Below are 144,179 nucleotides of genomic sequence, written 5' to 3'. Positions count from 1 at the left end.
TTTAGGCACTTCATTTCTATCATTCTATCAATTTCGGCTGGAATCGACTCGTGTGTTTCTTTATCCTGCGGTATATAGATCTTGTTTGTTTGCTGCTCTTTGGTTTCTAGTTTCTAGTTCATATAATCCTTTTTGGCTTTTTTTCTTCTGCCTTATCTTGTTTAAACCCATCGCACAACTAGATATCATCCTGGGTGGCTTCGACTTCTCCCATTAGCTCGTTCTCGAACGGATGGTCGAAAGCTACCTAGAGGAGTTGTGAGCTGCTTGTACTATACGCAGAATAATCGCCTTGGCCACTCCCAAGTGAATGTCCCTTATCGCCACTTTCCCCACTTGTGGGAACTTCTACATATAGAACCATCCTCCATGTGTCTACACTTGCGTTCACAAGTTCAAGTTAAGTCAACTTCAATATCAATAAATTAATTAATTTTCATGAAAGTTTTTTATTTTTTTTATTTTTTTATTTTTTTTTTTATTTGTTAAATTTTGGTGAATTTTTTAGAAAGTTTGTAATGTTGTGGTAGCAAAAACATTCCCTATACATATACGGGGGGTACTGCTGGAGTGACAGTCTTTGGCCGGATATACGAGGTGTGTTCAAAAAAGAAGATGCATTTTTAAATTCCCGGGCTACGTACATTCGACTTTCAATTATTATATTTTTATGTTGGTACACTCGTCTCGAAGATATGTTCACGGTTTTACCAATATATATTAGCATGTTTAGTTTGTTTGAGAGGCATAAATAAGACAAGTGTTTTACATGTTCGGCGATTGCCTGCTATCGAAAAAAATGGATCAAAGAAATTGCACCAAATTGTGTAGCAAATGGACTTAAGTGCTCAAAAACATTTGAAATGTTGACAGTGGCATACGGTGAGGTCGAGAAGATGTGAATGACAACGCTCACTCTGAACGCCCCAGCCCATCAACAACCGATGAAAATGTTGGGAAAATGAAGAAAATTGTTATGGAGAATTGTCGTTCACAATTAGAGAAGTTGCTGAGGATGTCGGCATATCGGTTAACTCTTGCATGCAATCTTTTCGGAAATTTTTGCGCATGAAGCGTGTGGCAGCGAATTAGTTGCAAAATTGCTGAGTTTTTACCAAAAACAACGTCGCATGAGCATCGCTCAGGAATTGTTGAATGATGTCATCGATGATCCAGATTTGCTTAAAAGGGTTATGACTGGTGACGAATCATGGGTGTATGGTTATGACATCGAAACCAAAGCCCAATCGTCCCAATGGATGAGTCCAGGAGAGCCAAGCGTAGAAAAAAATCACTAAAACACTTGTGTTATTTATGTCTCTCACAAACATGCTACATATATTGCCAAAACCGTGAACATATTTTCGAGACGAGTGTACCAACATAAAAAAAATTGTTGTAACCAAACGGTTTTTATTGAAGTCCAACAATTTCAATTACCTAACAAGCGGTTAATAAGGTTAAACGACTTAAGGATTACAGATATATTCTGTCCTTGAAGGATTTCAAATAATTTTTTTTTTTTTGCGTAGTTGCGTTGCGTACATAGTCACAAATTTAAATTATCTGCGTGCCATTGAACTGCTTAAGTCGTTATAGAGGTGCAGCTATTTAGCAAAATAATTTGAGAGCTTCCATTGAGATCATCGCTGATTGAAATGTGTTAAAATAGTAGTGATTGTTATTGGTATAAATCGGTGATATGCTTTCAGGTGGAATGACTGTATACGACCGATTGGCAAGCATTGCATACATACGAGTATTTGTTAGCGTTGGTGGTGGTGTTTATGGTCTAGCAGAAGGTGTTGCTATGTTTTTCGTTTCTCCATATGCGGTATTAAGCGCTTGTCTGCAAAACGGTGTCGTTGAGCTATAGTTCATTAACTACTACTTGTTTATCCAAATACAGATTCATCGCCGCAGTTTCACCCCAGCTTTTGGCATTACCATTGCCGGTTTTAAACACACTGGCCAGTTGTTAAAGACACTGTACTAACAATATAAATAATCTTTCTCATTTATTCATTGACAAGTATATATGTTTATGTATACATACACAAGAATATACAGTTTGTCAAAAAAATCTTTGCATATGAAAATAAAAAAAAGTAAAATCAAAAGATGCATTGGATTTTAATTGAAATAACAACTTTTTTTTAATTTTTTTTATAACAATTTATATTAAATAAAAAAACTTCTAGGGCGATAATAATATGCTAATATATGTATGTATAATAAAACAGTTCAATTTTTCTGCTGTTAAAAAAGTGTTTGCACAGTTGGTTGAAAATCAAGTTTAGTGGAATTTTTGGTCTTTTGGGGTGAATATTTTGTATATCCTCCTTGGGCATCAATTACCGCTTGAAGACGACTTTGCATTGATTTAATTAGTGTCAGATATCATATTCCAATAGTGTTTCTTCCCACTCTTCTCTGATGAATCTAATTAATTCAGTTTTATTAGGTGGCGATCTTTTTCCTACTTTTCTTTTTAAATGAACCCACAAATTTTCGATTGGGTTAATTTTGGGACTTTGGGCGGGAGTATCAATAACTTTGGTGCAGTTATAGAGTAAGCAGGACCTGCATAAATAAGATTTATGTTTGGGATAATTATCTTGGTAGTATTTGTATTTAAATTTGTTCGAATTTTCCGGGTCTACAAAGCTGAATTTTCTAATACTGGAAGTCAATATGTTTTTTAAAATATCAAGATATACTTCCTTGGTCATAATGACGTCGAAAATTTTGATTTCACCCACTCCCTTTGTTGATATACAACCCCAAACCATTACTGACAGTTTTCCAAACTTTACGGTAGGGATACTATTTTTGTTTTGTAGTGCTGTGAGAGGCTTACGCCAAACTCTCTAGGGTCCATCATGGTAGTAGAGCATCATTTTCGTCTCATATGAGAAAATAACGTCATCCCCGTACTCTGTGGGAAGTGACATGTGCTCGGTGGCAAATCGCAATCTTTTATCAACGTTTTATGCTGATAACAGGGGTTTTTTCCTAGCCACTCTTGAAGAATATTTGTGTTTTTGCAACACTTTTCGAACAGTTTCATGAGAAACTCTTAACCCGCAGTCTTTTTCCACTTGAAGAGCTAATCCTCTAGTATTGCTTTGAGGGCTATTATATTAATAGTTTAAATAATTTTACGTTCAATTCGCTGCGTAATTTTCTTTGATCTGCCTGTAGATCCTTTCAAAGCAAGTGTTCCTTCATTTTCAGCACGGCTTATGATATTATATCTTCTGCTCAAATATGAACGCGACGATATCAATAAAACGGTCCGCGGATGACATATGGCAAAAATAAATTTTTTGTTTTTTGGTAGGACTGTTATAAGCTTACAGGGCAAATTTCAGCGTGATATGTCACATAGTTTGTTTTCTGTGCTACTGTAAACAAGTCAAGCTCGAATGTGTTCTTCGAATTCTCTTTTATGACTTCAATTGTCTCAAAATGTTTTCCACGGAGCGGCAACTTGAGCTTGGGAAACAGGAAAAAGTCACATGGAGCCATATCAGGTGAATACGGTGCTTGCGGAACGATATTAACATTATTTTTGTTCAAATAATCGCGAACAAGTGATGTGTGAACTGGTGCATTATCGTGATGCAAGAACCATGACTTGTTGCCCCACAATTCCTTCCTTTTAAGACGAATGTTCTCGCGCAAACGCTTTAAAACGTCTAAATAATATTCAGCGTTAACCGATCGGCCTTGCGGAAGGAACTCCGAGTGCACCACACCTTCGTAATCGAAAAAAAAAACAGTCAGCATAAGCGTAATTTTTGAGCAACTTTGGCGTGGTTTTTTGGGTTGATGTACGGCCCTCTTTGAACGATTTGTACCACTGGAAAACACGTGCACGCGATAAAGCAGTGTCCCCATAGGTTGTCTGCAACATTTTTAAGGCGTCTGAAGCCGAAATTTTGTTGGAATAACAAAATTTCCAACAAATTCTTTGTTCAACTTGAATTTCCATCGTTAAATTCGAAGAACACACTCGAGCTTGACTTGTTTACAGTAGCACAGAAAACAAACTATGTGACATATCACGCTGAAATTTGCCATGTAAGCTTATAACAGTCCTACCAAAAAACAAAAAAATTATTTTTGCCATATGTCATCCGCGGACCGTTTTATTGATAACGTCTCGTTCATATTTGAGTAGAAAGTATACAGTTCTAATTTTGAACATATCGGCGATTTCTTAGGCTGATTTGCCTTTGTAATGATTGAAATACAATAATTGAATAATTGAATGGCGCCTAATAGTTGTAGACAAGTCGAGTTATGGAATGTGTGTATAAATTTTTTGTTTGCTTTCTTATTTGTTGTTGGAATTCTCGATCAAAGCTAAAATTTAAAATTTTTCTTCACTATGCGAAGTTATTCTTGACAAACTGTATGTATAAGGAGATGTAATCTTAAATATGAAAATAACACATAAAAGAAAGGCAATAATTTTTGCATTATGATAATTCGCTGTGTTTTACTCCTGCGAAATAATAAATACTTACATAAAGCCTCCAAGTTGGGCTCAGAGAAATACTCTGAATCCAAGAAGGGGAACAATAGATATTTTGGGTCGGAATGATAAATACTAACCGCTTTGTTTTTATATAATTAAAATATAATTTACTCTCTTGATATGAAAAGTACTACATACATACTTATGTACATTTATACATATAAGTATATCTTGCACCAAAATATCTTCGGAACGGGTTGACCAATTTCTAATTTTATAGCTTTTGGTAAATGTGATTTGGGTCCCCCCATTTGTTTTTATAATTTAGAACTTTTTACTTCCTTCAAATTGAGCGCAATGAAGACGGCAGGTAGATTATACTGAACGTTACCTTTTCCTAAATACGCAGCGCGACATATTATAAAGTGTTGACTATTTATAGTATTTATTTTATTGAATGCTTTATTTTTTATAAAATTACTAGCTTTACCCCGCGACCCCGCTCGCGTAGGAGTAGTTTTGAGGGATTTAGGATATGTATATAAAAGAATTACAAACAATAATTTCATAGAAAATATTTTTTTATTAATAACCAAAATATTACAATACCCGGCATCCGTTGCTGTGCCTCGTTGAATAAAATCAAAACAACCAATCAGAAAAATATCAAGCAAAATTATTTTTATTAATTTTCTATCTCAAACCGTTTTTGAACTTTGCATTTGGGTCATAGTTGAACAGCTTATTCGGATTATGAAGTCTAGAGTGTGCTATAAATAGTGGGAAATAGGAAAAACTAAGATTTTTTGATTAAATTTAAGCAAATATTCCATTATTAGTGACGAATGAGAGTGGGTGCGCGGCCTGGGGGCTGTGGGCAGGGAGTTCCATCATAAAAACATGCCTATAACCTTCATTGGGTGAAAATATGAATGTATAAAAATTTTTACGTCATTTGGTGTTGTCGTTTCGTAGTGATGCGCAGACAACGTACAGTCATTCACCTTTATAGTATAGATTCATAGTACAAAAAAACCATATGACAAAAAGTTTCAAACCTTGTATACCTAAAATTCATATTAAAAGGTTTGAAATTTTGATACAAATTTGTTGATTTTTCTTTTTAATTTTTACAAAGTTTGAAACTCTGCGTTATACGGATTTTCTTGTAGTATGAAGTTTGATAAAAACATAGTAAGTGGAACTGTTCTCTCGTTTCGTGATGTTTCATGATTTCACGATTTTTTTCAGGCATTTCAGTAAAGAGTATGCAAATGTCATATAAAACAAAGTATCTAATAGTAGATATAAAAAAAATAAGATCGCCTGTAGTTATAAGGGATGCACAAATACCAAATACAATAAAAAAATCAAGAAAATCGTCACATAAAATGTGCAATTCATTTGCTTTATTTCGAAAACTTAACATTTTTTATGTATGGTACATCCTAGGTTGTTCAATCAGTTTTGCGGTTCGATAAGAGAGGGCGTTGCTACTAGCCTTTTTTGTTATGTTGGTACACTCTTTTTATGAACGCATATGAAGTTTCATTTCAATTAGTATCGATGTGTTACAGTATTTTCAACAAGGGAAAAAATCGAGTACCGTGCATAAGGAATTTATGAATTTATGGACGAATTTTCAAAATATAAAAGGACTTTTCGCCATTAATTAATTAGTACAGTAGAAAGATGGTTTGCTGAATTTAAACGCGGTAGTACAAGCCACGACAAGGACATCCAGAAACAGCAACAAAACCAGAAATCGTAGAAAAAATACAGGATATCTGAAAGAGGTTTAGTAGAAGCCCTAGGCATCTCATCGCAATGTAAGCAATATTTTGACTGAAATATTGGGGTTCAGAAAGCTGTGTGCACAATGGGTGCCACATTCGCTGACAATGGATTTTGTGCGTCGATTCAAATCAATCAAATCAAAACAAGCGACTAAAGAGTGGTATGAACCTGGTTCTTCGGCTCCGAAATTAGTTCGATTCCAGAAATCGGTAAAGAAGATCTTATCAATTTTTTTTGATGCGAAAGCAATTTAGTTTGCTGCAGCTAAAAGAAAAAAATCGGGGAAAAAGACATAGTTTGCAAAAGAAAAAAATAGGTTTTCATCAGTTCGAATTGTTGGAGCATCCACCCTATTCACTAGAAAAGTCAGTGGGGTTGTTCTCAGTGTAGGGTATATCACCGGTTGTCTTCGTCTGGCTCATCTAAAGATAGGCCCAGGAAGCATGCTGTTTCGACGGGTTGGGTCCAGAGGGAGAGGGGTGTTAGATGAGTAGGTTTAGAGAATTCTGGATAAGTAGGAGTTTAACCTGCTACAGTATCCAGAAAGTAGTTGTGCCAGTGTTACGCGTGTCTCACGGGGAAGCTGAAGCTTTTCATCTGCAATAGGTGGTGGTTGATCTCCGATTACGGCATTCACAGGACGGGAGCTTATGGAGATGGTGACGGTCTCCCGGTGAATGTCGTTTATTGTCTGTCTAAACACTGTCTGGTCCAGAAAATGTCTGTTAGTTTTGTCATGGATCTCGTCGGCATAGTTTAAAAGGTGTCTCCTGACGTGCCAAGGAGACGGCTCTGGATCAAGCAGGTGTATGCAAGGGTAAAATCTACGGTAACACCCCAGCAAGAACTTCTTGCTGAACAGTTTATTGTGCTCCATTACAGGGACAGGGACAGGGGACATCAGGATGCAACTGGTCGCTGTCCGAATTGCAGTATTTTGGCATGTCTGCAGCTTTATCCACTGTGTGTCACTATTTCCAGGCGACCAGACAGGCGCAGCATAGTTCTTTGTCTTTGCCCCAAGTACTGCCGGCAACCGACTGGAGGACCTTGTTGCGATCAGTGGGGTCGAAGTGCTTTCCTAATTTTCATTCCTTCATTCAAATTGTTTGCTAACGCTAAAATGCTAAAAATGCCTTTCAGTGGTTCTATCTTATTATATTTGTATGATGATATGAACTATATTTTAATATAAAATATTGAACGCCATCGGATGCGGTTTTACGCTCCATGATAAGCCAAGAGTTGTCATTTCGGAATCGATTGATATTCACCAGGTTATATGATGTCTTCCAACTATACACCGTACTTGTTGGAACGGATTCCACCGTAACGCATGTTTGGCCACGCTATCGTCACCCTTTCCTTCTTTGCACTTTACAGGCAATCTCGATCTGTTTATTACCCTAAGCAACTGGGAGTTGCCTATTTTGGGTCAGAACATTCGTAGTATGCGCCGAAAGCAGCTGTAGGTAAAAGTTTTGAGGCGTTTTGTGAATGCCACTCTAACTTCCCAAGTGGCACACTCATATAGCAGTACAGATTTAACCCACGCATTGAATATTATAAATTTGGTATTGACGCTTATGTTGTTGTTTTGCCATAAAGGCGTGAGAGTATATAAAAAATAGAAAGCATTAAATAAATAATCAAAACTTTGTAATATGTCGCACTGCCTGTCCACAGTACACAGTAAGCCAGCCATGTGCAAAATGCTTATTTGACAATCACTTCATATAGATTTATATGTGTTCCATTCAACCATAGGAAGCAAATGAGGTAAAAGTACCTAAGAATATCATATGATATTTCAATTAAAATGTTTTTTAATAAAATTGAAACAATACGTTTGAAATATAATAAAACTCACTAGCTTACGTAGCTATTTTTTTTTTATTAATCTTTTTTTATTGCTTTTGCTTCGTAACTTTGTTAAAATGTTTGATTCGAAAATTAGTCCTGCTTTTGAAAACTAACCTTTTTACATCTATGTCAATTGTGTCATTGCTGCTTATTTCCAATAGTACATCACATACATTTTTTGACTGCTTCGTTTGATCAAATTTTTTCCTTTTGCCCGATCTCGTCTAATAATAAAGTTTCTTAATAATATTATATAACCTGAGATGTACTCCAATGCGTCTCTGTAAAATTCATCGACTTCAATACCATCTTCGATTTTATTGTTTTGCACATGGGTGACATTTCTTCTAACTCATTGGATTCTACAGAGAGATCTACATTGCGACATCCAATATCAAGCCACTTTATCTTATCGGCTTAAACATAAAGCTTAGTATTTCGGTATTCTTTGCTAAAAGAACAAATTAATCATAACGTACATAAATAAGATTCTTAGATTTTTTACCAGACAGATATTTTCGCAAATGCTACTTAAATTAAAGTGGGCTGGGGTGGTTATTGATACCCCCTGCATTATCTCATGGCGCCAAAGAAATGCTCCAAGCCATCTTGGTTCAAATTCTTTGAACTCCGAATTTCCGCTGAACATTGTAGTATAAGCCTATGTATACTATAAGTGACGTATTCGTGACTATTATTCCTTTGTGAAATGGTGGTAAACTGGTTTTCATTGTAATAATGGGGTTTGACATAACTGCTCATTTTGTTTAATATACCATATATGTAAATCTGCTTTTCGGAGCCAAATAGTTTCTTAAATACGATGTAAGTAATATTTTAGAATTTCGAATTTAGGGTATCGAACCAATCGTTTACCAGTTGTATGAAATCGGCACAACTGCATTCGTTATACATACTTTGAGGTTATCCAACTGTCCATAACATTCGTAACTGCCAATAACAGTCAACTGTTTTTCCGATAGCTTAAACATAATCGAAAAGTCAGATTTTGACGCATAGTTCTAATTCTTCTTTAGCGTTCGTTCCGTAATCATTTCGTTTTTATATACTAAACCAGAGTCTAGAGTGGTTTCTTACAAACAAAAAAATAAAAAAATGTATTTTCCCAACATCCACAACTGAAAAGTAATTTCATTCAGTTTAAAACTAATGACACTTAATAAAAATTTTAAACCAATACATTTCTTGTTTTGGCTGCTCTATTGTGAACACAGGTAAAAAATATGTGCCTTCACAAAAATCGTCTGAATGATAAGGAAAATCAATTTCTAGAAGGAAACATAAGGGGCTCTTCATTAAGGTTTAAAAAAATACACCCTGAGGAGTTTTTTACTCTGATAAATTGGAAAAATTAATTTTTTTCATATTTCGACCATTCGGAGTAAACATTATGTGAAGCGACAGGTAATGGAATAGGAAAAGGAAATATTTTGAAATGTTAGTTTCAGACAAATTGTATCAGCTAGATCACTTCAATCATTTGATGATTTTTTCAAAAAGGTGACTTAAAGGCCAAAGGCATAATTAAAATTGCGTGGTTAATTGCTGTGGAAAAAGTGAAAATAAAAGTCTAGAAAGTGAAAAATGTAACCAAGAAACCGTATTTAATCGCGTCATTAATTTTCCTACAATAAATTCAATCCAATTCAATATTGGAAAACGGTGTCAATAGTAGAAAAACCCTTAAGTATATTAACCTCTAGCAATAAGTACTATTCAAGAACTAAATATTTAAATAAATTTAGTTGTACTGCTGCATAGAACCCACATAATATAATATATGAACAAGATGTATACCTGAACAAAGTTGCACTGCTACACGTAAGTCCGCTAGTGTATTGTGTGCATACATTTCTCACATTTTTAAAAAACCACGTTCATATTAATTTTCTTGCTTTCAAACTTTGTTAAACTAATATAGATTAGCTAGTAAATACTTTGTATGTAAATATGTATGTACAACTCTGTTTTCGTATCTTTCGCCATTCATAGTTCTATTTAAAGGCAGCGATGAGTGGGTCGATTCAGATGCGATATGTGTGGGAGTGGGAAATGCCAAATCTTTGATATTTCGTATTTTAAACACTTAACCAATATATTATGAGGAACATAGCGTACTGTTTAAACAACTAATATAGCTAACTAAATTTTTTTATATCCACGCTGTTACCCGATTTTTATACCCACGCGGTTGTATGTGAGAGCATACCAAAATGCTCAGAGTGTTGAGAGGAACGATTATGTCTGTCCGTCCGTGCGTACGATAACTCGAGCAATAATTAATATATTTTAATGACACATATTACTCTTTGTCCAAGATAGGTTGCCATTGAAAATGGGGGAAATCGGTCACCACGTTCACATGCCATGTGTGGTAATTTTCAAAAAAGAAAAAAGTGCTATGTCTCTGTTACAAAGGAAGCAAAGTTACTAAAGTTTGGTAAAAGCGATACGCCCAAAACAAGATATACAACGAAAGTAAAATAAAAAATGGTGTTAACGCGTATCTCTGTAACCACTTCAAACTTTCCCAAGCTTAGGTAACATATTGTTCCCCACCTCATTTAGATTCAAATTAAATAGGGTTGAAGTCGGTTAAAAATGATACCCACTTTGCATATGTTTCTAAATTCCTGCCCGTCCGCCTCATGTTACAAGCTATAACTCAAAGTATATGTGAGTTTTAGTGAAATATGCGCTGGTATATAAAGTTCCGTCCGGACCGTATTTAGCATTTTCTTGCTTATTTATATTCACCTTATATCTACATTAGGGCGGGTCGATTTAAAAATCGCTCATTGCTCTGTGAAAATCGTATTCTAAGGATCAAAATAAGAAACTTTGCCGAAGGAACCACGAACGAAAAATCCCACTTTGACCCATTTAGAGTACTCCAATCGAGTCCAAATGTATGACCGACCCCCCCTAACTTTGGACTGCCGATCCACCCATGCCAGTGGCACACCCCCTGGAACTCCCCTGGGGGATTCGCCATGCAATCATTTCAAAATATCACTATTTTTGGCCTTTACATGAGAAAAGAAACTAAAAAGTTCGACCCAAATTGGGAGACATCAGAATTCGTTTTAGAGGTATGCTTCCTTCGGCAAAGTTTCTTATTTTGATCCCTAGAATATGATTTTCACAGAGCAATGGGCGATTTTTTTGCCTCCCCACAAATCGACCCGGCCTAATCTACATGGTTATAATAATGGGCTTCTAAATCTATGAAGTAATAAATTTCTTTTCGTCCAAAAATAAATGTTGCAGTTCATATCAAATAAAGAATTTTAAAGGCCTAATGAATAGTATTAATAAAAGGGATTGAAGCCTCAGTAAATTCCGATGAGCAAGGTTTTGCAGTAAACTCATTGCTGATGTTATCATAAAAATAAAATATACAATATTGTTTAAAGTAGAATGATTATTTACAATTAATTAAACACATCCAATGCACAGGTTGGTTAAAAAGTAAGAAAGCAAAAACAAAAGCTTGCTAACTTTTAATTGAAATTAGGTTTTTTATTTAATCTTAAACTTCAATACACTTTGTAATGATTTTCCGGAAGTTCTGCAAAATACTGTTCCACAGCTTTTTGTTGTATTGTTAACGAATGTTGCATTAATTTTCCGAACAGCTTTCTCATATGTAATTCTTCATGTAACATGTGGAGTATTCTTTCATCTGAGATTCATATGGCGTCAGCAACTTCACACTTAGTCAAACTTGCATTTTCTCAAATATTACTTTTACTTATTCTATGAATTCTGCTGTTTTTGCATTTGTATACGACCACGACCACTTGCATTCTCCAAGGCAAAAGAATTTTATTATACATTGACACGTCAACTTCAAATTGTTTATAAACAAAGAACGAGTTGGCAACGCTGTAAAAAAAGATTACACTAACGTACATATATGCAAAGCATCACGACGAAATTCGCCCAATGGCAGTGGCAAAATACGGACCACTGTGACTTTATGTTGAATATTCTCAGTCGTTTAAAGTGTTACATTAGTTATTTGTTTAATTAAAAACTAGTAGAAACTATTTTCTTGCAATTTATTTTCTCTTATTGTCATAGCTTCTGGAATCACATATTGTTATCGACATATTTGCGTTCCGATTGTGCTTAATCGAGTGATTTTGCTGGGTGAACGTTTGTGGACGACGTCGCTCCGCTGAGCGAGATTCACAATTCGCCTGAATTGTGCTTACACTTAATAGGAACTGCCCAGCCCTAAGAAAATGCTTGCCTTTCCTCGGATATCGCAAAAACTGATCAAAATTACCTTCAGTTGCTACTTGGTGAATTATGTATCTGACTCTTGAATTATGGCCGATGTCATTTTTCTGAAAACTTTAAGTATCAGGTACAGTTTTCAATCTAATTTAGGCTTTTCCAAATAAAAAAGGGTATTAAGGGGGTTTAACCTGTTCTTAGATGTTTTTAAGAATTTCCGGTCAATTGGCCTGCTACATTTAGAAAAGGATCAGTTTTTTTGCTTATAAGTGCAAAGATAAGTGTGCAAGTGCCAGTGCGAATTAATTCGATCTTGTGTAAAGAGCATACAAAAAACTAATTGAGATCGTCTGAAAAGTGAAAGAATTGAATATTCATATATCTAAAATATAACAACAGTAAGTACAAAATATACATATGTTCTGAATTTGTCACGTGGATTATCCTTTTTTTTTTCAATTTCACCAGTTTTTTTTAGAAAATGGGCCGAAAGTCGGATTTGACGTCGGGACAACAGCAACAAATTGCAGTTCTTTTGAATATCCAAGGCGTCTGTGGTAAATGTTGCTAAAAAGTGGAAAAATACCAACAACGTTTTAGCGGTAACTTCAAACAATTGCCAAAATTGTCGCCGAGAACGCATCACCTCAACCAGGCAGGATAGCAAAATAGTCCAAACAGTTCTCTGGAACAGAAATGCTTCAAGTCGGATGATATTAAGAGAGGTTCAGGAATCTGGACTAAATATTTCAGAAAGAACGTTACGCCGACGCTTATACGCAAATGGACTTTTTTGCAGATGACCGCCAAAAAGGCAAAACTGCACCGTGTATGCGAAATCGGCGGAAACTTTGGGAACAACTTCACAGAGACTTCAACGCGGAATATTGGAAAAAAGTAAGTTAAAAAAACATTTTTGATTAGATGAATATTCCCAATTTTTTGGGGTTTTGTTTTTCTTCTTACAGATCATCTTCAACAATGAATGCCGATTGGAAGCGGTCACAAAAACAGCAAATTTTGATAGCAGAAGATCCTGAGAACTATATTCTGAAGATTGTGTGCTTCCAAGGGTCAAACACAGACCCCCCCCCCCCACCCCCCCCCCCCCCCCCAGCGTTATGGTTTGGGGCTGTATAACCTCTGAGGGACCAGGTCCCCTACATTTTGTTGATGGAACAATGCGCTCTGTCCAGTACGTGGACGTGCTGGAAAACGTTTTGCTGCGATATTTAGAAACCCTGAAGTGTCCGAAAGACGAATACACCTTTACACAAGATGGAGCTCCATCTCACATATCCAGGATGAGCGTGAATTGTCTGAATTCAACGGAAATAATGGTTTTGCCATAGCCTGGCAATTCCCCGGACCTTAACCCCATCGATAATTGTTGGGCATACCTTAAATCGGCAGTATACCAGCGGAATAACACCACCATACAACAGCTTATGGAAAACATCGAAGATGTATGGCATAATTACCAAAATCTTAAGATGAAGATAACACAATGCGTAGCCAGTATGCCTCAACAAATTGCGGCCGTCTTAACAGCAAGGAGAGGAGCCACGAAATATTAGTTTAAAATAAATATTTTTAATGCAAAAATGTCAAGAAACTTTTAAGCCGTTTGCTTGTTATTCGCTCTCAAAACCATAAATATGTAATTTTTATCATCGGTCATAATTCAATGGCCAGGTACTGTAAATGTTTGAAAATGGTGCAGGGGCACTACTAAAAAATGTTTAAGGGGGAACGCCACTGTGGGGGGTCAAAAAATAGTCGATTTTTGGGATTTTTGTTTTGTAAGTAGGAATGATTATTCAAGGATCGGGCAAAAGGCAATTTATTATAAATGTATTAAACTATAATGATGCAAATTTTTATTAAAAAATATTGAAAATTGACAAATTTATTTAATAAACGTAACGAGTTAAAAAAAATGACGTCATCTGGTGGCAGCGATACAGCAATGAATAATCATCTGAAATCAAAAAACCAAAAATGTTATTAATCTACACAATAGTGGCTATCGTTGTACGTAGCCGTTTTTTTTTTTTTTTTTTTTTACAAAATTGTGGTGATTAGAATTTCGATGTGTGTTTTTCACCATTTTGTTTTGTTTTCAACGGGCCCAAAAAATAGTTATTTTCAAAATTTTGAAAATCGGCTACGTACAACGATAGCCAATGCCTTTAAAAAAAAAAGAAAATTAAAATCGGTTCAAATCGTTGCCACCGTATCAAAAAAAGTCGTTTCGAGAAAAACGCGTTTGAAATAAAGCATCGTATCGCTACGGGGCCGAACCTACGGGCGCTCACTTAAGTGCACATAGAATCGGGAATAAAGCGAATTTCGCCTTAAATTTTTACCATATTTTCTTGAGTAGTTATACTAACAATTTATGAAAAAAAAATCGATTTTTTTTTTAATTTTCACAGTGGCGTTCCCCCTTAAAATGCATTAATGAGAACAATTTTATTTATATTTTTATTTACAGCTTAATATAATTTTAATAATTTAAACAGAAGTTTGGAATTGAATGGCCCGTAGTCATAGCCCAACGTTAAAACACATTTTAGATAAACTCAAATTCTAGTTTCATCTCAGTTTTTAAAATTTTATCAATCATGGTTATGTTAAAACTAATTTCTAGCTAAATTGAGAGAGAACAGAGGTATCCCTATAAAACGAAAAAATTTACTCAGCAATATTAAGAAATATGATTACTTTAATTAGTTCATGTATGATTAATTAGTATGTATGTATGCAGCGCTGCCAATTTGTTTGCTTTTTTTTTTTGGGATCTCGTAGTGCATCATCCGAAATCGCAATCTGGTATATTTTCTGATTAATAAGATCGTGGCATTACTTAAATTTTAACACCATAACGCTATTAAAATAGTGTTTATTATGAAACATAATTTAAATCATTAAAATCTTTTGTAACTTCTCTAAGACTACAGCCAATGCCAGCGACAAATTTTTAGCTGGTCTTATAAGATATTTTTTGCTATTGATTAAATATAAAGATTTTTTTAAGATTGCAACGATTAGTCGACATTAATTTTACAACAATTTCTTGCTTTAAAATTAAATAAAAGTATTCATCAAAAGTTTTTTAACTCTGTAGAGTAAAGTTGTATAAGACTTCCATATTTGTCATGCACGGTATTTATAGTACTCATGGTCGAATTACATTTAGCTTGTAAGCACGCGCTGCAACTAGGCATTGCCCATTGTTTTTAAAATAACAAAAGTAGCGTAACTCTTAGCACAATAACTCACGAACTATTGAATGAAATATCATGCAATTTTTTACAGCTGTCTTCTTTAAGTTAGTACTAACTGAAAAAGATGTGACTGTAATAAAAGTAGTGCCGTCTACGGTGTCGGATAAAACATATTGGACTGATACCTATTAGTGAAGCTATATCTTTTTACTCTTGCAAATATTGCTTTAAATAAAAAAAATATCACAGAAATGAAAAGCAACCAGTTGTTATATGAAAACATAAAAAAATATTTCCTCAATCCAATTGAGAACCTTTGGGAGATACTCAGTAGGAGGATAGACAGGTAAGGAGTAAATGGGGACAAAAAGAATCTATTTGAAGCTGCCAAACAAGCCTGGTTGAATATTTCATTCGACGTTATCAACAATCTAATAGCTTCCATGCCAAAAAGATGTTATGAAGTTATAAGAAATAATGGTTATGCTATAAAATATTAGTTAATTATTGTTATTCGAATATGTTTTGTCGCTCTGAATATCGCATATGTTTTGTTTTTTACGCATATAATTTTATGAAGTAAATTATTTATTAAGTTTTTTTATCCATTCAAAAAATAAATAGTTCGTCTTAATTTCTGGGTATTTAATTTATATTTGAAATGACATTTCACGTTAGGAAAATATAATTACATCGATGTATGAATGAGTACAATATGTTTTGTCCAACACTGTATGTGTTAGGCTCGGGACTTTTCATCACATGTGTTATGTATTATCAGCAAAATCTTTACTTCACAAAGCATTATTTTAGGAAATATGTTTTGTTTAGATTCCTGCTATAAATATAGAATAAAAAATATAATAAAAATTGTATTGGAGAACCGTCGTGTAAAAAAGGCCGTGTAGAGAGAGAGTTAGGAGTACGTTAATTAAAGCCAATTGAAATCTAAAAATGTCTTAATATGAATATATAATTTTATTTGAAAGTGTACTGTTTACATTTCCCAATTAATGGCATCAAAAATAGCTAAGTTTTCACTTCTGATTCAATAAAGCTATATATGGCCCTTTGTTCCTCCTAGGAACCACGGAAAAAATATATAGATTTGTGTTTAATGACTTATATATTAATATTCGATTATTCTTTATGATTATAGGTAACTCATCAATAAAAGGTATTTCTTACCAAACACTCTGTGACAGTTACATATTCTACGAAATTAGCCAGCGGCATTTGTTTATGAAGATCATTAGGTCCTGAACTATAAACAAAACAGTTCTTGAAGACATCATTGCCATTCACCTCTAATAATAATTTGGGCGAACAAAGAACAGCTTTAAACATGGTGGATTATTATAAAGTTCTGGACATATCGCAAAGTGCGACGGAAAGTGAGGTGAAAAAAGCGTAAGTTGTTTCTTGTATAGTATGTATATTTATAAGTATTTAATAAAGTTTTTTGTCGGAACTATCAGGTGTTTTTTTAGAGCTTGTGAACTTAAAATGAGAACATTTTTTCGATAAAATCTGGTAGATAATTACATGGCATTTATATGTCCGCCGCGGTTACGAGTTAAATGGTCTATTCGAGCAGTCCTATTTCAAATAAATGTGAATAAAAAATCTAAATGAGCCCAATCAGTAAAAATGCGACTCAAACGATGGTCATTTGGATTCAATTCTTGCACGAACTGTATTTTATAGGTACGTAAGCCAAGCTCCTTAAAATTTTCCACGCAGTCGAAGGACAAAGGCCAAAAAGTGAACGTCGCGACAGATTTATTTTTTTTTTAAGTACATTTACACAATTCGGAAGCGTTGTTCTGGCGTTAAACGATTCAAACCTTACTGAACAGAAATTTCAAGACAGTTTCCCAATCTCAGCTGTCAAACCGTAGTTGTCGATGCCAATATTTCTCATGCAGCAAAAAAAAAACACCTGATACATAAAAACACAACTGGAGTAGAGAGACGTATACGTTTTAAAATTTTGTTAATTTTATTGTTACATTTTACCCTAATATTTGTTAATTTTATCATATAGCTATAAAAAATTGGCGCTGAAGTGGCATCCTGATAAAAATCCTAACAATTTGGACGAAGCCAATAAGCGATTCCGAGAACTATCTGAAGCTTATGAAGTTTTGTCGGATGGTAAGTTTAATCCGAATAATAACATTTATTTACCTATTTAATTAAAATCTCTTGTTTAATAAACCTTGATTACGAAAGGGGAACAGAAAATAGTAAAGTACTCGACCAAAAAATTAGAAAAACCGAAAACATTCTCAAGTTTCATAAAATGCCCTGGTAGCTAGAGCTTTTATCTTAGCTTAATCTATAATTTTAATTATATCTTAATAAATAATAATAATAATAATGTAATGCCCCCTTTGCTTTGGTAGCGAAATATAATATAAAAGAATTCAATAATTTTTTTATTTTTTTTTTTTATTATCCCATGTTTCTATTTTTTGGACGGGTACAATTTTTTTAATATACATATAAAGACATGCATACATATGTACTCGCTTATAGCACGTAGGCGGAAAATATATGATGCACGTGCAACCCTCCACAAGGAAGGTTCAAACAGCAACTATTCGAAGGCTCGTGGATATACGAGTGGCAGTGGATACAGATATCGGACCCGGTCAGATTCTAAACGCGACTACAATTTCAACTATAACGATGACGACTACAACAGATATGATAATAATTCTACGAAACATGGAAACCGGTATCAGTCTTTTACATTTCGCAATCTATTTGAGTGGACGCCCTTCCATAAATTGTTTGGTAAAAATAGTTCTTCTCAAGGCATTTATTCCATTGCTCGCTTTTCTAATGGTTTCTTAAAAACTCCGCATATCTGTATGTTTTTCCATTTTTGTTTACTAACTCTGATCTAAGGATGAGTCTGCTTAATACGAAATGCATATACATTTTCTGATATACTGAAGACATGACATTTTGAATAATAATTTTTTAAAGTTCCATTGAAAATGTTTATATCGCCGTCCTTATCCTGTGCTTAGTTTTTATATCAAGGGTTGCACCGAATAAAATTGTCCGCTACTAAAATGAAAGTTTTTCGAACCGGTGGTCTGATTTTTGCAATCTTTAATGCCACTTATTTTAAGATTTTGAAGGTCTTTGGTTGCTTTCTTTATTGCCTTCCTTTGCCTCTTATCAAGAACCGAATATTTTTGAATTAGTCTTAATTCTGGGCAGTTGTTGGCTTGGCTTCTTACCACATTTTTTCGAAATTACTGCAAGACGATTTGCTGCAGTGACATTAAGCAAGGTCAAGGCAAAGGAACGTGAATACTTCATGCTCTCTTAAAAATATAAGCAGCCATCATTCATTCACGTATAAAATAAAATAAATAAAAAATAAAATTCACATACACATTGTACCCGATGTAACGAAAAATTTGCTCATGTTGCCGCAACTTCAAACTGCCTGCTAAAAAAGATATCTGCAAGTCCCTGGATATCTGATACGCATAATACGAAGCTACTTTAGGGATTGAATCTTGCAGTATGATACGGATGCCGGTCTAAAGACATATAAAGTCACTGGTGGCGTCCCTCAAGGATCAATCCTTGGACGCTCACTGTGGAACGCCATGCACGAGTACTTAGCTTAAAATTGCGGGATAATGCAACACTGGTAGGCTATGACGATGGCATCGCTCTAGTGGTCACACACCACCTGCAGGAGAAGTATAATGATGCAGCAGCTAGGGTCCAACTATGGCTCTCCGCTGCAGAGAGCTGAAGTTGACCGTACAAAACACAGAAGCGGTTCTCGAAACTGCGCGAAAAAAAATAGTTCATGAAATTGCGGATAGGTGGTCATGAAATACTGTCGGAAGAGGCAATAGTCTATAGGCGTAACGATTGATGCACGGCTCTGTTTTAAGCAATATTTAGCAACTGTGGGTTCCAAAGCAGCGGCAGTGAACGGTGCTCTTACAAGAATTCTTCCAAACATAGGCGGACCGCAAGGCGACAGAAGGCACCTTGTGTGAAGTGCCAACTGAAGCTGCAGAACGTCTGCATTCGTTAGAAAAGTGGCATAGTAGACAGGAATCGTCTGGTTGGACCTATAGAGTTATCCCCAAAATTTGTCAATGTGTGACCAGAAGGCTCGGAGACGTAGACCACTATTTAACCTAAATATTGAGCGGTCACGGATGTTTCTTGTAGTACCTACATCATTTTCACATGGAGAGCACTTCGTTTTGTCCAAGCTGCAAGAATGCAATAGAAAGCGCGGAGCACGTGTTCTACTACTAAAATCGTTTCAACGAAGAACGCCGAACGCTTGTGTTAGTCTTGGGTGAACAGCTGAGCCCAGACAGCTCAGCCGAAATACTGTTACAAAATTCTGTTTTATGTTTACTTAATACACTTAGGTAAGGTTAGGTTAGGTTAGATGCATTATGCTAAGTTTTAATAGGTCTTGATCATTCAAGAGTGATGATTTTTCACACTCAATAAATTGTACATGCTTACCAGCAAATTGCAAACGGTTCTGCTGTGTCATGCAAGCTTCCGTTGGTCAGTTTGGATTAGATAACCTTGTGTTATAATGAGTTTTGATATATTAGATGTATTCATAGTCATGTAAACTTATTGCTGTCTTTCAAAATTAGCCACAATTAGCAGTAAAGCACTATCGGTCATGCGGTATTCTCTCGCAGTCTCGGTTCAGCTGGATTTTTAAAAATGTGGAAAAAAACTTAAAAACAAAAATCGTAACTTTTACAGTTTTCAAAAACAGCTTATTTCGAGCACATTTTATTGGAGTTTAAAAATATGTATATATTTGTGGTGCCCATTCGAGAATAGTGGCCAAAATATTGCATCATATTGAAAAAAAAAAACTTGGAAAAATTGAAAAAATTAGCGCTTGTTATTGAAAATTTCTTTTGAACGTCAATCGTTCAATCTTAGAATTGTATACATTCATAACGCACATACACTCCCCTTCCCAAGACCATATTGAAATGAAAAATGGGTTAATTATGTATTTTTACTTCATCAAAAACACCATAAATCGGTTTTTTACCAATAAATAAAAAATTTGAGGGTTTTTGAATTTTCTAAACACAGTTTCGTGTTGTACTGGTCTTGACCTAAAACGTGCACTATATCACTTGAAGAGTTCTTTCGATTTTTTTTATTTTGTAGCACCGTGTTATTATTGTACTATTTAGCATATAAGTATATAAATTTATAAATCAGGTCTTAAGACCGTAAAAACTAAATAAAATAAAAAACAACTAACGAAATTAAACAGTGCAGTTGAAGAAAAGCGGCCCGAATTGACAAATCGAAAAAGGATTGTATTTCATAATGACAATGCAAGGCCACACACATCTTTGGCCACTCAGCAAAAAGTAGTGGAGCTTGGTTGGGATGTTTTGCCACATCCACCATATATGTAGTCCTGACCTTGCACCATCTGATTACTTTTTGTTTCGATCTTTACAAAATTCCTTGAATGGTAAAAATTTCAATAATGATGATGATGTCAAATCGTACCTGATTGAGTTTTTTGCTAACAAAAAACAGAAGTTTAATGAAAAAACACAGCATTATGATGCTGCCTGAAAGATGGCAATAGGTCATTGATCAAAATGGGCAATACAATACAGAATAAAGTTATTTAGTTCCATGAAAAAAATTGTCTTTGATTTTCTAAAAGAAATCCGCAATTACTTATTTGCCAACCCAATATTTAACCGTGTTTCTAGTTGCTACAACGAACTCTCTCATATGGAAGTGAGATAATAACTGCCTTTTCAGCCAATCGTTTTTTTTTTTTGTTTTTTTTTTTTTTTTTTTTTTTTTGAATAACGAAGGAAGAGCAAAGTATTTTGCACATAAAATCACATTATCTGTATTTGTTTCATAAGCCCTTTCAAATTTGTTATATAGTTATTTTTATTAACAAACCGTTTCCGTTTCCTGATGCGTTTGGATTGTTTGACTAACATCATTATATGTATTGTTTTATTTTTATTGCATTTAATTTACACTTTTAAACATTACAGAAAAAAAGCGTCGTGTTTACGACCAATATGGAAAAGAGGGTTTGCTTAGTGACCGCGGCAATCATCGATCTTCCCGTCATCATCACTCGCACGACTTCGAAGACTTTGATATAATGGGTTCTCCATTCGTGTTTCGGCCACCAGAGGAAGTTTTCCGTGAATTTTTTGGTGTAAATTCACCATTTGCGGATTTGTTTAGAGGTACAACCGCATAACTTTACTTTGTTTTATTCTTATTTAACACGTCCGTTTAGATGTACATGGCTATCCACAGTCGAACAGACATAATAACGGGCTAAGCAGTAGCGGACGTCAGCATGTTGGCACGAAATTGGCTTCGCCATTGGGAGCGCCTATGCTACATTATTCTATGATGGATTTCATGATGCCTACAAATGGATTCACTTCATTCAGCTCAATGCCAATTGGAAGAGGTAGTACAGGAAATGGAGCAGTCAAACGCACTTCAACTTCAACGACATTCGTAAACGGCAAAAAACTGATGACTAAACGGTAAGCAATGGATGTTGTATTTTGAAACATTTTAGCAATTAAAATTATTAATTTACAGAGTCTATGAAAATGGAAAGGAGACTGTATTTTCATATGAAAATGATGTCCTAAAATCAAAGACTGTGAACGGAGTTGCGCAGAAGCTCTCTTCAATTACAAACTAGGAAAAGTCATAAACTTAACAAAAACAAAAGGAAGAAAAGAGGAAAAGTTATCAAAACGATGACCTCTGTAACACTCCTCTCTAAGCCTAGGATTTCCCACTACCATAGTTTATTTAATTTGGTTATTATTATTTTTATACGCATACTTTAAATAATATTATAAATTAAGTAGTGATTATTGCAGAGAAATTGTTTAACTTTTCTCCACTGCAGTATGCTTATTTAACATAATCAGTATAAATGTGAGAGTGTGCGCTATGTAATATTTTATAAGGTTTTATTTTGAAGGTTACTTTATAAAAATCTTGGTAGTCAAGGAAATACAACTTTTTTATAAATCAAGAAATTGCTAAATGTTACTGAGTTTAAAAAATAAATTTTCGGTTTTACTTTAATAATGTTTCCAGTAAATAGTTAAAAATTAACTAGAAACATACAATGAAGCAAGCAGTACACATGATAACTAAATCATAATACTTACATATAAAATGTTTAACGGAATTGTAAAATGATGGAATTTCTAATATATTCGAATAAAACACCGGATTCTTATATATTTACGAGTGAAATGGTTCAGCATTACACATTTTATGTGAATTAAAGACGATTTGATAATAACTCGTAGTAAAATACCATATATAATTACCTCGAACAGAGAGTTATTGCATTATAAATGTACTAAATACGAACAGATGTACGTACATAAGCGAAGTAAATATTTATTGTTTGTTTTAGTTTCTCTCCGGTATATATAAAGTTGGCAAAAGGATAATGTGACGCAAAACAAACCACCAATCAATGAATTGATCGTTGTCTAAAATTCAGAATATTTGCTTATAATAAAAAGAAGAAGCTACCGACTTAAAACCTCCAATCTCTTCAACTAATTGTAATTTTTAGGGATTTTACTGGCCATAGCGCTGATCTCTACATGACAGTTTGATAAACACAATAAAACTACATATTTTACGCTATAACAGTAGGTGAATGGCTGTTTTGAGCTACATGTGTGAGTAAGAGCACATTAAATTAAAGTTTCTCGGCATTTCTTTAATATGAATACAAATTTCAAAAAGCTAACCCTCGCTTATACGAATTAAAATGCTAAAACTAATAGAAACTTTCTATTTTTGCTAAAGAATTTCGCCATAATTTTTTCAGCTCACTAATTGACGACAAGAATTGTTTGCAGACGTTTGTTATCTTAATACTCTGCATATTGCTCAATGTGAGCACAGTAGGAGTTAACTAGAGGTTGTATACTCCAGCAAATTTTGTTTTTGTTTTGTCAATTCAAGCAGGTCATTAGTATGATTCTGGAAACGAATGATGTTAAGTAATGTGTACAATTAGGCGAGATTAAATTTTATCGATAAATATTCAATTTCATTTCTTATCTCAATGAAACTGATCTGAGTTAGAGATTTCATCTGATGATTGTCGTACATTGTAATAACTGTGTTCGGTTTTCAAACAGAATATCTGATTTAGACGCAAAAATATTATATTTAATAGATTTGATTTAAATATTGTCAACGTAAAATTATTAAAATACGCAGGATCATCAATGGATTCGCAAAAAGTTGGAGGTAGTGATATAGTTATATTAAAACAAAAAACTTAACATATAATTAACAAAACAAAAAAATACAAGTTTATCTCCCGCACCAGGTTATTAATGTATAATATACATAATATAAAATTTAAGTAAGAGACATAAGATCTTAAAGTATAGAAATAAAAAAATGAAATATGGATACAAATTTTGATTTTGTTAACATTTAAATAAAACTCAAAAAATAGATTATTGTGCATAATGAAATAACAAAAATTGGTGGACCCTTTTAGTCTGCTTTTAGTATTGAACATATTAGTCTGTGTTGGGTTTTCTCTTAACTCTATGATAAATACAAATAGATATTTCTATAAATTGTGCTTCCAACGTTTCTTCAGGAGTCCCCCGAGACAGCCACCAGAACCGATTGTGCTCAGAAATCAGCTGTTTCGACAAGATGGGGCCAGAAAGAAAGGGATGTTAGATGAGTGGGCTTAAATGAGAATGTGAAGAAGTGGTTATTGTCAAGCGGGCTATCTTCACATGCCGGACGTACATGCGTTTTTTATTTATTTATTTTAAATTCTGGATAAGTATGAGTTTAACCTGTTACAATATTCAAAACTTAGTTATGCCCGCGAAAGCGGGTTGTTGTAGCAATTCGTCAGGTCCTGCCAGTGCGGTATAGTCAATGGTCAACGGTCAACGGTCGTCATCGTCTATCTCATCTAACGGCTCGTTCAAGAAACATGCTGTTTCCACGTATACGTCGCAAGGGAGGGGCGTGTTAGGTGAGTAGGTTTAAGAGGCAGGTAAATAGGTGGTGCGGGGTTTCTTCGCATGCCGGAAATGTTTTGAGTATATCGGGGTCGATGCTGGATAGGTACAATATCCTGAACGCAATTATGTGAAAATGTCGCCGATAAGGTCATTCATTCGGGGGCGGGAGTTTAGGAAAGTGGTAAGAGGCTCGCGATGAATGCTGTGTAATGTCTGTCTATATACTGTGTTGGGTCCTGGAGAGCGTCGGCGTAGCTAAAGAGAGGCCTCCTGACTCGCCTTGGTGTTGCCTCAGCCTCAGCTGTAGTAACCCAGCAGGAATTGCTTTCTGAGCATTTTACTATTCCCCTTAAGGGGGTATTCTAGTCTAGAAATTTGGAAAAATCGAAAATTTTTTTTCAAAATTCGATAGGTTAAGTATTCAAAAATATCTCCCTAAAAGGATTTTTCAAAATTCGAATTATTTTCGAAGTTACAACTATTTTAGTGACGCGACAGCTAGACTGGTTTGAGTGGACGGCGAACTTTAAACGTGTTTTTCTCAAAACTACTTCTTTCGATATGGTCGACACGATATCTCAAGTTCTAATCAACCGATTTGCTTGAAGTTAATCATGAATATTTTTTAAATATATCTCTATCGGATGAAGCACGAAAAACTGGAAATTTCAATTTTTTAATATGTGTACACAATTCGAGAAAGCTTAAAAATTAGGGAAAAATCGAGCTCAATTTTTGAGTAGCCGCCATTTTATGAAAAAAAATGTTTTCCCTTTTTTTCTGCGTCATACGATAATGACATTGACTGAGGGTGAAGAATTTGTCATCGTTTTTTTTCAGATGACCACAAGGGTAGAAATCGTGACGACGAGGGCACTGCCTTTTGTTTTCCCCTTCCACTTCAAGGACGCATAATTCCATGAATTTTTTTTTTCAAATTCATTTTGTGCGCTCTTAATATATAAATAAATAAATGATAAAAAAATGGATAGTAAAAATATCAATAGCTTTTTTTTTATTCACCGTCAAAGAATGCTCGAAGTTCAGGCCTTTAGACTAGAATACCGATAGCATAGTAGCCTAGCTGTGGCGATTTTGTAAGGGAGACATCAGGAGGCGATTTGAGTACGGTGTTGCGGTTTTGGACATTCGAGGCTGTTGCGGTTGTATGCGCCGAGAAGAAGAGCAAAATATCAAAGGTGCCCCCAATAGTTTGGGCGTGCAACTTTCTGATAACACGATGCTTGGATCTGTCGATCGATGAATGCAATATCAATTGTCGGCTGCTTCCGACTGGAAATTGGGCCGAATATAGAACGAGTCGCAGCAGCAGCGATCACCTTGCGGAGATCGTGTTCGACTACGCGTACATCAGTGGCAATGGATAAAGGAGCGAGAGTGCCTTCAGTGAATTCCGCTAAACCGACCTAATTAGTTTTATTAAAGGTTATATACGAACGATGATTCGCGGAAATAAAATCAGTGGGTTTTGGTGCCATACCTCGCCAAGTTAGGTCAGGGAAGCTGCTGCAGTTACTCACTATATTGGTGGGCGCATCGTCGTTTACTGAATGCTGAATGTCGAATCGTCTATCTGATCTGCCAGAAGTTGTCCCCTACGATCATTTGGGAGGTTTAAACGTTAAAAATCGTGGCGCGCATTAAAGTCGCCGACTACCGAACCGTTTTCACCTAAATTTTAAATATCGATAAATATTAAATATGAGCTCGATATTGAATGCCCGGACAGCTAGACATTGATATTCTATCGTGTTGTCCGTGCGGTCGATGTCTACATTGATAAGATGATATTTCACGCACTGTACTTATAGTGAATTCCAAGAGTTTAAAATTTCTCGGTAAGATTTCCCCCTTAAGAAACCCATAAGTTTTATTCATTTTGTGACTTTTTTCTGTAACTAAGCAGTTAAAATCTCTACGCTTAACAATCTCCTGACTTCCTTGGTCCACCCCAAATGCGAAATTCATCCACACATCATGCACATCGCGTCGTGAGAGAAGGGCAATGTTTATTATTATTAATTGCAAAAAATCTTCAGGAAAAGCAAAAGTTATCTGTTGTGTTCTTATGTTACGTGTGGGCAGTTTGGCCACATAGTCGCGTGCTATCCACCATGATATGGAGTCTCATTGAAGGTAAACGCCTAATATAAATGAATGTGATTGCGATATCGTAGAATACCCGAAGATTACTATGCCTTTTCGTGTGGTTATAGATTCCTTTTCGGGGTCTCTCAATGTAAACACACACATCGTTTACAAGAATATACATATTTTGGAAACGATATATATGTATATGTATGTCAAGCAATATTATAATATATTGTTTGAGGGATATTGGCAGTACACTTTATTATAGGAAAACTAATTGTTATTGTAAAAAAACTTGTGAAGTTATGAAAAGCAAAAACGTAAGAAGCTATGAAAAGCAAAATGTAGAAGTAGGCTAGTAAAATAAAAGGCGTCTGATAAATTATTATTCCAAAGAACACCTTATATCATTGGAGTTTTGGTGATTGAAAGAAGAGTGGGATCGGTAACGAAGTGAAGGGCGGAAGTGTTGAGCCGCCTTCGAATCGTTAATGTCGACACATATAATTTCAACCTTGCTGCAATAGCCTGTGAGAGGCAGTGTTTGAATGCACTGACGGGGTCGGTTAGGTTACAATGTCTGCCACTCTCTATAAGTATGTAGAGATGTCCACTTCAGCTTGGAGGCCCATTATGATACCACTTGTTGGGCCCAAGTCTCCACCTCTAATTCTCGATGTAGTGAAACCATTTTGCCTCTCCGAAAAACGGTGAAAAATTGTGTTTATTTGGTATTCGTGAGAAGGAACTTTAAGGTCATAAGCCGTTTATAGTTCAGCGGGAAAGATGTCATCTAGTCCTAGAGATTTTTGCAGTTAGAAATACCTTATTGCTCATTACAATTTTTACGACTTACGATATTCTCGGAGTAGTTCCAGTTCACGCTAAAAATGTTCACATCGTTGTCCTTTGTGCACTTGGGAAAATAGGTGTTCATTGCAACGTCTAACATTTCATTCCATGTAGAGATCCAGCTACCGATTGGCTTCTGGATGAAATTCGGAAAAATGGGATTTCTAGGTAGTATTTTCCGTAATCGATTTCCTTCAGAGCATTTTTCCATGTTTCGCAGAAGTCTTTCCAAACTTCTCTTTGTGCTCTTCTGACGATTTTTGAAATATGATATTTTCAGGGCACAAGTTTGCCAGAACCGGATCTTTCTGCTCTTGTTGCTCTTCTTCGCACCTTGATGCAGGCTTTTCTCATATCAACTATTTCAGCAGTCAACCAGTAGGCAGGTTTGTGTTTGCCACCATATCTACATCTGGGCATCGATGCATCACAAGCGGCTTCTATCTGGGTGGCTGTATGTTCCGCCATATTAACCGCACTCGTGGCGAAAAGGTAAGCATCATCCCATGCCGACTTAAATGTCTTGCTATTGAAGGCCGTTTTTTTCCACTTTTGTCGCGTCCTCCATTTTTCAGAGTTTCGCCCATCCTCCTGTATTTACATTATTATGCCCAGACTTGAATGGACTTCTCGATCCTCCACTTCACTCGATTTGCCGTTACGCGGTCTGCGAATGCCAGGTCAATTGTGGACCGCCTAAGCCTGAGCGATTAAGTTCTGCGGCTCGTACGATCCTCTCCAACATCAGGTTAAAGAAGTCACACGACAGCGAGTCACACTGTCTGAAACCTCGTTTGGTATCAAACGGTTCGGAGAGGTCCTTCCCAATTCTGACGGTGCTGCTCGTATTGAGCAACGTCATCCCTTTTAGCCGTATTAGTTTTGCGGAGATACCAAATTCAGACATCGCGGCATGGAGGTAACTCCTTTTCGTGCTGTCGATTGCAGCTTCGAAGTCGACGAAAAGATGGTGCGTGCCGATTCTCCTTCCATGGGTCTTTTCCAAGATTTGGCGTATTGTGAATATTTGGTCGATGGTAGACTTTTCAGGCCTAAAGCCGCACTAATAAGGTCCAATCAGTTGGTTGACGGTGGGCTTCAGCTTTTCACACAATACGCTCGCTAGAACCTTATAGACTATATTTAGAAGACTAATCACGCGGTAATTGTCACAGATTGTAGGATCACCATTCTTAGGGATTGGGCAGAGCACACTTAAATTCCAATCAGCAAGCATGCTTTCATCCGACCATATTTTGCATAGAAGCTGATGCATGCACCTTACAAGCTCCTCGCCGCCATGTTTGAATAGCTCAGCCGGCAGTCTGTCAGCGTCCGCGGCTTTGGCCTTTTGGCCAGCATCTCAAGCTCCTCACACTCACGTATTTCTCGTTTCTTCTTTCGGATAATACGTCTCTCTTCCTTTTTCAGCTCTCTGTAGCGATCCCACATGGCTCGCGTTGCGCCCGATCGCAGCGTGGCTCTATAGGCGGCATCCTTTCTTTCTGCGGCAGCATTACATTCCTCGTCGTACCAACTATTTTTTCGGGCTCGCCGAAATCCGATTTCTTCTTCGGCGTCGGTACGTAGAGAACGAGAAATGTTACTCCATTGCTCGTGCATGCCGGTTTCTTGGGCAGTACTCTCTGAGCGCAGGAGTGACGGTCGAGTGGCGAATCTTCTGGCTGTCTGTTGTGATTGCAGATTTTCGATGTGAACATTCTTCATGTAGGTAGATGTACGTTTTTTGCTGCGCAGAGGCGTGTGCGCAGTTTGCCTGCAACAAGGTAATGATCCGAGTCGATGTTCGGTTCTCGGATCGTACGTATGTACATCTAATACACTAGAAGCGTGTCTTCCTTAGTCTACCGATACCTAGTTGCGGACTCTATTCAAAATAGCTATGTATTGTTTAACGAGGCTAAAATATACCGACTATATGAAAAAGTTTCCGCTGATGGTTGTATTATTCAAACGTCGTTTAATACAAAAGTGTTCGCTTACATTGGAATAAATATTAAGAGGAGAGCATGAGAAATACTGGTAAATTACGCACGGTGATACACATACAGTGTAAATAATTCTTACATCTTTACAATGGTTGTCAAGATTCCGTTACTTAATATGCCCGTATTCCATAATGTCAAAGTCTTATGACTAGAAAATACTACCAAAATCAACCAGATAGAAAGATCTCCTTACCCTGAATGAATCAGGAAAAGGACAGTCCCAATCGCATTGTTCATCTTGGAACTATCTGTGTAAAGTGATGATCCCGGGAGAATTGTCAACTTTCTTGTCTCAGTCAGTTCCTGACCAAACAATAACCCCAAAGTACCTGGGAAAATTTGTCTCAGTGTCATCTCTTATAGGCCATAAGCCATCATCCTTTCCTTATGAAAGGAGTCTCACAGCTTATACTGAGATGCGTTATAACATTGAGGATATCTGGATAACTTCTGGATTAACTCTCAGAAACAATGATCCTTGACATTCAATTTTTAAAACACCTTTCATGCTATTACTCTCACGACGGGGAATAACATAGCCGCCAAAATTGACCCATCAGAAGCATAAACGACGCACTTCACTCGTTCCCACGACAGTCAGTTCTACGTTAGCGGAACTACCCGGATTTATTTCGGCCAAGGACTGTCACTTCAGCAGCATTCCTCGGATATGTATAGCGAATGTTTATGCTGCTATAACAACAACAACATAGTTCCCTATTCTGTTTGAGTTTAATAAGCACTGAATTGATTGTCGTAAATAATAAACAGGAGAAATCCCTCCTGCTTGAGGCGCGTTCACATTTCCCGTTTGCCCGCAGCTTCCAAATTATGTTACGTAGCATTGCCACTAGCGCGGAAACAATGGATTTCGCGAGGTCAAAGATTCACGAATAGCTTCTGCACGGACATTGTTGAAGCCTTCTCTATGTCGAAGCTGCCAAAGTAAATCGCTTAATTAGCTGTTAGCTCTTTATAGATCAACTGCTTCACGAAGCTAAATACGATACATTGAGAAGGAGAAAAATCAAGCTGATCGGATGAAATCTAGTTTTCGATGAGTATATTACTTTTATCCGCTTCCAAAACACAAGAACGTAATTAACGTTTATACAACCCTAGACAACTGTAAAAAGTCAGAACACGATAGGGCGCCATCCAAAATTTGCCGCATTTCTGGAACAACTCCGAGATTTCTGGAACAATGCATCTTCTGGGGAGAAATTTAAGCTTCTCTTCAGAGTTACCGGGAAAAATGATTTGCATTGAGTTCTAGAAAAGTCGTCCCGACGATCCTCAGATTCATTTGGACCTCTTTAATTTGCAGATTTGAGTTAGAACTTAGCCTCGAGTAGAACGAAGGTGAAGCATAGCAATTCTAGTTCTCTCAAGAATGCAGTAGAATTTAATTACATCTTTACTATAATAATATTATATTAATACTGTGTCGTGGACAAAATATTACAATTCCTTGCTTTTTTCGTCAGTACTCGTATGATGTGAAGAGAAATTTTTCGCCATTTGGTAATTGGAGGATTTGATGGGAATGATGACATACGTCTTTTGCACTGCCATAATGTCAGGTTGTGGGTACTATTTACTATTTCATTAAAGAATATTCATTCTTGCTTGGGCGGTAAATAAAATGCTAGAATTTTTTTTATTTAAAATGTACTTATGTATTAGTTCAGAATTTGGCGATACCAACTTAAAATTATTTTCACAATTAAACACACCCATTTATATTAAATTTTACTAGAATTTAAATACTACCACGATTTTACTTGAATTTACATAGAATAAAAAAAATGTTATGAAAATATGTTTGATTTTTAATTTATTTTGATGAAAAAACAAAATTCAAATAATGGAAATGACTGAGACTAAATGGTTTGCAAACATCTGAAATGTTAAAAATTGCTCCTAGCGACTATGCAGAACTACATTTTATTATGCTTATTTCTACCTCTCTACAAAAGTATTTAAATTTTAATTTGAATAAAAAAAGGCCTTCGTCGAATAGATTTATTTTTAGTTTTGCCGCTGCTGACGGTCGATAAAATCAGTTGTCAGTAAAAAATTTAAACAAATCTTCTTCGCAAACGTTGCCTCCCTTGCAGAAATGGCTTGCCCATCGTAAACTTAGATAATTTTAATAATAATCGAAAAATGTTCGTTCTGTTTAATTGGGTGAAATGTTGCGACGAATATCATTCGACGGCAATGCTCCGCACGACCAAGTTCGCTCCACATTTGATTCTGTTTATTCTATTATAGTAAAATTTATTTGGCGATGTTGTTTTAAAATTATCACCACTGGCAAAGATCTCGGAATTTATGATATCGTTTTTGTTTGGAATAATTGTCACTTTTTGTACGTCGGCAGAGTTTTAAAATTCGGACTGTGTATCACATCTCCCCAGTGCTTTGTGAAATAATATAAAACAAGAATTTGCTTTGATCAAGTCTTAAGAGATTCACTTCTCTTTATTAATATTAAGCGAATTATGAATAATTATTTAGATTACGTTTATATGAATGTTATTTTATCTTTATCTGACAGCGGCTTTCAATTGTTCGCTAAATACATATATTTATATGTGTAAATATTTGTTTAATTCTTATCTTAGCTTTTACTTCTTAATGTATTTAGAGAATACGTCAAAGAATAAATAGATTTACTGTACTTGGCTTGAACAGTTTTTGAATATGGTTAACATCAATACAACTACGATACGATTACCATTGAATAGCTTTACTTTGTTTTACTCATTCGTTTATCTGCTGACAACGAATGTGACACTGAGTTTCTTTCATATCATGCTTCAAGCAAGGGAAGAGCCGTTCAGCTTTTTCACCACCCCAAAAATGGTTGCCGTAACAGTGACCAAACTATAGATACCGCAAACTATAGATACTACCCTGTCTATAAACACTTCAAAGTAAGACTTGCTCAAGGATTTGAAGTAAAACTTAACTATACTCTTCATATTCTTCCAATGGCCCAGTACGTTATAATACCAACCCAAGTTATTCTAAATTTGGCACAAAAATAATAACACCCGCGAACCTTTTAAAACACGACTACAGTAAATGGTACATCAGTCATAATTTATGTTAGTTATGACCTAAATATTTCAACGACGTGCTGTTCACTTCGATTTTCATTACAGACATTGCCATACTAGAATAACCAAACCTAAGAACTCGCCTGCTTGATAAACCTTATTGACTGGGAAACCCGTCTTGATTTCGTCACAGCCAATAGTGGTTTTTCAGTATCTATAAATATATGTAAACCAAAATCTGAAAACAGTTGAGACTTGCGTTGATTTGCCTTCTGATTAGTCACCAGTAACGATCGGATTAAAGGAACGACTATATGAAGCTTCGAAATAGTCCATTTAACATAACTTAAAACAAATTGGATGAAATATTTATAGTCATTCGCTCATTTCCTACACAAGCCTGCAGCAGGGAAAAATTATACAATACCAACTTCAAAAGTAACATCCAAATCGAACATCTCTTCAGGGAAAAACGACTTTGAGATTCCCTTCCACAAAATTTAAACACAAAATAGTGGAGAAAAAACTAAAAATTGCGAACAGCCAAGCATTAAAAGGTAATCTCTTAGTGAGTTGCAAGTGTTAAAAATATCCACCCAACTGTGACTGAAATGCCACCCGGAAAAGAAAATGGTATTTGGATTAGAATCTCTAAAGAAGAGGCTAATTGCACAACATCTTGAAATGACATTTAAATTTAGTTTGACTGCGATAAGCCATCAATACCCAAAAGTCCATTCAATTGTTGTAGCAATATCTGAAATTGAACCTGAATTGAAATTGAAAATGTAAATACAAAAACAAAAAAACAAAAAACTCAACGCTTCCATCATCAAAGCCATTTGAGTCAATTTGGCTTTAAAATAACGTTGGATAGAAAAGACCCATTCTGACCAAAACAGTACCGTTTCAACGACAGTCAGCAGCATCGCCCGTATATGTATGGGGAATGTTTATGTTGTTAAAACAACAACAATAACAACAACCACAAAAGTGTAGATAAACATGAAAAGCTACTACTTTCAGTATTAACGGAAAATCTGTATTAAACTTAAATTTTAAGTAATATATAATTGTGATTATTGCTTGGTTTTGCCCATTATATTGTAAATATTAGAGGGGATTGTATGATTGTAAATTTATCAACTAAAACCAAGACTCCTTGAGATATCTAGGACAGGCGTATAGACATGGCTAGATCGATTCTTTACAATCTTTCTTAATATTTGGTACTACATTTTTTATAAGGGTTAAACACCCAACACCGTCAGAAAAAAAATGTTAAAAATCATCGCGACTTTGGGTAATGTCAAATTTGCATTTTAAATAAATAAATAATTGGCGCGTACACTTCTGTCAGGTATTTGGTCGAGCTCCTTCTCTTATTTGTGGTACGTGTCTTGACGTTGTTCTAAAAATGGAAGGACCTACAATTTTAAGCCAACTCCGAACGGCAAATGGTTTTTATGAGGAGCTTTTTCATAGCAGAATACGCTCAGAGGTTTGCCATTGTCTGCCGAGGGGCGAATGCTATTAGAAAAAAACATTTCACGCAATTAAAAATAGTCACGCACCAACCCATTCGGCTACGGCGGTTGCCTTGAATTTTATTATTCTCTAAAAATGTTAAATTTTGATGAAAATTAGTTGAGCTATTGTTTAATTTGCACAAAGTTTGAAATTTATGTTAGATATTTTTTTGTAGAAGAACGAACATTAAATAAAAAATTAAATAAAAATCAAAGAAATTGTTTAAACTTGTCAATAAGCCCCTGGTTCTATAGCTATGAAACACACTTTACATAAGACAATACAGATATTTTTTCGTAATTAAGATTTGGTACCGAACTACAATAAGTGATTGGAAGTGTAAAAGAAATCTGAATATTATATAATGGCTATAATAAAATACTACGAACAGGCGACCAGTGGCTCTGGCTAGACTAAAACCCGTATTGATGCTTCCACTTGCACTTGTTACAACTTACACGTACCCCGAGCCCGAATTTGAATTAAGTATACATTTTCCGTATTTAGTTTTTAGTATATAAGTTTATAAGTACAAGCATATTTCTTTTTATTTCTACACAAGCATTCTAGTCCTACTGTTTTTAAATACTTTTGTAGAGCTGATAGCTCTGGCAGCTAATATTATTCAATATTAACGTAATTAATTCAGTTTAATTTGTTAATAAATAATAATAATAATAATTTAAGATCTAGGGCAATTTGAACTCTGATCGATACTACCAAAAACTGAATATGAACTTCCAAATTTGCCCGAGACAATGATGTAAATAAAGCTTGCTTCACATAGACTTAGTTTGCACACAATGGTATTGATGCTGTCAAATTGACCTGTAATCTTGAACCTGATTGACAACTTCTGGTACAAAATTAAAAGGCATATTACAAAAAAATGCTAATTTAAGGAGTTGAAGACAGTGGCTTAAGAGGTTATAGATTCAGGGTGAAGTGTCAAAAATCCATTGATTCAATACCATTGAGACACATTTATTAAAAATAAATATTTTCCAATCGTTCTTAATTACTCCGCCAGCAGGGCTCATAAGCGAAGAACTTTTTATTTAAAAACATATCATTAATGACTACTTAATTTTCTATGTGCTTATTATTGTGCAACTCCCGCATCCAAAAACAGGAATAAGTTTAAACTGTTCGTAATTAACTCGTCACCACTGTATGTATTTATGAGTAAATTTTTCTTAAGTATAGTATTTCTTGTGGTGAATGGCGACAGCATTGACACAAACAATCGCATGGTAAGAAAAATGTTTCCTATGCCAAGCGGTTGCAGAGTTTTTAGAGAATTTTGCTATTTTCCGATCTTAATTAACTCCTACAAACTTCAATTCAGCTTAAGAATTCATAATTTAAATCATCATTGAACATGATAATAAGAGTTCTTTATTAAACTCAATATATTTTCCATATTAGTCAAAAATTTGGCCATTGGTTGGAGTCAAATTTTCCAAATTTGATGGCAAATTTTCAATTATACTTTTGATATAAGTTGTTTAAAAGTTTTTGAAAGATAAGGAGTATACTTATTTTTAGTATATTTTGATTTTTCGGAACAATTTTTCTAAAATTGGAAAACTATAGGTAATACTTGTGTAGAATTACTCAATGTCCTTTTCTATCGTTAAGATAATCAAATTTTATATGTGCGCTTTCGAATATGAATTGTGAATTAAAAAATTCTCGTGTTGATTTATTAATTGAAAATGTATGTAATAAAAATGTTCCTCACTTTATGTAAATGTTGCGAAGATGAAAACGATTTTATGACAAAACAAAAAATGAGATCAGCTCAAATTCATAAGCATTTCACTGCATTTCAGTTACATGTCAATCATGCTACGGTAAAATTAAGAGAATGTGCCACAATGCAAACTTTCAGTATATGCGTTTCTTCATAGCAGCAGAAATTATAAAACTTTATACTGCTACATTCATTGTATATATTCGTAGGCCTGGCATGAGGCAATGCTTTAAACCGTACCAATCGTCACCTGCCGTGCACACTATTTGGCACTTGGGCCTTCGTCTGTTTACCACCAGTTGAGGAAGACGTATTAGTATTCGTTCCACTGCTACTGCCTCCACTGTTACCAGCGGGTTCATTTCCACGGCCACGATCCCGCTCTCGCTCCCGTTCACTCCGATGATGATGATGGTGTTGTTGATGACGCCTACCGCCTCGAAAGTGGCGGCGATTGTGATGATGATAGTTGTTGTTAGTTGAATCGCCACTTACTTGGTGTGTGGGTTGCACCACTGGTGCACAGTTTGGACTGCCCAATGATTTAGAGCAAGTAGGATCCTAAAAATGGAAAACACCAAAAATTATTCAAGAATTTAGAAAATATTACATTTTAATGCTGCATAAATAAAAATAAATAATTGGCGCGTACACTTCTGTTAGGTGTTTGGCGGGGCTCCTCCTCCTATTTGTGGTGTGCGTCTTGATGTTGTTCCACAAATGGAGGGACCTACAGTTTCAAGCCGATTCCGAACGGCAGATATTTTTATGAGGAGCTTTTTCATGGCAGAAATACACTCGGAGGTTTGCCATTGCCTGCCGAGGGGCGACCGCTATTAGAAAAACGTTTTTCTTAATTTTTGTGTTTCACCGAGATTCGAACCAACGACCTCTGTGAATTCCGAATGGTAATCACGCACCAACCCATTCGGCTACGGCGGCCGCTGCATACAATACACAAATTTAGACAAGGTATGGCTATTAAATTTAGTTACACCTGGAGAAATGGCAATATTCGTAAACAAATCATGTGATGAGCTCAGAAGAGCGGGAAGAACATAGGACCTACACTGTCATCACATGGTGTAGCCTTTCCCGTTGGGTCCACCTCGTTGTAATTGTTGTTATAGCAAAAACATAAACAGACGAAGAATTTCAACTCCCTCGTAAGACACGCGTTGCCTTGGAGCAATTGCGTTCAGGATATTGTAGCAGGTAAAACTTCTACCTGTCCAGAATCGACCCCAACATGAAATTGAAATTGAAATTTGAAAAGGTCGAGCCAAGGAGCAGCGGGAGATTTGCTGGCTCCTAAAACACTCAGACTAAAAAGCCCATTGTATTTAGAGCTCTGGAAAGAGGGTAGATAGTCAAGGAGGGAAGGAGAGAAGTATCAAAGAAAGAGATAGGAAGAATAGAGACAGCATACTCAACATTTGTCCGACTTGTGAAGGTTGCGAAAATATGTTGTATATTTTCGTGCTCCATATGCCCACTCATCAAGTACCCCTCTGCCTTTGGACCCACCCTTCGATGCTTACTGGGCCTACCGTCAGATGCGACATTTTTGCAAATGAAACTAAGATTGCCTCGCGGTAGTCATTAATTTGGAACGTTGTTTTTAACTTTGTAGCCTTGCACTAAACACTTTTCCTTCTACTGGAAAATGCTTTGGCTTGGTTTGATATTTATGTATTGACTGTGGCATTGTTGGCGAATGTCGATAAATTTTTTGATCTTTAGGTACATCTGTTACTCAATTAGAGAGCCTGCCTGGAGTTTTGTTAAAAGTGTTTGAAGCATATGTTTCTATTCCCATTTTGCCCAATACAGTTAGTCAAATATAAATTATGTAAATATTTACAACTACTTTAGGTGATTATTTTAAGCTCTTAAAAATTAGTTTTTCTTTTTTAATTTACTCACTTTATGTTCTGAAAACAACGATGTTCCTGCATTCTGGCATCGACTGCTGCCTCTACCTTCTGAGCTCACGGAGTTACTTTGTGTGTGCGTGTTTTCTGCTCTATTACTGCCATTACTGTTTGGTTTAGTTTGTAACCGCAATCTCATCTCCTCCTCGCTTTCAATTGAAATAACAGTCCCAGTTTCAGCATCCACATCTATTATACCGCCACGACTCTTTTGCTTCAAAAATAAGGCAGACATTCGCTGCTGAAGATCTCGCAGTTCTCGTGTTAATTTGAATTCAGGTGCATTTTCAAGCTCTGACGGCGGCATGGCACATCGTAGGCTATCTTCTTCATCTTTAATCGGCTCACGGCAAACTGGGCAAAGTGCTTGAAATGGATCAGCTGTCTTTTGAAGCCAACTTGGTAACTTATCGTATTCTTCCTTATAAGTTCGACGCAATGCATTTAAATGTCGTCCCAAGCAATAGCTATGCAAGTAATGAAAGCATTCTGTACGTGTAAATTCGTCGCCATCACTAAAGCCATATAGACATATGACACACTGACCGCTTGGCAAGTTGCTATCTGTTAAATGTTCCCGAACAACTTCAATTAGATCGAACACAACAGGGAAGCCTAGGGACTCTCTCAACTTCTCATTACAGGCTCGTTTGATCTCCTCTAAGCGTGCATCATCCAAACCACGTGGGCGTAATAGCTTAAATTGAGGACTTGTTTCGGGATAGTCGGCGGTTGGAATTACTTGCAGAGTCACACACACATATTGTTCCGCTTCATCACCTACTTGAGGAAACACAGTAGTTTCAATTACTTCAGGAATATCACTGTAATCATTTAAATAAATTTGTCATTACATTCTAATGCAAAATAAATATATTGAACTAAACCTTTCTGAAGCTCTAGTTATTTGAACGTCATCCATTAATATAGCTTCCAAGGATTCTACTTCATCTTTTAATCTGACGAAATAAAGCAACATATTAATTCAAGAAATACATCAAATATAAGATATATCGATTTAATTATGGTTGATTTGAGTGGTCAGTTCTAACTTACGCGTCCATTTTGGCTTTTTCGAAGACTGTGATAACTTGGAATAATTGCTACAGATTTATGAGTTTATTATATCTCCAAATAAAATCGATTTCTTAATACACTTCTTCAAAGCTATGTTCCTTCTCCACAAAAAACGTTCGGTCGAATATTTAGACACATACAACAGAAACAACAAAACAAACTTTGAGTGTTGCCAACTCTTTTTAAAAACTAAGTACCGTGGCACATGTCCCCGAAGTTTGCGTACAAAATTTATAAAGAAATAGTTAACATCTGTCGCGTATTTAAGTTCTGCAAAATTTCTGTTTCTTAAATAAAATTTTAACGAATTACCGAGGTAGCAGATTTGATAATGTGTAAAGAATATTTCAACGAAATTCGATAACATACCATCTAATTTGGGTAGAGTACACATTTGCATTTAAACATAGAAATAATAAGTAAATTAATTTTAATTTGCAATTTTGAATTATACTAAAAAGCGAGTGTCGCATTAAGATGCGTTAAAATATTTTCGTGCTAGAAGTTCTGGGGATAATATTTCGGTTGCTCGTATGTATCCCGAACAAATCTGTACAAATTTCGTCAGTACTTTATCCGCTAAACAGCCATCCTTATTCACAATGTCAAATAAATAATAAAAATAAATATATGTAATATAAATAATAATACAAAATTTTACTTAATAAGTCATCTTCACAGCTTTAAACTGCGTTGGTTATCAAACCATAGATAATAAGGTGCGAAACTCCCTCATTTTGTGTGAGAGCGCGCCCAGAAACTCGAGTACACTTCTGTTAGGTGTCTCGCCGAGGTTCTCCTCCTATTTGTGACTTGCGTCTTGACGTTGTTCGACAAAATGGACGGACCTACAGTTTTAAGCCGACTCCGAACGGCAAGTGGGCTGCCGAGGGGCGACCGCTATTAGAAAAGACGTTTTCTTTCGCTTGGGTGTTTCATGCTTGGAGATTCGCACCTACGCACACCCAAATGGCAGTCATGCACCAACCCATTTGACTACGGCGGCCATAGGTTTCACTAGACAGGGCTAGTATACTGGGGCGGCAGCCCTTGGTCGGGAAAAACCCGAGTCATTCCGGTACGTAGAACCGGCTGCCATGCTACCGTAGGTCTCATCCCTGCAGACACCTGCTTGAGCCCGAGCCGCCTCCCGCTGGCGAAATCCAGGACAAGACCGACCGTAACCTACTGGACCGGACAGTATTTAGACAGTCTATAAACGACATTCACCGGGAGACCGTTACCACCTTCTTGAACTCCCGTCCTGTGAATGCCGTAATCGGAGTCCAACCACCACTTATTGCAGATGAAGAGCTCCAGCTTTCCCGTGAGACCCGTGTAACACTGGCACAACTACGTTCTGGATACTGTAGCAGGTTAAACTCCTACATATCCAGAATCGACCCCGACATACCAAACTCATGTCCGGCATGTGAAGGTACCCCGCACGACACTAACCACCTCTTCACATGCCCCCTTAAACCGACTCATCTAACCCCCCCCCCCTCACTCTGGACCCAACCTGTCGAAACAGCATGTTTCCTGGGCCTACCCCTAGATGAGCTAGACGAAGACGAACGATGATATGCCTACACTGACAGGGCTACCTATGCTGTTAACAACAACAACAACAACTACGGCGGTCATCAAAAGAAACTCAGTTGAAACGAAAAAAATTCAATTAAAGTTTATTTTTAAAATTTTCAGAGAGCCTCTTATTTCCCTCTACGCTTGTATTTTGATTAATCTTGTGTACATATATGCATAATACGTAGTATGGTTCTTATGAGAGCACTGCCAAATTCAGTTTCACATTGATGACTACATTTTGCATACATGCAATTATATTATATAAACTGGGTGTTGTTTCTGAATTGTTACGAATTTCATTACGTTAGAATTCAAATAAACCTGTCACAATAATTCCTCTGTGATAAAAGTCATAACTTGATGGCAACACCACTTGTTTTAGTGAATCTGTAAACGTCTTTTACGGATTTCCTCCAACTGTTTATTATTATCAGCCAACTGCGTAATTAAATTAGCTATTCCTTCTCCTATTTCACACACAGCACTTTGTTTTCATTAGTTTGTTTAGTTTAAAATCACAATATTACCAAGCCATTCACTGAATTTTCACAAGCATGTAATTTCTCCTCCTTTTGTTTGTTTTCGCAAGGCACCACCTATGGTACTCAATTCGCCTTCAATTGGCAGTTGGCTCGCGCAGTCTCCCTCCGCTTAAGTCTGATTGACCCGATTAGACACCAAACTCTTCGATCCAAATGGAGTCAATCGCTCCAGGTGAACTACTTTGATTTTCCCCTGCCCAGTTTTGCATTGTTGTATACAATACATCACATCATTCAATTTTTTAATCACCTTGTATGTACCTTACCAGGGCGCTTACAGTTGTGGTGAAATCCCTTTCTTTCTTTGCGGATTATAAAGGGGTACAAAGGTTTCGGAGTTCACAACACGGCCAAATCAATGTTTCACCTTGTTACTCATTAGCTGAGTATGCTGCCTGATATGACGGTGTAATTCTTCCATAACATCTTGCAGTGTTTCCCAATGACTACCTTCGCCAGATGCAGGAGCGGCACCTCTTCCGAACGCTAAATCAGCTGGAAGGTTTAAATTGCTTACCGCGGAGACGATACGCTGAAAGGCTTCTTCCAAATTTTTCAGATGATCGCTAAAATGTTTACCCATGTTGATGATATCATCCAGATTGACCAACCACGTTTTCCAGTGGAGTAACTTAGGAGTGCGTTACATAATCCGAAACGCATCACAGAAAACTGCCACAACCCATCTCTTATGCTGAAGGCTGTCTTATTGTTCTCACGGTCGCAATCCTGAATCTGCCAGTATAAACTTTTAAATTAAGCTTGGAAACATTTCGCACCGGGTATAATGTCGAGAGTGTCCTTCGTTCGTGGTAATGGATAACTATCCTTTTTTGTGACTTCATTCAGCTTTCTGAATCTACTCAAAAGCGAGTGCTACCATCTTTCTTTTTAACCAGCACAGCCGGTGTGCTCCACGATGGAGCTTGATGGCCCAATTATTCCACTTTATTGCATTTCTTGGATTCTCAGATTTGCTTCTTCGGGCGCTGCTAGTGGAACTAGACTTGGAGCTTCGCGAATTCTCTCGTGTTTATTCGATGTTTCAAGAGGGTAGTTCTACTATATTTGCTCCAGTAATTTTTTGATGTTCGTTGTAGGCCGATATGTATATCGATACAACGATTATCTTTTTTTATTTTTATATTTGCTCTGAAGCCTCCGCGAATGTATAATATAAAATATTTTCTTTTCATTTTGATAAGAGATAAAAGAGAACTTTTAAGTGGGATATATTTCCAAAATATGCTAAATTTGTTAGAGCATGATTCAAGTAAGTATTGATTTCGAGCACGAGCATTAGTTTCTAATGTAAGCCTTTTCTATTCGCCACTTCCCCGCTCGCTATCTTTATGCTCGATTAACTTGACGAAAAATGTGCATGCGAAAGCAACAACAAATTTATTAAACAAGATTCGCCGCCGCGAGTATGGTTATATCTGATTAGACTGGTATAACTTACTATTTTACAAAAACATGTATTTTCAGGCAACTCTATAGCCGCGTTACCAATATATGTTCATTTATACCAGTTACTTCATCTATTCGCCACTTGCGAAAGAGGTCAAGTGTTATTTCGGAGGTAGCGATAAAAATGAGGAGGACATCATATATTGCATATACTTATATATATTATATTCAATATATAATTTGTATAAGGGTTGAATTTTTCTCATATGAAATGGGAAATTTTTGCATTGCGTTTTCCAACAGTGCCGTGTCATGAGTACAAGGCGAATCTATACAAAACAGTAACTAAAACAGATGATTTGTTTTTTTTTTTCGTGCGAATTAGTGGTTTGAATGCCAAAGTCATCTGTTTGTTTGTTGTTTTGTGTGAGTAATAACCATACTCGCTAGCGGCGAATCTTGCTTGATAACTTTGTTGTTGCTTTCGCATCCAAATTTTTCGTCAAGTTAATCGAGCATAGAGATAACGAGCGGGAAAAGGGCGAATAGAAGAGGTCTTGACTGTCGACACAGAATGAAATAAGGCGAATTCATTCTTTGTTATAAATACATAATTGAAATTAAAAAAAAAAAAACAAATTAAATTTTAAAGTAAACAGAAAAAAAATATAGTTTAAACAAACTAAAAATGTATATATAAAAAACAAATAAGATCTAAGAGATACACAACTAAAAATAACATAAATACAGTAAAATCGTTCGAAATTTATTAAGAAACAGAAGATCAAATTATTACAAATTCCAATATTTTTTATCCACTGACTGAAGGAAAAGTAATTTTGATAGAGAAGAACCTTTCAATCTATTTCTTTGCTGGTAAAAAGTAGAGGCAGCTTTTGAAAACAGTCTTTCGGATGGCGTTGATGTAGCGATAGTGCTCAAATATTTCACTGCTATTTTTTTTAATTTCGGATAAGTGGAACCGATGACATTATTCCATACTCGGATAGGATCTTGTTTGAGATCAGACACTGAATGAGACACTCAGCCAACGCACGCACAACATAAATATTTATCAACAAACAAGTAACGAAAACGAAACGAACCGAAAAGAGGATCTCTCTCTGTTTTCTGTACTCTCTCAGAGAGCGTGAGCGCCGAGCGAGACGACGAAGAACGGCAACGAAGGAAGGGAACAACCCGTGCGCAGTGCGCACTCGCTCTCTTCTCGCTTGATACTGTGGATATAAGTTAACATCGATATTCGTTGAGCGATTCCGTTAACATCGATGTTACGATATTTTTCGTATAGCAACATCAATGTTAAAAAATCGATGTTTTTGCTTTCAACATGGATGCTCATCGAGCATCCCTAGTTCCACCACCTTTCATCAAACAATGTACATGTTGTATGCTCGTTAATTTGTAATGTTGAGTACGGGTAGAACTCTGTAACTCTAGATGCTGCTGCTGTTGTATTTTCCCAACATAATAACAATGGTAGTCTTCCAGCGGGCAATCTCTTTCTTGTAGGCTTCTGTCAGGACGAAGATTGTTGTAAAATTTGCTATGCAATAGTTTTTAGCTAAAATCTTAGAAAAGGCATTTTGAAATACGAAAATGACTTCGGATTTCTTTTTTGGTACTGTTTGTTCCAATGGTGTTTAACTGAATTTCTAGAATTATTTTTTCTTTTAATTACGAATAACATTTTAGTTTCTTCACCAACTTCTCTAATATCAACCAAGTTGATAAATTTAATTTTCAAATATGCCACAATAAAATTTTGCCAACACGAAGAAGTTCCTTCAAAACAACCAATGCATTTAAATAAAATTACAAGCACAATTATTCGAACTCATCTCTGAACTATGACTAAATGTTATCAAAAATTCAACCAAAAGAGCAAAGATTGGTGAAGGGCACTCAATCCGATCCGGTACTACCCGTGCGGATAAGATCGTATTTCATCCGGAAACGATGACCTTCAAACTGGTGTGGTACGGTACAATACTGTAGGTGGCTTCGATTCGAGACGAGAAATTTGAATGTGAAAGCAATAACAAAGTTATCGAGTAAGATTCACCGCAAGTGAATTTTCATTTGGTGTTGTCCATCGTGTTTATACACCTTGCAACTGTTATTTTATTTATTTTTTCATTTTAAAAGCTAAGATGGTAATAGAATTATTAGTAAACTCAAGCAAACGCAGCGCTAGCAGCAGAGGCTTTCGTCTGGCTGGTGACGTGAGTTTGGTCAGACACGACGGAGTAGATCGGAGTTCTTTATAAATTTATAAATTGTTTTGATGTCAGAGGTATCTTTTAAAAGTTGGAGAGGATCTCTGTTGCCGAAGTGGTGATGCCTTTGAGAAGCAAGTTCTGGGCAAGATACCAGTAGGTGATGCACACTGGCTGTTGCTTGACAGAAGGGGCAGGTGTTGGATATACTACCCTGTAATAAGTGTCGGTAGTGATTATTGCGTGCTCAATACGGGACCGTGTGTATGGGGTAGTGAGGTTGGCGGGTACCGATGATTAATAGACAGGTTTCGTTTACTTGGGGTTAATGTTCGAATAATGGTTTTTATAATACCACCATTCAAGAATTAACTTTGTTTGCCTCTGTCCATGAATAAATCGGTATATGTCGCTGGATAGGATGACTTCGGATGTGATTGTTGGTGTGACGGAAATGTCCTTGGCAATTGTATCTGTAAGTGTGTTACCTTGGATGCCGGAATGCTCAGGTATCCACATGATTTTGATACTGCTCCGATGGGAAATAAGTGTGTTTTTAATAAAATAAAAGATGTTGCTTGATCTGCTGTGAACTTGGATCGCTTGGAAAGAGGATAAACTGTTGCTTCAGCGGTAAAAATCGAGAAGAATGAAAATAGAAGGGCGTACGTGATAACTTCCTGATTTTCCTTTACCATTGTGCAAGAAGTGTGGAATCCTTTCGACCCGTCAGTAAAAAGCAGTTGCCAGCCGTTAAATGTATAGTGAGCGATTCTTTCGGAGCACTTAGCCCTGTAAACGACGTTTGGAGGGTTATCTTTCCGTAAAGAAGCTAAGTCATTTTTTGCTAACCGCCCACGGTGGGTGATTAGTGTACCGAAGAGTGTATGGTTTAGAAGGCAGTTCCGTATGTTTTGCAAATAAAGCGCAGGTGTGTATAGATGAGGGCATTTTAGGGGTAGATATACGTGAGGTTGCAGATTTAAAGTCTTTGCCAATAAGGTTGAGGCTTAGAGTAAGTTTTTGGTAGAGACTGAATATTCTGACCTCCATGTTGTCGTGTAGAGTCGGAAGGCCCGAATCGGAAAGAATAGCTTTTATGGGCGATGTCGGAAATGCGCGTACAGATCTGCACACTGCGGCATGGTAGGGGGCAGCCAGCATCTTTAGATTTTGTTTGGCGTGTTAGAGAGTTGTTGCTGGGTAAGTATTTAATAATGTTTAAATTTACATATAGTACTTCTCTAACATATTTACAGTGTTGTTAAAGGAATATTTGGGATCGAATATAATGCCAAGAAACTAAAGATTATCTGTACTTACAATATTTACACCATTGTTAGTTTTTAGGCTAAAGTTAATAACAATATTGAGAAGAAAGAGTTGAAGCAACAAATGTTTCCTTTTATGAACGTGGTATTATTAATAGTCATTAAGTGCTTCCAAACAAATGTAATTTTTGGCAGCTCTTTTCCAGCGCTACCAACAAATGTTTATTTATTCCACCTTCATGCTTCATCAATTCGCCACTTGTTAACGCTTTGCGGCTCGAAGAGGTCTGGTGTTATCTAAATAATTCGTCAGGGTTTCAAAACTAAAATTTAAATGGCGTACGCAAGCAATACAATGGAGCTTCGAGTGCTCTAATTTGCATTCATTTTGATTTTTCGGGACCAAACATCCAAACAGAGGAAGATCAAGCAAGGTGTTCCGCAGGGTGGTATCCTTTTACCCTTGCTGTTTCACTTCTTTCTATCTCGCCCAACTACCATAGGGAGTCTTCCTGGTCTCATACGCTGACGACTACACGATAATGGCGTCGGGAAATGACTTTGATGGCCTGTGCACTAAAGTGAACAATTACCTCACCGATCTTTCTCACTTTTTCACTGCGAGGAATCTCCAACTTTCACCCAAAAAGTCCACGGCGACCCTCTTTACCACCTGGACAAGAAGGTCAAACTGCAAAACAAACAAAATGTTGGGTGTAACTTTCGACAGTTTGCTCTCCTTCTCTGCGCACACCACCGCAATAGCCACTAAAGTCCAAAATCACAACAAGGTCCTCAAATCGCTTGCCGGCAACACTTGGGCAAAGACAAAGAATTGTTGCTATCGACATTTAAGGCAATTGGCCGGCCGGTTCTAAACTATGTCGCGCCTGTCTGGTCGCCTGGAACCAGTGACACGCAGTGGATAAAGCTCCAGACTTGCCAAAACACTGCTATTCGGATAGCGACGGGTTACCTCCTGATATCCCCACTTCACCAACAGATGGTCCCTGTAATGGAGCACAATTAGCTGATCAGCAAGCAGTTCCTTGTAAGGTGCTATCGCAGGTTTCACCCTTGCAGACACGTGCTTGAGCCAGAGCCGTCTCCTTGGCACGTCAGGAGACACCTTTTAAACTATGCCGACGAGATCCATGACAAAACTAACAGACATTTTCTGGACCAGACAGTGTTTAGACAGACAATAAACGACATTCATCGGGAGACCTTTACCATCTTCTTAAGGGGGGAAGCTGGTCTAGAATTTTGAAAAAATCGAAAAATTTTTTTTTGTCTTAAAAGGTGCTTTAGGGTCTTAGAAATAATATACCAAATGAGGGATGCCAGCAAAAATGTCTAAATGCCCAAATTTTTCATTCGACGGCAGTGCCTCGCAGGTATGCCCCGAACGCTATTTACAACTTTAAACGCGTTTTTCTCGAAATCACTTTTTTTAAACTGGCCGAAGACATAACTCGAACAAATCTTTACCGATTCTTACGAAATTTTGACAATACATTCGAAATACCTTTCTCCGGAGACGTACGTAGGATTTTTTATTTATATTACATAGTTTTTTTTTTAATCAACAATTTTATGTCGTTCTTTATAGTGAAAATTGTAACTTTTTGTTCAAACGTGCACCATTTCGCGAAAAAACAAAATATCGAAAAAATCCTACGAACGTCTCTTTCTGTTGTTATATAGAAACTAAAAAAATTTTATTTTTTGATCCAGGACAAAAATTAAGGAGTTTACGTCTTCGGCAATGGACCCACTAGAAAAAAAGGCGCCTTAGGAGAACTGCTGGACAGCGGCCATTTTGAAATTAATTCAGACGAAAAATTTTGTATTTGTACCATGAAAGCTATATTATTAAACCTATTTCACAGATTTTCGATTGAGTCCTTTGTTGAGTCAAAATAAATTCATAAAATATGCCCATTTTTTGCGCTCTAGACCAGCTTCCCCCCTTAAGCTCCCGACCACCGAATGCCGTAATCGGAGTCCAACCACCACAGCAGATGAAGAGCTTCAGCTTACCCGTGAGACCCGCGTAACACTGCCACACTTACGTTCTGGATATTGTAGCAGGTTAAACTCCTACTTATTTGGAATTGACCCCGACTACCAAACATATGTCCAGCATGTAAAGGTAACCCGAACGACACTAACTACCTTTTCACATGCCCCTTAAAACCCACTCATCTAACACCCCTCTTCCTTTGGACCCAACCTGTCGAAACAGCATGTTTCCTGGGCTTACCTTTAGATGACCAGTGATATATACTAGGAATTCAACAGGGTTTGTATTACTGCTACAACAACAACAACAAGTTTTTTTCTGCCATGAAAAAACTCCTCACAAAAAACATTTGCCGAGCGGAGTCGGCTTAAAACTTGTAGGTTTATTTGTGGAACAACATCAGACGCGCACCACAAAAGGGGTAGAGCTTGCCCAAACTCCAAGAAAGGGTGTAAGCGCCAATTATGTTTTGTGTGCTATATTGAAGATTATTGTCGAAATCAGGTCATGTGAAGTGCTGCATGAATATGATGCTAGTCTTCACGTTGAAGGTATATAATCTCCGTCTGAATCTGAAGATGTTAACATTAATTTGCAATTTTCCACAATTTAACATAATGTGGTTACTTTTTAGCAGGATTGTTAAAAAATGTTTTAAAAAATATTCAAAGGCAACTATGTTCATAACACTAAGGAATATAGTAAGGTTTTTGTTTTTTTACAGCAAAATGTTTCTTAAATAAATTATTTAATCGTCCCGAATGCAGACCACGAGGACAAAACTCCTGCCGGGCCTGTTTGTAAAATCGTCCTTCAAATGGTTAGAGATGAAATAAGTTCAGATTTGGATTATACAAATAATACATGAATAGAGAAACCGAATTCTCAAATTATATTAAAATATTTCAATTGCTATTAATCGTAAAATTAAATACATATTATGAGTAGTATACTGGAATATGCGAATCTTAAATTCAGAAAATTACTTCAAAAAGCTCAGGAAACATTGTCTGTGGCAAAGTTAATACAAAAGTTGGTTTCGCTCTGCATCTGATGAATGATTTAGTGCGCAATGCGCAGATTTTTTCACTAGCTGCATTAAATAGAAATTGAACTTTTGTGCTTCATTTCGTATATATGTATGTATGTACACATTCTGGCAATGAATTTCAACCCTCTTAGCATTTAACAAACGTGAGATGTGAATTTGCAGACAACACGTGCTTTTTGGCTTATGGTAGAATCTAGCCCCAGGGGAGATTTTTTAATTATATTTATATGTGCAGCATATTTACAGATGTACATATTAACATATTCACATTTGTATACCAATATGTATTACGTAGTTTTACGAGCATTTGTGTCTTTATGACATTATTTTTGCAATCATTTCAATAGCCATACATATGTATGTATGAATCTATAATGGCATTATGTATGTGTGTATACTCATATGATTGTGTCCTAGAAAGCTTTATTACTTTAAAATTATATAAAGTATATACATATGCACTTACTAAATCTGTGTGTGTAATGATTTGACATATTTGAAAAGGGTAACACTTTCATTCTTTATAAAAATTTTGTTTAGAAAATCACTTGCAATTTAGGGGTGCCTGGTGGTCAGGAAAAATGGAAGCTTTCTAAAAATAGGCAAAATATGTACTTATATGTGTGTATGTATCCCTACATCGCGAACACACAAAATTCAAGTTGAGTACTAGGACTATTACCATCATCGTCATTGCAGCTGCTGCTCATGCTATACATCTGCTCCACGAAGCTTATTCCGGCAATTGGGAGCGCAAGCTTCTCAACTTTGAAAGCAATATTCGTACAACCATACATATTTATGTATACCTATGTACACACGTTTCATTCTGATGGTAGTACCTGCCTTATAGTTCTTGCCTTTAAGTTTGCCGATTCAGTTTACAACGAAAAGTTTGAAAAGACAGACGCTATTCGCGGGTGATTATTAGTAGCAAACGGGTAAAAGGAAGTAACTTTCCTTAATGAAAAATTGATTAAAGTGAACTTCGATCAGAAATATTGAAAACAAAAAACTACGAAAATCAATCAAATTGGGATTAACATTTAAAATAGGTACATGGAATATGTGTTTTTGCATGGATATGCCATGCCCTCAATGTGTTCGAAAATAATACAAAAAATTAATATACATATGCATCTACATACATACGTGTTTATATATATTTAATGGAAAAATAGTGAAAATAATAGGTTACAAAATTTCCAGTGTGTTAAATAATTTTAAGAAATATTTATTTATTCTTGGATATGAGAATAATATGCACATTTGTATGTATGCATGCTATTTTTTTGTTTGTAATTATGTAGAAATGGGTTCATGTGGCACAAGTTATACAATTTATACAAATTGTAAAAGCGAAATTAAACAACTGTGAAAATTCTTTTTCGTCGCAAATAAAATTTTTGTCTGGAAATTAACCAAAATATGCATACATAGGTACATATATTGTAAAAATAACTTTTACTAGTTATGATAAACTGCTTGCGATGAATTTTATAAACATGAAAACGCAGCGTTTACCTACGTTGTCATATGCATATGTATGCATATGTGGTGTAGTATGTAGAACGGTGGTATGTTCGCATGTAACTGGGTATGTATGTATATTTTACTCACATTCGTACGTATTTATATACATACGTAGTCCATACCATAGTTCGGATATATTTGCAGTTTTCGCTGAAATTGTTAATGCATTTTTGCTATTTTCGTAAACAATATCATACGTCAAAAGGGGGTTCGACTGAACTTGCAATTAATGTACCCGGAAAAATTGTTGAGGAATTTCGACATTAATATAAAAGTGCATGTATACAAGCGAATACATATACATACATATGTAACAGAGCAAGTGACATAGAAATTATATAGGTGTTTACATAAGTATTACAAATTGGCTTTTTCCTTTACCCTTGGATCAGTGTATGAGAAGGGATGGATAATTTTTGGTTTAAATGATGCGAGTGGGTGTTTACGTATGCAGTTGAGGCTGGCAATGGCACAAGCATATTTTTTCGCCGAGACGTATGGTTGTGTGGGTGATGGGTGGTGAGAAGCTCGCTCACTACCCTGCAAGTGTTGAAGGGTAGGTTGTGACGTTATCCCACAAGGACTGCGCTAGAGTATGGTTGGATGGCTATGCGATTTCGAAATGACGCCGTGAGGAACGCGGGCATCTTGAAATTAGAGAAAAATCAATTTTCCTTTTATATAACTACAATAGTCAAAGTAAACAAATTTACTTGGGGAATAGTAGTAAACTTATGCAGTTAGGGTTTGTAGTGTTGGACAATTTTTAAATTTAATTTAGTTAAATAATAATGGCACCGTTGTGGGGGTCAAATAAAAGAGAAATGTTTTTTTATTATAGAAATGTCTTTTTATAAAACCTTCGCATTAGTATGTGTAGTAAAACATTGATTTGTGTTGGAATTTTTTGCAGTGAACAATGACATAATTGAAAATTTACACGAATTTTTTTTTGCAAAAAATTTATGGAATGCGCCTGAGAATATGAAATATTTTTCATCCAATGAAACGAATTGCCAGTATATTTTGTCCTAATAATTTCCTCGGACTGTGTTACAATGATCAATTTTTCGAGCCGTTTAAAAGGTTGTAAAAAAATATCGAAGGTTTCGAGCTTCAAGTGATGAACCGATCTGGAATTTACCGTTAAGGGAGATCCATATACTCCTTTGGCTGGTAACGACTGCAAGACTAGAGTTGGATTTATTTGGGGGAAAATCCAGACTTCTACGTCAATGGTTTCGATTGTTTTTTTTTATACTCGGACTGTATATTCCATCCCAGGTTTACGGTTCTAAGCACTGGTAGGTTGAGATCTATCAATTCCTTCTTCCACGGCCCACTATATAGCAATCTTATCTAGGATCTCCTGTGTTCCAGCACAGACTGTTCTAAGTAGTTTTCTTGACTTTAGGATGCAAACATCGGCAGTAAAAGCTTGGTTGAAGTTTTGTACCTCCGTCAATAGGGAGTTAACAATCTTCTTCTCCATGTATGTTGTATTAATTAATATTATCCAAAGTCAGCATTATGTATTAACCTACATCCAGCCTCACTTCGATCTCAGATATATTATCATGAAGAACTGATTCACAAGATTTTCTCCTTCGCCATGCCCCATTTATCCTTGGCTTGGGAATGAAAATTATCGCCCTTTGGATATGACCAATTATCTTCTGGTTTGCGGTGTTGGACACCAAATTATAAACTTAATATATCCTCTCTTAAAGTCATTTAGTTCATAACAACACAAACAAATCATTTTTAAGGCTGGAACTAGTTTATAAATTAATACATTTTTTAGTAGTATGTATTTAAGCGGAGATTTAAGGACAGATAAAAATACAAAGCTATTTTTAAAATCAATGGTTTAAATTAAGAGGAGATAAATGTTAATTTTAAAAACATTGAACAAAAAACAAAATGTATATGCATTATTATTGTACTCCATAAAACAAACAAAACAAATCGTACGTTAACAAACATTTTTTTACCAAAGGAATAAAAAATAAAACTCAATTAATCGTCTAGTTTTTGAATTCCTAGTGAAAACACAGAAGACAGTGTACAAATTTTCAATCAAATTTTTTTTTAATATTCCAAAAATAATTTGAAAAATAATTTTTAACTGCGTGTTTTTCATATATAAAAGTAATTTGTGATCAAAATATCTGCACGTGTTTGTAAAGTTGTCAGCATGGCCCCTGGGGCTCCAAATCTCGGGGATAATAGATTTGATATTAATGAAATCATTGATGGCTTAAAAGAATATGGCGTAACAAATGTTTATAAATTTCAACGCTTTATCGAAGGAGTCTCTAAAGCCACAGGAGTTATTTTAATTTCTTTCGAAAACTACTTTCTACCGGACAAGATTGACATCGCATGGATCACCTCCAAAGTACGACTCTTCTATCCGAATCCCATGAGATGCAAAAATTGCCAAAAATTGGGGTACACGATTAAGTTCTGCAAAAATATACCAGCTTGCGAAAAATGTAATCTCCCTCCTCACACACCCGCTACATGCACCCGCACCTGCTGCGCAAATTGTGCAGGCGATCATGCTGCTTCTTCCAACTTGTGCCAGAAATATTAGCAAACAAGAGAAATCATGAAAATAAAAATGCAAGAAAAATGAACTCTACGTCAAACGAACAAATTATACAAAATCCAGAACCCTCTCTCCTTGACTCCAAACACATTTGCCAACATCACGAAAACAAATAGTTCAACCGACAAAAGCATAAACCGATAAAACAATATCAAATTTATCTACAACAACATTGCCAATCGCCAAATCAGCAGTCACAAAACACAGTTTTTCATCCACCTATGTACTACTACAATCAACCACAATAGACTGACACGGTAGTCAACGTCAACAACACCTGATGATCTCTCTCATGCTAAAGCACTTCCTTCGCTTCACTTTGTAAATGATTCCGCCACTTTTAGTATTGCAAATATCCCACCTTCTGAACACTCAAATAAGATGGATTTGGAAGCTGCACAACAATCAACTCCAAATTTTCATTCGATAAACAATATACATCTTACCAAAAATTTAAATGATTTTACCAACTCATCTACATCAGCAGCTATAAAAGATTACATAACATCCAATGTTATGCAAAACAACAAATAAACCTATTCTATTTTACTAGTGATTACTAATCACATAGAAACATACTAATTTAGCCAAGTCAAATATTTTACACATATCAACATATAACATACCTATACCTATCTGTTAATATAATATTAATATTTGTTATTAATTATTATGCTTAAAATTGTTCAGTGGAATACTCGAGGATATATAAATAGTTATAATAATATAGACTTAATTATCCGGGACATTCATAATATGTCTGACAGAAACTAAGATTCCTATAAATTTAAAAAGTCATATTGTTCCTAAGTCTTTCATCGGTTACTTTACAAACTCTCCACTTATCAATAGTTCCAAAGAAGGGGTAGCCATCCTTGTTAAACGTAACATTCCCCAAAAGCTTATAACACAATCTAACACGATCCAATCAATTGCAATTCAAATTAACATACCACACCCTATTACACTCATCAGCATCTACATTCCGCAACACAAAACTTTATTGAAGCTGATATTTTTCCCATACATCCCCGTTCACATGGACCCTTGATACTTCTGAGGGACTTTAATGCTTGGAGCCCATTGTGGGGTCTAATAAATCTAACGCTCGTGGTACAATAATTGAAAACATTATCATGTCCAAAAAGTTAACCATTCTCAATGACGGCTCCATTATTCATTTCTCCACCCATAATTCATTTACCCATATTGACCTAACTCTAGTTTCTTTCCAACTAACTCCCAGATTAACTTCAAATATTGCTATTCTCAAGGCCTATAAAAGAGCGAATGCTCAGTTTAAAAAATCCGTAAAAGAATCAAAAGGAAGGCAATCTCCAACTACACTTCCGATATCAACCCATCCTCTACACTAAAGAAAATTTGGGCCAAGATCAAAGCTCTTACTGGTATCCCCTCATCACCCTTAAAACTTATTCAACTACCAAACTGCTCCCTCACAGCGGCATCAGACATAGCCAACGCTTTTGGTAATACTTGGTCTAAGTATTCAGAAAACTCTAGCTTTCCAACTGGCTATACTAACAGCAAAATTTCAATACTATCTCGTCAGTACCAACCATTAAATGTATCAAAGGATGCAACTTGTTTGGAAACCAAATTCTCTTAAGGCGAACTTGAGTCTGCTCTTCAGCATGCTAAAGCGCAAACGCCAGGTAGGGATCGTATATCCTATCCTATGTTACGGAATCTTCCAAAATCTACTAAGAACGCATTACTATACTTATATAATAACATACTTAATGATGTCATCTATCCCCATTCCTGGTTATCCGCTTCTGTCTTTCCGATTCCGAAACCAAATAAGCCCCCAGAACTTATTAATAGCTATAGACCGATTTCCATCCTTTCATGTCTTGCAAAAATACTTGAAAAAATGTTAACACAGCGTCTAATGTGGGTTATCTCTAAAAATACCCTTGTTAGCCATAACCAAGTAGCCTTTAAAAGAAAACATGGTGTTCTTGACGGTCTACTCCCTCTTCAACATTTTCGGTTGTACTCTTTTTAATAGCCTTTGAAAAGCTAAACAAAATAGCAAGCAAATTCAAATCAATTAACTTCCGTCTTTATGTTGATTATGCTATTTTTTATATTAAGTCTAAAGATCCTTCAACAGTTAAAAAGGAATTTCATCAACTTGATATATGAAATATAAGTCCGAACAAATGCTAGGTACTACATATATGCCGAAAGCATAATTGTCTACATATAAACCTTAGCGTAAACAATTCGCCAATAGAGAACGTGACCAATCTTAAAATACTTGATGTAATTTTTGATACTAAGTACACTCCTTAAACCCCACTGTTCAACACTAAGAACTAACCTTTTCACCAGGCTGAACATTATTAAATATTTGGCATCAAAGCAGCTTCGTATACATCAAAACACACTCATCACTATTATTCGTTCCCTCGTATTATCTAAAATCGATTTCTGTCTACCCATTTACGGCTGGTGTGCCAAGCAGCATCTAAACCTACTCAATGGACGTTATCATTCAGCGATCAAGCGTAGCCTTAACGCCTTCCCAACGTCTCCTATCAAGTGTGTTTTAGCTGAAGCTGGTCTTCCATATATCACTGAAAGATGTCAAATAACTACTCTTAAACATATAACCAAATTTTCAAACACTACAAATAAACTTCTTTTCAGCAAATTTAAGACCGCTTCTCGGCATAATCGCTCTTTCAAAATTTGGTCGGTCATCCGTCGTTGCATGTACAACTGCAACAAACTAGGTATATTTACCGGTATCTTGCTCGAAAATTATTAGTCAGTGTGCCTGGAAACTCCTTCCTGCATCAATAAAAGTCGACCTTGATGCTCTCAGTAAAATTAACACAAATGCGCTAGTTTTCATACAACGTTTTATGGTAGTAATTCATTCGCAGTCCTTAAAGGGTTGGGTAACGATTTTCACAGATAGTTCACGTATTGACCATAGTACTACTTTTGCTGTGGTAGAGAATGACGGAAGCCTAATATCCAATGGTTGGCTGACTCCGCATAGCTCAATTTTTCCTGCCGAGGCATTGGCTATCCTTCAAGCGTCAGAGTACGCAACAAATAATAAGGGAAAATTCTTACTATGTACAGACAGTTTGTCAGTCTTCAACTTCCCTTTCCAAATACCAGATCACAACTTTCATACGTTTGAGACTCGGTCATACTAAACTAACACACGAACATCTTCTCCTCGGCTCTCCTTCCCGCACTTGTCAGTTTTGTGGAGGGCATCTCTCAATCGAACACATCCTAGACCTCTGTCCAACACTAACCACCAAACGGACTACGGCATTCGGAGCTATGGTACCATCCACTCTATTAAATAATGTTACTTTTGACAATGTGATTAAAATACACAATTATATGAAATGTGTTAATATAGCAGACCATATTTAAATTGTACAGTTAGGAATATAGTAATTCATTTTGTAATCGTCATTAAGCACTGAAGGCCCTAGTAGCCAGTGTGCTAATTAAGTTAGGGTTATATTGTATATATCCCCTATAAATAATAATAATAATAAAACTCTATGAAATTCTAAACTAGAACAAAAAATTCTGAAAGCGAATAACAAATGTGGGTAATACAAAAATAACAGTGAGTCCAATATTCAAATTTATTTATCACTTTAGAAGTCCGGTTTGGTACCGAAGCAATGATATTTTGAAACTCTGAAAATGGGATTCGAGACGATGCTTTCATAAGAATTTCTTGATCTGAGACTTACGTCTTCCCTCCATTTGTGGAACAACATCAATTTTATATTATATATATATAAGTACATATAATTGGCGCTTACACTCTTTTTGGGTTTATGGCCGAGCTCCTCCTCTTAATTGTGGCGGCTTCTTGATGTTGTTCCACAAATGGAGGGTCCTACAGTTTTAAACCGACTCCGAACGGCAGACGGTTTGTTTTGGGAGGAGCTTTTTCATGGCAGAAATATACTCGGGGGCTTGACATTGCCTGCTAAGGGCGACCACTATTAGAAAACATTTGTGCTATCACTTTGGTGTTCCATGCATCACGTATTTCCGAATGGTAGTCATGCACCAACCCATTATGATGCGTCTTCCACGTTATACTTCGGATTTAAGTCCGAATTATTAAGGCAGTATTATTATACTGAAATATGGCATTAAGTCCTCTATAAAGTTAATCAAGCACAACAAATTTATGTAACCATCTGGGTTCATACTTTCAACAATTTTGCCCATTGGTGTTCTGCCATGTAACCTAACTGAAATATATAAAATACTTATATAAATATATAAAATAGGTAATTATTTTTAGGATTTATTACAATCCTTCGTTCATAAAAAGTATGAAAAACTTATAGATGGACTTATATATTTAGGTAAAAAATTATTATTAATAAAACAAAAAAAAAACCTTCTTTTGTAATAAAAACAAATTGAATCCAAATCTTAATGGAACAAATAAAGACATTTAGTCCTTTGAAAAAAAAAAATTTATAAACCATAATTTGAGCCTCAAAACCTGCCGCCCCTTGCATGCGGGCATGCCATTGTATTATATTACGCCCATTCCATAACTCGACGTTGAAGCGCACGTTATTCCAAAACTGCTCAGAAATTATTCCTGTAGATACTCAAAAAATGGGTAATAGAGAGGGAAAATATACATAAATATAATTTTATTCTGCTTCGTGCCCGAATCACACCGGTCTTTTATTCCGGGTAAAAATGGATAAAGGCCAAACTGGCTTATCAGCTCCTTTTGTTTACATACAAATAAGAAACGAAAAAATATAATACAAACTTAAGAAATGCACTAGTATTTGTAGAATATTTTCTTATTTAAAAGAAAAATATTGGCAAGAACTTTATATTGTCTGCGCATTTATATTTGTTAAAATCAATTAACGGTTTTGTTAGCTGAATATTAAACATGTTTCACAACACGTTTGGGTTTTAGCTTTCGGTTTATTTTAAAAATAAACATTGTGAAACATGCAATAGCTAATGAATATTCCTTAAAAACTTTCATGGTTAAAATTATTAAAAATGGGCAAAACTAAAAAATTGGTCTAATCGATCCAAGTCGCATGAACGGTTTTATCATTCTTCCAAAATTTCAAAGACTAACATACGAATATATATGGAAATTTCAGACGTTTTAGTTTTCCCGTTCTCCGTTTATGACATTTAAAACTCCATTTGCTTAGACGAGCAAAGTGTGAAAGTGGAAATATTTATTTGGTTATAGATTTCAACGGCAATTGCATTTTTTTTTTAACTTTAAAAAGGCTTTTGGGGTATTTTCGATTATGAGGAATTTGGAATATACCATTCTTTTAGCAAACTAGTGTACTATACATATGTTGTACACTTAGAGGGTCCTCCACTTCAGTATCAAGCCACCTTCGGAATCAAAATGTATAAATGCAATTTTTCTTTAATAACACAGTGTTACATACATATGTACATAGATTTTTTACGTAGCAATTTTGAGTATTTCCGCCAGACTTTTTATGTACATTCGGATTGAGTGGTACCCACTTTTCAATTTCATTCAAACATGATTTGTAAATATATGATTTTAAAAAGCATTGGTGACAATATTATTGACTATTCAGATTGAAATATGTATTTCATTTGATTAAAAAAATAATTATAGAGAATGAAGGAGGGCTATTTCATTTTTAAATGCTAATATACTTACAGTTTGATTGAATGCGAAGAACCAATTTTTGACTTTTGAATGCTGGCACGCTGAAAATTGGCCGCTAAATTTTTTTGTTTTTTAGATAAACTTTAATTTTGATTTTTTTGTTTTTTGAAAATGCGTCTTAATATCTATTAAATACACACAAATTTATTTGAAAGTGAGCAGTGTCACGACTGTTGTACAAATATTGTACTACGGTTTTTAAAAAATATTCCCTCTTTGAAAGTTTTCCAATTTTTGTATTAACAATTCATTAAACATCATATTATTAAGTTTTTTTAAGCTACATGTTTTTTAAGAACATTCCATTCTATAGAGTAGGATTGGTTATTAACCGACTTCGCCATGTTTCGGTGAGAAATTTTAATGAAAGTGCGCGAATCCCGCTGGAGTACAGGTGAACGGACAGGAATCGCGTGCTTTCATCATTACTTTATTCATCATATTTTAGGCTAAAAACAACACGTATGTAAATACATATATACTTATAAATTCCCTAGTATAACGCTTACACCACTATAAAATAAAATGAAACAATATATAAGTTAAAGCTACTTTTTTGTAGTAAATATTATACATATATATTTATGTGCATACACATGTGTATAAACTAATATTTTCCATTTATTTGTACGTGATTTTTCACTAGATTAAAAAAAAATTTGTTGAAAACGTGTGAGTAGTGCCGTTGTACTGTTTCAATGCTCACCGATTTCTAAGTCCAAATACATTAGCAATACGATTGCGCTTGTATTGTTTTCGCGGCAATGGCAAATCTCCGAATGGAAATTTCGTTATTAAAAAACCGTAATTATCAGGACCGAATCATTTTGAGAGTTTGCCAGTCAACTGGCCGCCTAGGACATGTTATTTGAGTTTTTTGTTGGTATACGACTGGTCTTCTACTGGAAAAGTGGCACAACATTTTTAGACTATCAAGATTGTCTAATTATGAGATTTTGTATCACTCAACTTACTGGCCAAGTAGTTTTGATAAGATGCAGTTGGCATAGCCATATCGCGAAATTATTTTTTAAATACCAAATGCTATAAAATTTGCAATCTAATAAAGCTCAAGCACTGACCAATGATTACCTTATATTTTAAACATACTTACAAGGGTCGCACAATTTATTCGTACACTCACAGTTTATAAACAGATACACCTGATACTTAGCACAAGGTATACAAAAGAACAAAATTTTGATATATATTATTCGTAAAGAATAACATATTTATTCAATATTTAAGGAACAAAAACTTTCAATTTCATTTCTGGAATTAGAGAACTTAAAGCAATAACGAAATAAGGCACAATTTTATGCAAAAATATTATTCGTACATAGCTTTATAAGGAATTTCTTATTAAAAAAATAATGAAAAAAAAACGAGTACCATATTCAGTACTTTGTTGGGCCGACAGTTTCCAAACGTCGTTGCATTCTTTTTACCAATACATACCTTGGTTTCATTAGCTGCGATTTTCTCCCACTCAACATTTAAATCTCTCTTTAATGACGCCTTTGATTTTATTTTGTGCTTTCTGATTCTCCTTTCTAAAAGCTCCTAGACATGCTCAATTGGGTTCAGATCCGGTGATTGAGGTGAATATTTAAGCTGCTATAGTGGTAAATAAGCCATTCTTACTCGAGATAAAAGGAGTGTTTTGGGTCATTGTCTTGTTGGAACAAGACCCTCTAGCATTCAGTCCAAGTTTAACGGCACCATTATGCAAATTATTCTTCAAAATGTTCAAATACAGATGTTTGCCCATTTTATCATCAATAAAAACCATTTTTCCTGCACCCCCAAACCATTGCCTTTCCTCCTTCATGCTTAACGATAGGAATACGATTTTTTTCATTATGTTCTGTATTTTCTTTTCGCCAAACTTTTGGAGGCCATCTGATCCAGAAACATTAAATTTCGACTCATCACTGAATATGATGCTTTCCCAAAAAGAATCTGGCTCATTTATATAGCATTTAGCGAGCTCCAATCTCTTCTTTGTATGGGGAGCTTTTTCATGGCAGAAATACACTCGGAGGTTTGCCATTGCCTCCCGAACAGCGACCGCAATTAGACAAAACTTTTTCTTAATTTTGGTATTTCCCCGAGATTCGAACCTACGTTCTCTCTGTGAATTCCGAATAGTAATCACCCACCAATCCATTCGGCTATGACGGCGGCCTAAAAGCTGTACTATATGCTGAATAAAAATAGTGAAACCTGAATGAATATACATTTTTACATATAGGGGCGTCCTTTGAAAGAGCTTTTAGTTCTAAAAAACTTGTCATATATAATAAAGAAATGTTTCATTGTTTTTTATCTCACTCAGCGTCCGCAAATTTCTTATAATATAGAATATATGGTACTTTTAGTACCATCTACTTTTCGGGGGCGAACCTTTTGGACGAGAAAGTTGACTTAAAGAATTTGGCTGATAGAGCCTCCATAACATTAAAGTATCTTATCTAATGTTTCGACAAAACCAGAGGTTATACTCGTATTACTAAATTATGACTAACGAAACTAAAAAGGTACTGAAATTGGCAACTTTGTAGTCTCAACTTTTTTTATGCTTGGAAATTTTAAATTTTATTAATAACAAAGCTTTCATTGGAATATAAATATTGTTTTTAATAAAAAAAAATCGTGAAAAATGCTGATCCGAAAAAAAGTTCCAAATCCAAGTTCTTACATCAATTCAATTCACAATAAAAAACTTTTTGAACAAGAGGTATCGCATACTGTCTTTATAAATGTTTTCACCATTTTCCACTTGAAAGCCAATATTTCAGGTAAGTCGAATTGTATGTGTACGCACGCTTCTTTTAATTCAGTGAAGTCTTTATTTACAGACCTATTATTAATTACGTCGGTGATTGCACGTGGAAACATTTGGAAAAGCTATTATAAATTCCGATGTGATCACGAAATTGCGGAAGATTGGCATCATCGATTACGAATGAAAGGCCATTTAGACAGTTTTTCGCCAGGCGTATTAATTAAATGTGGTGGCACTAGACCAAAAACAATGTTTTGTACGTTTGATTGTCACGGCAAACTATTGGAAAAGTAGAAAACAAAAAATTAATTCGTCTTTTTTATTCTATGCTGACAGCCACATGGGCACAGCAAAGAAAAAAAACATATCAGCTGATTTACCAATAGGTTTTGGTTTTTCGTGATAAATTTGTATAAATTGAAACGTAAAGAAATAGAAAATATAGAAAAAATAGAAAATTTTTGAATTTGAGCTAAAAATTATAATTTACTTTTAACATACTCCAACCATAAACGAATCGTTTAAATGTGAAACCCAAAAGGGCAGAGGAAAGTTTACAAAGTTTTTGGGGAGAGTTTAGTGAGTAACTTAATAGTCCTAGACCAACAGTGAAAGACACAAAAAAAGGTAAGCGAGGAAGAATCATTACACAAGTTGTATCACAGAAAGCTGCAACCTCCTTTAGGATTTTCATATACTCAAATATTGTTAACTACTTCATAAAATGCCTCTAGCACCTCGCAAAGATGCACTGCCAGCAATAGAGATGACACCACAACACGAGTTCTACAGAAACAAATAAAAATGCAAGAAGGCTTTCATAAGGCTACTACAGAGTTCCATAAAAAAATATACAGAAAATGGGCGGAATAGCAGAAAATATGTGCCATGCAAACGAAGCTTTTGCTATAACACAAATTAATGTCATGTACAAATAATAACAAATAATGTTATGTAAATATGATACTTAAGCGAGAAGAAATTGATCGTATATTTTAGTTAAATAATAATTGATAAATGTACTATTTACATTGAAAGAGGGTTAATAAATATACTTTTGTGCTTGTGCCTTTTTATCCATGAGGAAACTAAATTAAATTAAATTTCTTATAATCTTCTTCATTTCCCCTACTTCGTTTTCGACACTAGGCTTCTCTACGCGGTAGAGTATACAAATATTATGCAATGCACAGTAAACGTTGGTGCTTTGAATGGCGGCCGCCATTCGAATGGGTTGGTGCGTGACTACCATTCGGAGTTCACAGAGAGAACGTCGGTTCGAATCTCTATGAAACACCAAAATTAAGAAAAATATTTTTCTAATAGCGGTCGCCCCTCGGCAGGCAATGGCAAACCTCCGAATGTATTTCTGTCATGAAAAAGCTCCCCATAAAAAAAATATCTGCCGTTCGGAGTCGGCTTGAAACTGTAGGTCCCTCCATTTGTGGAACAACATCAAGACGCACGCCACAAATAGGAGGAGGAGCTCGGCCAAACACCCAAGAAGGGTGTACGCGCCAATTAAATCTGTTGCATACCAAGTAAATTACGAAATTGATTTTGAAGTACTCCAATAGTTCTTGCCAAAATATTCCATGCTTTTGCATGAATATTGTTATAACCGCTTTTAATCGAATCCAGATGGTTTTTATGAGAAATATTTTCATAGCTGAAATTTGGTCGGAAGTTTGGCGATGCCAGCTGGAAAATTGGAAAAAACTATATTATTTTTTCATTAAATAGTATACATACAATAGTACATATATTCACAGGAACCCTTGACATATCGAATCGAAATACCGCACAACTCGCTGGTCTACGATGGCCATCTTCACTTTGCTTATACGAGTATAGTATGTACATAAAATATAAGTATGATACTTGTAATATAATATAGGGTGATCAATTAAGAGGAGTTTTTTTCATTTGCGTTTTTTTTACAAATCGCGCGCGAGTTGTGGCAAACTGTCATCGTGGATTTGTTGAACAGCGTTTGGCATTTCATCATGGAAAGACTCACACCGCAACAACGTCTACAAATTGTTCAACTGTATTATGAAAATCAGCGTTCTGTGACAAGCCACTTGCCATACAGCTCGGGAAACAATGACTTTATTGAGAAGTCATTTCGGAGAGCAGCTGATTTCACGTTTAGGACCTGTGAGTTGGCCACCAAGATCTTGTGATATCACACCTTTGGACTTTTTTCTTTGGGGATTCGTGAAGTCCAAGGTCTATGCTGATAAACCAGCTACGATTGAAGCTCTGGAAGCCAACATTACGCGTGTTATTCACGACTTACCAGTCGAAATGCTCGAACAAGTGATTGAAAATTGGACCTTCAGAATGGACCACCTTAAGCGTAGTTACGGCCAACATTTGAATGAAGTCATATTCAAAAAGTAAATGTCAAAGAATGTCCTTTCAAATGATAAATAAAGGTTTTGAACATAATTTACATTTTTGTTTTTTTTTTAACTATTGAAAAAAGCACCTCATGATTGATCACCCTATATATTATTAATTACATGTTTTAGCAAGAAGGTGAAAGAGTGAATAAACAAATTTGCATTGTAACGCGTAGTTTATTAAAACTAACTTTAGCTTTTTCGCAAGACAAGAGTTTAAAGTTCAAAAAAAATTTTGGCAAGCATTGTCTATTTATATTTGTGCGAATTGGTATTTATATCAATTTGGTATTTCTTAAATGCGCCGAATGCCTTCATTCTTAATTTTATTTGTATTTTTTATTGTACTTATATTATATCATTAAAAATATTCGTGTTTTCTATTTTGTTGAAAGCAGTGTGTTCAAGGGTTTGTGGATAAATTCGATTTAAACTTATGGGGCTTGTTGAGCCACACAATTTTTAATCATGACAGTAAGAGACTCAGAAGAGTTTATTGGGCATAGGTACGTACATACGAGTACATAGTAGCAGTAAGAAATTGAGTTTGGGAATAATATTGATCAAACTTTGCAGTGCATGCTAGTGAATATTAAAATGCAAGTGAATATTCTGAATTAGTATCAACTTGTATGTACTATTCTTGTATTCTTAAGATACATATGTATTACATTGCAATATAGTATTAACAAATCTTCTACCGAACCCAATCTGGAATCTGAGATTTATTTCTGTATATATGTACATATATTTTTCGTCCATAATTTGTAAAGTAAGGGGAGCTTGGTAATTTTTTATCTTTTGAAATTAAGATGAACATGACATTACTGCCATTCAAGAAATGCAATGGATGGGGCAAGGCAAGAAGAACATTGGACTTTGCGACGTTAACTACGTCTGCATGTAAAGGAGCGCAAATTCGGTGTTTGATTTATAGTGGGAAAAAGACATTATCGCCAAGTACTGTCGTTCATTTGCGCTCACGCCCTGACAGAAGAGAAAGACGATGCGATCAAAGATTGATGCTATGAGCGTCTGGAACGTTCCTATGAGCGCTGCCTCCGCCACGACAAATTGTGCTTGGCGATTTGAATGATAGGCCGAGGCTGATCGACCTCATCGGGGTCCGATACATGGTATCTGTAGCAGCAGATACCAGCATAAGAAGATACACATTGCTTTCTCCTGATTGAAAAACGTAAAACCAGATCAAGCATGTTGTGATAAATGGAAGACACGCTTCTAGTGTTTTAGATGTACGTACGATCCGAGGACCCGACATCGACTCGGATCATTGCCTTGTTGTAGCCAAAATACGCACAAGCCTCTATGTAGCAAAAAATTTACATCTAACTACACAAACAATGCTGCCATAGAAACAGACAGCCAGAACAGGGACGTATTAGCAAAAAGAAGAAATGGGAGGCCGAAATACGTGAGTGAGAAGAGCTTGAGAAGCTGGCCGATAGGAACAACGCCTGGAAATTCTACCAGACAGTTCGTCGGCTGACAGAAGGTTTCAAGCCCGGGGCGTTTTCTTGTAAGAACAAAGACGGCGATCTGGTGACTGACATTCATAGCGTGCTTAAATAATGGAGGAAACACTTCGCGAACTTGTCAAATATTGATAGCAGCGCTAGTCATAGAGAATGTGAAGATCTCGATACCCCAATCGTTGACGATGGAGCTGCTCTTCCGATAAGTCCACCATCGACCAGATATTCCCAATATGCCAAGTTTGGAAAGATACCCATAAAATGAGAATCGATACTCGACATCGAAGATCGATGCTGACTTCAAAGCTGCATTCGACAGTACGAAAAGTACTGATAAAGTTATGCAAAATGACGTTGCTCAATACTAGCAGCACCGTTAGAATTGGGAAGGGTCTCTCCGAGTTGTTTGATACCAAACGAGGTTTCAGACAGGGTGACCCTCTGTTGTGTGACTTCTTTAACCTGATATTGGAAAAGTTCGTGCAAGCCGCAGAACTTAATCGCTCAGGCATAATCTTTTATAAGAGCGTACAATGGTTGGCGTATGCCGATGACATTGGCATCATCGGCCTTAACAACTTTGTTAGTTCTGCGTTTTCCAAACTGTGTCTGGTGGTAAACGAGGACAACACGAAGTACCTTTATATTTATAAATATATATTCAATATATGTAGAGTATATTATTTCGAGTTGCTTCCATATCCACCGTATTCGCCAGATTTGCCTTCCAGCGATTACTGGCTGTTCGCAGACCTAAAAAAACTGCTCGACGGTAAAAAATTTTGCTCGTAAGGTTAATTCTGATACTGAGGCTTATTTTGAGGCAAAAGATAAATCGTTCTACAAAAGTGGTATTGAAATATTAGAGCGGTGCTGGAATGATTGCGTAGTTTTTGAGAGGAATTACGTTATTGAATAAAGCTAATTTTGAACCAAAAAACCGTGTTTTCTTTGTTAGACCCAGGGCTTTTCAACCCATTTGTTAAATTAACGTATCGCCATAGAAAATAATTACCTAATTCATTCATAAGTTAACTTAAAAAATTATCTTTTTTAGGATTTACATAGGAAATTTACTGCTTCTACTGAAAAAGTCGTTGAGAGTCTGGGCTACCTCCAAGGAACTAACATAATAAAAGTCCGATAGAAACAACAGTGTTGTTATATTGTTGATGGCTGCGACCAAAATTATTGATGCTCCTCGCAATGGCCACGAGATGGCGCCACTAAATACCCGAGCTCGCGGCGATGGCACTCATGGAGTCACAATCGTTCTCACTGCGTCACAGCGAAATTCGGTGAGCTCGGCGGAAGTACCAGGAGGCGAGCCTGATCGTGCAGCGTGGTCCGGAAAAATGCAGTTCTTCCTCAGTATTATTGGTTATTCTGTGGGCCTTGGAAATATTTGGCGATTTCCATATCTATGTCAACAGAATGGTGGTGGTAAGTTAACCTAAATATATTTATAAATGCTTAAATACGCTATTTTGATAAGCAGCCAAATTGATTTGCTTGTCTGAATGTGAAGCCGCGGACTCAACTATATGCAATTAAATGTAGATAATTGTGCATATAACGATTTGAATACAAATCCCTGCAGCGGAATTCAACGATAACAATTACTCAATTACTATGGTGCATTTTCAATCCAGAAACTCGATAAGGCAGAATTTAGATAAAAGCTTCTCATACATATTGTAGTACATTAGACATGTATAAAAGTCAATGGTTTAAAATTCTCATTTCATTTATTTATTAAGCCTGCGAATACAAAACTTTCCAGACTAGATATGCAGAAAGTTCTAAATGACTAAGAACAACAAATGAAATTTTCGCATAGCATAAATGAAAACTAGTATTCTGTATATTTTATTGAGTTCGTTATTGCTCTAATAATCGGGGCTAAATAAAAATAATTAGATTCATCTGCTACTGTATGAAAGGGGTAATGGAAATGTAGTGTTCCGTTTTATATATTGAAACGTAGCAGAACAAGTAGGGATGGACAGTCAATTAAACCACTAATAACGTTAATAACCAAAAATAAACGTTAAAGACTGAATAGTTTGTCTACTTGGAAGAAATTTCTGATTTATGAGCAAGTAACGAGCGTTGAAAGATGGAAGGGGATCTTCAAAATCGAACGACTCGAGGGCGAAACGGGTGAAATTAAGTTGTACGAGTTTTCGCTCAATTCTTACAGAATGGGTGACATAAAGTGGGATGGAATGAATGACACAGTGATTTTCTAGTATAAGGATTCTTAAAATCTATCGTTATATTGGACAAAACTTTGAGAACAACATAATGCATATGGTTAACCAAACTAGATTTTGAGTCAAAAAACACCTCTATATCCAAGATATCCAAGATTTATAGTGATAACTTAAACTTAGAACATATAAATCCTTTTGTAATAAAAAACCGTCAGACAAGCACTTAATTCCATTACCAGGTTGCGCAAAATCAATTTTGTTTTTGAATAACGTTTACTAAATAAAAAATATCATTTTGATTGGTGGAAATCCGAAAGTCAATTCAATTATTTCTGTAAGTGAAAATAATAATTTTCATTTTAATATATTATGGGCGGTTATTTCTAACATCATTTTTGTTACCAGATTTAAAAATCGGTGTAATTGAACCCAACTTCAGGGAATATATACCGATATTGACATCTAATTCTGTGACATACATCTTCCCATAGTCTACAGATTCTGAACCAGCAGCACAGTGAGATTCATCACTAGGATCATTAACAAAGTTAGGTTTGAAAAAAGCTAGCAAAAAAATGTATGGGACGAATTTGTCAGACAAACTAGCAGGGCATTTATCGAAGAAAGTCATACAAGTCGAAATATTTGAGCACTCTTACCAGGACCGAGTGCACTTTCGTAAAGCTTCAGTTCGTGTTCTATCGTCTGCAGTATTCCTCGTCGTTTAAGTGCAACGGTTCATAAATCGTTCAGAGGATCCTTAAAACGTTTTAATTGCCTTTTCGTAGGATGTCATCATCGTCCAGGTTTTTTTTGAGTCAAACGGTCTAAACGACCTCACAATCACAAAATAACGTTGTAGAGGGTGTTCTGTGGCAGAATTAGGTTTTGAATTTAAAATTTCTTACCAACCGCTGAGCGCATGAGCGGAGAAGGGACACATTAGCTTTCTTATTCGTGTGGGTTATTTAGCCACGATATCGCAGTGGACAGGTAAGCAACGTGCGTTTGCAATGGAAGCCTATTTCGATGCCAATGATGAGTGTGCAACTGCTCGTTGAAGATTTTGTTCACATTACAATGTATGATGTTTACGTGATGTCTCAAGTAAAGAATTAATTCGTTCATGGGCGCGAAGATTCCGAGCAACTAGGTCGATGGTAAACAGTCTATGGACCAGCCGAAATGAAAATATTGATAGGGATGAACAAGTTTGGACAATCATCCGCCGAAGTACGTGCCCAAGAGAGCGGCTACACTGAAACTCGCAACAACTATTGTGTATGAAATATTGAAGAAGGATGTTAGATTTCACCACTTCAAAATTCAAAGCAGACTTTTAAGCTCAACGATTACAATTAGTGTATAATTTTTTGCGGGACAACGTTAAACGGTTTCGTATGGAAAACACTACCTTTTCCAGTGATTAATTCTATCTTACAAATAATGAGATGAGATTCTACGACAATAATTCGTGATTTCGTGGCCACCCAGGTCGCACAATCTTACCCCTTGGACTTTTTTGTATGGGGGTATCTCAAAAGTAATAACCCCGCGACCATCTCAGCTTTAGATGAATACAAGGTGTGTTCAAATAATAAGGTGAAGGTTTCAAATTTCGCGGGCTACGTACATTCGACTTTCGATTATAATTTTTTTTGTGTTGGTACACTCGTCTCGATGATATGTTCACGGTTTTAGCATATACTTGTTTGAGAGAGGCATAAATAAGACAAGTGTTTTGCGTCAAAAACACTTGAAATGTTGACAGTGGCATACGGTTTACCGTATTTTTTAAACAAACCTCGTATCCTACAAAACTTGTGGCATATACTACTTGTTATTATTCCCTTTTGATAGCTGCTGTTCAGAGACTCCGGATTCGGCCTCAAACATTTTCTGGCCCGTCTTTCAAGATTGAAATTAGAATGTTCAGGTGTGTGCTACAATTTATCCAAATAATGCTAGTTTGAAATTTGAACCCCTCCGGGTATGGCTTTTATAATGAAAGTTTCGAGGAAAAAATATTTTTTTTTACTCTTATTTTCTTTTGAAAATATATATTTATTTTTTCAGTCATTACGGTTAACATGTGACTTATTTTTGCCGGAAATAAATAAATAATATATTAATAAATCCTTCCAATTTAAGTATGTTTGTTACCATCCCGGATATATATTGGATAATTAGGAAAACTAATATATAAGTATTATTTTGAATACTGCACAAGGTTTGCAGTATGATATTTGATATACTGTGAACAAAATTTGCTTAGCAGTGATCACAGCACCAGAAAAACGTAACTGTTTATGTGCCCACTCTTAAATTGCTTTTATTTTTATAAAGGTGTTAGTAAATAATCAACAGTGAGTACAAATATTAGCAAAAACAAAACTAGACTTTGACTTCTGTGTCACTACAACCGATTTTAAAAATATAGACTATGTTAAATTTAAAAACTGGAGAGTCCTTGCAGTAGACTCGTGCTCAGACCACAGGCATATTGAGTTTCAGTGTGTCAAGAAGGCACAAATGCCATTGCCCTCTAGAACCCCCAGAAAAACAGACTGTCAGAAGTTTATGGGGGTCTTAATATGACGCCACCAAGACTTCCAAAAGAACAGGGCATTGGGGCGGATGCTGAGAAACTCAACACTTCCTTAACTGAATATTTTGAGTCGGCCTGTCCAATTTGACCTCTCCTTGACGCGACTCCCGCTCCTTGGTGGAATCGAGTGCTCCAGGTGTTGAGGTGTGAGTCGAGAAAACTTCTAAACCGGGTCCTCAAAACTTATTTTTCTGAGGACTGGGAGCGATACCGTAATGTTCAGGAAAACTACAACAAGCTTATTCGGGAATCGAACAGAGGGAATTCTGTAGCGGTATTGAATTTCTGAGTGACACGGCGAAATTGGTTAGGATCCTGAAAGGGATCCAACCGCAAAGCTGGCCACTTAGGAAATCTGATGGCACCTTCACGGAGAGGCAAAGTGAGACACTCAGCTTCCTGAAGGAATCTCACTTTTCAGGTAATCATATAAATGTCGGCCGGCAACAGCCTTATTGGAAGTCTGAAAGAGTCTGTTGTCAGAGCTGCTACACCTTCTCGACATGACTGGTACGTTGCCAGATCTGTGGTGAATGAGGGCGCCATTCGATTCGCCATCAAATCTTTTGTAAATCTGAAGGAAGGCATAGGGTCCGTGACTGCAGTCTTGAAGAAAATCTTCACTGTATGCCTGGCTCTGGCCTATACACCACGCTGTTGGAGAATGCTGAGGGTCGCCTTCATCCCTAATTGGAACAGATGACTACACCTGCTCCAAAAGCTTTACATCCATCAATATGACTTCTTTCATGCTGAAAAGTCTCGAACAACTAGTGGAATTGCGCATGCGTCAGAAGTCGTTGAAGGTTCACCCTCATTCTCCATTTCAGCATGTCTATCAAAGTGGAAAATCCTGCGAGTCGTATACTGCAAAACCTTGTTGCTACGATAGAGCTGGCCATCGACAGGATGGACTACCCTATTGGCATCTTTTTAGACATAGAGGGGGTGTTTGATAATGCCACTTTTGATAATATGAGCAGATCTGCTAATAAACATGGCGTAGATCGGGAGCTAGTGAGTTGCCAGACCAAAGATTCGACAGGGTGTGAGAAGAGGAAGATCTGCTGGTGCCAGCTGGGGTTAATAGAGGCTGGTGCCCCAGATGGTGTGCTGTCTCCATAGCTCTGGTGCATGGTGATCGATCCTCTACTCAGCACCTTAAATGATGCGGGAGTCTACGCATAAGCATATGCCTGTTTGGTAACAGGCCCTTCGCTTATGAACATCTGTAGAAAAGTGCAGAAAACTTTGGATATGATTGACACTTGGTGCTGTGCGAATGGCCTATCGGCAAACGCAACCAAGACTAGTATTGTCCTCTTTACCAGAAGGAGGAAGCTTGATGGACACAATCCAACTATCCTAAGAAAACAAATATCTTGGAGTAATCTTTGATAGTAAACTCCTTTGGAAGTCACACGTTGAAACAAACACATCCAATGAACTGACAACCTTCTGGCAAAGCTGTCTTTGGGGAAACGTAGGGTCTTTCTCCTAGCAAAATCCTATGAATCTACACGACTATGATAAGCCCTATTATCACCTATGCATCAGTGGTCTAGATGACTAGACTCTCTCTCGTGGGAGTCAGGAGGATCTTATCGAGACTACAACGCACTGTGGCCATCTGTTGCATCGGAGATTTTCCGACTATTTCAGGCTCGGCATTAGATGCTCTGGTTGGACTACCGCCACTTGATGTTTTCATCCAAGCAGAGGCCTTCAAGGCCATCTGCAGGCTGAAGCACAATGGGAATTGGTGCGGCCCATGTCCGGCATTGGACAACAGAGAAAGCATGGACTTCGATTCAACTACCCTCTCCATGTCATCAGGAGTTATACTTTAAAAGTGTGGTCCTACCAAAGGCTCCATTGCAGCTAAACTCTGAAAATGAATCCGGCAAACCCTGTTTTCGCATTTTTACGGAAGGCTCACACTTTGCCCTTGGAATGCACGCATGTGTGTTTCAAGTGGAAGTTTAGGCTATTCAAGAACCGATGAATTTTGTTGTGGAAAACAGATGGAGAGGCAGATCTGTATGTGTCTACAGCGACAGCAAAGCTGTGCTCTTGGGCTTAGACAGCCCTCCAACCATGCAACTACCCTGAGCCCTGTAAAGTCAGACTGAACTATGTCGGTAGATATAATATCTTGATATTAACAAGGGTCCCGGGACACGTGGGGTCTTTTATTTTTTCCTTTGTCTCAACGCGCATACTGCGTTTCAAGTAGTTTATTATTTCAATTAGTTTACATTTGTGTTTTAGTGTAAGTGTTTTCATATGTACATATGTATGTTATGTGCAGTATGACATTCAGACAGTTTACAAATATTTTTCAATTACATATAAGTTTAACAAAGCCAACTAAAATAAAATGCCTGCGATTGGATACAAGCAGTTAGATACTATATACAATATTACTATTATGATTAAGACATGAGGCTGGAATGTTTGAATTATAAAGTTTTTGAAATGATCAATAATTTTTTGACAAAATCATTAAATTATGTTATCAAACTAGAATACTTTGAAATTTGTTTAATATTAAATGCTGAGATATTATATTTTGCACAGAATGTTTCGTGCTTAAAGAAAATGCAGTGTATACTAAATCGACCCCTTGATTTGCAGCTTCTTTTGCCTGCTCATCTGCGTCCTCGTTTCCTTCAATACGAATATGTGATTTAACCCAGTAAAAGTCAATTCTGTGTCCTTGGCGAAGAAGGTGCAGGTGGTGATGAATTGATGCAATTAAGGGATTAGGATTACTCCGATTTTGGATAGCTTCCAAACAAGAGCGACTGTAGCTATATATGACTAGTGTTTCTGTTTTCAATTCTTTCTGAGCCCTCTTCAGTGCAGCGTCAATTGCTAAAGTTTCAGCTTGGAAGACAGTGCATATGTCATGTAATTCAAATTTACGTTACTTCCAGTCGTCACCTTGTTTATGAACGACAGAAGCTGATCCAAAAGTGCATGTCTCAAACTTGCTTCAATCGGTATAGATGTGGGTCGCATTTGCATCGATAATATTGTCAGCTTCCTGTTGTGAGGCTTTACTTTCAAACCGTTTAGACTGGCGCTCGGAAGGATGTAGTTAATTTTTCGGTGCAGTACATTGTTTAAGCATAACGTTAATCTCTCATCATATACTCCAGATGATTGGACACTTTCTATTTGCATAATTTCTTTTATCTTCAGATGCAGCGGCGTGAATTCTGCAAGCGCCAGAGTCGATTAGCCGAAACTGTGTGAAAGCCTCCCATTGCTCGTATAGCGAAATTTCTTTGGAACGAGCGGAGAAGACGGCGAATATATGTAAAGTACACTGCTTTGCGCCATATACTTGCAACGTAAGTTACAGTTGGTTCCACAACCTGTTTAAAGATTGTGATAACGTTTTCGGCGTGTACACCCCATGTGGGCCTCACATATCGGCATAAGTTTTTATATACTCGTTGAACTTATTCGACAACGTACTTAGCATGGTTGGTGAGTCTCAGTCGATCGTCTATTACTACACCCAGGTACTTAATTTGTTTGACGAAAATTAGCCGATTGCCAACTTCACGGATACGGGACACGTGGGTATCGCAGGTAACGAGGTCTCTGACTCTTTAGCTAGAATGGGCTCTGAGGCCAACTTTTTTGGCCCGCCATCAATGCCAAGCCTAGCAAACGGGTTACTTTAACCCAGAAGCGAGCTAGGCAGGCTGAGAGTGGCTGCAGATGGACAAATCTGGTGTTCTTGTTATGTCCGATCGACTGTCGCAGATCCTCTAGTCATTAAGCAGAAAGGACTGTAGGCAGCTGGTCGGACTGATGACGGGCCATTTTCTATAGGCGAAGCACATGCGAAAAGATAGGAGTCTCAGACAGTGCGCTCTGCCCAGTATGCGGAGAGGAGGATGAGACGGCGGACTACTTGCTGTGCGTATGCCCAGCCTTCGCTCGAATTAGGCTTGAGGTCTTTGGCTCTAATGTGTTAAGAAGCGACCACCTTGACTCCTTGGCACATCAAGATTTACTAAAAATTTTTTCGAAGGTCGAGTAGATTTAAAGAAAAAGGGAATCCGAGTGCAGTACAACGGACTTAATGTTCTCTGAGTGTTGTACTTGCTGTTGCTTCCGACAAAAAAAAAGCTTAACAATGACGTAAATAAAATTGACTGACACACTGTAAAGAACATTAAATCTTTAAATCTACTGACGACCAAATACAATATTAGCAAAATAATTAACATTCCACCGCCAATCAAAACAAGGATTAAGCAAGAATATGACAACATTTGGTTCAATTCAGACATTAAAAAGCTTTAGAGGAAAGATACAAACCATACGACTTTCACAATCAGTTTTTAGTTATGAGGAAAGAAGTTTTTAGAATGGTTAGAAATAGGTAGGTAGGTAGGCAGGTTAAATGGCAAGAGTACCACAGGTACACTTCAAGTAGGACTTACGTGCCGTTTTGATACTATAATTATATGATATAAACAAATGTGATGATATAATGATATAATAAATTTAGGGCAGAGAAAACCATTTACAGCCATCCAGTGCTGTTGATGTAGTGGAGGAGAGAAAAGGGATCTAGGCTGGAGAATTTCCTCAAGCCATCGCCAAAGGACACGCTAAGGAATTTCAAGCGCCTAGCCGCCAGAGCTCAACAGTCTCTTTCTCTGCAGGATCCCCACATCTTCTGCAATAGGGGTTGTACGGAAGTCCAAGCTTCTCCGCATGAGTTCTGATCACGCAGTGACCAGTGAATACCGCAATGAGCTTGGAAATTGAATGGCGGGGAGTTCCCATCACCTTAAACGTCCCGTTGCCGACCAGTTTTCCCAATCCATTTTTCCCAATGCTTACTTTTCCCAACGGCAAATGTTCCCAAATTTTTTCATCCAAACTGTTTTTCCCAAGACTTTTTTCCCAAAAGTCATTTTTCCCAAAACTTTTGTTCCCAATAAAATAAATTCTTTAGAGGAGTTCTACGCAAAAATACGGTGGATTGCGTAGCCGGAGTCGGACTGATGAGGGTTATTTTTTTGAAGCGCGGCCGAAGGCCGCCAAGGCGAAAAGGAGTTCTACGCAAAAATACGGTGGATTGCGTAGCCGGAGCTGGACTGATGAGGGTTATTTTTTTGAAGCGCGGCCGAAGGCCGCCCAAACGAAAAGGAGTTCTACGCAAAAATACGGTGGATTGCGTAGCCGGAGTTGGACTGATGAGGGTTATTTTTTTGAAGCGCGGCCGAAGGCCGCCCACGCGAAAAGGAGTTCTACGCAAAAATACGGTGGATTGCGTAGCCGGAGTCGGACTGATGAGGGTTATTTTTTTGAAGCGCGGCCGAAGGCCGCCCACCCGAAAAGGAGTTCTACGAAAAAAAACAAGTTTGGGAAAAATAGGATTTTAATTGAATTGGGAAAAATGGTTTTGGGAAAATTGGTTTGGGAGTTATTTTATTGGGAACAAAAGTTTTGGCAAAAATGACTTTTGGGAAAAGTGTACGGTAACCTAAGCGTCCTGTTTCTATCGTATTGGGACCATAGTGTTTTTGAGATAGCACGTCTTGCGCTTTTTTGAGAAAGAAATTGTTCAGTTTTAGTGGGATCACTCAACAATGTTGTGAGAAATACACAGGTGCCCCTCGAATTGCACGATTAATTAGATCCGTGTAACTTCAAACCTTGTGAGCCCGAATTAGTGTCTTATATGTCTCCACTTTTCAAGAGCAGGAAGCAAAAGGATTCTGCAGATAGCTTAATTATATTAATAAATATTATATGTATATGATGAATATCTATTATTTTGTTCTTTGTTTCTAACTTAAATACCGCGTAACTTGAAGGGATGTCGCATTTTTTCGTGTAACTTTGAAATCGTGTAACTTAAGTGCCGTGCTTTCCTACCTGTACTTAAGAACGAAATTTTGCGAATTAAAAAATGAAGTATTTGGAGTATTCCTACAGCAATTTGATCAGTGTTCAGGATTGGGCATCTTCGAGTGCCGATCTAAATCCAAAAGAACATTTGTGGAAATAATATAGTATAATGCACTCAGTACGCAGAATGTTACAAATTTCGATCAGTTATTTTAAAAGGCCAAGGCAGGTCCAAGGGAATCCATATAATCTAAATTATAAAATTAAAAATATTTCCAGCCCTCTCTATTACGAGCCATGTATCGTAAATCGCGAAACGATTTGGATGTTTCATTGTCAACTATACTCCTCCACGTAATTTTTGCACACCCTTCTGCATTTTTTATGATTTGACTATTATTTTCTTTCGTTCTTAAGTATTTTTCTTGAAGGATTCTCGAATTGCATTAACTTTTGAAAATGAAATAAACAAATTTATGTTTTTCTTAGATAAAAATACTGATACAGATTGAAAACAATTTATATTTATTGAATAAAACCTAATATGCAAAATATTTAAATGATTTTAAAGAAAAAAGTCTGAAATGAAGAGAACTGCGTATCGTTCTTAAATATTTTTCAATGAATGTGTCAGTTAGGCTAAAAATTGTGGTTTCTCTACTAATTTTCAGTATATGAAGCTCTGTTATATAATATTAATGGATTTTGGGTAGGGTCGGAGGCAACGTTAATTTCCAGGAGTCTCCATTTGCAATAAGAAAAAAATAAGCCTACCAATAAATTTGAGGAATTTCCGCGCGCGCTACATTGACATGATCTCCTGAGCAAATTTTTGTAAAATTGTTATTTTTTTCTTTCTTCAACCATTCTCATTCTATAATAATAGATAAACATTAAGAAAGAAAATAGCCAAATTCTTAATATACATATATGTATGGTATGTATACATATACATACATACATGCGTACTTATATATCTGTGCTGTGAAATCTAAAAACATTAGTAAGATTGCGCCTTCACATTAATTTAATTAGAATATAAAATAAAAACAGTTGTCGAATTGATTTTGTATCACAGTTTGACTTGCCATACGTACATATGTATGGTATGTACAATGTGTTAGTATGTAAGACCTAACGATTGTTAAGTTTCGGATAAAGAAAGTTGATTAAAAATATTCTTTTGGAATTGCTTAAATACTGAAAAACTTATATTTATTTATTAAGAAAATATTTGATCGTTTGGGTGTTTAACTTCTCTCTTTATTCGCGATTAATATATTTGTTGATTTATTGTCTTCTGTTATGTTTGGTTTTTTTTAAAGCTGTTGTGATGTATCTACTTACTAAATATTTATTTATTATTTATTATTATTGAAAAAGGATAATACAATTATGTCTTAACAATCTAGAAAAAGTGTTAGCAACAGCTTACTAAATATATAAAGGCGTAATATTACCTAGTCATTTACTTAATAGTGTTTTGCTTTCAAATCTACACATTAGGGGATTTATCTAAACGCTTAAATGCCTTGTAAACCTCGGAAACTTTCGAACTCTTTAAACAGCTCTCACAATTTGTATGAGAAGTAGTTCACACAAATTGTTTAAGGGACGATTTCTGTGTGTAAATTTAAGCGAAAGAGGAAAGCAACTACAACTAATGATACAAATATTCATTTCTCGAGGCATGTTTATGTAAATGTGTGTGCAAACGTTTAAATACCAGCATTTCGTAAATTTAGATTTTTAGATGATGAAATGTTTATACGTATGTACAGGGTTGGCCATATTAAACTGACCCATGTGATTATTAAAAAAATATGGAAAAAGAAACATTTTTTTGTGTTTCATTGTGAAAAACATTTAATTTAGTTCAAGGAGATTCGTTTACATCACTTTTTGAATATGATATCGCGCAAGTGGTCGCCCTTAGCTCGTATAGCGTAATGTGCCCGTTTTTCGGCGTTTTCCATAGTTTTGGCCAGCGTCTCGGCCGATATGGCGGCTATTTCCCGTCGGATATTGGCCTTAAGTGCGCCTAGTGTCTTTGGCTTGTTGACGTAAACCTTAGATTTCAAATTACAGTAAAAAGTTATAGGGTTACTCAATGGGTCAGTTTAATATGGCCAACCCTGTATATGATTATGTATATATAATTCGCGCATGTACCCTCTGTTAGGTGCTTGTCTTCTTGTTGTTCTATGAATGAACACGATGGTGCAAATGCGGTGTTTTCATGGCAGAAAAGCGCTAGAAGGGTTGCAGTTGCCTGCCCTGGGGCGGCCGCTTTAGATTTTTTTTATCATTTAATATTTCATATCCACATTGAGCATCGAAACCTGGACCGCTGAATGGTAGTTAAGTGCACGCCCACTTGACAGAGGCAGCCGCGCGTTCTATTTATAAACAGAATATTAAACTATTTAATGATGAATAATAAAAACCATGGGTAAAATAAGTAAACCTACTACTTTTATTGGAATATCCAAATCAACTGATCAACGACGAGATTATTTTGAAAGAATTTAAGAATATGCTATACCTTATATAGGCTACTCTAACTCCTAGTTGGACATAGGGCGAGAATACATATGCTCTGCAGGCTTAGAATTATTTATATTTTAATTATTGTTATTATTATTTTTTCAAAGTGTTTCACCTCGCTATTCAGCTAGTTTTTCTTTAAACAGTTGTATACGAGGATTGAATCTTACTGAAAGAATTGTATTTTAATGATTTCTCTTTTCAGGCGCTTTTCTTATACCATTCATGGTGATGCTGATATTAGAAGGAGTTCCACTCTTTTTAATTGAATTAGGCATTGGGCAGCGTATGCGACTGGGCGCACTCGGTGTATGGAACACAATACATCCTTGGCTGGGTGGCATTGGCATATCTTCCTGCATTGTTACACTGTTTGTCGCCCTATATTACAACGTAATCATAACGTGGGTTTTCTTCTACCTATTTAACAGTTTTCGTGTGAGTTAATGTACCCAATTGTGAATATTGAAAAGAAAAGAAGACGCAAGTTACCAATTTTTATTTATTTATTTGCAGTATCCTTTGCCGTGGGCTTCTTGTCCAAAAAATGGCACCGTTGAAGTGGAAGAGTGCGCTCGTTCTTCAGAAACCGCTTACTTTTGGTATCGAACCACATTGGATGCTGCGCCTTCAATGGATGAACCAGGTGGTTTTAAATGGTGGATCGTACTCTGTTTGTTCCTCTCTTGGACTATCGTATTTTTTATTGTGATGAAAGGCATTCAAAGTTCTGGCAAGGTGGTATATTTCACATCACTTTTCCCATACATTGTGTTGACGATCTTCTTTATACGTGGAATTACGCTGAGAGGTGCTAGTGCTGGGCTCATACATATGTATACACCTAAAGTTGAGAAACTAGCCGATCCCACAGTATGGCTAGATGCTGCCACACAAGTTTTCTACTCATTCGGTTTGGCTTTTGGATCGCTAATAGCATTTGGAAGTTATAATCCGCCCAAGAATAACTGTGTTCGTGATGTCCTGTTGGTGTCGGTTTGTAATGCCATTACCGCTATATACGCCAGTGTAGTGATTTTCGCTATACTGGGTTTCAAGGCCACGGTCAATGTAGATCGCTGCATTGAGCTGTAAGTACTATACACTGGAAATTATTGGTGACAACTGGTTTCTTTGGAAACTTTAATTCATTTAAAGTTCATTTTAATTGATTGCCGAGCGCATAGTCATTTTAAGGAAAGTATGTATGTATGTAGTTGAAAGAGGCTGAGAGGGTGTGTATAAGTAAATCATTTTGATAGAGCCCTGATTGTTCAATTAAATAGCATCGTAGTGCATAATTGAAGCAATTGGAATGCGCCAATTGCACGAATATATTCCTAACCATCTAACAAAACACTAGAAATGTTGATGCATTACATTTACATATGAACATAAAGGTAACCCTTAAATGAGTAGGTTTTGCAAGTTTATTTTATTTATTTTGATAAATTAGGGTGTATTTGTATGACTCAGTCTTCAGTCTCAGTACATCATCAAGCATTAAACTAAAAAATTAAAAATCAAATTGTGGAATCTAACGTAAAACAAATAATTGAGATAATTTAAATTTACATAGTTATTTTTAGAGTTAAAATTAAAACTTAAAATTAAATAATATATATTAAAATTCATTAAATTTGGTTTAGTACAATACAATAACAGAAGAAAAAAATAGAAAGCAAACGAAACAGAAATAGAAAAAAGAGAACAGTTAAATTCATATCATACTTCTGCTCATAAATGTAATTTGTCATATTCACGAGCGGACTGTATAATTAAAAAACTGCACTGGTTGACTGTTGGTGTATAACTGAACTGAACTTCGCCTTTTATTTCATCATCGTTTTTTACATATTCAAAAGATACAGTTATATTTCTTAGTGTCTATTTGATGCAGTGTTGCATTTTAGAAATCATTTTAGCGCTGAGCGCTCTTTGAGTATGTGCGTACTCTTGGTGTATGCTACTTTTGATAGAAACAAAGTAAAAGGTAAACAAAGCTCGCCAAGTTAGAGAACAGGTCAAAATATTAAAAAAGTGGAATTAGCTGCTCTACTGATATTACCTTAGGTGTGTTAAGCACGTAGCAGCAGTAGAGCAAAAACAGCAAGAGCAATGTACATATTTTGTTTTTGCATGTGATATCTAGAATTTCAAAATCTATAAACAAAAATTGACAGTGCAGATTAACTTAATAAAAATTTGACAACTTAGAGACCAAATAAATAGAAAAAAATGCAACCCAACTGCCGCTGTGAAAGTAATTTTGGTTGTTACGTCATAGCAGACTTAAGGCACCTTTCTGGTCTAGAATTTTGAAAAAAAAACGATTTTTTCATTTTATGATAGTTTATGCTTTCAAAAATATACTTGCAAATTTTTATTTTGAAATTCGTTGTTGTTTAGACGTTGGAGTCCTTTAAAACGAGACCGGTTTGGGTACGACATTAAGGTATAAGCGCGTTAACCGTGTTTTTCTCGAAGCTATTTTTTCCGAGTTGGCGTTGGTAATTTCTCAAAAAGTACTGAACTGATTGATTTGAATTTTTAATATGTTATTGAGTAGACTTGTGGCTCTCCCGGATAGCAGAATTATACTTTTATAATCATTTTTTTTAGTTTTTTTAAGAGCGAGAACAAAAAACCTTTTTTTGTTTTTCCAATAAACAGAAAAAAACCTTTTTTTGTTTTTCCAATAAACAGAAAAAATATCTAGAAAAAAATTTGTTTTTGTTAATTTGCTACCCACCATAGCGACATATGTATCTTCTGATGAACAATCGACCGAATTTTTTTTTTCAGACGTACCTGAGCAGCCCAATCAGTTACGCAATCAGGAAGCAATTTTTTTATTATAGTCATTAAAAAATATTTGTTTTTTGTAAATAAAGAATCGATCTAATGAATAAAAACGATTTTCAATTGATACCTATTGTTTTTCTTCAATTTTCAACGCCTTCAATTTTCACGTCTCTACACCAGAAAGATGCCTTAACAGCATAACTGTGCCCACTCATTTCACATGTATTTTTATGCTCTTCCAATCAGTCGCTGTTCAGACCATATATAACTAGATACGAAACTCATTAATTGGTATTTTTTAAACAAAAATTGTGCAATAAAAATAAGGATAATCAGTATAAAGTACATAAATAAGCAAAAATTCAAGTAATAAGTACGACAGATTTGGTACTGCCTTATTGGATAGAAATAAAATAAATTGTTACCCATTCGACTATTAAGGGCAATTACTTACATTTTTTTGTAATCAATACAAATTACATTAGGAGATATTTACAAAAACAAGAAAAAAAGTGCATTTAAAAATAATTAAGCAATATTCATAATTAATTTTATGAATATGTAAAAAAAAATTAAATTTAAATTAAATTACGTATCAACTGACCAGTATGTGGTACTGAAAAACAAACAATAATAATAATAAAAGACGTATACACCAATAATAATAAGAGAAAGTATTTAAACTTTACGTCAAATTAAAAAAAAAACATTTCGCAGAAACTTAGTTCCAGCACCATTAAAAGTAATGTGAATTATATCTGTTGTTATTCACACGTACTGTATCGGGGAATGCATTCTGCACTTGAAAATAGCTTTTTTACCTTTATTAGAGGGTCTACTTCAAGGCTGTGACATAATAATTTCTTTAAGATATTTGTAGTGTCAAAAATTAGTTCGCCATTAAACACCTGATATATACCCATAAATAAAAAAAGGGAAATAATTCTAGATTAGAACAAATCTACGTCTTCATCAGACTACATTTTTCGGCAAAGTGCACAGCTTGACTTAAGTATATTTCACAACAAATGTATTTTTTCACAACTATTCAATCGGAATAAAAGTGCAAGCAAATAATACCTATTTTGAAGATAATAACACAATTAGCCCCTATATACATATATGTGTACATGACATATCCAACGAATAGAGGCAATGTTTGAAAATAAAGTGACGCCTGGATGTCAGTAGTAAATTCTGGGCAGAACCTGTTTATTATGTATTTAATCTTTGACATTTGTCAAGTAGATAGATGTACAATTTTACACGATAGAACAACGCGTTAAAATTATTGAAACATATTATGAAAATTGTCGATCTTTAAGAAAAACACGTCACAAAATTCGTGATTTTTTTGGGGGAAATATTCATCTGAATGAGTCGGAAAATAATACAAAAGTTACTGCTACAGCTCTTAGATGCAAAAGCTATTATGTTGTCTACATAAGATTTATATAATATATCGAATTAACACTTACCGGCGGAATATACGATGCACAAATAAAACTATCTAAAGCGTTACGTTGAAGAACACAGAGAATCATTTTTCGTCTTTGAACTGCTACTAGAATTTCGCATCAAGTTCAGATATCATGAGCATTTACACTTAGGGTAAAACGATGATGTATGTATCTCTGTTGCGGTTTTAGCTTTTGCGACAGTCTTCCACTCAGGTGTATTACTAGGAATTGGCGAAGATGATGTTACTGAATCAGACCAAGGGACATGGTGAAAAGATTTTTACAGGTGTGGCCAATATCAGACCGTTAACCAACTCTCAGCGAATTTGACAAAATCAGGTGAAGGGTTGACGTTGAGTTGAATTGGTTTGTTTACGAAAAAACTGAGACCGTGTCTGTGTATTATACGAAAAAAATTAACACACCCCTTAATAATATTGCTCCATTGCCGCCTGAACAACGACTGATTGGACGAGTTTGCGAATACGTGTGAAATGAGCGGACAGAATTCTGCTGTCGAGTCCCATGTGACGCTATTATGAAAACATAATATTTTTAAAGATGTGAGCAAGATCAGACCGTTGATCGGCTCTCAGCGAAAGTATATACATATGTATATATTAAGCGAAAAACTATACTATGATTAAGAACCAGTGCAAAATAAAAAAAAAAACAGTAATATAGACTAGATTCAGAGCGACAAAAATATTGAAGCTTATAGTATTTAATATAATAATATAATCAAATTTTTTAGTTATAACTACATACATATTTACAATAAGTAAGAAATAAGGAATGATGAGAAATATATAAAATGATTCATGGAATTAAAATTTTTATTTACATTTGGACATTAATTTAGGGAAATTTTACTAAAATTTTTGTTTGGGACTTTACTTAATTTTCTTATTGCTAATTAGATAAGATAAAGATAAATAACCAAAGCAAATAATATTAAAATTAATATTATTTTTTGTATTCAACAGCAATAAAGACATACTGGTCAAACATGATCTCATTCCATTTAAAAATGTAACCAATGAAGAATACGAAGCTGTTATGGCTAAAATCAACGCGACCGAGTCCATCAGCTTAGAACTTGAAGAATGCAGCCTCTCAAAACAACTTGACAATGTAAGTGTACATGTACTATATACATATGTACATAAGTAGGTATATATAATGTATATGTATATATGTATCTGTAGATATCGCTCTTTTGTTGGAAGAACATCATATTTCGAAAAACTATTTCTCCTTAAGTATCTTGAGATATACATACACACACAATTTTTTTTGAATTATGACACTCTTCCAGCAAGCGAGGAATATTTTTTATATGTTTGCAACTTTTCACATACTGGTAAACGATTTTTATTTATTTTTCTGAAGGCTGCCGAGGGCACTGGCCTTGCTTTCATTGTTATTACTCAGGCAATTGTGGAGTTACCCGGTGCACCATTTTGGGCGGTTCTGTTCTTCACCATGTTGCTTTCACTTGGCTTGGGTTCTCAAATTGGGATACTAGAGGGAATGCTGTGCACCCTTTTTGACATTGATATCATTAAGCGGGTTAAGAAACAACATGTGACTGGAGTGGTATGTCTCTTCTGCTTCATTGTCGGTTTCATCTTCTGTACAGGTGCGGGTGAATATTGGCTTAAGATGTTCGATTCATTTGCGGGCACCATCGGTTTGGTCGTTGTCGCCTTAATGGAAACTATTGCAGTTGTGTACATCTATGGGCATGAGAGGTATTATTATAATCATATTAAGTGTACCGTATCAACTACATACTTAAATTACAAAATGTCGTTCGTTTTTCTATTTAAAAATTTGGAGATTTCGGAATCTCATGACACATTAAAAATAGCTCCTTCAAGTATAAGTATTAGTTTAATTAAGATAATTGAATCATCGAAGGAAGGCCATGTATTATGGAAACATTCACCTCTCGAACTTAATTTCCAAACATTTTCATTTTTCCACATTGATGTTTCTGGCAAAAAGGAAATACATATATGATATTATCAGATTTTGTGAGTAACCGAAATCCTTTTGACTTCTGTAGTTTATATCTTTCAATGATTTACCACTTAGCTTGGGTAGAAGAGCTTTAAGTAACACGCGTCAGTCATATTGGACGCATCAGCCAATTTGATAACAACATCGCTTAATTTTATGAGAAAAATGTGAAGCCCAATGAATATCTTTTTTATTTTTCCCCATTTTTTATAGCGTAAATTTGATGTTTTGATACTGAGTAAAATTGACATGTTTCGTCATGGCTTCGACGTGTGTTAATTTAAGCAAATATCTAATTCAAATAAAGAGTACGTGTAAGATGTTTTGAAACTTAAATATATGGCAAATATTTTTGTTAAAATTACCACTCTTTTTTTATGTTGCCCAATTTATAAAATTCTAATTCTAAAAATAAAAAAAATTGTGCACTACTCTTTCTTCTGCACTTCTAAATATACAGGATCCAACATTCGAAGTGTAACCAATTAAAAAGGCCATACATTTCGTTTGGAGAATTACTTTTATTCAATTCAAAGTAAACAAATGTGTGAATATAATACAAAATTAAGAATCAATTTACTTTTACTCAATATGACCACCTTTTGCCATGACTATGGCCTTGAGACGGTTCGCAGACAATTGCTTTCTTCAGTGCCTCGAGACTGGTGTATCTTTTAGTTCGGACTTTGCTCTCCAAAATGGCCCAAAAAGAATAATCCATCGGATTCGCGTCTGGTGAATTTGGGAACCATTGTGTGGACATTATGAAGTTTGGAATGTTGTTTCTTAGTAATTTTTGGTTCACTCGAGCTTTGTGAGAGGGTGTTGAGTCCTGATGAAACGTCCATGGTCTGCCACTGAAATATTGAGATTATTTTTCTGTATGCGGCGGATGCTACGGTCAGATATTTTCAGTTCTTTCGCCATTTGATTGGCACTTGGTCGGGAATTTCGCTCAAGTCGTTTCTTTATTTTTTTAACCATTTCACGTGACGTTGCAGTATTTTGGTGACCATCTTCATGACGTTTCCCGATACTACCAGTATCATTGTAACGAGTAATGGTGCGATAAACAAAAACTTTATTTACTTCAAGGTGCTCGAGCTCACGAACAATCGCTGGTTCTGATTTTCCAGCCAAATATAATGCAATCACTCTATTACGTTTGAAATCCATTACTGATTTTCTTTTTTCGCGTTTACTCTCGTCAAAATGCTTCCGCGCTTGTAATCAATAGTCTGGGCTGTTATTTAGCCAACTAACAGACCGCTGTTGCCCGTGCATGAGCTGCGCGAGCGGTCTGAAGTTGGTTACACTTCGAGCGCCGGACCCTGTACTGAATCAATTATACACATTCATGCATATGAATTAGGACAAATAATAACATACTACGTCACAATCACGAACGCGTCGGCTTATTTGATCACCAATAAACAGAGTACAGTTGAGTCTTTATATACACTTGTAATCAGAATTATGCATATACACAATCCAATATTTAAAACCAAAGAGGCTTAAATATAACTAATAATCATAACTTAAAAAAAGATTGATATGGTCATAGTTTTATTACTGGAATGTATTAGTAAAATTAATTCAATTATTTCCTAAGTCGACTTAAGTGCTAATTGCCGTTAAGTACATCTACAATAATGCGACATTTAAAATTTGTGAGTTGTCGTCAATAAATTTAGAGTTTTTGTGTGAAAGTGAAAAGAAAAAAACTATATAATAACGTCAATTCAATATCTCATTCTGATATATTCACTTAGAAGCATAATTGTTCTCAGTTCTCAAAGCTGTGGATAAAACTAAAGAAAAGGATTCGTGTTTATGATTAAAAAATAACAAAATTTTATAAAAAGATGTTAAATATGTTACTTAATTTTTTTTTAATTGATGCAGTAACTTTCAATATATGGAAGTTAGAAGAGGAAAGTAGCCTATTTTAGTGAGTTTTTTTTTATTTATTGTTAGTGGAAAGCATTTTCATTTTCGATATTTGATTAATGACTGTTGTATATATAATACACAGATTTACTGAAGACATTTATCAGATGACCGGATACCGACCGGGCCTCTATTGGCAGTTGACCTGGCGCTATATAGGACCAGTTATTATGGTGGCCATTTTAGTTTCATCCGTCGTTTTCATGGTGATCAAGAATCCCACATACGGAGCCTGGAACGCACAACTTGTAACAAATGCTCATATATATACAGAAATTCACTGAAAATATTAATTGTACTTTTTTCCAAACAAAAATATTTTAGGGTGCTCTCCAGCAAGCCAATTATCCACCCTGGGTAATGGGTGTAGCTTTATCTATGATTCTTGCTGGAGTATTACCAATGCCCATCGTTTTCTTGATGCGAAGCTTCCAATGCCTGAAGGTGGATCTAGATATTCACCAGGGCTCAATAAGACGAAATGAAACCACGGCTTCGACCAAAGAAATGATCGACAATGATGATGATGAGGTGAATTTGAGAAGATGTTTAAATCATATATTTTTTTCGTTTAAATGTAAAAAAACTAATTGCACACCGATTTATGTGCTCCAGTTTTAGTGTAGATTGATTGTTTCGTTTTTTTGTAAATCTGAATTTAATACAAAAATTCACATTCATTTTTGTTTATTGCTTTCATTGTGACTAACTCACATCATGTGGTAACTAACCCATGCCGGAATTTCTGAAATTAGGTTATGAGTCCGGATATACCTCCTCAGAACTCACTTGCAGCAACACGGTTTACTATCGGCGAGTTTGATGTAAGTTTTTAGGTGCACATACATACATACATACATATCAGCAATTTTTATCCACCAAATAATTTTTAGCCTTCAAGCAACCCAAAGTTTCTAATGAAGATATATAAGTTAAAAATATGATATGTTTAAATTCTTCTAATTGTAGTGCAGAGTGAAAACATGCTTTGCATTTATAATGGAACACTCATGGAAATTAACGCTAATCGCGCATAGTGAAAAAAATCAGGATCTCCAAATCCTTAATCTTCAAATCTAGGAAGATTAAGGAAAATGCTATTTTACATGCATGCAAGTGGTGGTTTTCATTAAAGTTTTTGAAATTTTTTTTGTAAATTTTGTAGAGCGTTTTTCAGTAAGAGCGCTTCAAATTTTTTTTTGAATAAAACACAAACGGTTTGACTTTTTTAACTAATTTTTTTTTTATTATCGAGTTTGAACATATAGATTTAAGTATGAAATTCGATTTCTTTTGCATGACCATCGCGTGCACGTTTTAGAAGTCCAATCCTTGAACCCAATTTTCGACCACTCTTCTACATAAATCGACCGAAATTCCAGCAATTTCGCGTTCAATATTGGCTCTGAGCTCACAAATCGTCGCCGGCTTGTTACTGTAGACCAATGACTTCACATAACCCCAAAGAAAATAGTCTAGAGGCGTCAAATCACTCGAGCGCGGCGGCCATTCGACCGGTCCATTTCTGGAAATAATGCGCTCATCGAACTTACTCTTCAACAAATCAATTGTAGCGTGTGCTGTGTGACTTGTGGCCCCGTCCTGTTGAAACCACATGTCGTCTAGGTCCATACCATTCAATTGCGGCCAAAAATAACCGTTTATCATGTCGCGGTATCGATTTCCATTCACAGTAACGTGGCGATCGTTCTCGTCAACGAAAAAATATGGGCCAATTACGCCGCCGGCATGTAAACCGCACCAAATAGTGATTTTTTCGGGATGCAACGGTGCCTCATGAATCACGTGTGGATTGCTTTCTGCCCAGTAACGCATATTTTGCTTGTTGACAAAGCCATTGAGCCAAAAGTGAGCTTCATCACTGAAGATGATTTTTTGGCCGTAATACTCTTAAAGTAGCAGCAACAGAACGATTATTTTCATAAAAAATTTGCACGATTTGCGTCGCTCAAGTGTGTAGCGTTCCATGATGAAATGTATACTAATGAAGTTTACAAATGACAAGCGAAAAATAAAAAATATTGCGTTGTTCGCCCTCCCTATCGGAAAAAAGTTGAAGCGCACCTATTGAAAAACGCTATATAAGGCAATTTTTGTTGCTAAATATGGCTTGATGCAAACTAGTTAATGCTTTCTATTGATGAGACGTGTTTTTAATGCCAAATGTTTAAATCTGTAAATTATCGTCTTGGTATTAAATACGTGATATTTTGGGGATGCACTATGGGAGATAAAAATGCTGTTAAAATTTTCGAGTCATGTTGACAAAATTTGCTTAAATATACATTATAAATTTATACATCCACAGAATTAAACTACACTGAAAATGAAACTTACAAATCCGTTGAGATTAACCCGCTGATAATTAAATATGTAAAATAGAAATACGCGAAATTAATTAAAAAAAACGCAACAGTTACCTCTAAATTGATTATATTAAATGAGCGTTTTATTCGAAGTTGATAAATAAAAATATTATTTTATATCTCTTTGAAGAATAGGATTATACATAAACAGACCAATATTTTACTAATCGACATACATAATAATATGCATTTTTCATGCCTCGAAATCGTCATAACTAATACCACTACCTATTGCTCATTTAAACTATCGGAAAGCAATCAACGTAACGAATCTACGCTAACGAAAAACAATCACCGCCGACAAGCGCAGTCATGTTTGATTTAAAGTGCTCACAAAATACAAAGTTTCATTTTCGAAAGATAAAACTTAATTGGTGGATGCAATAATGACATATGCAACAATAAGAGGTTAATTATGTGTTTTCGTGTATGATCCAATGGATTGACTTAGAAGTCGAAAAATAATTTGTACATTTTAATACAAACGATTGCCCAACCGAAGATGGATTTCACATACATACATATGCATGTTTCGACATATTATTATAACGTACCTAAAGGAAATAGAAGTAAAGCTATTAAAGTTCGGCTTTTTTTTTAAGGCGACGAGTTTCACTGCGTAAATAATCTTTTAAATTATATAATGAAGATTGAATGTTAATCACATGTTCGGTTTTTGGTCTTACGTGTAAAGATATATGAATAAAAATAAATTACAATGCAATGAAATAATTACATACAAACCTACATGCGAGGTGTGACTTAGCTTATAAATATGTATATAAATACCTATGGTGAAAAGGAATACTCGGCGAACATTTCTTTAACCACTTCGGGAGTTTCGTCAATTACTCTAGTTCGGAATGCTCGTAATACAACGCTGGTGATTGCATCTTTACAAATTATTCCTAAGAATAAAAGCTACCTTAAGTCCCACTCGTAACTAAGAAATACATAAATAAGTTCTTTAAAGGCACTAAAATCAAAGGTAAATATTTGCACGCAAACTCATGATTTTCATGATTACATGCGATCAATGAGTCTTTATGGTCTATGTTTAATATTGTGGGCTTTTATTAATACTTGCAATTTTTCGTAGATAATATCAAAATAATCAGAAACATATAGAAAGTAATGAATATTTTTGATTTATAAATTAAAATTGTATTCAAACATCTAAAATATTTATTGATTTCATTTTATAAGAAAGTTAGTATAATTGATGTATTATGTATTCTCAGACGAGTGTCTCATTTGCTTAATGGAATTTATTTTTATTGTACAACTTAATAAGGTGTTTATGCAACATGGGTAAATTACTAATATTTCAATACTTATTTATTTTTAGATAACTTTTTTAGACTCATTAAACTCATTTATTTGTTAAACATTCCTTCTGATATTTAAAAAATATCTTAATCAATTGGTGTGATTACATTTAGTTTATTTTAACAATTCAAACTCTAGAAGATCTGATCTGGAAAAGTATGGATCATCTATGTGAAAATTTGCTCACATATCTTTTGACTTATAGACAAATCAACTCATTCAACTGCAACAGTATTTCATTTCAAAATAAAAAAATCGCTGCTTCTCTTAGAATTATTTAAATTTATATTTGAATTTGTTTACACGAAACTTTTAACTCTATGATATACTGAGCAAATAGATAAAGTGCTAGATTGAAATATGTATGTAGGTAGTTCCATTCTAATCCCAGAGGCATGCATGCATGTACATCATATTGGCAAAAGACTGTGACCTCTAAATTTCTTGAACTTATAAAACTTGTTTCTGCACTTTCTTTTTGGCTAATTAATGTGTAGTATTGTTTGTTGCTGGTGTTGCGTTTGTAAATATTTATTTATCTCTATATACGTTTGTATATATGTATAAACACATTGTTTTCGAAATATTTTCCATTTCGAATAGTATTTACATATGTATGTTTATGTTAGTTAGATTCATATTTACTGCACGTTGTAGAAATTTCGCGCACACCTTCTATTATTATATGCATTCTTATGTTTAAAATAAGTCTTAATAATACCTGTGTTTTGCAAAACTTATATACAGTTGATTTTGTTTTTATTTTGCAACATCTTGTGGTAAATTTTTACGAATTTTAACTTGTCCTACAGGATGACGAGGATGATTATAGTGGACCAGCATTGGGAGGGCCTGTTAGGACGCTGAGCGACTTCTCAGATGATGATGAAGACGACGATCGGCCCGTGACTATGATAAGCCCTCATCTCCGTTTAAATCTTAATAATGCGGCAAGGGCTGCGTCAAATCATCTAAATGTGCCAACCAGTAAACGCTCATTCAAAATGGAAGTTTTCGATTTATAAATAAATACTTACATTTGGATGTAAATAGGAATCAAGATGGTGTGCAAGTTCTTTTCCTGTTTTGGTTTATTATTATTATGGATATTTTTATTATTATCATTAATTTTTTGACGAAAGATACATAGAGGTATAACAACGTGTTTCGGATATGAAATAAAATTTTAGAACTGTAATAAAAATCTATCGGGCTATGTTAGAGAAAACTATGCAAGCATTTACTAAAATTATAAATATGTGAAATCTGAAATAGAATATTCTTCCTGATTTGTAAGAGTCAATTGAGGCCTGCTTAGTTTCTCAGTTCTGTGGTATCTAGGATGCTATCTTTAAATTGTTATAAACTTAGTAATTTCAGCTATCTACCTAATTGATTTTTGGTATTACATACAAAAAGTACAGCATAAATTCTAATAATTGCGTACTATAACTTCTAGTTATTATGGAATTATTTTCATTTCACTCTTGTATAAATCCACAATATTTTGATGTGAAAGCCAATTAATTGCAATTGTTTTAAGTTATGTACATAGGTCAAATGTGAGAAGCATAAGATGCGACAAAATTTTGATGGAGTGTGATCAAATTAATTCATACAACTTTTTATTTTACTTAACAAACGACAATCGGGTAAAAGCTACGACCACTAGTTCACGAATAGATTACTTATATACATACATTCATATGTATGCGTAAAAATGTCGTGAGCACACCTGAATAGTTTAAATTCTTCGCAGCTGAGTACTTAAGTATATATATAATATATTAAAGTGAGCGATATTATTTAATTACTAGAAACTCACTATTCACTCATCCAAATGTAGACCATTAACCTGAGTAGACAGAGAATTGAATAATTTCATTTATAAGTAATCTAACAATATTTGCAGAAGTATTATTTGGCATTAAAATGATTTTGTAGGTATTAAACAATATAGTATTTTAGTATTAAGTAAAAACAAATATCTATGTCGAGAAAAAAGAAAATATACAGTTTGCTGGTTTGAAACTATACTGCCGAACTAAAATCTCCAAATGCAGATAAACCCCCGACTAGGTACATGTTTCTTATATTTTTGCTTAAAATTGATTATGCGTATATGATTTTTAAAATATGTATTCATACGTATATTAGGGTTACTCACTTGCCATACAAAATAAATCGATCATATTTTTCCATCGGAACTTTATTTATTTATTATATTTTAAGGTTTCCCGCCACAATATTTCGGGAAAATATTAAGATTTACGTGGGATCGACTAGTTTAAAATTATCTTCAAAGGCCGATTTTTTTTATTTGTATGCAAAATAAGTTTTTAAAAATATTATCCTCAAAAAATCACAGCAGAAGTTGCAAATATTGACAAAATACGCTTCCAATGACACCTTTAGACTCCCTAAATCGATCAGCAGCCAGGCGTAATTCAATTTTTCCTTAAACCTATCAAAGATAGCATTAATAATTTCATTTTAATTCCGTTGCTAAAAGTTTTAAAAAATTTTACACATACATTCTAAGTTTAAACTCTTCTATTATGTGAGGCTATTTGCGTAAAAAATATTTTGAATAACTAATTTTATTTATAAAAAAACTCGATTTTCGGAGGTGATTTCAAATTGGCCCAGCTCTTGTAAATGAAATATTTTTCGGAGATATTTTGGCGGATGTCTTCATATATGTATAATCAGTTTTATAATTCCGGTGGAAAAACTTTGACGTTTTTGTTGAGATACCCCATTGAACACATGTAATTAATAAATACAGTCAAACTGGTTATCAGGTTTAATGACTTATTTTCTTAAAAGTAGCAGATCAAATTTATACATAATTTGTATTTGAAGAGGCAGTCAATATGTAGTATAAACTATATCCTGTATATTTTAAATTCAATATCTTGATTCCAGGAGTCTGTTATAGATTTTATAAAGTTGTGCCACAGGTGTCATCTGAAAATTAAAATTTGCATTGTCCGTTTAGAATATGGCGTACAACGTTTGAATATTTGGTCTTTTGTGCTCAATATACATACATATGAACATATATTTACAAAACGCAGATGCAAACAAATATTGTTGCATTTTATACTTTTGATACTTTAAATTATTAGTTTTAAAATCACAACTCTCTAAAGATCATCTAAACTATTTTGCTTGGAACAACCCAATTTATTGACCATGTATTGATATTTATAGGTACATTTTATAAATATATTCGGCGGGTATATTAAAGAGACATGGATTTGGAAAAAAACACGCCACCACGTTTATTTATCAAATAATCAGTTAACAAATACTAAAATAATTATTTGCAATTTCAAAGTAAAAAGTGCAGTTATGGAAATAATGCGCACTCAAAGCTACTATTCCACACACACACATCTGTAGTATTTACGAATACTGATATTGTTAAAATCTTTCGGGCAAAGTATACCACATAGCTCAAATATACATACATACATATGTACATGTAAGTTACATATGTATATTGTTCGTAGATGCGCACATACACTCACATTGACTCAATATTTGATGCACCCACAATATTATTATATTAACTTTGACCCCTTTTATCGTATGAGAAAGTCAAGCCTACAAACAATATTTCTGAATATAAGTTGTATGTATGTATATAGCATGGTTTTATTTATTATTGTTTCAGCCTAAGAGATAAATATGTGATATATTACATGATATTCTCTAATAAGTAACATTTAAGCTAAATGCATTTCGAACGAACGAAGTGATTAATAAAAACAAAACAGCATTAAAACGAATATACTTATGTACAATATAAAAATTGAATAGTATTAGCCAAACATAAAGCTTAAATTATTGCCCCTGAGAAGAAGTTTAACTTCACACAAAAACCAAACACACAATCATATTTGTACTTGTAAAAGTTTGTGTGTAGCACTCCAATAATTGTTTGATTTTCTTTTTGCTCATGTTTACCTGGTTAAATGTATAAATATATTTATTGAAGGTATGTACAAATAAAGTGATAAATAACATCCTAAGAAATTTTTTCAATTATGTTACTGATATTAGATTCTTAAGTTTTCACATGACATAAACATAACCAAATTTCAGGGGTGTAGAAAAGAAAAACTAATAAGCCCATTAAATGGTAATGTGAACCGATTTAGAATTTAGATTATTGACACAAATATGTATTTCCGTGTATCTTTAATTTAAAATCATTTAGAAACCTCTTTTCTGAGCTCTTTATTTGAGTTTATTGGAAAATTTTACTTAAATAAATAAAACCAAATACCAAATACCACAACTAATTTTATAAATAAAGCGGAAACTGATTTGAATTATAGGTTTATTTGATTCACAGGGGAAAATAATAAATTGAAAGTACGATTACAGTTTCGTATTCAATACGCCGTTATTTATTTTCCATACAACTTATTAGTTCACAGTATGTATGTATACATCTACATGTGTGTTTGTACGTGCATAAGGTGCTGTGTTTTCAGTACAAACAATGACGAAACAGAATTTTACTTAGTACCGTACAGCCAGCATTCATTTTCGGTCAAAATTGTACTAAGGACACTTCTTTGTAGTCATTGTGAGTGATATTATTGGCCTATCAAATATATCCATAGTGAACATAAACCCTTAACGCACGCATACATAGATTATTTACATGCAAACTAGGATATTTAGCTCAACCAGTGCAAGTACAGGATAATAGATAAAAGGTATAGAACTGTACATATATATACATTACATATGCATGTAAGTGAGAGCGGGAGACTCATGGAAACTAAGTTTATTTTTTTAATATTTTGAGATCCTATTGTTAATGCGCATTTGCCTTGTTTTGAAAATATTCCTTATAAAGACAGTTTGTGGCACATAAAAAGTAATATTGTTCTAAGATTTTATTTCAAAAATTCTGTTCTGAAAATATATAAAATATTAATATATAAAATAAAGCCATAATGGCTTTTAAAATAAAGACAACTTGTGTGTAAGTTGGAACTGTTAATTTCTTGCTTCTTCAGAGATTGTTAGCAACATATCCTACGGGCGAGAAAGCATGGACTTCCTAATATCAGTTTTTTTTATTTAGGATTTGCAAAAATGCTTTCAATTAAAAAATGTTTACATGTATTCGGTGTTTAAGTTATTTTAGATTGAATCTACAGATGAATAATTTCTTTACGCCATAATGCTACGTTTTACAGTTCCTATGGTTGGTTGATGTAGAAAAAATCATTTAAGATCATATTCTTTGGTAGAAAGTAACCATTTCCGACTATACCTATAATTAAAACTTATTCCAAAAGAATAAAGCTGTTCGCATTATAAACACTGCTGTGAGTAGAATTAATGGTTGTAAAAATAAGGTACACATTTAAAGTATTAATGAACAAATCGACCCCATTAAAAAAGAATAAGAATAATAGTTATAACAATGGTTTAAATTCTTTCTTGTAAACGGGGCCAAGCAAGTGATTTCTTAAACGAGTAAGTTTGTTTTTGTCCACATTTATTATGGCCTTATGATGTAATTATTATATGAAGTTGTATTAAAAAAGTGGACGTTGAATTGTTAAAATTATGAAAATAGTTGAAATGTAATCCGGTGTTCAAGACAATAAAAGGAAGCTAATGAATCGTGGTCTCAACAATACTCCTTTTTATATACATATGTTTTCTAACTTCCTTTTTAATAGTAAAAATTCAGGGAGGTGCTTTGCTATGAATTTATTTTTTAGTTTGGGCTCAGAATCGGAAAGCCGGAGAAAAAGGAGCGCGAAGTATTTGAATTTGAAGCGATTTTAGGAATACCAAAATGAAGGAATATGGAAAGTGATTATATGTATGAATTATTATAAAGCAGATTGACATTTTTAAAACTTCTTCATCCACCTATAAGGGCTTTCAAAAATGTATTGTATTTTACATAAGGAACTTGGATATATAATAAGCGAATTTAACCAAATTGGAGACTTATAAAAGGTAAGAACTTAACTTATATTTTGCATCACCGCAATCTGTGAACTTTAAAAAAAAAGTCAAACGTCCTAACTGTTGTTAAGTTAAGCATAAAAATTTCGCTCTTAAAGTAATTTAACAGATATTAAAATACTAATTTGCACTTAAAGAGAAAAACTTTGCAACGAATGAAAAAATTGTAATCCCTGGGGTCCCATAATATTTTTCTGGTAGGTTATGTAAAATAAAATATTACCATATAACAAATAGACTGAAAACTCCAGGGCCTAACAAAGAATATACGTTTTCTTTTTGTTCAAAATTAGTTTTATTCATCAACGTAATTTCCATCAGGAACAACGCAATCATTCCAGCGCCGCTCTAACATTTCATTACCACTTTTATAGAATAGTTTATTCGAGCGAAATTTCTTACCGGCGAGCAGTTTTTTTAGGTCTGCGAGCAGCCAGTAGTCGCTGGGAGCCAAGTCTGGCAAATGCGGTGGATGTGAGCAAACGCGACATCCACTCTGAAGAGAGCTTTCTCGTAGTCAAATGCTCACACAATATAAAGTCAATACGTTCTTTTAATATACTTAACATGCCAGGCAACTCATGCAACTGCACTTTTGGATCATTCAGAACGATTTTGGGATTTTTTTAATGTTTTCTGGCGTTACCACCTCATTTGGACGCCCCTGCGTTGTGCATCGTCGGTGTCTCTACCACCACGTTTGAAGTCAGCAAACCATCGTTTTATTGTTGTTTCTGATGGAGCGGAGTCCTCATAACACTTTTCAAGCCATTGCTTTGCTTGCGGTATGTTTGCCCATCAAGAAGCAGTGTAAAATTAAAACAGGAAATTTTTTTTTGATGCATTGTTTTGAAAATAACAAAAGTAGCGTCAATCTTAGCACAATAACTCACGAACTAATATGTAATCTCATGACATTTTAACAGCTGCCTTTTTAAAGTTAGTACTACCTGAAAAATAGTAAAATGCAATAAAACTATATGGTAGGCCCGCGACTTTTCTGCCCATGTGTTATTAGTATACGTTTTTTTATTTAATTTTATGCCTAAAGCTTGTAGCTCTTATTTTAGAAGAAATTCTGAGATATTGCGGCAAAAACCATTCCACCCAAGAATGATAGAAATAAGATTGCACCCATCAGAGAGTGCATGACGTCACATTGGCCGAGTTGTGCAGTGTTGCCAACCATTTGCTCTACGCAATAAATTTAGTGCTTTTTTATACTCAAAATGCGAAAATTTTTAAGTTTGGTTTTCGTTTCTTTTTTTATTTAAAGCTATTGAAACTGTAAGTTAAAAAGAAAAAAACTCTATTAATAAACAAAAGAAGGTTAAAAAAGGCCACTCTGAGAAAATTTTAGTGCTAATGAAAATTTGTTGATTCTTATAAATTTTGATATTTTTAAAGTGCACATTTAAAATTTTGCTCCTTTTGCTCTTAACGTTGTAAATCTTTTTAAACATTTTAAAAAGCATTTGAATTCACTGAATGTGAATTAAAACCATATTGGTGTAATCGTTTCTTCCAGTCCTCAATCCTTAGGGCATCAAGAGGGGTATTCACAGCAAATTAAGTAAAAAAATACCAGAAAATACCGTAAAAACCATAACGACATTTTTACAAAAAGAGTACCTTATCTTGTTACATAACCTCAAATATAGCAAAAAAGTCATAAATTAAATTGTACATAACCATAACACATTTATTAAAAAAAAACGCACATTTTAAAGACAATTTGTCACGCATACAAAATTCTTTAAGTAATTCAATAAAAATGTATTTACAATAAAAAATGTATATTTTACAAAACTATAAACATTACATTTTAGTTAGAACAAGTTAGCAAAATGTTATGAAGAGAAAACTAAAACTCCGAAACTAAATAACAAAAACAAAAAGTGCGTGTAGCATAGTACACATAACAAAAGTGAAACTTTCAAGGCAGACAAAGCATGAGGGAGACACCTGAGAGGGAATGAGAGAGAGAGAGAGAGAGAAAGAATATATATCTAAATAAACTCACAGCATTTGCAGAGAATACAAATAGACAAAATTTACAAAAAGCGGAGAAGGGTCGGCCGGTGAAGGGTCGCCGGACACAAACCGTGGCAACAACGCGCACTACTCCGAGCGTTTATCACCCGCACAAACGCAGCGATTCCAGGACCGCAGCAACATCACAAATTACCGCAAGGCAATACCAATAAATCCGACACCGGAATGGATAGCACTTTATAATACGCACAAGCAGTAGCCAGAAAACGGAAATAAGCGCCAAAAAGTAGGCACCAAAAAAAATGCCAAAAAAATTGGGACCGAAAAACGCCACAAACAGTTGGCACCGAGGAAATGTAACGCCAAAAAGTAGTCACCAAAAATATATTCACTAGAAGTTTGCACCAACAAACAAGGGCCAAAAAGTAGGCAGTGTTATTTCTCACTAGAAATTAGCAACCACAAGGAAACACTCAGGAAAAATAGCCTAAAGTGTATCTAAGATATATATAAGGTATAGCTCTCTCTTTCCTTTTCCTCTACGTTATATCTTTTTCTCTCTCGCGGAACGAAAATGCCCAAAACGTTGCGTGGCCATGAAATTTTACTCTCCATTCTCGCTTCTCCATCGACGCCTAAGAAGTTTCACTTCAAAGATCTAAATCAAGTTACGAAAATGGTAATCTGGCCATACTGGTGCTAAGACGACGTCACTCATTGTCAAATTCGCTGAGTGCAAAGTAACGGTACCGAGATAGACGCCATCTCATTATTCTTTCTATCATGCATATGCCATACATAGGCATTACTACAGAGGCGAAATGACGCAGCTTATCTTATCGCTGTCAAATAACAAAAACAAAAATGTTTGGAAAGTTGAACAACGAAAAAACGATGAATATACAGTACATATAGCGATTAGAGGTAATATGCAGTGGGACAATATTATGAAAAGCCAATGAGCGAAGCCGTATAGCTTACTTGTTGAATGTACTATATACATATATATGATACAAGTATTATTATTGTTACAGAGTCATGCTGCACAGGCAATACAAAAATATCATCATCCATGCGAGCATAGTTCGATTGTAAGTACGATAGCTAAAGTCGGACATGTCTGCATCGTGATTCTTGTGCACTGCCAGTTTAGTCCCTTCCCATCCAGCACATCTGGCGCAGGCGACAATAATTTCACTTAGCAAAAGTAATTGACTAAAAAATAACACCATAGTGATTGTCACGAACTAAATGAACGAAATAATAAAACCTTGAGTGCAATTTTGCATTTATATTTAGTTTAGTGAATATTCAACGAGTGCGCTTGTGGTACCAAAATCAAACTGAATCGATAAAAGAATCCCAAACAAAAATAAAATGATTGTTAATGTGTTCGAATTAGTGAGCAGTACAAGGTACGTATGTACGTAAGATTTTGCTCATTTGCCGAAAAAGTGTCTTAACTCAGTAAATAGAAATTTTTGACAAAATGGGATATCATTTCTCATATTCTGCACATGAAGTTTGTACGCTAATATTGTAAGAGAATAAATTGAATCGAATGAATGACTTTTAAAACCACCAAATTGCATTAATATTTAGCAGGGATTAATATTTAGAGGGAAGTTCGAGCGTTTGAATTTGAAATTATTAAACCAAAGAAATATTGGTGACTTAAAGTATACAACAATAAATTTCTATAGGTAAGAAAATTTATAAAAAGAAAAATTTGGTTACAGCAGAGATCACTCGATTTTAAATATGGAGTGCCATATTTGATATTCAACAAAAAACAACTGGTTAAAAATTTTCAGGAAAAAAAAATTATAATACATTTTAAAATGATTCTGGAACTAATGCTGAAAACAGTGACCGACGTAAACGCAGTCCCCTGTCAGCAGTTACGATCAAACTGATGAGAACCCCATGTAAATGAAAAATTCCTTCCTTCCATATCGTAGTATCGTAGATTTTATTTCACGATTTTTGAAAATTCCCGTAGAACCCTGTCAGCTGATTGTTCTCTCACCACACAGTGTTTCCAAGCAGTACATTTTGAAATCATTTACAAAATAAACTTAATTTTTATTAAAATAACTTAAAAGCACTGTTGAATAATGTTAATTATAGATAAATGAACTATTTGAATTTGTTGGGTTTTGGCTTTGGTTTATTAAACAATGAAAAATTGTAACTGATAACGCGGATGTGTGAAAAAGTGTGTAAGCAAAAATATTAATGGCAACATTGTGTAGATACAACCAAACACATACACACACAAACCAAAGTATTGTGTAAATATGTAACTAAATTAACGGATTTGTTCTCTACGGGATGAGTTTTGCTCAATTTTGTGTTCTCTAGGGGCTGCGGTAAGGGGCTACGATACGTCGGCCACTGTTTGCAGTATAAGAAATGCAGTAATTTGAAAGTGAAAATTAATTAAAAGAAAGTAGTAATTTATTCGAAATGCCATTAATACTTTGTTGTCAGATACCTGCAAATGAAAATTACGAACAAAAATTAAGATTTCGGGAACTGTGCTAATATACAATAAACCGTTTTAATTCACAAAGGCTATTTATTTTATGCGCGGCTGAAGGCCTCCTACACAGAAAGGAGTTTCACGAAACATACTGTAAGGTTCAAAGCTATCTGCACAGCACATCTTTATATGCGCTTATGGAATAGTTGCGGATGAAATCGGTGTTCCGAAGTTTTGCTGTGTAGTTTTGATCGGCTTTTTGCAATCTGCTTTGTCGACCGTAAATGTTTAACGAAATGTCAGCAGAGCGGACATACGCTGATATCATGCAATACAAACACATTCTGAATTCTGAAAACAATATGATATTGCATTTTCTTACCTCTTGCATTTTTTAGTTCGTAATTTACTTTAATAAATCCTGATTTGATATTAGGTAAACAGTGTTGCCAAATGTTTTTACGGATTATATGTGCGTTTTTTTTGTTGTGTTAAAAAGACATGACTAATATAAATAAATTTTCTTTGTTATCATTACTATAAATTTCGAATCTTCTTACATTCTATAGTTTTATACGGCTACATTGTATTTAATTCATTTGAACAGTTAAGATATGTTGTGATTTCATCAATTTAAATAATAACTAAATGTTGAAAATGATGTATACATACATAATTTTTAATATAAATTGCTCGGAAATCCGATTAGTTTTCTTTGATTTCAATATATCTGAAATGCCTTTGCTATGAATGAGTATTTTGAACAAGCCATAGCTACCTACTTGTAAATTCTTTTTCGAGTTACGATGGTATTGTTGCAAATGAACAATATGCAGACAAATGTAAATGCAAAAGTACTTTCCCTGCAGGGAAAAGTACTAGTTGTGAACTAGAGTGCTACCAGTTCATTTTTCAGCTCAATCAATTTATGTTCTATTTTTCCTCTTTATATATGTATATATAATTGGCGCGTACACCCTTTTTGGGTGTTTGACCGAGCTCCGCCTCCTATTTGTGGTGTGCGTGTTGATGCTGTGCCACAAATGGAGTGACCTACAGTTTCAAGGCGACTCCGAACGGCAGATATTTTTATGAGGAGCTTTTTTCATGGCACAAATACACTCGGAGGTTTGCAATTGCCTGCCGAGGGGCGACCGCTATTAGATGTTCTCTCTGTGAATTCCGAATGATAATTACGCACCAACCCATTCGGCTACCACGGCCTCTATTAGGAAGTGGTATTTTTAACACAGCGATGTCCTACTCTCAATTGTCCGATCATGCATCAGCAAAATAATATAGTATTGGTATCCATCTATCTATCTATCGCATGGTGCGTCCATAGATCAGTCTTAAACTTCCTTATAAAAAAAAAATGAAATTAAGTAATTATTTTATTACCAGTCATTTTTACCAAATCATTTTATTATTTTATTCTATTATTCTAGTCAATGACGACTAGTATAATTTCTTCTATTAAGTACTATGTAGTATCTGCACTTTTATGTTTCTATACTAGTTTGGTTTTTTCCTGCAGGGTTGTTAGCATGAGATTAATTGCTTATAAATACATGTACAGTAAAAAACCAGAGATTGAACTGCATTTTGCTCTATATTGATAAGAGTCATCTGAAAAAAATATTTTTGTATGACAATTTATAATTTTTGTTTAAATTTATAAGAATATTCAGACATACTGAACTAAAAAAGTTATTTGCTCGCGCCATATCTTTTATAATTTGAATTTAAATGAAATGCATCTCTTGAACGTCTCAATTATTACGCTCCCATTTAAAATTTGCATACACTCATATACCTACATACAAACTACATACATACATATATTAGGGTGTGCTTTTGCCGAATGGAAAGAGTAAACCATGCAGCACTAGACAAATTTTAGGTATTCAATTTTATAACCTAATAAATTTTAGGCTAACAAAGTGCAATTTGAAGTTGCCTAAAAAATCGCGTTGATTATTAATAAGTTTAAAAACTGTCGTATATTCTAAAAGCTCTAATTACAAAACATCAGTTAAATAAATACCTGTTAACCAAAGTTAATTAATGGTAAAAAATACATTTATACACATATTTGTAAATATATAAATTTGTATGTACATATTTGTTAAGGAAAGCCAAACTCAGCCCGCTCAGTGGTAAATAAAAATATTTATTATATCTGTAATCAGACTTTCACCACAATATACTGTATATTAGTGCAATTTTTATATTAGTTTCTCAGCATTCGCCTTGTTGTACTGCGTCTAGGTCTATCTTTTCTCTCCGGGAAGGGAGTCTTCACAAAAAAACAAACAATTTTATATTAGTTTGGGGAAAAAGAAATCCATTATTTTCGAGTAAAATTTTTGCGAAGATGGTTTAAAAGTGTTACATGGTTGATCTTTAGCTCCTGGGTGATGCTAGGACTATAGTGATTTTATCGAAATTTTTTTTAACATCAAAAATGCCTGAATGCAGTCGACGACACCAAAATTGTACGTAATTAGCTGTTACAGTATCGGCACCCTAAACACCATTCACATTTCACGCATTTATCAAAGAAAAACCGTAAAGTGTACTGCATTTTCTCTTGCTGACTTCCATTGTTAACTCCCTGTAACTCATAACTAAATGGAACGAACAAAAAACAGCAGAAGAATGTGTGAAACGTCACCTTGATAACAAGCATAAACTTTAAATTATTTGACCGTTACTTTACGAGATATCGATCACTACAGCCATCTACCGAGAAAATAATTGATTTTTCCCCCTTTCCACTTAAAAATTATCACAGTTTTATCTACAGTGGTCACACAATGTATTCGTACACCCTGCGTAGCACGTAAAAAATGTTGGCTCTGTGCAAAATATTTGCTGTGACAATATAATATACTTATGTACATATTTATTTTGGGTAACTGTAAGAATGTTACATTCCTAATGAATTGCCGCAAGCAAAACTCCCGTTATTTCAACTCACACTAAAGGGTTCTAAGGAAAGCAGGCAGACGTAGCAAAATGCTGCAAAACATTTACTCGTACACTTTCAGTTCATGATATGGTTGCTGTAAAAGTAACAGTAAAAATCGTTTGTGTTTTTACTGATATTGCTGAAAACAAAATATGATTGCTGTTTCTTAGTTTTCATCGCTGATTCAGTTTCAGTTGCGCGTAATATCTCGATTGAAAATGACAAAATGGGACGAAGTGCGGATTTACCATTAAAAATGCGTAAAATGGTTATTAAATTGTACTTGGAAAACGAGTCTCTGGGCGAAATCGGAAAAACAATTGACAAATCGCATTCTACGGTGCAAAGTGTTATTGCTAATTACGGAAGGTGAAAAATATTGACTTCACGTGCGGAACGCAACAAAGTAGCATCAGTCTCGAAAAATTCAAAATTAACCTCCACGATACTATGCGGAAATATTCAAAAGTCCTTGCATAAAAAATTAAGCCCACAACAGTTCGTAATTGTCTGCAAAACGCTGGTTATAAAAGTAGAGCGGCACGCCACAAGCCCTACATTTCAGATATTAACAGAAAGAAGAGATTGGAGCTCGCTAAATGCTATATAAATGAGCCAGATTCTTTTTGGGAAAACGTCATATTCAGTGATGAGTCGAAGTTTAATGCTTCCGGATCAGATGGCCTCCAAAAAATTGGCGAAAATAAAATACAGAACATAATAAAAAAAATCGTATTCCTATCGTTAAGCATGAAGAAGGAAATACAATGGTTTGGGGATGCAGGAAAAATGGTTTTTCTTGATGATAAAATGGGCAAACATCTGTATTTGAACATTTTGAAGAATAATTTACATGATGGGGCAGTTAAACCTCGACTGAATGCTAAAGAGTTCTTGTTTCAACAAGACAAACACTCATCTCATCTCGTGTAAGAATGGCTTATTTACCACTATAGTAGCTTAAATATTCACCTCAATCACGGGATCTGAACCCAATTAAGCGAGGCTCTTAAAAAAGAGAATCAGAAATCACAAAATAACATCAACGGGGTCATTAAAGAAAGCTTTAAGTGTTGAGTGGGAGAAAATCGCAGCTAATGAAACCAAGGTATTGGTAAAAAGAATGCAACAACGTTTGGAAGCAGTTATTAAAGCTAAAGGCTGCCAAAAAAGTACTACTCGTTTTTTCTATTATTTTTGTTTTATTAAAATATTCTTTATATGGCTATGTACGAATAATATTTTTGCATAAAGTTGTGTCTTAAGTTCTCTAATTCCAGAAATGAATTTGGAGTTTTTGTTCCTTAAATAATGAATAAATATGTTATTTTTTACGAATTTAAGTATCAGGTGTATCTGTTTATAAACTGTGAGTGTACGAATAAATTGTGGGACCACTGTAAATAATAAATATTAACGTCGGCCATTCTTTTATTACTGGTGTATCTATTAATATTTACAATAAATTAAAATCTTCTAAATCCCCTTTTTCGCAATTTCGGTGGATAGTTACATGTTTTAAATGTAGAAAAGAGTAAGCTCTAGTTGACTGAAAGGTTTGCCATCAAATTTGAAAAAAACTTTAAAAAGATTCTCATTCACATTAACGTATCAATTTACCATATCTCCCTTTGGCGCCTTCTCATTCCATTAACCGTCTCTGATTCCATTTACATTTCTGCTTTCTCATTCCATTAACATTCTCTGCCAATAACATTCTGTGGTCAAATATACTTATGTATTTCAATTCAATAATATGTTGCCTATTGTTAGGCGCGTTCATTTTCTTTTCTTTCTTTTTATAAAACAATAACGTGATACGGTTATATGCACGGGTACAACGGGAAACGAGTAAATTAGCCGTACTGCTATTAATACTTCTTTAAGAAAATTCAAAATTCGGCAGGTCGTTTTAATACGAACCTTTACCATGACTTGCCGAGAAGCAACCCCTATTAGGAAAACTTTTCTATGATTTGATATTTCAGTTCCACAATGACCATCAAATCCATTTAACCCAACATTTAGCTATTGGATTCTCCTTCAATGGCAAAGCTCCGAGTGTATTTCTGCCATGAAAAAGCTCCTCATAAAAATATATGCCGTTCGGGGTCGGCTTGAAACTGTAGGTCCCTCCATTTGTAGAACAACATCAAGACGCACACCACAAATAGGAGGAGGAGCTCGGCCAAACACCCAAAACGGGTATACGCGCCAATTATATGTATATATATATATATATTATGTATATATGAGCGGCATATGTACTAATTTGTTATTTATTACTATATAAATTGTTAATTATTATTGTATATATACCTATACAGCGCATGCTGGATAACGTGAACTAATTCAAACCAAGGCAGTTCACGTTAACAAAAGTGTTCACGTTTTGGAATGCCCAAAAGGACTAAGTAAATATATTTTTTCACATTTAAATTCACATTTTGTTCTTGTTTTCGTTACATATTAAATGAAAATTAATGTGTGTGTGTTTTTTATTTTAAAAAATCAGTCATCTTTTATGTATTTTCTGTTTGTCTAAAACTTGAAGCACAGATTTCTCCCTTAAGGGGGGATTCTACTGTAAAAATCAAATTTTTATGGATTTTGTTTTCATACTTGTATTAATTTATTTAGTAAAAAAAAGTTTAGGGTTACATAAACACAGGTCTTGAGTGTACAAAAAAATTTTTTTAATTTATTTTCATTTCAAAATGGCAGCTGTACAGCCGCTCCCCCGAAACGCCTTTTGAAATCTGCCCACACTGTCGCGCATTTAAAAAAAATCTGAAATGAAAAAAACCAAATTTTTTTTATTATATATCATTATTTTTAGTTGTTAAGCCTATTACTTGCAAAAAAAAAATTTTTTTGTAAAATTTTTGAAGTTTTTTAAAAAATCGACATTTTTTTGTTGTCATTTTGTTATTAAAAAAGGGGTTATAAATAATAAATTTTTTCCCACCATAGCTTTAAAAACTAGTAAATATTGTTAAAAATATACTATCAAAGTTTGAGCTTGATATGTTAATTTTTCACGGAGCTGTGATGTGGGCAATTTTGAAAACGTGGTTTCGAGAAAAACACGCATATGACCGTAAACCGCTCGAGCGCTCAGTTTATACCTGCTTTGCTAAAATTTTTATAACTTGAAAACTATTCAAGATTTCTTTTTAAGATTTTCATGGAACATTCTGGAGTTGTTTCTGAGTATGTTTCAACAAAAAGTAAAAAATCGATTTTTTTTAAGTTTTACAGTAGAGTCCCCCCTTAACTGTCTTAGCACACTCATATCATTTTAATCGACATCTTCCTGACCAGCCCATATTAACGCCTTGTTGAGAATTTCAACTGCTTCAGTCGGCTTAATTTTCTCCAGTTGCTCTGATACGCTGTCATCATCGGATTCGTTCTCTTGTTGATGATCGTCTTCTGCATTGCCCTCCTCGATATCTTCGTTCCATTCATGAATGGCTGGTAACGGGAATTCAATCTGAAATTTTTAATAAAAAAAAATACCAGTCTAACGGTTAGACGCGATAGAAGTGAAACCTTCCGTAAAACAAACTGAGAGAGAATGAGACGAAGGCAGCATTAGGGGCGGGATAATTATAGGTTCATTATAATATTGCTATAAAGTTCATATTTTATTCATCCTTAATGTTTTCAATTTCAACAAATGATATGAGTGGCTTATGATAGCTAAAATATGATACAAATGCTTTGGTTTCGATGTTGTCAACATATCTTTGAAATACCGTGTCAATTGTTGTTTTTTTCTGTCGATATTCACGACACTTTTCTGCATTATTTTTCGGCATAATTACGGTAAACATTTAAAAATGAAAATATTTACGAATATAAAAATACGGACGCAATACAGCACACGCGGTTGCTATTATGAGCGTCGTAGCGCGTATATTACACAGACGTACTAACATACACACAAACATTCGTAGGACGCTTGGTTTGAATTTTTTATACATATGTATGTATGTATGCTTTACTATGGCCTAGCCTATGTACGTACATACATATTTGTGTTCTGAACTTCCAGCAAAACAATGCTTATTAATATACACATATGCATCTACATACAACCGCACACACAGGCCACTCACTTTATTCCTGTAAATGCGTATGTCGTCCAAAGCTAAAATTCTATGCCTAGCGACTACAAGAACAAAATGCATTAATAGGCGCAGGCGTAGCGGCCATCATCCTAGTTGCCATAGCGCTGAACAGTCGCGGCGGCGCCGAACAGTTTCAACTATTGTACTGTGCAACAAAAACTCATCATCAAAAAATTGATTTATAAATTCGAGCTCATAGTTCTAAGAGCAAGTGGGGACATCAGAATTCGTTTTAGAGGTATGGTTCCTTCGGCAAAGTTTCTTATTTTGATCCCTAGAATACGATTTTCATAGAGCAATGAGCGATTTTTAAATCGATCCGCCCTACTGTACATGCAATGCTGTGCCTATGAATGTGCGCTGTGCCTATGAATGCGCGCTGGATTTCTTGAGAAATTTTACCGTATGTTTTGCTGTGGCGAGGCACATATGTACATACACACAACATATATACATATATCCGCATATATACATACATATATAAATTCACAAATTTAAATTTGCTTATGTCATCCTTCTGTGTGCCTGGTAATGAAGCATTTTCTATACATACATATATATACGTATATCTTTTTTCTTCTTCTTTTTGGTGTCGCTTTTTCGTTTCACTTTTTCTCAAATCACTCCCAACGATTCTAAAGAAGTTTTCACTTCAAAAATTTTTTCAATAACCCACATACATATCTGCGAACACGAACGAACCTCAGGATTTAAACTACTAAGGAGATCGACGGTGTTGCTCATCAAGGTGCGAAGTTCAGCTTCCTATGTTTCCTTTATAACCGCCAACGGAACATTATCTTCGGGATCATCATTGTTTACCGCAAAATTTAACTTAACTGTTTCAGCACTTAGCTAATGTTGCTTCAACGACTCGAGCAAATCAGACTTTGTCGCTGCTATTGAAGCTAGAAGCCGTTTCTGTAATGCAACTTAGTGATTTTTATTGCATTCTGATCCATCGGTTGAATGAGGATTTTCCACTTTATGCTACAAATTTTTGATTTAGCAACGTTATATTTCTTTGCTAAAATCGTGACAGATGAGCCTTTTTTTAAAAAGACGAGAATTTTAGCCTTTTGTTTTAATGTCAAGCACACGGGTTTTTTAGAACTCATTTTCACCAGAAAACATAAGACGAAACACTCTTTGCAAAACCAAAACCGCGACTGAAATATTTTACTCCTTACATGCAATTACGAGTAAAAGGCTTATTTTATAGTTAAGGGATTCCCCAATTTCAGAATTACTTGAGATCAATGTAAACTACATTCACATAATTGTAACGTTTATTGTTCATGTTATAGAGCTTTTCATTTTAGAGTAGTCAATGCACAAAAATGTCTGTTCACGTTTTGGGGTGTTCACGCTTTAGAGCGTTCACGTTACCGAGCGTGCGCTGTATGTATATGAACCTACATATATACATGTACATACTATGTATGTGTGTTATTACGGTATATATATGCACTTGTGCACATATTTTGTTTTTTCATCACCACCACTTAGACGATTGAAAATGTCTACATACCTATATATTATATCATATAAAAGAAATAGGTGGGAATTAAAGAAAACTTATTGGAATTTGCCTAAATGCACGGATATTGACGACGTTGCAATAATGTTGATGCCTGCTTTTGTATGTAGGTACACAAAAAAAAATTGATAGCAGTAATAGCAAACCTTTGATCTGCATACATTTGTAAAGGTTATCAAAAGTGATACCTAGATGTCAGTAGTAAATAATTCCTAGGCGGTACCTTTTTTATGCCATCAATGACTTTTGTCAAGTATACAGATGTACAATTTTACACGATAGAACAACGCGATAAAATTGTTTAAAAGTTCTCGATTTTTAACAGCATATCGCAAAATTCGTAATTTTTATGATTGAAATATTCGTCCGAATGAGTAGGCAATTCAAAGATTGGTGACCAAATAAGAAATTAGTTCTGTCGAGGATGGAAAAGGTACTGGTAGACCACAAACTCCGTTCTGTGGAGAATATAGTATTGCTGTATAGCGCAAAGTGCTCCTGAACAACTTTCAACATCGATTTCTGGACGATCTAACAATCAGACATTCATGAACCGACTGTTTGGTGGATTTTACCTATAGACGTGCTCATGGTGGACATTTAATTGATGTAATTTATCAAGTACGAGTTTATATATAACAACTTTGATTTTTTTGTGTTTTACTTTAAAACAACATCTATAGGCGTCTTTTAAAAGACCCCTTAACATGCATTTATTCACAATAGTTTATTTATTCTTTCATATATCGATTATAATAAATTTAGGTGTCAGTATTTTTATAAAAAGCTCCATGCTTGTCTTTTGTTAATGTTGGATCACCCTTTATGCTTAAATAACTTACACCTAATTAACACTCAATATGTACAAATAAACATCCACTCATTGTAAATTTGCATACGTACACACACACACACACACACACACACAGTCAATATTACTTATTATTGCTCTCTAATTCTCTTTAGTCTGATAAATCTTTCGCTTGTAAATAATTAGCATGAATTCCAATAAATCTTTCTGGTCTTATCGCTCACATCAAGCAGTTCACTACAGTCTTTTTGGTTCGCAAGTGATTTCGCAAGTTTTGCATAGACACATACGTTTGGATTTCGTTACTCTTCTTGTTTTTCACTGCGCAAGATATACACCCCCAATTTTCTCGGTTTTTTCGTCATCCAAGAAAAAGGCTTCTTGGATCAAACATTTTGGCGCCCAACGTGGGGCACGTGTATATCCTGCATAAAGTGAATTGCTTTATTCTTCATCATCTAACGGCTGGAGCAATAACAGCAATCAACCAATCCGCTAGAGCAACAACAACAATCAACTAATTCGCGTTGTTGCTGCATTGAAACCTCTTGCTAGCAGTTAATTCCTATCGTGGATTTTTTCTGTTGCGCATATTTTTGGCAAGCACAATACATTTCGTCGCTCCAAAAGGTCGAATTCACCGTTGCCATCACTACTTTCGCTGCTCTCGCACATTGAGCTGCGTTGTTTGTGCATTGTTCGCATTTTGTTTTGCTGTCGCTTGCTCCAACATTTGACCGCCAGCACAGCAGTCAGCTACCCAGCAGGAATCAATCAACCAATTCGCGGTGTTGCTGCATTGTAACCTCTTGCTAGCAGTTAATTCCTATCGTGGATTTTTTCTGTTGTGCATATTTTTGGTAAGTACACAATACATTTCGTCGCTCCATAGGTCGAATTCACCGTTCGTTGGAGACGTATACCGCTGCGCTAGTGAACAAGCCGTTAACATCGCGTCGCTCTGTCATCACTACTTTCGCTGCTCTCGCACATTGAAGCTGCGTTGTTTGTGCATTTTTCGTATTTTGTTTTGCTGTCGCTTGCTCCAACATTTGACCGCCAGCACAGCAGTCAGTTACCCAGCAGGAATATTTTCGCAACCATGTCTCTTGAAGAAGGCAAGCGTAAGCGCTCCAACATAAAGCGCAACATTTCGCGTATTAAATCGATCGTCGAAGCGGCAAGGGAGTCAGAGGATAAACTTACCAATGCTGAGCTTCAGTGTCGGCTAGGAATACTGGAGTCTTACTTCAAGCAGGCCTTATCCGTCCAAGCTGACATTGAGGATTTAGATCCACTTGACAACGGCCGCGCAGATCTGGAAGACAGCTACGTAGCAGTTAAGCTGAATATTCAAGCGCAACTTGGAGAAGATGCTAACGGTACAGTGTACTTTCCCGAAACGTCAACAGCAGCAGTTGTTAAGCCCTCGTCGCATCTGCCAAGACTAACATTGCCAACATTTAGTGGCGATTACGCAGATTACAACAATTTTATTACGTCATTTACCCAAATCATTGCTCGCGAACCAAGGCTGTCGAACATAGAAAAATTTAACTACCTGTTGACTTGTTTAAAGGGTCCCGCGCTAGAAACGGTTCATGCATTCCAAGTCACTAGCGAAAACTATCCGAAGGCTTTGGATAGGCTCAAGCAACGGTTCGACAACCCAACATTAATTTTTTTGGAAGGTATTGCCTCACTGTTCGCATTACCGGCACTGGAAAGGTCAAACGCTCAACAGCTGCGCAGTTTAATAGACAAGGCATCGGCAATTTTTAGCTCCTTGGAGTCAGTAGGAACGTTTGCAAACATCGCACATGCATTGCTAATTAACATTGTGATGGGCAAGTGTGATCAGCAAACCAGGAGCAAATGGAACGAGTCTCTGGACTACAAGTCGCTTCCAACTTGGTCACAGTGCACTCAAGTCGTGGAACGACATTGTCAGTTCTTGCACTCATGCGAGGCATCGTCACAACGAAAACCCGAGTCTGGCAAGCAAAATCGCGCAAGCAATCGCATGCAAAATTCGTCATTTGCTATCACTAACTCTAATTGTGTTCTTTGTTCCAGTTCCAACCATAAACTCGTCAGTTGTTTGAGGTTTAAGGAGATGAACACAAATCAACGCTTTGATCTCATCAAGAAGCATGATCTATGCATCAACTGCTTAGGCAATGGTCATAGAATGATCCAATGTCCATCCAAGAATCGCTGCCGCTGTTGCAATCGAGCACACCACACGTTGTTGCATCATGAGAATGCATCTCAACCCACTCAAACAACTCCAGTGGCAGGTCCCGCATTCCAGCCTTCGGGGTCTACTCGACCTACATGGCAAACTTCATCTCAAGAATCGACAGCAACCCACTCGCACATGGGTGCATCGGAAGGTGGACAGGTGATTCTTGCAACGGCTATGATCCTGGTCAAGGACGCTACGGGTACGTATAAGTTGGGCAGAGCCCTCCTAGATTCATGCTCTCAACTCAATTTCATCACTGAGGATTTCGCGCAAAAACTACGCCTTCGACGTGAGAAACATAATGTGGGCGTTCGAAGCATTGGAGACTCGCTAACCAGCCTTAAGGCGCGTACGACCACGACCATCAAATCGCGCACTTCAGCCTTTCAACTGTCACTTCAATTCGGAATCACCTCGCACATAGCATACCAGCCAGATGCCGAGATCGACACGTCCGGTTGGAGCTTGCCAGCCAATACCAAATTAGCAGACGAGATGTTTTTTAAGCCCCGGCGCATAGACCTGTTGTTAGGAACAGAGGCCTTCTTTGATGCTCTTGCTGTTGGCCAAATTCGACTGGGTCCAAATTTACCGACGCTTCAGAAGACGTTGTTTGGTTGGGTCGTCTCTGGTAGGTTTCGAGGTGACTATAACGTGACGTCATCATCTTGTCTGCTGTCAAACGAAACCTCAATCGACGAGAATTTGCAACGCCTATGGCAACTGGAAGCCATCGACACGTCACCAAAACCAACTCAGCCAGACCATCGAATTTGTGAAGAGCATTTCACAAAAACAACTCATCAAGACCACACTGGTCGAATTACTGTAAATCTGCCATTTAAAGACAACCCAATTTGTCTCGGAGATTCCTTCGATATCGCTCGTCGGCGATTCCTTGCGCTTGAGAGACGTCTTCTACGTTCGTCCGAAATCCGTCCGCAGTACATTGCCTTCATGGAAGAGTACGAAAGTCTTGGCCACATGTCAGTAGTAGCACACCCCAACTTGAAAGAGCCACACTACTATATGCCACATCACTGCGTGCTTAAACCTAGCAGCACGTCAACCAAATTGCGAGTAGTGTTTGATGCCTCGTGTCGCACCTCAACACAAACATCATTGAACGATCATTTGTTAGTGGGGCCCACAATTCAACAAGATTTATACATGCTTCTATTACGTTTTCGTCTGTATCGTTTCGCCATCACCGCAGATATCACTAAAATGTACAGGCAAGTACTCGTAGAAAATAATTGTCGACAATTTCAATACATACTTTGGCGAGCTTCCCCAGACTCAGATCTCCGCACGTACCAGCTCAACACTGTAACATACGGAACAGCTTCGGCCTCATACCTTGCGGTACGCAGCCTACACTACCTGGCAGACCAACATATGGCAGAGTTTCCGATCGGCGCTTCAGCAATAAAATCATCCTTTTATGTCGACGACATGTTATGTGGTGCCGACGATATAACCACGTTACACACACTCAGGCATGAAGTTGTTGAAGTACTCCGTCGTGGACAGTTTCCAATATCGAAATGGCACTCAAATCACCCAGACTTCAAGGAAGGTCAAGCAACAAAGGAGCTTCATATCAACGACGATTTTGTGACCAGTGCATTAGGAGTAACATGGCATCAACGAAGCGACGTATTTTCGTTCGGCTTTAACCCGAAACAGCAATACAATTCGGTTACAAAGCGGACAATATTGTCTATTGCCTCATCGCTGTTTGATCCACTTGGCTTGTTGTCACCATTGATAATCACTGCCAAGATTATCCTCCAAGAGTTATGGTTATTGAAGCTCGATTGGGACGAGTCTGTACCTCAGCACCTACAACAAGCTTGGACAAACTGCTTAGCATCATTAAACTCGATTTCGTCACTCATCGTGCCTCGTTATTGCTTGCAACCAACCGTACGGAACATACAAATACACGGGTTTTGCGACGCATCAATTCGAGCATACGGTTGCTCTGTATACATACGTACGGAAGACTTGGATGGACATATTGAAATTCAGTTATTTACATCAAGGTCAAGAGTCGCTCCAGTCAAAAGGCAGTCGCTTCCCAAACTTGAACTTTGTGGTGCGCACCTTCTTGCATCTCTCTACGCAAAAATAAAAGATGTTTTTACTGATCAACCTCTAAGCAGTTACTTTTGGACCGATTCACAACTAGTACTGCATTGGCTTCAACAGCATTCAATAACGCTTTCAACTTTTGTAGGGAACAGAGTATCGGATATACAAGAGTTGACTGTAGGTGGACACTGGAGATACGTACCAACGCGCGAGAATCCTGCGGATCTTGTATCTCGAGGCTGCCCTACTGCAGAACTTAAACAATCGAATTGGTTTTCCGGTCCAGCTTTTTTGTTTCAAGATCAGACTAAATGGCCAAATCAAAAACCACCAGTTGACCTCGACGGAGACGTCATCAATTCGGAAAAACGCAAAACGACACTTACCACAATGATGGAGACAAACTACATTCTCAACATCATTAATGGCATTAGCTCGTACCCCCATTGCTTACGTCTAGTCGCCTGGTTATTCCGGTTTTTTGATTCGTCCAGAAAGAAATCAAGGTTCACTACCGCTTCACCATCGCCTGACGAATTGCGACGCGCTTCACATTGCTTAATATGGAACATTCAACAGCATCACTTCTCTGTCGACTTTCAGTTACTAAAGAAAAATCGATCATTAAAAAGTAATTTAAAATTTTTGACTCCATTTATAGACACTTCGACTGGATACGAGCTTATCAAGGTTGGTGGCCGTCTGGACTACACCGAATTACCAGACAGCCAAAAACACCCATTGCTGTTGCCCAGTAATTCACAATTTATTTTGACGTATGTACGCCATTTACATCTTCGCAATTACCATGCAGGCCCAAAGGCGTTAGTTGCCTTGATCCGCCTTGAATATTGGATTGTCAACGCCAGAGATTTGGCCCGTCGCGTCGTTCGTTCGTGTGTGCATTGCGTTCGATACAAGCCCACCTTGCTGCAGCAAGTAATGGGACCCCTACCAAGAGAGCGTGTCCAACCAACACGTCCATTTGAACGCTGCGGAATCGACTTTTGCGGACCAATAAGCACTTACCTGCGAGTCCGAGGAAAGACACCGACCAAATCATACTTGGCGATATTTGTTTGTCTTGTCACTAAGGCGGTTCATATTGAGGTGGTCTCGGACTTGTCTACAAAAGCATTCCTGAACGCTCTAAAACGTATGGGTGGTCGGCGAAAGATGCCGTGCCACATTTTCTGCGACAACGCCACGAATTTTGTAGGAGCTTCCAACCATTTGCAAGAGGTCAAACAATTTTTGTTCAAGCACGAAACCCAGAACGAAATTAACAAATATTGCTCTTCCGATTTTATTAATTTCCATTTTATCCCACCTAGGGCACCCCATTTTGGCGGCCTCTGGGAAGCAGCAGTTAAAAGCGCAAAGGGACTGCTCTATCGCACATTGGCTAATACAAGATTAACATATGAAGAACTGAGCACTGTAGCTGTGGAAATAGAGGCCATACTAAACTCGCGTCCGCTCTCACCGCTATCATCAGATCCCAATGACTTTGAAGCACTCACTGCTGGACATTTTTTGGTCGGGTCATCGCTACGTGCCCTACCCGAAAGCTCACTCGAAGAGAGAAATATCTCGAATTTGGATCGATACGATATGATTACGGCCATCAAGCAGCGCTTTTGGCGCCGCTGGTCTTCAGACTATGTCAATGAACTACGCTCACGAGTCAAGTGGACGACACCTACACCCAATCTTGCAGAAGGTACGCTAGTGATCATCCACGACGATAACCTCCCACCACAACGCTGGAAGCTTGGTCGCGTTGCGTCGACCGTACGTGGACGAGATGGTCATGTTCGAGTTGTGCGCCTCCGCACTACTAATGGGAGCTGTTGCCGGCCTGTTCACAAACTTGCCATCCTGCCAGTGTCTTGAAAGTGCATCCTTTCAACGGGGCCGGGATGTTGGATCACCCTTTATGCTTAAATAACTTACACCTAATTAACACTCAATATGTACAAATAAACATCCACTCATTGTAAATTTGCATACGTACACACACACACACACACACACACAGTCAATATTACTTATTATTGCTCTCTAATTCTCTTTAGTCTGATAAATCTTTCGCTTGTAAATAATTAGCATGAATTCCAATAAATCTTTCTGGTCTTATCGCTCACATCAAGCAGTTCACTACAGTCTTTTTGGTTCGCAAGTGATTTCGCAAGTTTTGCATAGACACATACGTTTGGATTTCGTTACTCTTCTTGTTTTTCACTGCGCAAGATATACACCCCCAATTTTCTCGGTTTTTTCGTCATCCAAGAAAAAGGCTTCTTGGATCAAACAGTTAAGTTAAACACATAATATGAAGATTTGTAAAATTTCGGTTACATTAAAAAAATATTTGAATTATACAGGGTGCATACCAAAGCAAATATGACTTTTGTTGAGAGATTTTAATAGTTTAGGTATGCCCTCACAACTGTGTTGGGGTATATATTACAGGGTCCGGCTCGAAGTGTAACCAATTAAAAAGGCCATAAATTTAGTTTGGAAAATTACTTTTATTTAATTTAAAAAATAATATAAAATTAAGAATCAATTTACTTTTGCTCGATGTGACCACCTTTTGCCTTGACTATAGCCTTGAGATGGTCAAGAAACGAATCGAAAGCTGCCAGAATGTGGCTTTCAGGTATTTTTACCCACATTCAGCGTCTCGAGACTCGTGAATCTTTTATTTCGGACCTTTCTCTCCAAAATGGTCCAAAGAGAATAATCCATCGGATTCGCGTCTTATGAATTTGAGAGCCATTGTGTGGACGTTATGCAGTTTGGAACGTTGTTTTTTAGCCAACCTTGGTTTACTCGGTTCCGAGTCCTGTTTAAACGCCCATGGTCTGCCACCGAAATGATTTTCTGCCCACGACTTCAAAGCAACCTCCATAATACTTTCCTGATAATATTTTGCATTTACCTTGACGCCAGGCTCGATGAAAGTAATTGGAGAGCGCCCATCTGCGTTTATAACGGCCCAAACCATTACCACAGGAGGGTGCTGCCTCCTGTTGGCCAATCGATGACTCAAATTCTCGTATTAACGGTCAGTCAAATACACTCTATCGTTTTGGGAGTGTACGAATTGCTCAATTTGAACATTTTTTTCTTTAGAAAACCCAATGTTCGGAAATTGACCGCTTTCGGCCAAGTGAAGCAACTCTTCGCTCTCTCAAGTCTGACATACATCAACCTTACCCGTACATCAACTGCGCGAGCGGTCTGAAGTTGGTTACACTTCGTGTGCCGGACCCTGTATAAGTATACAGTTAACCAAAAATAAACTGGGACACACGAAAATAAGAAAATAAAATATTTAAATTCTTTAAGCAAAACAATAACTTAATTTCAAACTCAAGTTGCATCAAATTTTGTGTGAAGAAAGTGGAATTAATTGCTCAAAAACCCTTGAAATGTTGACAGTGGCATACGGTGAGAGTACTCTGAGTCAAGAAAATGTTGCTAGTGGTACAAGCTTTTCGCGAAATTTGAAATTTTACCTTATTTTTTAACAGACCTCGTTTTTTTTTTTTTGTTTTTGTATGGAGGTGGCAAAAAGCATTGAAAGCCGAAAAGTGTGAGACTTGTCTTTCGACTCACCCCCCACCCCAGCTCCGTTTCCCTCCCGCGGGACGACCGTTAGGTAATACTTCACGGGAGGGGAGCGGCCTATTGCCTCTACTTGAAAATCTGCGCTGATGTTCAGAACTTCGCAGTTTGGTATTTACTTATCATTAAGTATTAATTCTGGGAGGGGAGCGGCCTATTGCCTCTACTTGAAAATCTGCGCTGCTGTTCATTGCGACGCAGCTTGGTAATTACTATCCTTGCCATGTTACTGACAGCGGACCAATGTTCTTCTGAGTCAAGCATGATATCTACTACTTGCTAACCATTATTGGCTTCCCCACCCTATCACTTAATTCTACTCTTTCCAGCTCGAAACGAGGGAAGACAAAGAAAACATGTTCTGCATCTTCAACTGGACAGTCGCAAAAGGTGCAGTACGGGTCATCTTCGTGCTTAAATCTATGCAGATAAGCCTTAAAGCATCCATGCCCACTAAGTACTTGGGTCAGGTAGAAATCTATCTGACCATACTTTCGATGTATCCATCTTGTGATATTCGGGATCAATCGATATGTCCATCGTCCGTTCATGGAGTTCCTCCATTCCTCCTGCCAAGTACGGATGCTTCGCTCCCGTTCAGTCCTTCGGTTAGTCAGCTGTGCTGGATCCGCTCGATGTTTCTTCATTTCGGCGAATTCTAGTGCAGTCAGCTTAACTGGTAGCATACCCGCGAGGACTAATACAGCATCTTCCGATACAGTGCGGAATGCACAGCACACCCTGAGGGCACATAACCGGTATACCGACTTAATGCCTTTACAGACCTCGTATGTATGTACTTGTATATGTACTGCCTTTGCACTAATTTCAGCTTGAAGACGTTGTTGCAGGGAGTCTACTAGAGTTTTGGTGACATCTCTTGGAATGTTTTCCCATATCTCATCAATTGCTTATTTTAGGGAATTTTTACCACTAATCTGTCGTTTCCGTAATTCTCTTTCAATGTGGGCTAATAGGATAGAGATCTGGAATCTGAGGGGGATGGGACAGTATTTTTTTTTACATTGTAAAGCAACCCTTCCCCTACAATCAAACATACATGAAAGTGAACGTTGCTGATAACTGTAACTGTAGATAACTAATTTTAGTTATTGTTCCCCGAATCATTACATGCCCCGCACCATATTTCGCAGAACATTAGACGGATTGAGCGATCTGCCTTCCCTTTTCCAGACAAAACTGCGGACAAGCGACCCAAGTATGTTGAATTTCGACTCGTCGGTGAAAATATCGTTGTTCCAATATTCATACGGCCTGCTAACGTATTCATTAATGTTGTTCAACCTTTTACGCTCTGTTTTCGTTAGTGTGCAGAAAAATCTGATAATTTGTGGAAGCACGTCCACAATTGATGAATTTTAGACTGATTAAGCTATGTTAATTGCAGAAATTTTTGCAGAAACAAGAATGGCTTTCATTCATTCGACAGTTTTTTCAAAATCTCCACGATTTGACGCGCACTTTTTCCTTTGGAATGGTATTTCACCATAAGGTTTTTTAAAACACTCGATGTTTGGTTATTCTTCTTCATTCTTAAAAACTTGTATCTTCAGTGGTAAAATATGAGAAATAAAATTAACATTTGCAGTTCCGTTTTGAAAAAAAATTAACATATGCCATTACCTATTATACGGTATATATTATATATCGGCGACCAATGAAATAATCCCACAGAGTCTAATGGTACCTCCGAGGTGGAGAAATGCAATCGCCAAAGACGGCATTACCGAGCTTAAATACCCAAAGATCGAATGTGAAATGGCGTGTAACATTGCCGAAGCCAGAATACTTCCAAGTTTATTGTAAAATACAAAGCAACTTTGTTTGTTAACATAGAAGAGGGCTGAAAATATCTCTTGTCCCAAATATTTAAAGCGTTATTCTCGCGATCGGCTTAACACCACGTATATATTGTATGATACTGAGTTTCTACAATACTAGTGAGCCCGAAATAGAGACAGTAAATATTTCATGTACACAATGGGTACGGAACCCGGGTTCAATCGGTTGCTAACATCAGGGACAACGAAATGCTGCATTCACTCCAATTCTGGTCAAGAGATTAATCGGGTGCAAGCCCCTCGACGAAATCAGCTACGACACAAGTAACGGAGCAGGATTATGTTGCTGAGGCTTGTAAAAATCATATCCGGCGATTAAAATATTTTCCAGAATAAATTCAACAGATAAATCATCGCCGCGAATAACATTGTAAGCGACAAAACTATAACTTTCAGGAATAAAAAATCACAATGTTAAAGACGCACATAAAGTCATTTAAGTCCTTCGTTAATATGAAAAAAAGATTTACAAATTTTAATAACGGAAATGTTTCTCCCGTTTACCTACTAAGCTTAAAAGCTTCGCTGATTGTCACTTATAACTTTATTCGCCGTCAGATTTGGTCTACGTTTATTTAGTCTGATTTAACAATCTTATTATAATAGCTAATCTCTCATTGCAGTTTCCAAAGCCTGATAATTGAATGGTTTTTTTATAGTTTCGTAGAACAGGTATTCAATGATTTTCTAAATTTTCGGCGTCGAAAGCAAATAAATCAGCTACGGCTTCCTCTGGTACTATTAATGCCATAAATGGTATACGATTTAAAAAATAGTTATAGGTATACGTTTTACTTTATTACTTTTTGATTTACAATGAAATTAGTCTGGTTAACGACTAGACAGCCTCTGCTATTCAACAACGGAGATAATAAAACGTGAAAGTTTAGCTTCAGCAAAAAATTAAGTCAGAATTTCCAACCCGGTACGTATTTTATATTAAAACACATGACGCTGGTAAAGTCAAAGTGGTGTAACTTATAACTGGATCGGAATCTAGTATGAGGCGGGTACGAGCTTAGTGTAGAACTCTCCTTCTAATAAAAAACATAGATTCAGGTTTCTCGCTTCTTGTATTAAAAATATTTAAATATCTATAGCAACTCTCGCCCAAGTCATGTTATTTTAATTTTTGAAGGACTTTACGTTTAGTCACTGCTTTATGAATTACCACTTGGAAGCTAATATTCAGTGCCTATTCCCAATCTTATCGATTTTTTCTATTTTATTTGAATAAAAAAACTGATTTATATTTAATAAGAAGCCCCAATGATTTCCTTAACTCACTTACATCATCCAAACATTGAAAATAGAAAACTTCCCAAACTTAGTGAAGTATTTTTCTAACAAATTCTGACATAAGCAATGCAATGACGACAATTCGGATAACTTCCAATAATGACTACTTACAGAGATAAAATGGCGCACTTTACCGGTAGCCACGCGCTACAACGCAATTCGTAATTGATAAGATTGGCATGTGGCGTTAATTCTGGGTGTCCATATGTATGTACAACACATATACATTTGCATATACTCGTAGAATATGTATGTACGACCATTAGAATTGAATGATTTTTCTTTTTCACTTTGTATTGAACTGGTTTGTATTTTGCTCGTCGCATTCATACCAGTTCCAACTGCATCAATCTAGATAAGCCATTTGAATTGCCATTTGTAATCGTTTTAAGTTCCTCTGGTCTTCAATAAGTTTTCTTTGTATGTACATATAATACTTCTATTTATAGGGAAAGTTATGACGCGTTTTCTCGACAGACATGGTTTGCGCTCATGATTCCATGTGAAGAGGTTTCGGTCACCTTTCACAAATCCGTTCACTTAGAAACATTTGTGAATGCTTTACATATTAAAGTTATCTTCTAAATACATCATCATCGTCATCGTTTGACGCTTTATGAGCTTGCAGAAAGGTATACTTCCATGCTGCTCTATCCGTTGCCGTTTCCTTCCAGTTCTTTAAATTAAGCTTTTCTTCTTTCTCTGATGCACCGTCATCAGCTGTCTGTTAGTTGGATAAATGACAGTCCAGAAAATCAGTAAGGTATTCAGTATTTCAAAAACTGACAAAACTGATGTTACCTGTCATGTCCGATCGACTGTCGCAAACCCTTCTGTCATTAGGCAGAGGGGAGTGTAGACGGCTGGTTGGACTGATGACGGGCCACTTTCTGTGGGCAAAGCACATGGAAAGGTTGGGCATCTCAGACAGTGTACTCTGCCCAGCTTGTGAAGAGGAGGATGAGACGGCGGACCACTTCCTGTGTGTCTGCCCCGCCTTCGCTCGAATCAGGTTTGAGGTCTTTGGCACTGATGTATTAAGAAGCGACCATCTTGGCTCCTTGGCACCACAAGATCTACTCAGATTTCTTCGGAGATTGGGTAGATTTAAAGAAAATTAAAAGGGAATCCAAGCGTAGTACAATGGACTCAATTAATGTCTGAGTGCTGCACTTGCTAGTTGTCCCGACAAAAAAAAAAAAAAAAAAAATTTCAAACGCAATAGTGTGATTGCATTGTATTTGGCTGGAAAATCACAATCAGCTATTGTTCGTGAGCTCGAGCACCTTTAAGTGAATAAAGTTTTTGTTTATCGCACCATTACTCGTTACAATGATACTGGTAGTATCGCGAAACATCATGGAGGTGGTCATCAAATACTGCAATGTCACATGAAATGATGAAAATGAATAATGAAAATGAAATGAAAGTGAAAAAGCGACCCGCCACTGGTAATGGTTTGGGCTGTTGTAAGCGCAGATGGGCGCTCTCCAATTACTTTCATCGGGCCTGGCGTCTAGGTAAATGCGAAAAATTATCGGGAAAGTATTATGGAGGTTGCTTTGAAGTCGTGGGCAGAAAAACATTTCGGAGGCAGACCATTGACGTTTCAACAGGACTCGGAACCGTCTCACAAAGCTCGATTGAACCAAAAATGGCTAAAAAACAACGTTCCGAACTGCATAACGTCCACACAATGGCTCTCAAATTCATTCGACGCGAATCCGATGGATTATTCTCTTTGGGCCATTTTGGAGAGAAAGGTCCGAATTAAAAGATTCACGAGTCTCGAGGCACTGAAAAAAGCCATTGTCCGAGTGTGGGTAAAAATACCTGCAAGCCACATTCTGGCGGCTTGGGATTCGTTTCTGGAAAAGTAAATTGATTCTTAATTTTGTATTATTTTCACACATTTTTTACTTTGAATTGAATAAAAGTAATTTTCCAAACTAAATTTATGGCCTTTTTAATTGCTTAAGCTTCGAGTGGCGGACCCTTTATTTCAATATTTGCTTCGTTATTATTCGTTGACATGGTTTTCGTTGCTAGATTCAATTTTAGTAGATAATTATAAATTAAAGCAATACTTTTCATTTAATAATACATATTTTCATATACATATACATATTTACCTATTTACTACTGAATGTCCACCACACTGCTTTAAATAGCAGTTTTATGGAAATATTCTAAATACAGGATCTACAATAAAATAGAATGAACAATTTTAACATTATTTAATAGTTTGAGCTTTTATCGGATTGTGTATCCATCGTGTGCCTGACTGCAGTTGGTCCTGTACCAATGAAATGCGATTTGATATAAAGTGATTAATGAAATTTTATCTTCAAATTGTTTTCCATTCTCATAGACTCTTTCTTTCATTCTTCTTATAGGAACAGTTACTATAATAGTTAATCAAATATATGTATATATATTCCGCAGTGTAGCTTTTCGGCTTTGTTCAATAGCTCTGACTTTTTCCTCCCTTTTTTATATTATCATTATTGTTACTAAATATATAATTTCATCTGAATTTTCTCAAAATCTTTCTCTGAGTTATTACTATTGTATAAAAAATATGAATTTTCTTCAATTTAATATGGCGTTATCATCGAAACCCGAGGTATTTTCAGGGCAAAATGTAAGCGCCCCTCGGTTTTGACCACAGGTGTTGAATATAAATCAAATCTTAATCCTCTGAGTTGCACATACTCACTTCGTATAAAGGCATATGCCGTACAGTCTACTACGTTGCCGGCGGTTAAATCCTTATATGCTAAAGTCCATATTTGCTTTGGATTTTTCAAAATTTTCGACGGCATTTTGACATAATGTCGGCTTAATTTCAACGAAGCCACATCGAAACTCCTTTTCCAAACAATATCGTATTATCTTATGCTGGGTTCCAGGCTATAGAGATATACCAGGGAACTGTAGGGCTGACCAACTTGCAATAGAAAGTACCTGCATGTCAAGCATAAATAATTTTAGGGGGGTACCTCTCGAAACTTGTTATTGACGCACTAATCAGTTCTGCAAATCAAAGATGAATTAGTGCCAATGCCTATGAAATTGTTACGCAAACATGGCCAAGGCTAAATGTACGCTATCCAAGAATATTATAAAGTTGGACCTTAGTAGGAGCACTCACAGGACATTGTCTCATAGCGCAAGGAGATTCGGCGTTTACATGCATGATTTCTGCATAGTTGCAGGGATGAGGAGGAGTTGGAAACAATTCAACACCTTTTTGCACATACTGATATATGAGATCCTACTTCTTAATGAATATATATAATCTATACAATTTAGGTATCAACAACATTTTGCGCTTTGCCCAAAGCTCAGGATGGTCCAACATGGAAGGGAAATGTAGCCCAGCCCCTGCGACTCACAACGGCCCCATTTCGTGGTCTAAGTGGCATCGCTCTCTCTATGTGCAATGTGGCTGCCAAGCCTAACCTAACCTAACTTATCCAATGAGAGATATGCATATGCTGGCATATGATTATGTATTCGGATGATGAATATAGTAGGCCAAATTAGGAATCTTTGAATGTTTGAGATTTAAAAAACACTGCGGTACTGCTGTCAAGAACTAACCTTCTCAGCTACGTCCAAAGCCAATGGTGACCGAATGCAACTTACTTTAGTTCCTTGTTAAATAAAATATTAATCGCATTGCAAGAAGTCACAAACTCGAAGAGTAGGTAGCTTTGATGGCCGACCACGTCTATTGTTATAATTGCACCTCAAGATGGTTTTTTCATCAAGGCACATTCATATGGCACACCTAGCTCCATTTTGTCAGCTCATATGTTTAGCTAGCTGTTATATGTATGCGTATGCATTTTCTTCCGCTAAATTATTTTAAAATTAAAAAATCGGTTGAACAGGCAAAAAATTTATTTTTGAACCATTTGAAAAATCTGATGCGTACCTGCTTTAGAGAATGAAGGGTGATATTTGATGGCGGCTGCCGTAGCCGAATGGGTTGGTGAGTGACTACCATTCGGAGTACGCAGGTTCGATTCTCCATGCATGAAACACCAAAATGAAGAAAAATATTTTTCTAATAGCGGCCGCCCCTCGGCAGGCAATGGCAAACCTCCGAGTGTATTTCTGCCATGAATACATATATAAATAACGTTTGATTACGTATACGTAGTGCAGGCCCAGCAGATGGGGAGAATTTGAAAACGTAATAAAAGCGTACTTGAAAACGTACTCTACTTTATTTGGATTTCTTTCTTCTCTTGAGAGATGTACCTTTAAGCTTAGACTTATACGAAAATATTTCAAAGATTAAAGAATTTGAGATGGAATTCCGTTATCTTAAAGCTTTCTAAATTGGTGAAGGAAAAAAGGTTCATTGTTCCGAAAACAGTGCAGAGTGAAAATGTATGCATTTTAGAAGAAAGTGAGAAACCACTTAACCCATTAATAATGCCAAAGGCAAATGGGAGGGAGAGAATAGAACTCTTGCATTTTTATTACTTTAACTTGATTAGCTTACATCTGTCACTATACGACGGCGATGGCATAATTAGGCATCTGGGCTCTCACTTGTATGCTACACCTCCAGATATTACGGGTTTAAATATCACGCACTTGGTGAAATTCATTAGTAGCCACTGTTGGCCGTCATCCTCTGATCCAAAGCCCCTTCATTTTCGTCGTCCGTATATAGAAGTGCACGAATGCGATGGTTAGGCCACGTTATGAGAATGTACAGTTGAAGAGCCCAACCGAAAATTCTGGAAGCGAACGCATACACAAATAAAGCAAAAGGAAGACTAAGATCGAGGTGGATAGATGAAGTGAAAGAAGACTTGGAAACGCTTAATTTAAAGAACTGGAAGGAAACGGCAACGGATAGAGCAGCATGGAGGTGTACCGTTATCCAGGCCAAAGCTCACAAGAAGCTATAGCACCAAACGATGATGATGATGATGTATTTAGAAGATAACTTTAATATATAAAGCATTCACAAATGTTTCTAAGTGAACGGATTTGTGAAAGGTGAGCGAAACCTTTTCACATTAAATCATGAGCACAAACCATGTCCGTCGAGAAAACGCGTCATAACTTTCTCTATAAATAGAAGTATTATATGTACATACAAAGAAAACTTATTGAAGACCAGAGGAACTTAAAACGATTACAAATGGCAATTCAAATAGCTTATCTAGATTGATGCAGTTGGAACTGGTATGAATGCGACGAGCAAAGTACAAATCAGTTTAATACAAAGTAAAAAAAAATCATTCTATTCTAATGGTCGTACATACATATTCTACGAGTATATGCAAATGTATATGTGTTGTACATACATATGGACACCCAAAATTAACAGCACATGCCAATCTTATCAATTACGAATTGCGTTGTAGCGCGTGGCTACCGGTAAAGTGCGCCATTTTATCTCTGTAAGTAGTCATTATTGGAAGTTATCCGAATTGTCGTCATTGCATTGCTTATGTCAGAATTTGTTAGAAAAATACTTCACTAAGTTTGGGAAGTTTTCTATTTTCAATGTTTGGATGATGTAAGTGAGTTAAGGAAATCATTGGGGCTTCTTATTAAATAAAATCAGTTTTTTTATTCAAATAAAATAGAAAAAATCGATAAGATTGGGAATAGGCACTGAATATTACCTTCCAAGTGGTAATTCAAAACGCAGTGACTAGACGTAAAGTCACTCTTGACTTGGGGGAAAATCGCTAGAGATATTTAAATATTTTTGAATCTATGTTTTTTATTAGAAGGAGAGTTATACACTAAGGTCATACCCGCTTTATATTATATTTCGATTCTGTTATAAGTTACGTTATGCGTTTTTAATATGAAATACGTCAGGGTTCGAATTTTTTGTTCTAATTTTTTGCTGCAAATAGACTTTCCCGCCTTACTATCATTCTCGCCGAAAGGCTGTAAGTAGGAGACATTTAGTGAGGGAGACATTTACCTATTTTTTGAAAGATCGAGTATAGAGGCCAAAATGCATTTTTAAATGGTTTCCGATGAACCGATTTGTCCGGAGTCAAGATGACGTACGCGAAATTAAAAAGTTTTGGCAAGGTCATCAATTTGAACACTGTATGATTTTTGGAGTCGCTAACTATCATAGTTTGGAATTTTGAAAAACTTACAGCGGATTTGTAACCAGCGACGCCAAATTCAATCATAATCCCAGCCCCTTAAAAGGTTAACTCTATTTTATTTAACCTTAGCCGTGGCACTAATTTTTAACTACATAAACTGGCACTATTTAAATATGTAAAAGCACTTTTCAATTTATAATCAGAATTTAATAAAATATCTGTACACACTCTTATAGCCCATGAAATTTTAGTATAAAGAAGTGAAAGTTTCAAGTGGATCAAAATTCAAGTTGATTTTTCATATATTTTTAGCCTGACGATGGTGCGCCATATAACAAATGTAATAAATACAAAATATCAACGTAATTTTTAAGCAACTTCAAACTTACATTTTATTCTACTAAAAATTAGTAAGCCATAAAACTGCTTACCAAAAACCTTTCTAGAAATTTTAACTGAAAATCGTGGAGTTTAATGGAGAGTTTTGTAGGCAATGCGCTGTATTTTATAAAAAATAAAAATAAAGAAAAATAGGTAAATCTTACTCCAATATTATTCTAAGTGTTATTAAATTACGGTTTTTCTAAATTCAGGCGAAAAGTTATGTATATAATAATGTTTAAAAGGGCCCAAATGCTAGAGTTGTTTTATACTTTTTTGCGCGAAGTGCTTTAGAATATTTAGCTGCGAAAAGTACTTACACACTAAATACGAATCAGTTAAAGTCTGCTGGTTTGCCCATCGAAGATAATCGCGGACATTCAAAAATTAAGGGATGTTGCTTTATAACCTACCATGAAGAACTTAAAGAAAAAGATGAACAACATGACTTTGAAATCAGTTAAAATAAGATGCTTGTGTGGAACACAGCAAAACACTAACGAAATGCAATGATTGCTAAGAAAATAGAAACTATAAGTATCTTTACTCAGATGTATTCGTTATTTACTTTACTATGATGATAAAAAAGTTTAACTCAGTCAATATACCAATTGAGCCAGAATTTCGTAGAAAAACGAAATAATGCAAGGGATAGTATAAAAGACAAAAGCAGTGGCCAGTGACTGATGAATATAGTAGGCCAAATATTATAGTTTTTAGATGGAACCAAAACTCTAAAAGTTATAGCAATTTGAAAGCCTAAGCCTTTACGTGTTTTACGTTACGTAAATTGTGCCAAGGTAAGAGTTGGTTTTTTTTTTGCAACTTGCATATATGATTATAGTGTAAGATTCAATCTTTAATTTTAGTATTGGGGGAAGTCTCCGGCAAGTCAGATTTTTGAGAGAAGTCGGTGTGAAAACAGTGAAAAACATATTTTTCAGAGATTTCAACCACAATTTCCTCAAAACGCTGATAGGCACTTTTGAGCCTCATAATCATTTTCAGTGTTCAGAAAAACATTAGAAAGAAATGTATATTTTGTAGACCTGTAGACAATTCAAAATTGTGTCACATGCACTACTAAAGGTGACCACTTTTGATTTAATACATTTCTTTCACCAACCAACAAAATATATAATTTTTTTGTCTTTATTGAAATAGCGTAGCAATTTAGCCGTGTTGTTGCCCTTAATTACTTGTACATCGGCCAACCACTTTCAGTCGATAGATATGTATACTGGTGGATAAATAATGCTGGCCTTAAACTTTCGTACCGGTAGGCACGCTGGATAGCGTAGAGAATATCCAAACCTAAGAATCCTATCAAACAGCTGACAGATCTGCTCCAATTATTTTGATCATTTTAACTGGAAATAGGACCATTTAATAAACCGTACGTGCCTTTTTCCAGACTAAAAACAGAAATATTGTTTTTGCTATGGTAACAGAAATATTATGATATTTATTATTGTTTCGCTTTTTTCATATATACAAACAATCTACGTCGCCGTCAAATTGTACAATTGTGAAAACAAGTTTCATACTGGAGGCTCGACTTGTAGGCATGAGGTTATCAATACTTGCTGGCCGCTGACTTGCTGATATGCAAATAAACATATATATAAAGAGGCAAACCAAAGCAAAACCAAACCTCAAGCATTAAGCGAGGTAAAGCGTAAACAAATTTTACAGACTCATTAACTGTAATTGCATGGCTGACGAAAGTACAATATTTTAATACGTGCACATATTAACATATATAGATTGACACAATCGAGCATATGAATGTAAGCACAAGTATATGGTTCAAACATTTTACATTAATACATATTACATATGTTTCGATAGCCTTAATAAATAATAACAACAATAATAATAAAATTTATGGTTAAATAAGCAAAATTTCATTCTAAGAACAGAGTTGCAAGTATAAAACTAACAATGAAACATCATACAGATGTGTACATTTATGTATATATAATTGGCGCGTACACCTTTTTTGGGTGTTTGGCCGAGCTCCTCCTCCTACATATTTGTGGCGTGATGTTGTTCCACAAATGGAGGGACCTACACCTTCAAGCCGACTCCGAACGGCAGATGTTTTTATGAGGAGCTTTTTCATGGCAAAAATACACTCGGAGGTTTGCCATTGCTTGTCGAGGGGCGACCGCTATTAGAAAAATGTTTTTCTTAATTTTGGTGTTTCACCGAGTTTCGAACCGACGTTCTCTCTGTGAATTGAGAATGGTAGTCACGCACAACCCCATTCAGCTACGGCGGCCGAATACGTATGTATACAGCACAGGTAAAACAAACAATTCAGAAATAGTATCGTTGCAAAGTTTCATACAAACCCACACTCACCGACGTTACCGTAGTCCCTGTCTGTTGCCCGTGATATACACGAAATTGACCAAAACTTGTGCTTTCTTTTGGTTAAATAATTACACAATATAATACAAGTTTGATTATGTCAGCTGACACAGAACGTACGCGAGCATGATATTTCGTGTTGTTGCTTTCCACGTACTTTGCAAATTTCCTAGTGGGTTTCAACAAGTTGCATGCAAAAAGAAAGTAGCTCCAGGATTGACTGTGAAAAATTCAGAATTTGGTTCTGACGGCTTTCCAAACCCAGCTGGTTTAGAAAAACTAACTGCCTTTTATTTTGAGGTAAATTTAATGAACCTTGACGACTTGACACTCATTCACAACATTAACTTATTATATACCTATACAATCATTCAATAAAATTAGCTGCAATAACCTCCTCCATTCAGCTTTCAGAGAAAAAATGCTATTAATAGGATGCTTATTGGCTTGACGCCCAACTACGCCCCATACGTAGTAGGCCAGAGGATAAAGGTTTGAAGAGTTAGGCGACCATAAGTTCGGTGTTATGTATATATACCCTATGATCAAAAAGTACATTAAAGGTGATGTTGACTGTTTTCTTCGATTGCCAAGGCGTAGTGCACCATGAGTACCTTCCATCGGGCCAGACAGTCAATAAAGAATATTATTTATCCGTTTTCAAGCGTTGGAGAGATGCTGTTCGTCGGAAACGGCCGGAAATGTGGGCAAACAAATCTTTGGATTTTGCATGATGATAACGCGCCATCGCACCGAGCCCAAATTGTGCTGGATTATTTGAACAAACACCAAGTAAATACCATCGTGCAAGCACCGTATTCAGCTGATATGGCCCCGTGCGACTTCTTTTTGTTTCCCAAGTTGAAGTTACCCCTTCGTGGAAGGAGATTTCAGTCGATAGAGAAGATCAAAGAGAATGCGACGAAGGAGCTGAAGGCCATCCCTTCGTCGGCCTACCAGAGTTGCATGGAGGGCTGGATTAAACGTTGGCACATGTGTGTTGCTTCAGACGGGTCATATTTTGAAGGAGCTAAAATAAATTTGCCTGAAATTTAATTCTGTTTTGTTTTATTTAAACATTCCCGGTACTTTCTGATCATGGCGCATGCACCGTTTTTGGGTGTTTCGCCGAGCTTCTTCTAATATTTATGGCGTGCGTCTTAATGTTGTTCCACAAATGGGACCTACAGTTTCAAGCCGACTCCGAACGTCAGATTGTTTTTATGAGGAGCTTTTTCATGGCAGAAATACACTCGGAGGTTTGCCATTGCCTGCCGAGGGGCGAACGCTATTAGTAAAAATTTTTTCTTCATTTTGGTCTTTCACCGAACACTGGTTCGGTGTTATGTGATCATGGAACCACCCACCTTGTGCCGCCATCGCTTTGTATGAAGGAATGAAGTCTTGATGAAATATGTACGGGCAATCTCTAAAACCTCGATAGTCATTTCTGCGGTTTATCTTTTTGTTCCGTCAGAAAAAAACCATAACATCTCAAGCGCTTTAGGGTCTACGTAGAACTCATGCTGGAGATCTCCATGAACAACTCGACTTATAATACCCTCAGCAACATTAAGCTCCCGCGGAAGGGCTCTCTTTTATTTAGAATGGTCCTCGTCAATGATCGTTTGCACTTGTTGAATAAATTCTGCAGATCGGACAGTGTCAGAACGTTCCTCGTGCATTCCGCCTGAGCGCCTGATGCTTCCAATTCACGGCGAACCTTATGAACGAATGAACGGGCAGATTTAACAAAGTTAGAGATTTCCAAATTGGTGTGACTTATGTTTTAGTCATATTTAGTCCTATTTGAAAATGAGCAATAAGCAAAATAATTGTTTCGGGAAGTTACAGCCACATATACGCATGCCCTCAACTACGATATGCTTCCTGTATAACATAATATATGCATATACATAGCTACAATTTTTTAAAAAACTCAATTACTCGAGGCTGCCGTAGCCGATCTGGCTTGCTCTGTGAACAAGAAGTACTAGATATTTCCGTTTTTAAAAGCGACCGTCGGGAATTAATATTACTTTTTTTTATTTTTTATTATGTAAACAAAAATACGGTTATGCATCCATATATTTTTCAATTATTCTATCCCATATCGAGAGTACTTAAGCGATTTAATCAAAATGAGAATACTATTTACCAAAAGCAGCTGCGTGAACTTAATTTTTTGTAATACTTTGATTATACTGCTAACACGCAACCGAAAGCAATCCTCATTAAATATTATAAACAAACGTCTTTAAGCAGCAAAGTCTGGTTTACACTTAATTAACATTTCTTTGCTGCCCAGGTTTGCTTATTTTCAAATTGGCAATGGATGAAATATCTAGTTATTCCCTTCGAACAACTGAGAAAATGAGCTGGGAGAACGCGTTTCTTCGTGACAAATTGTAATAATAATAATAATAAAAATGACTACATTTTATAATAGTAATAATAATAGTAAAGTAATAAGACAATATGTGTAAATGTACCAGGAAAGTGTTATACTTAGTTGTAGCAATTTGACTGTAGTTGTGAAACTAGTAGTTTATGGGGCGCCCCTATGAATGTGTGCTCGCTTAATAAAAGGTGATTTTTTAAGAGCTATAGGAAAGTTTTTCAAAAAAACACACTTAAAATTCAGAAAAATGCATGAAAGTTTTATTTTAATCGATAGGACAGTCCATATAATTTAATGTTTGAAGATTATTTCATGCAAATGATGACCGCGACTGCGGTTCAAATGGTCCATCCGCTTAGTCTGATTTTTGCATACTCTTTCTTCCAATGCGTTAATTGAAGCAGGCTTGTCTGAATAGACATGAGCTTTAACATAGCCCCACAAAAAATAATCTAAAGGCGTTATATCGCACGATCTGGGAGGCCAATTGACAGTTCCCGAACGTGAAATAAAATGTTCACCGAACTCGCATCTCAACAAGTTCATTGTTACGCGTGCTGTGTGGCATGTGGCACCGTCTTGCTAAAACCACATGTCATGCAAGTCTTGCATTTTGGGCAAAAAAAGTTGGATATCATTTCACGGTAGCGCTAACCATTCACAGTTACGTTACGATTCGCAGCATCTTTGAAGAAGTACGGTCCAATGGTACCTCAAGCCCATAAACCGCACCAAACTGTCACCTTTTCTGGATACATTGGTAGCTCTTGCAATTCTTCTGGCTGATCTTCACTCCAAAATCGACAATTCTGCTTATTTACGTATCATTGATCCAAAAATGAGCTTCGTCGCTGAACACAATTTTTCGATAAAAAAAGTGGATCTTCGGCCAACTTTCCAAGAGCCCATTCACCAAAAATTCTGCCTTGCGGTAGGTCGTTCGGCTTCAATTTTTGCAGCAGCTGTATTTTGAAAGGCTTCACACCTAAATCCTTTCTCAAAATTTTCCGCGTTGTTGAGTAACAGAGGCCCAATTGCTGCGAACGGGGACGAATCGATAATTGATGGCCATCATTAACACTGGCCGATACAGCTGCGATATTTTCTTCAGTTCGCACTCTACGTAAGCGTGTTGGTGGTTTGATGTCCAATAATGTAAATTTGGTTCTAAATTTAGTCACAATAGCTCGAATAGCCGCTTCAGTGGGTCGATTAAACTGACCATAAAATGGAAGAAGCGCGCGATGAACTTTCTTAACAGAACACGCATTTTTATAATAATATTTAATGATTTGCAACCGTTGTTCGTTTGTAAGACGATTCATGGTTAAATTATAGACCAAACTGAAGATGTTTGACAGTGAAACCAAACACGAAACGTGCGTCAGCTGTTAAAACCAACTGTTTCAAAAGATAATAGCTAAAAAATCACCCGTTATTTGCTATTGAATGTGTATTTTTAAAATACATGACATGTGTTCGTATACACATACATATATTATAATTTAAAAACAAACCGATATACCGGCCTGCCGGTAATACTAAACAACGCCAACATTTTCGCTGACTCGAACCTAACAAGCACTGCTATTAACCAGATATATGTAAATTTTGCTGTTGGCAACAAGCCTCTTGTCATAAAACGGCCAACCCAATTTGAAGTAGCTTGTACATTTATACATATCTACGATTTATTTAAACATCCATACTCATGTATGTATATGTTTGTGATTTAAGTAGTTGGCAAAAATTAGTAGGACTGTCGTAATGATAAAACAAAAGGACTGCACAAGAGATAAATCTAGGAATTTTTGAAATTTTACAAGCATTAGAATAATTTACGATTTATTGTACCTGTTCTTGTAAATTGTAACTTTACACAATTTACAATTTATTATTTATTATATTATATTATTTGAATAGAAATAAAACACATCGTGAATGGCCTTAATATGAAAATTATATTCGTTGTTTCCAAGTAATATAGTAATACGAGTGCATAGAACAACAGACAGTAGGAAGGCGTGATGAAATATTTCATCATCCAATCGAGAAAGCAAAAAGTGATGGTGGAATTATTCATCTGCGTAGATATGAATCTCTGGTAGTGAACTATTTTTCATCAAGACTCTTTTAGTCGAAGTACAAAAAATATGTTTGTTTATTAGATTTGGTCCAAATTAATAAAATAAGAAAATAGACAAAATATCCCATTATTATGGGATCTAAAGAAGATTTGCTGCTTAAAAAGTGTACCACGGCCACGCAATAGCAGTAGAAAAAGCTAACGGAATTCAGAGAAGCATAACTTAAAAAAACTTAAAGAAAAGACATTATATTGTATTTTGGATGCAAATTTTCTTCCAATATAATTTTGTTTCAAATCTTTCCTAATTTAACTAAAAAAAAATTAATTAATTACTACAAGTAAATTATGTCGGTATTCTTGTTCCATATGAACAAGCCAGATCTCTGATTTATTTTTTCTCTTAAGTTAAAAACCATCGTCATCGACCCTAAATACAAAAATGCATTCACATAATTCAATACATAAAAGTAAACTACTTCTTTTGAAATATCATTTTTTTTTTAAAAGGATGTATGTAATTTAGTAGATGAAACGTTAGTAATATTTATTCTTCTTCATTGGCGCGATAACCGCTTACGCGATTTTGGCCGAGTTTAACAAAGCGCGCCAGTCGTTTCTTTCTCGTGCTAACCGGCGCCAATTGGATACACCAAGTGAAGCCAAGTCCTTCTCCACCTGATCTTTCCAACGCAGAGGAGGCCCACCTCCTCCTCTACTACCACCAGCTGGTACCGCATCGAATACTTTCAGAGCCGGAGCGTTTGTATCCATTCGGACGACATGACCCAGCCAACGTAGCCGCTGGATCTTTATTCGCTGCGCAATGTCTATGTCGTCGTAAAGCTCATACAGCTCATCGTTCCATCGCCTGCGATATTCGCCGTTGCCACCGTCAAGGATCCAAAAATCTTACGCAGAATTTTTCTCTCAAACGCTCCAAGCGCCGGTTCATCGGATATTGTCATCGTCCACGCTTCTGCGCCATACGTTGGGACGGGCATGATGAGAGACTTGCAGGATGTTAGTTTTGTTCGTCGAGAGAGGACGTTACTGCTCAGTTGCCTACTTAGTCCAAAGTAGCACTTGTTGGCAAGATAGATTCTACGTTGGATTTCAAGGCTGAGATTGTTATCGGTGTTAATGCTGATTCCTAAGTAAACGAAGTCTTTTACAACCTCGAAATCACAGCTGTCATAAGTGACGTGGGTGCTGATACTCGAATGCCCCGACAGTTTGTGCCCTGACAGGAGGTACTTCGTTTTGTCCTCGTTCAAAACCAGATACATTCGCTTTGCTTCTTTATTCAGTCTGGAAAAGGCAGAACTAACAGCGCGGTTGTTAAGGCCGATGATGTCAATATCATTTCAAAGAAGCCGTGCCAAATATCTAGGTGATTATTTCTTTGAAGACCTGGGAAATTTGCAATTTTCACTCCTAGAAAGTAATCTCGCCTTCATCAACTTTTTATTCGCGAAGTAAGACTTATTTCTAGCTTTTATCCTGAGTTGGCAATAGATGTATCTTTCTGTGCGCTCTGCACAACTCCAAGATTCGCTTGTTTGAAGTCTATAAAAAGGCAACACAGCATAATTTTATATTCGTCACATTTTTCAAGCGAAAAACATTGGTCAATTGTTGATCGCTGTTCTCTGAAGCCGCATTAATAGTTGCCGATAATTTTTTCGCATATTCATTTCGCTTATTGTAGAAAATATTTAAAAATATATCGTAGCAAATATTCAGTACGGAGACGCCTCTATAGTTTCCACACTTGGATTTATCACCTTTTTATGTATTGGTACATTATAATTTCTTCCCATCCGGTAGGCAGTTTTTCTTGTAACCATATTTGCAATATCAATTGATGTATATGAGTACATTTGTAGAGTTCATATCCACCGTATTTTAACAATTCCACATTGATTGCGTCGCTACCACAGCTCTTATAATTTTTAAGCCTACTAATTGCGTCTTGAGTGTCTTGTCAAGCGGGTGGATCCATTCTGTTTTCAGTCGCATAAACTTTACAACCGAATGGTATGTGATCACTATTGTTTAACACTTCACTGAAGTGATCTTCCATACGTTCATAACAATTCATCCATTAATACAGTTTATCACATTACCGTACTTGTCTTTGCAAATGTTAGTTCTAGGCTGGAAACTTTTGGTATTTTTCCTTATTCTTCGGTACATGTCCCTATGTCTTATTTGATTCAATATCATTCTCAATTTGTTCTACTTCTAATTTAAAGTGTTCCTTCTTTTTGGCTTATTACCTTTTTTGATTTTTTCGTTCAGCTTGATATTCTAATAGATTTTGCCTTGCAATTAGTTCATAAATTTTACGTGCGGTTTTTTTTCTTTCTGGCCTATGACTGTAGTTGCTGCTTTATTTACTGAACCTTTGATTGAGTTCCACGTTTCGTCTATATCTTCAGTGATGTTACATTCTGTGTTGCTGCTCAAGATTCTTTCGGTGATTTTTTCTTGGTATTCTTACCATTTGTTCTCATTTGATATTATGTGTTCAATATTCCAACGTTTCATTCGCAATCCACCGTTTTTGTTTACCATCGCAATGCGCGTTGACGTATCTTTGCTATGACCATGTAGTGGTCGGAATCGCAATTTGTATGTCCTTACGTCTAAAACGGATGTCATGTGACGCTGGTCTATAAGTACAAGGTCAATTTGATTAGCACTTGGACACCCTGATATTCTCCATGTTTGCTTATGCACTTTCTTATGTTTGAAAACGGTGCTGCTTATCCACATTCCATTCGATTTGGTAAAATTATCAAACATGTGCCATTATCGTTGCAATTTTCATGCAATGCGTACCCTCCTGCTACATTCTGTATCCGGCTCTCCTTTCCAATTATTACTATAATGTAATACTTGCTTATTTTGCTGCATAAGCGAGATAAATCATCACAGAATCTGTCTTTTTCCGCGTCATTTCCATCCTCAGTTGGGGCATATACTGACAGCAAAGAAATGTTCTGAAATTTCCCTTTATGTAACACACACGTTCGTTTATTGGCTCAAAAGCTACTCGTATTATGGATTTCCGTGCTTTATTTTTCAAATAAAGATCTGTCCCTTTAAGCCCTCATTGGGTTGCTTCACTGTAGAATAGGCTATAATCATACTTTCTTATTTCGCCATTTCCGCTCTATCTTATTTCTTGCAGGCATGCTATGGTAACTCCATATGATCTTAGCTCGTCGGCAATTTCAACCGTTTTACCAGGTTGTAACATTGTACGTATGTTCCATGTTCAAATTTTTATATCATAGTCCTTTATTCGTTGCAAGAGTCTATATCTTCTAGAGTTGTTTATAGAGGCCTAATTGTTGTTGGATTCGTAGCAATAATTTTTATACTGAGATGAGGTCGCTAGCCTGAAGCCCAGTTAGCTTTTAGGAATTCTCATCCTAGTATCTTTTGTTCCACTTCCTTCCACTGAAGTTTCTCTTTTTCTTTAGAAATAGTCAATCTCTGGTCGGGGTTAGCCGCATCATCACGCGCATGCGAATCTAGGGAGATTGGGAGTGATAGGTGAGAGATCTGTCATCGAGTTACACTTCGCTTTAAAGAAAGCAAGACAACATGATTGTACACTAGACATACATCCTATAGATAATAATACTCATGGCACAATATTAGGTACCCGTATAAGTTAACGAAAGTATGCAGAATATTAAGTTCCAGATACGGCCAGCCGATTTTGTGAAGGATAATTTCTCATTGAGATAGTTAGGCGACTTATCCACAATATGTCGGAATAGAAAAATACAGTTCCTCACTTTGGTGTATTCAGATATTTCACATCCCAGTTCGCAAACAAAAGGGTATGGAAAAGCTTTAAGTGCATGATCACGACCTTATATCTTTCATAAATGGGGGCTATTTGACTTTACTGCTGATTTAATATGAAAATAAAAAAAATTTTAATAATATAATAATAGTTTCTCAAACACTAATCAGTATAATAATCATTTTAGTAATCTATACTTTTTGCTTAAATTTTACATCCTTCTTTATTTAATGTTTTATCTACTTTTTCTTTCAGTTTGCAACTTTTAAATACAACAAAAAGATGGCATCTTGTTTCACAACTTCGTCGTTTCTTGTCCGTGCAATATGGCGATTCTGCTCTTCTTACACCTGGTGTCAAGTCCTACGTGAATGAATGCGCCTCCCTATGCCAGCCTGACCATATCCATTTATGTGATGGGAGTGCACAAGAAAGTCAAATGTTGCGAAAAGTTATGCTGAAACAAGGGACCATTATTCCTCTCACAAAATATGAGAACTGTTGGCTTGCGCGTACTAATCCAGATGATGTGGCTCGGGTGGAATCAAAAACTTTTATTTGTACTGATCACGAAGAAGAAGCCGTTCCAATCACTCCAAATGCTAAAAAAGGAGCATTGGGTAATTGGATTTCACCTAGGGATATGGAGCAGGCTATTCAAGAGCGCTTTCCAGGTTGTATGCGTGGACGGACGATGTATGTCATTCCATTCTCAATGGGTCCAATAGGTTCTCCGTTATCAAAAATTGGTATTGAAATAACAGACTCGGAATATGTTGTTGAATCAATGAAAATAATGACCCGTGTCGGAAATCGAGTACTAGAACAATTGCCTGGCGACAGTGATCAATTTGTAAGATGCTTACATTCAGTAGGTAAACCGAAAAATGGAAACACTTCTGTACCTTCATGGCCATGTGATCCTGAGCGTACAATTATACTTCATAAGCCTGGTAGCAACGATATTGTATCCTATGGTTCTGGATATGGTGGCAACTCTTTACTGGGTAAAAAATGTTTCGCACTACGAATCGGTAGCACCATAGCAAAACGTGAAGGCTGGCTGGCCGAGCATATGCTTATACTAGGTATAACGAATCCGAAAGGTAAAAAAATATATGTCGCTGCTGCATTTCCTTCTGCTTGTGGCAAAACGAACCTGGCTATGATGACACCTACATTACCCGGATATAAAGTAGAATGCGTGGGAGATGATATAGCGTGGATGAAATTTGATAGTCAAGGCACTTTACGTGCTATTAATCCAGAGAATGGTTTCTTCGGTGTGGCTCCAGGGACTGCTATGTCGACGAATCCGATTGCCATGAAAACTATTTTCAGAAATACACTTTTTACCAATGTAGCGTCCACATCGGACGGTGGGGTTTACTGGGAGGGCATGGCAGAATCAGATTTTAATAATGTAACAATAACTGACTGGCTCGGTAAGTTGTGGTCTAAGCAAGCTGAAAAGCCAGCTGCCCATCCGAATTCTCGCTTTTGCACGCCTGCTGCTCAATGCCCCATTATAGATCCTGCCTGGGAAGATCCACAAGGAGTGCCTATAAGCGCTATACTTTTCGGTGGACGCCGCCCAAAAGGTGTTCCACTAGTATACGAAGCCCGCAACTGGTCACATGGGGTCTTCATGGGAGCAGCTATGCGCAGTGAATCAACTGCTGCAGCGGAGCATAAAGGCAAAGTAATAATGCACGATCCCTTTGCTATGCGTCCATTCTTTGGTTATAACTTTGGAGATTATCTCCATCACTGGCTAAGTATGGAGAAAAGAGGAAATGTACCAAAAGTTTTTCATGTCAACTGGTTCCGTAAAGGTGCTGATGGTAAATTTTTATGGCCGGGCTTTGGTGATAACTCTCGTGTACTAGATTGGATTTTTAGGCGTGTGGGCGAGGAAGATTGCTTCGTAGATACCGCTATTGGTTATTTGCCCAGTGAAGGTGCACTTATTACAGAAGGACTAAAACAGTCCGTGGACCTTAAAGAAATGTTTAGCTTACCTCGTGGATTTTGGCAACAGGAAGTCATTGACATCGAAAACTACTTTAAAACACAAGTGGGCAAATATCTTCCAAAAGAAATATCCAATCAATTAGATGAGTTAAAGAATCGAGTAGCTAATATGTAAATACAAATTCCATGTAAATATGATGTACATACCAAATGTGTATTTTGCAAGCGCACAAAACTTTTCGTAACTAAATAAAATAAGAAGAAACGGAATGGTAATTTTTATTTAGTTTAAAGTATAACCATGGGCGTTACCGATCTGACCGATTGAAGATATTTGCAACTAGCGATCAAGTTTTATAAAATGTTAATAGACGTTGAAACGCAACAAACTTGACGTTGTGTGTAGATTTTTCTTCAATTCATTATTTTTTGTTCTCAACTGTCTACTTAACATATATTGAGAATATTTAATTTCTTTGATGAACCTTTTAATAGTCTTCATATTAGCCTTATTATTATCAAAATGAAGAAAATGGTTACCAGCTATTTTTATAATTTTTATGCGCCACAATTAGTACCCAAAATGTATATACTCCAACCATAAAACAAATGATTATTGTATCAGTTTTTCTGTATAAATAACGCATATTAGAGAAGCCATGATAGCTTTTGATGAAATCCAGCGCTTACTGAATGTCCAGTAAATTCAGTAATGCCCAGTAAAAAAATATTTTCCAAATGCATTATACGCCGTGGCCGAATGGGTTGGTGCGTGACTACAATTTGGAATTCAGAGGGAACGTAGTTTGAATCTCGGTGAAAGACCAAAATGAAGTTTTTTCTAATAGCGGTCGCCCCTCGATAGGCAATGACAAAATTCCGAGCGTATTTCTGCCATGAAAAAGCTCCTCATAAAAAACATCTGCCGTTCGGAGTCGGCTTAAAACTGTAGTTCCCTCTATTGGTGCAGCAATATCAAGATGCACGCCACAAATAGGAGGCCAAACACCCAAAAAGGGTGTGCGCGCAATTATACGAGTATAAGAATTTGGAAAATGTAAACTATACCGACGTAGAAAAGCTAATATAGCCGCGTTCCCAATTATTCAATTCAGATGAGTACTTAATGATCCCAAGTCTTTGATTTGATCTAAACATTTCAGTTTAGATCCAGAAATATGACAGGTAACGTATATGGTGTTATCACTTTGCTAATAAACGATTTCTTATATATTTAGTGATGATGGAGCTCATTTTCGGGTAGAAAACTTTGTGAATAAGGAACAATGTCCCAACTGGAGTTACTTTAATCCTCAGGTTCAGTTTAGGGGCCGGAAGCACAATCTCTCCTAAAACGAAGCAAGTGGAACTGCCACCGTCAACGCGAACCAATATAGAGCCTTGTCAGAAGTATATGAGTATGGCCTCGAATACCTTAGATATCGACCAAATCACGTTGTTATCTTTCTTTTTTCTTCAATTGTTACGTCACCAACTCGTGGCCACCTCTGCATTCTATAATTCGATTAAAAAAACTTGGCATTGAAAACGGAGAAAATCTGAAAATTATCTGGTTTCCAAGTCCACGTTCACGGTGTTTTTCAAATCTTCAAAAAATGCGTTATTTTAGTAGCGCGCCAGTCGTTTCTTTCTCGTGCTAACCGGCACCAGTTGGACACATCAAGTGCAGCCAAATCCTTCTCCACCTGATCTTTCCAACGCAGAAGAAGCCTTCCTCTTCCTCCGCTACCACCAGCTGGCACCGCATCGAATACTTTCAGAGCCGGAGCGTTTGTATCCATCCGGACGACATGACCCAGTCAGCTTAATTAGCCTAATTCGCTGTGCTATGTCTATATCGTCGTAAAGCTCGTAGTTCCATCGCCTGCGATATTCGCCGTTGCCAGCGTGAAAAGGTCCAAAAATCTTGTTGGCAAGAGAGATTCTACGTTAGATTTCAAGGCTCACATTGTTATCGGTGTTAGTGCTGGTTCCTAAATATACGAAGTCTTTTACAACCTCGAAATCACAGCTGTCATCAGTGACGTGGGTGCTGATACTCGAGTCTCCCGACAGTTTGTTTGATGACAGGACTTACTTCGTTTTGTCCTCGTTCACAACCAGTCCCATTCGCTTTGCTTCTTTATTCAGTCTGGAAAAGGCAGAACTAACAGCGCGGTTGTTAAGGCCGATGATTTCAATATCATCGGCATACGCCAACAATTGTACGCTTTTATAAAAAATTGTGCCTGAGCGATTAAGTTCTGCGGCTCGTACGATGCTCTCCAACATCAGGTTAAAGAAGTCACACGACAGCGAGTCACCCTGTCTGAAACCTCGTTTGGTATCAAACGGCTTGGAGAGGTCCTTCCCAATTCTGACGGCGCTGCTGGTGTTGAGCAACGTCATCTTGCATAGCCATATTAGTTTTGCAGGGATAACAAATTCAGACATCGCGGCATACAGGAAACTCCTTTTCGTATTGTCGAATGCAGCTTTGAAGTCGACGAAAAGATGGTGTGTGTGGATTCTCCTTTCGTGGATCTTTTCCAAGATTTGGCGTACTGTAAATATTTGGTCGATTGTAGACTTTCCAGGTCTAAAGCCACACTGATAAGGTCCAATCAGTTGGTTGACGGTGGGCTTCAGCCTTCATTGGGCAGAGCACCCTTAAATTCCAATCGGCAGGCATGCTTTCATCCGACCATATTTTACATAGAAGCTGATGCATGCACTTTAAAAGCTTCTCGTCGCCATGTTTAAATAGCTCAGCCGGCAGTCCATCAGCGCCCGCGGCTTTGTTGTTCTTTAGCCGCGTTATCGCTATTCTCACCTCATCAACAACGATTGGGGTATCGGGATCTTCACATTCTCTGTGACATGCGCAGCTATTACTATTTTACAGGTTCGAGATGTGTTCCCTCCATAATTATAGTATGCCCTGGATGTCAAACACCTGA

The 144,179-nt window shown here is 36.1% G+C and overlaps 4 protein-coding genes across 7 annotated transcripts in view; 3 read left to right on the top strand and 1 right to left on the bottom strand.

Annotated features, from left to right (window-relative positions):
- Positions 1-22,936, top strand: part of LOC129244043 (dnaJ homolog subfamily B member 6) — a 31,535-nt gene extending 8,599 nt beyond the window's left edge. Inside the window, exons 2-7 of one of the 2 annotated variants that reach the window (XM_054881639.1) lie at positions 16,802-17,052; positions 17,690-17,799; positions 18,184-18,444; positions 21,714-21,914; positions 21,968-22,226; positions 22,285-22,936. In XM_054881639.1, coding sequence (XP_054737614.1) covers positions 16,988-17,052; positions 17,690-17,799; positions 18,184-18,444; positions 21,714-21,914; positions 21,968-22,226; positions 22,285-22,390 — 1,002 coding nt within the window. In that variant the 5' untranslated portion in view covers positions 16,802-16,987 and the 3' untranslated portion in view covers positions 22,391-22,936. The remainder of the gene's footprint in view (positions 1-16,801; positions 17,053-17,689; positions 17,800-18,183; positions 18,445-21,713; positions 21,915-21,967; positions 22,227-22,284) is intronic. The other variant, XM_054881638.1, reaches the window with a different exon arrangement.
- An 11,862-nt stretch (positions 22,937-34,798) lies between these two features.
- LOC129244762 (E3 ubiquitin-protein ligase RNF25) lies at positions 34,799-39,193 on the bottom strand. The gene is made up of 4 exons (XM_054882586.1): positions 39,043-39,193; positions 38,874-38,945; positions 37,979-38,810; positions 34,799-36,613 (listed from the first exon to the last, which is right to left on the bottom strand). The coding sequence occupies exons 1-4, from the start codon at positions 39,048-39,050 to the stop codon at positions 36,299-36,301; spliced, it is 1,227 nt and encodes a 408-aa protein (XP_054738561.1). The 5' UTR covers positions 39,051-39,193; the 3' UTR covers positions 34,799-36,298.
- A 10,876-nt stretch (positions 39,194-50,069) lies between these two features.
- On the top strand, positions 50,070-96,663 carry LOC129246432 (sodium-dependent neutral amino acid transporter B(0)AT3). Of its 3 annotated transcripts, XM_054885265.1 has the most exons (10): positions 50,070-50,248; positions 66,829-67,203; positions 79,223-79,455; positions 79,534-80,108; positions 84,269-84,416; positions 84,675-85,036; positions 87,343-87,505; positions 87,582-87,788; positions 88,013-88,081; positions 89,587-89,719. In XM_054885265.1, exons 2-10 carry the CDS (start codon positions 66,933-66,935, stop codon positions 89,590-89,592), a joined length of 2,034 nt encoding a protein of 677 aa, XP_054741240.1. In that variant the 5' UTR covers positions 50,070-50,248; positions 66,829-66,932; the 3' UTR covers positions 89,593-89,719. The 3 variants fall into 3 exon arrangements, with proteins under 3 accessions (XP_054741240.1, XP_054741237.1, XP_054741239.1); XM_054885262.1 differs by lacking the exons at positions 88,013-88,081; positions 89,587-89,719 and adding an exon at positions 91,786-96,663; XM_054885264.1 differs by lacking the exons at positions 88,013-88,081; positions 89,587-89,719 and adding an exon at positions 91,786-96,663 and having other exon boundaries at positions 66,818-67,203.
- Positions 96,664-99,832: 3,169 nt separating this feature from the next.
- LOC129244503 (phosphoenolpyruvate carboxykinase [GTP]-like) lies at positions 99,833-141,484 on the top strand. Its single transcript, XM_054882164.1, has 3 exons — positions 99,833-99,904; positions 100,015-100,395; positions 139,501-141,484. The coding sequence occupies exons 2-3, from the start codon at positions 100,358-100,360 to the stop codon at positions 141,392-141,394; spliced, it is 1,932 nt and encodes a 643-aa protein (XP_054738139.1). The 5' UTR covers positions 99,833-99,904; positions 100,015-100,357; the 3' UTR covers positions 141,395-141,484.
- Positions 141,485-144,179: the final 2,695 nt, after the last annotated feature.

The sequence above is a fragment of the Anastrepha obliqua genome, chromosome 4 (assembly GCF_027943255.1).
Source record: "Anastrepha obliqua isolate idAnaObli1 chromosome 4, idAnaObli1_1.0, whole genome shotgun sequence".
NCBI lineage: Eukaryota > Metazoa > Arthropoda > Insecta > Diptera > Tephritidae > Anastrepha > Anastrepha obliqua.
This window is presented reverse-complemented; position numbering and strand designations above follow the sequence as displayed.

Excerpts from the sequence above, each read along its gene's own strand:
- LOC129244762 (XM_054882586.1), bottom strand. Across the intron at positions 38,811-38,873 it reads ATAACTAGAGCTTCAGAAAG|TGATATTCCTGAAGTAATTG; the intron begins GTTTAGTTCAAT and ends AAATGATTACAG. Across the intron at positions 36,614-37,978 it reads CGTTGTTTTCAGAACATAAA|GATCCTACTTGCTCTAAATC; the intron begins GTGAGTAAATTA and ends TTCCATTTTTAG.
- LOC129244503 (XM_054882164.1), top strand. The coding sequence starts at position 100,358 with ATGATTGTTAATGTGTTCGAATTAGTGAGCAGTACAAG. Across the intron at positions 100,396-139,500 it reads GAATTAGTGAGCAGTACAAG|TTTGCAACTTTTAAATACAA; the intron begins GTACGTATGTAC and ends TTTTTCTTTCAG.
- LOC129246432 (XM_054885262.1), top strand. The coding sequence starts at position 66,933 with ATGGCTGCGACCAAAATTATTGATGCTCCTCGCAATGGCCACGAGATG. Across the intron at positions 80,109-84,268 it reads GTAGATCGCTGCATTGAGCT|CAATAAAGACATACTGGTCA; the intron begins GTAAGTACTATA and ends TGTATTCAACAG. Across the intron at positions 85,037-87,342 it reads TACATCTATGGGCATGAGAG|ATTTACTGAAGACATTTATC; the intron begins GTATTATTATAA and ends TATAATACACAG.